Below are 136,757 nucleotides of genomic sequence, written 5' to 3'. Positions count from 1 at the left end.
GTCTGATTGCTTCTCTGGAGGTTGCCTGCTTCTCTGCGTCAGTGATCCTTTCCAGGATGGCCGGCAGCATAACCTTGAGCTTCTTGTGCTGCTCCTCCATGCCCTCCATCACCTTGTACTGGTCCAGGAGGTAGCTGGACGCCTTCTCCATCACCAGGGACAGCAGTGGCCTGACCACCATGCTGCCCACAAGCTCGGCCATTGGAGCAGTCAGAGCTCACGAGAACGCACGCTGAGAAATGAGAACACACTTTGGAGTGGAGAAGAGGATGGTTTACGGAAGCGCTTTGGAGGTAAATGGAGACCAACGCCAAGCACTGACCTTCTTGGGTGCCTAGGCTGACAGAGCAGCAGTAGCAGAGGCGGGGCAGTAGCGGTCGCAGCGGAGGGGCCGGCGGCGTACGGGAAGAGAAGATAGAGAAGAGGATATGTTTCTGCAAGACTTGCAATGGCAGAAGGAGAAGACTAGCATGGAAGACTTGTGCTCAGCTCACACCAGGAGCCATAAAATAAGCAAAGGATCAGAAGATGATAGACAAGTCCAAGCTATTTTTATAAGCTGATGACGACAGGTGTGGATGCTGTTGGCTGTGCTTGTGAAGCTGCAGTGTTTCTGTTCACATCTTAAGGTAATACTCCTACTTAATTGTCACATCCTGGTTTAGTTATGCTAATGATGGATTGATCACTGAACAAACGTGTTTACCGGTGCACAGTGTTCAGGTAGCCATGTGTGTTCAAAGACCATATAAATGTTCTGCATTCTGGAGCAGCCTTTTGCATTTCCTGGGTTGCGCTCACAGGGAAAAAGCGATACCATTTATCTATTGGTCGAGTCACATTCTTCCATTTCTTCCTCTCCAATTATAGCGATTGGACTCTTGGTGAACGAAACAAATGGGCCCGATGACTTGGACAATAATGATGTGTACGGTGTACCTACCACTTTTATTTCGTCGACAAGGTCTCTTGAATTTATTTTATAAAATTATTAACGTGTTAAAATTTAACTAGTGCCTCACCTTTTCAAAATGGCAGGATTTGCTCGGTTCCACGAGCTAAAATTTAGCTCCTGTTACATCGAATGTTTAGATACTAATTAGGAGTATTAAACATTTAGACTAATTACAAAACCAATTACAGCTAATTAATTCGCGAGACGAATCTATTAAGTTTAATTAATTCATGATTATCAGGTTGCTAATCCGAAGCAAGACAGTGAGATCATAGATATATCATGTGCGCTGTTAGAAAAAAAAGATTTTAAGTTTGAGGACATAACAAATAGAAAAGCTTCAATAAAGCCCAAATTGCAAACGAAAATACATAAATATAAAAAGCAATTTTCATGTTCACCGTCACAACACAGTTGAACAGCCACGGAATGTTCAGGAGGCAATAATAGAATGCAGGAATCAGTCACTCTCTGAAACAATAATCGGCGAAGGATCATGATGAAGCAGATGTGGCCTCATTATTGCTCCCAGCGTCCTTGCTGAGGGAGAGCCGTCAACAACAGCGGGTCTACATGCATGTGCTGCCTTGTCACTAAAGGTCCCATGGCAGTACTATTAACAACAGTGTTGCGTTGTCAGCGTGCGAGGACTTCTGGCGCCACTTCTGTGGACGGTAGTGCCTGATTAGGGCGAGCCAATGAGCTGGCATATGCATGTGACGCCTTGTCACTACCTCAACGTTGCAGGTGTTGTACGGTTACTGTCACGTACGATCAATCATGATAACAAATAAAATAGAAAGCTAAGGACATCTTTAAAAAGGAATCTCCAAACGTGGGAATAGGAAAAACGTAGCAACGGAGTTACATGATATTTGCAGTCCTATAGAAATTGATAATGTAGAAAAATTTGTAATTGTGTGTTTGAATGCAACGTAGGAAAAATAAAGAAACGAGAAGAGAGATAGACACAAAGAAGAGTTTCCAAGAGGTTAGACCTCATGTTAGATTTCCTTCAAAATTCCTAACCATTCCATATGAATTTTGAAGGATTAAAAGGTTGGTCAATCCTTTGTTCCAAAGGGACACATAAGAAAAATTCCTATAGAATTCAAATCCTACAAAATTTCTACATGTATCCTATGTTCCAAAGGGGGTCTAAGAGGGGTCGGGCGCCATGCGAGAGATTGGGCTCGGATGAGAGGTTTGAAGGAGGAAGGAAGGGAAGAGTAAGAAAAATCTTGAGCTCGAATACTAGACAACACGTATCTAACATCTCTTAAAACCAGACAAATTAACCTCTTTTACCTAGTCAAAGCAGTTTAGTGATTTTATTGACGTACCAATAGGTCTAGCATGTTATAATTGACCTCAGCAGCTCACCAATTGGCATTCTTTTTGGACGTTCAGAGCCAACTAACAAGATAACATGGAGATACGGATGGACAAGTCGACTATATATATTTTTTGAACACAAACTTGATTTTATTAGATTACCTGTATTATAAAATACTTATTATAAAGCATATTGTTTATACTATTGACTGAAATGATATTGCTCTTCCCCTTTGATGCCTGTTGTAAAACTGATTTTTTTCAGCTAATTATTCTATCTTCACCTAACACTTGGTTGCAACTTCACCTACCAGAACGATAGGTGTTGTCGCTTTGGTGTATTGTAGTGATCAGGTAGTGTAGAGATATTTTGTGTAGTGATCAAATTGTACATGTAGAGAGACTTTTGTATTTATAGAATTGTACAGCCGCACGAAACGCAAAGCCACCTGGATGTAGAGCCACCAAGTGTCGGTGATGCACAGGCAGCCACCAGCACCAGGTCGGGGCGACCGCCCCGCACGCGCACCCTTGTCGTCGATCCCACCACCGGGGCTCCGCGCACCCGGGCGTCATCCCTGCTGCCACACTGCACGGTCCTGCAGAAATAAACAGGCCAAAGGCAAATGAGTGAATGACACAATCAAAATTGATCCGGAGACAGGTAAGATTGTTGATTTCATCAAGTTTGATGTGGGTAATGTTGTCACGGTCACTAGAGGGAGGAAACTGGTCAGGTTGCTATGATTAAAGAATAGGGAGAAGCACAAGGGCAATTATGAGATCCTCCATGTGGAGGATGCCTTGAGCCTTGCTGAAAGCAAATATAGCTAGGAAATTGTAGATTGATTACGAAGGTGCATAGCACGTACACATATATAGGCAAGGGTACTAAGGTTAGGAGCCTTGCCTATTCTACAAGAAAACCCTAGCGGCTAGCTCTTGATCTGGCGCAATAGGTGCCTATCAGGGGGGAGCCATGCGCATGGGCCTAGCCGGGCTAGGGTCCAATTACACACATTCTAACACGCCCCCGCAGTCTAATCGCTGGTGCCACGAATGTTTAGACTGGACCTAAATTCTGTAAAAATAGAAGACGACAACCCCTTGGTGAAGACATCGGCGTACTGGGACGATGTGGGAACATGTAGTACACGAACGTCACCCATAGCGAAGCGCTCCTGAATGAAGTGAAGATCGATCTCGATATGTTTGGTGTGCTGATGCTGAACCAGGTTGGAGGACATGTAGACCGCACTGATGTTGTCGCAATAGACCAAGGAGGTGCGGTGAAGTGGGGCATGGAGCTCTTGAAGTAGCTGGCACAGCCAGGTAGCTTCGGCGACGGCATTGGCCACAACACGGTACTCAGCTTCGGCGAGACGGTGGGCTGACGCTTTGAGGACCACGCCGAGGAAGACCACATAACCGGAAGTGGATTTGCTCAGGATAGCTCAGCATCAGAGCATACCACCAGAGTGGACACCACGGGAGAGGAAGAACGTGGGCTGACGCTTTGAGGACCAAGAAATTAGGTTGTCGCCGAGGAAGACCACATAACCGGAAGTGGATTTGCGTGTGTCAGGATAGCCCGCCCAATCAGCATCAGAGCATACCACCAGAAGTGGACACCACGGGAGAGGAAGAACGTGCGAGCGCTGGAGTTGTCAAACTCATGACCGTTCTCGCACTGGACGGCCTTAATGGTGGCGCCGAACTGTGTAAGCACGTAGGAAAAGAAATTAGCAAGAGTATCAAATGTGTCAGATTTCAGCCTTAGAGGAAAAGTTCTAGAAAAGTGAGAGCAAGCATTGAGAACAATTAAATAATATTTAAAACCTGAGATGCTAGGAATAGGTGATGTCCAGAGATCACAATGAATAAGATCAAAATTCCTGGAAGCTCAAGAGGAGGACACCCGGAAGGGAAGACGAGTGTGTTGTCCGAGCTGACATGCATGACAAAGAGACGAGCTAATGTCTTTATTACATGAAGGTAAAATTAGCGCAAGACGGGCGAGGGCTTCCTGCCCAGGATGGCCGAGACGATGGTGCCAGACCGTGGAGGTGACGCCAGCAGTAAGAGTAGCAGCAGCAGGGAGGTGCAAGGGGTATAGCGGACCCGAACTATTGCACCTGACAATCACGTTCTTGGATCGAAGATCCTTCACAGAACAACCAGACGGGTCAAATTCGACTGACCAATTGTTATCGATGGTAAATTGGCGAATGGAAATAAGATTCTTAATAAGGTTGGGTAAAACAAGAACATTATTAAGATGTTAAGGACCCGGATGAACATCTGCGCTAGTGGAGGTGACAAGAAGTAAAGAACTATCACCGACAACAATAGCGGATGGAAAAGGGTACCGCTGGGTGAAATTATGCGAGAGGGAATGAGCATCGGAGGTCATGTGGGAGGTAGCACCTGAATCAAAGTACCACTCATGCTGCTGCGGCTAGTTTAGCGTTATAGTGCTGAAGGTGGAGGCGAGGGATTGCTAATCCCACAACGGTGTGCTGGTGGCGGTGCCGGCGATGGAGAGCTGGTACGGCACCTGTTGTAGAGCCTATGCCTAGGCGGCCTAGTATGCCTAAGCCTGCGCCTGGGTCGCCTGCAATTGGGCAGCCTACAGCTGGGCGACCTGGAACTGGGCTACCTGGAGTGCCTGGAGCTGCGCCTACTGGGCTAGCATGGCATGGAGAACTGGGCCAGCATGGCGTGGGGTGCCCCGGGCTGCGGAGCGCATGTACCGGGCCACATCTGGATGGCCCCGGTCCACGAGTTCTGGAAGGAGGGCTAGGGAGTGACGTCGGAGGGGCCCTAGGGGGCGCCCTGCTTGGCGCCACTGGAGGGGCGCTGGCTGACACCGACGCCGCTACTACCGCTGCCGGAGTTGCCACCCTTGGAGTTGCAGCTACCGGAGTTGCGTTTGTTGTGACGAGTCTTGGAGGAGCCACCCCCGGAATGGGGCTACTGCGAGGCCTGGGGCAGCCGAGCTGATGTGGAAGCACCCGGGGCAGCAACGAGAAGAGCGGTGGAGGGCTCCGAGGACGGCTACGCGAAGGTGAGTTCCTCGAGCAGCAGATCATTCCGAGCCTCTAGGAACATCGAGAATGGCGAGCATGATGAAGGTGAAGACTGATGGCGGCGTACTTGGAGTTGAGGCCGCGGATGACGTTGAGGATGAGGGACCGGTAAGTGACAGGCTCGCCGAGCTCGCTAGCATTAGCCATGGCCTTCAGACGGCGGTAGTAGTCAGTGATGGATAGATCACCCTAGACGAAGGTGCGAAACTGGGCGTCAAGGAGGAGGGCGCGTGTGTCGTGGTTGCCGAGGAACTGAGACTCGACGGCAAGCTAGATGGAGCGGGTAGTGGCGTCGGGCGTCATCATGGTGTCGGCGAGGTCGTTGGAGAGGGTGCCATAGATCCAAGACCGAACGACGCAATCCATCCGCGCCTAGTCAGGGTGATCGGGGAGAGGACTATCCTGAAGCACGTGGGCGTCGAGGGAGAACTTCTCGACGGTGAGAAGAAATTGCTCGCGCCAGCGGGTGTAGTTGGTGGAGGCGACGTCGAGGATGATCGAGACGAGGCTGCAGATGTTCTGAAGTGCAACAGGTTGGGCGTGCAGGTTCAGGACGGTGGCGACCTCGTGGAGCAACATGGCGTCGTGGACGAAGGGGACGACATGGTTCTTGTGGTCATCGTCGTCGTTGTTAGGGTGAATGCTGGGCGGCGGATCAGCGGCCTCAACAGCGGCGCGCTCCTCGACAGCAAGGGCTAGGGCGTCGTGGAGGCAGGCATCAGCAGCGTCGCATTCTTGAGCCGCGGTAGCCGCCAGCTGCTCAGCCTGGACAGCGCGGGCGAGGGTGGCAGTGCGGGCAGCCTGCCGCTGGGCCTGCTCGGCGAGGTGCTGCTCCTCTGCCGTGGGCGATGTAGCGACTGGATCGGCGACAGGGGACGTGGAGCCAGCCATAGTGACGGCATGTGCTAGAAAAGCGGAAGCTAAATCGGGGTAGGAACCCGGACTCGTGATACCATGAAAGCAAATATGGCTAGGAAATTGTAGATTGATTATGGAGGTGCATAGCACGTACACATATATAGGCAAGGGACAAGAAAGCCCTGGTGGCTGGCTCTTGATCTGGCGCAACAAGCGCCTGTCGGGGGGGAGCCATGCGCATGGGCCTAGCCGGGCTGGACCCAATTACACACATTCTAACACATGCCTTTGCCACCTATTTGGGTAATGTGCTCACAATTGGCAAGGGGAACAAACCATGGGTGAGTCTATGTCACACCCTGAAATTTCCGAATTTCAGGATGTGAATCAAAAGAATAAATAAACAATAATTTTCTCATAATTTTAAAATTTTCCCAACATTTATTTTTCTTTACAGGAAATTTAGTATAGGAAAAAATAATTGTTTGCTTTTATAAATTAAATAATGTTGTTCTATGTCTGTGCATTCATGTCGATGCATCTTGGTGTTTCTTGAGTGCAAAAGTTTCAAAAATGCGCTTAGACCTTGTCTGAACTCTTTCGAGAATTTTCCAACTTTTATTGGAATTTATTCTCATTCTCCTAGAGCTAACTCCAATTTTTGGACAGCTCTAAAATCCTTTTCATGAGCTCCAAATATTTTATTTGGACTCCTTGTACCCTAAACTATCTCTGGGATTTTTCCTGAAATTTTTGGGATTTTTAGGGAATTTTTCGTGACATTATGGAATCATCTGGACTATTCCGGATTTTTCCTTTCACGGGAAAAATATTTCTAAAAAAATCCTTTTGGGCCGAGCCTTGGGCTCGACCCGCTCAGGCCTAGCAGCTGGCCCGCCAAAGCCCATCGGGCGACGCCACCTCTCCCAGGTGCACGCCGCCGCCGCCACCTCCTGGGCGTCCGCGCCCCACACACCAGCACCCTAGGCCTCCGCGCCTATTTAAGGGCGAGCGCCGTGCGCCCTGCATCTCCCTGCTGCCTGAGCTGCCTCGCCCCGTCCTTCCCTCGCGGCGCCGCCATCCTTCGTCCGCCGGAGACCAAGCCGTCACCACCCCTTGGCCATGCCGGATCGCCGCACCTGGACATCCCCGAACCAAGGTAGTGCCGCCAGGAGCTTCGCGAGATCGAGCCACGCCTGTTTCGTCGTTCCTCGCCGTCAATCGGATGCCAAAGTGCCGCCACCGCGTAGGAGCTCGAACCGGCCGCCGCCTGCTCCTCTGTCCGCTCGATTCCACCGGAACGCCGCATCCCTAACCTTGGTGAGCACATCCTCGAGTTCGTCTCGACCCACTCTTTCTCCGGCACTGCTCGTCGGGATCCCCGCCGCACCGGAGCCCCGGCAGGCCGCCGGCCAGAAGCTGCGCCATGCCCTTGGCGTGAGGAAGAAGAAGACCGTCAGTTTTGCGTCAAGGCCCCCAAAGATCCTTTAATTATTTCGCTTCATCCTTTGTGTCTTGGAAACTCTTCAAATAACCCCTGAACCTTTCAGTTCCTTGCAATCTGATCCAAGCCATCCTCTTTTGCAGATCTAACCCCGAAGATCCATCTATTCGCAGTGACTATTCTCTGAGTCTTGGTAATCTTCTCAGCTAACCCTCCAAGTCTACGGTTAATTATGTTTAGGCCCCTACAACCTTGTTTAACCCATAGATTCTACGTATTAATTCCGTTTTTGTCCGTTCAAGTTGCGTTAGATTACAAAACCACGAATCTATTAAGTCTAATTAATTCATGATTACCAGGTTGCTAATCCGAAGCAAGGCAGTAAGATCATTGATATATCATGTGCGCTATTAGAAAAAAAAAAGATTTTAAGTTTGAGGACATAACAAATAGAAAAGCTTCAATAAAGCCCAAATTGCAAACGAAAATACATGCATATAAAAAGCAATTTTCATGTTCACCGTCACAACACAGTTGAACAGCCACGGAATATTCAAGAGGCAATAATAGAATGCAGGAATCAGTCACTCTCTGTACCAGCTGCACGAGTCACTGTCATGTGGACTGAAACAATAATCGGCGAAGGATCATGATGAAGCAGATGTGGCCCAGCCCTTGTTTACTTCCCTCCAAACACCCAACTTTGACATTATGCAAAAAGAAGATTCTCCATCACATCAAACTTGCGGTACATGCATGGAGTACTAAATGTAGACGAAATCAAAAACTAATTGCACAGTTTTGTTGTACTTTGCGAGACGAATCTTTTGAGCCTAATTAGTCAATATTTGGACAATAATTCACAAATACAAACGAAACGCTACAGTGTCGTATTTATGGCAAAATGTCAATTTTGCAACTCCCAACTTAAGAAGTAAACAAGGCCCCATTATTGCTCCCAGCGTCCTTGCTGAGGGAGCCGTCAACAACAGCGGGTCTAGATGCATGTGCTGCCAGTGTGCAGCCTTTGTCACTAAAGGTCCCATGGCAGTACTATTAACAACAGTGTTGCGTTGTCAGCGTGCGAGGACTTCTGGCGCCACTTCTGTGGACGGTAGTGCCTGATTAGGGCGAGCCAATGAGCTGGCATATGCATGTGTCGCCTTGTCACGTACCTAGGTGTTGCACGGTTACTGTCACGTACTATCAGTCATGATAACAAATAAAACAGACAGCTAAGGACCTCTTTGAAAGAAATCTCAAAACATAGGAATAGGAAAAACGTAGGAAGGAAGTTACATGGCATTTCCAATTCTACGGGGATTGAGAATGTAGGAAAGTTTACAATTGTGTATTTAGATGCAACGTAGGAAAAACAAACAAATGAGAAGGGAGAGATAGACACAAAGAAAAGTTTCAAGAGGTTAGACCTCATGTTAGATTTCCTGCAAAATTCTTATGGACTGAGCCATTCCAGAGGAATTTGGAAGGATTAAAAGGTTGTCCAGTCCTTTGTTTCAAAGGGACACATAGGAAAAATTCCTATAGGATTCAAATCCTACAAAATTTCTACATGAATCCTATGGTCCAAAGGGGGCCTAAGAGGGGTCGGGCGCCATGCGAGAGATTAGGCTCGGATGAGAGGTTCGGAGGAGGAAGGAAGGGATGAGTAAGAAAAACCTTGAGCTTGAATATTAGACAACACGCATCTCACATCTCTTAAAACTAAACAAATTAACCCTTTTTACCTAGTCAAAGCAGTTTAGTGATTTCACTAACGTACCAATGGGTCTCACAGGTTATAATTGACCTCAGTAGCTCACCAATTGGCATTCTTTTTGGACGTTCAGAGCCAACTGACAAGATAACATGGAGATACTGATCGACAAGTCGACTATATATATTTTTTGAACACAAACTTGATTTTATTAGATTACCCATATTACAAAATACTTATAATTATATTTTGTGTCATATTAAAATTGTATTAATAGAGTATTCATTGGTCAAATGCTTGTCCTAATAAAGTAAAATACACCTTGTTATTCCAAACGAGGGGAGAATCACGTTAAAAGCACGCCAGCGAGGCATCTTGTCTTGAAGTTCTAAATCCCAATATACGATATCATCACAATAACAAATCAAGCCACTTGAGCCGACCTCGAGGCTCGACCGCCCAAAAACTGAACACTTGAACTACCAAAAAAAAATTGGTCAGGAACCGATTCATAACCTGAACCGGTACTAACAATCCGGCATTAAAGGTATTAAAGGGATCCTTTTAAATACCGGTTAAAATAATCGGTACTAAGGTCCTCAAAATTATGAAGCCAACCCTGGTCTAAAATCCTTGAGCTTAATCCAATTTTTGGATGGTTCTAAAATCCTTTTTCACAAGCTTCAAATATTTTTATTTGGATTTCTTGTGTCCCAATCTATCTCTGAGATTTTTCCCGGAATTTTTGGTATTTTCTAAAAAAAAATTCGTGCTCTAAAAACTTTATCCAGAGTTTTCTGGATTTGTTTTTACACTGAAATATTTATGAAAATATTAATCCATCTTTCTATCCTTTTCCTTCGAGCCGAGCCCACGGGCCCGACCCACTTTGGCCGAACAGGCCGCCGGCTCCCTTCTTTCCCCGCCGGCCCAAACTGCTCCCTCTCCCCCCTCCCTATTCCTTTTTCCTTCAGCCGGCCCGGTTCCCCTTCCGCCGGCCTGCTAGACAGGCAGGCTCGCCAGCGCCTCCCTCCCCTTTCCCCTGGCCCAACCGGCCATTCTTTTTTCCCCCACACCGGCCCAGCCAGGCTTTTCTCCACACCGGCCTACCTCCCTTTCTTTTCCTCCGGCCCAGCTTGGCCCGCCATCTTTTCTCTCTCTCCCTTTCGCTGCCAGGTGGGCCCCGCATGTCGGAAGCTTCTTCAAGCTTCGGCCGGCGCCGCCGCTTGAGCTCCCCGCACAGGCGCCGCTCGGTTTCCCGTCGCCCCGGCTTCTCGGCGCCCCTCCGGCTCCCCATGACCCTCCGCCTCCCACGCACAGGCCTCCGCCCCCTCGTTTCTCCTTCCTTCGGCCGGAAACTGCCGCTCCACCAACCCGCCGCCATGAATGGCGCCACCACTCTAGCCGCCGGCCGTTACTCCGCGATTCACCTCCTGAGCCGCCTCCGCTCCCTCCCTCCGCCTATAAAACGAGCGCCCGAGCTCCGGTTGCCCCTGCTGCTCGTCTCGCCCGGCCGCCCCGCTCGCCTTCGCGCCTCCCAAGCGCTGCGCCGCCGCCGCCCTGTGCGCCCCGCCCAGCGCCGCCACTCCGGCCGCCGCCGCCTCGCGCCGCTTCCCTGGCCCGCGCTGCGCCGCCGTAGCCTGCGCCCCTGGCCGCACCACCGCCGCCGCCGCCCACCCCTTGGCCCGGCCGGCAGCCGCCGCCGGTAAGCTCTAACCGGCCACACAAGCGGAGCGAGCAGAAGAAGGAAGATAGAGGATTGAAGGAGAAGAAGATAAGGTCGTTTTGCATCTTAGCTCCTGATAAACTGTGTAATTCCTTCAATATCTTTGTGCCATGATCAATCTTCAGAAAACCCCCTGAACTTTCCGTTTTCTTGCAATTAATCCTATCCATGAACCTTTTGCAGATCTAACCCCGGGTTATCATCTTTTCGCGGACTCTCTTCTCTGTGTCTCGGTAAACTTCTTTGCTAACCCTCGTAGTCTACGGTTAATTGCGTTTAGGTCCCTAGATCTTGTTTTGTCTTAATCTGATTACACGTTAGTGTTGTTGTCATCCTACATTTCAAGCCTTTAAAAATAAATTTAATATTAATTTGATTAATGTCTGATTAACATGTGTTTCTCTAAATAAAAGTCACCAAGTGATATCCATCGTTTTTCACAATAAATGTTAACTTGATTAATGCTCACTTCATAATATTTCTAAATAAAAGTCAATTGGGAGATACACCGGTTTTTCATAAACTGAAAATAATTTGATTAACACTTATTTGAATAATTCTTACAATTAAAAGCTATTTAGAGTTAAACCTCGGCTTTTCTTAAATTAAATTTAATTTGACTAATATGTATTCAATTTGTCTTCTAAATAAAAGCTACATAGGTTATAACTCGAATTTTCATAATCAAATGTTAATTTGGCTAATATCAAAATAAATGTGTTTTAGTATAATATTCTTAGTTGAACTCGAAATATAAAGCTATGCGCTTAGATATTCATCTATGCTTTATTTCCAAATTAAATGTTTAATTTGCATAAATTGTACTTAAATATTTATAAATAAAACTTGACTAGGTTTCTACCTCGGTCTTTGCAAATAAAGTATAAATTTTCTTAATTCTAACTTAGGATATTTTCTTTCTGAAATATCCTTTACATATATTTTGCTAAATAAAATAAACCTAGCTTATAGTCTTTTTATTTTTTTCGTGAATCAAATCTCTCGATAGTTCGTTTTAAGCGGTTGGGTGATCCTTAGATCGTTCCTTGTTCTTTAGTACACTATTTTAAGCCTTTCTTTTATTTTGGTGTATTGTTCTTAGTCCATCTTGTTGTTTGTTTGTTGCTGATGTTTGTCATGATTAGAAGGATCACTGCTCGAAAGCTTTGAAGGTTAAGAGTTTGAAGAAAGCAAGAACCGAAGAGTAATAAGAGTAACTTGTCGTTGGAGAAAGGCAAGTGTCCCTAACCATCCTTCTACCTATGCTTTGCTCACAGTGTTATGATAATCTTAATTGGAATATGGAGAACCACCCAAGAAAACAGTACAACCACAACATCACATGGCTCTGATCTTAGCCGACTAATTAGGCATGTGGTTGACTAGTGGTCTTACCGAAAGGGCAAGGAGGGGGAAGGTGTCGGGGGTATGACCCGGAGCAGTAGCCTTCTAAGGTGCTGACTCATTACAACGGGTTGTGACCCACATGGCTACTGAAACTCTAGCGGGCTACTAGTTAGCTATGTGTCTTTGTAAAGGCTTAGTGGACCCCCCAGCCGCTCACCAAAGGAAGTGTTTAAGGGCTTTGCAAACCTGAGCGACATGAGGGACCACGAGTTGTGGGTAAAGTGTACAACCTCTGCAGAGTGTAAACTGATATATCAGCCGTGCTCACGGTTAAGAGCGGCTTGGACCCTCACATGATTAATTAAACTTGAAGATGGACTTAAATCATTAATTCCAGTTAGTTCCTATGACCTTGCTGAGTACCAATCATAAGTGTACTCACCCTTGCTCACTGCTGCTCAGAAGAAGAAGATGCAATGAAGAAGTTGTGAAGATGATCCTGAGTTCTAGACGTACACAACCCCCAGTCGAGTGCCTGTGAAGTGTGGAGCCTTCGTTTCCAGAGTTTAAACTGCGTGTCTCTGTTAGTCTTGTAAGTCTTTTTTTTTATCTTTTTACGTGATACTGTTGCTGTTATTCACTAATGACGTCACTATATGTATGAAACTTGATCCTGGCATACATATAGTTAATACTTGATTTTGTTTTAAAAGCCGGGTGTGACAGCTGGTGGACTACCTAACCAACCGCCAGCAATTTCATGAGCACAATGTTTCAGCTCGCCATGAGCGGAGCTTTTTTCGGCACTCGGTCTGAGCCCGACGTAGCTCGCAAAATGCTCAGGTCGAATCATCCCAACTAAATATGGTGTGACGACCGACCCAACTCTCCCAGGTTGATCTTTATCCTAGCCCTGATCATCTGTCTAGTTTGCCGCGCCTGAAAGTTCAACCTTTCGACCGGTCCCGACCCCTGAGATCCGACCCCTCCCCGCCTTGCTCCGGTTCCGACCCCGCCAAAACCAGCCCACCGTCGGATCCTTCTAAGTCTTTCCAAACGTCTGTTCTGTCTGACCAGTGGACCCGCCAGATCTTTTTCCCCCAGATCTTCCACGACAGGTGCACTCGAGTTGCATGCTCGCTTCAGAGTCTCCCCGCCGCGTGGCTCATCTTCTCCGACGCCCGCCGCTCAGCTTTGTCTCTGGCTCGCGACCGAATGGATTCTCGCGCCCCCTTCCCCAATGGCAGCGGAAGCCCCTCTGCAACCTTTCTGCAGCACCTCGCCTCCCGCGCCCATCATCACACCGCCAAATCCCGGCCGCAGAGCCCGATGTCGCCCATCTTTTCCGTCACTTCGAACACAGTCGCGTCGCCTGGTCTTCGCTACCCGACGATTCCTCCTTCTCCAACCCCGACCACGGCAGCGACAGCTCCTTTCTCCGCCCTGTCAGACGCCGCCCGACAATCTGTTGCTCCGCGCTCGCCCGCGCGCCCGCGGCTGCCTGTCTTCTCACCTGTGCGCCCTCGATTCTAGCGCCGTTAATCCGGTCGCGTCCATCAAATCTTCCGCACGGCGACGCCCGCCTCCGCCAAATCTCAACCACCGGCATACCCGCTCCTGCGCCGCCCTGACGCCAGAACCCAATGACCGCTGGCGTCATCCCCGAAGTCCTGCACCACCGCCCTCGTCGCTCAATCGCCGCCCAGGCAGAGCACTCCATTGCTTCTCCCCGGCCTTCGCGCCGCTCTCCTTCTCTCTCTCCCGCGCCGCTTCCCTTCCCCGTCCCAGCCGCTATAAAAGGGAATGCGCAAGCCTGCCGGAGTTCCCTCCGCCATTGTTGCCTTCCGCCACCTCTCTCGCTCCCTGCTCAAGCTCCTAGCACCACACCCTAAAGTTCTTGAGGAACTCTCCTCTCAGCTCCCCTCCGTTTCCTCCAAGCCACCCAGCTGCTTGCTCCTCCGTGCTGCGTAAAAGCTCACTTGTGATCCACAAGAAGCACCGCCGCCGCCGGAGCACTGCCGGTCTTAGCTGTTGTTCAAAGCCTTAGTCCCTCCGCCCAAGTCTGCTTCTTCCCGACCCCAAGCTTTCCTTGTAGGAAGAAGGTAAGCTGCCGACCCCAGTCCGCTTCGCCCGACCCCTCTTATCTGCCCAACCCCGGTTCCGTCTCGCCCGACCCTATCTGTTCCGCCGACCCTTATCCGCCTCGCCCGAGGGCTCGGCTGTGATCTTTTTCTTCAATCCGAGGGTGTATGTGTAAAACTTAGGAACCCTTCAGCGCTTGCGTCTGAGGATCCCTAGTATACCACATCCTCTAGTTCAAGGATCAGATCATAAGTTCCTTTCCGACCCTTACCTCTTGATCTTCACCAGCTCTCTTGAACCTCCCCACCCTCCTACTCTTTGTCGCGAGTTTCTGGGCTCAGGCGAGCAAGTGTTGCTGTTGAAATAAACGTCTATGCTAACTCTTGCATTGCATTCGTGTAGAGCTGCGCCTCGCCGACGGCTTCTACGAGCTACACCCGGTGCCAGAAGACGAAGCTGTAGCTGAGCTCCTGCCCCCAGAAGCCGAAGCCGCCCCCGAAGTCGAGCAGTTCTCCTCCTCTTTGCTCGAAGGCAAGCCCCGATTGCATGAAAACCCTGCGTTGTTTTCCAAACTTGCGCATGCCTTCCTTGAATATGCTTGTGCATTTACGTATAGGAGTTGTTTGAAACCCTAGATGCATGACCTAGTTTCCTATGATCTGAGCACTAGCTGTTGGACCGAATAGCTGCTTGCTTAATTAGGAGACGGTAAAAGCCGAGTGATTCCCTGTCACTCGCGAGTTATAGGAGTTGGATGTCTACCCTTCTGTTATAACTATAAGGACGATGGGCGGGGCCAGGGTTTGGGTAACTCTTTGGTGGTCGGATGGTTGCTCCGTCTGTCTATGAAAGCTTGCTAAGGCCCGACAGTGGTGGTGTTCGTGATCAAGTGTTTGAAAGTAATAGCCTCATACTTAGTATGGGATGAGGAAGCCTAGTACCAGATTGAACCTAGAAGTGAGCGGTCGCCCCATTGTTCTTGGAACGGAGTTTCCCCTGCTGGATGTCGCACGTGGTGGCATGCGTGGTCACAGAACGGCAGAGGCCGGGTCTGTGGAACCTTGCACCAAAGGAAATGGGCCCGACACGGGTTAGGGGATTGATGGGGAAGGCCGACACAGGAAGCGACCTCCGGGTGTGCGGATGTCGTGAGGCTAGGTTCACCATGCATGGTTAAAGAACTCGAATCGATTCGTCTGCCTCTCACAGTTTGAGACTGCTTGATCGCTATGTCACCCTGAGTAAATGAGGAACCTGATGATGACATGGTTTTGTTGATATATACATACCTTGTTTGAGTTCTATGATTGCTTAGAATAGGATGCGAAACCTAGACCGGTTAATGAACCTAGAACCGGAGCTAAAACTTGAAAATAGGGTTTTTACTTAGCGCTTTTGGCAAACGAACCCTCAGCCAAAAGGCCCTGCATGTCTAGGAGTGTGGAGTAGCTTCTCCTGTCGGTTAAGTCTTGTTGAGCTTAGTAGCTCAGCCTTGTTGTGGCTCCTATTTTTCAGGTGAAGTTGCTGCTTCCGACCCCTCTTCTGCTGGCACTTGGCCGCCCCAGCTCCCTCCGGGTTGGACGGTCGAGTGGGATCCCTCCTCGGACAGTGAGGAGAGGGATCAGTGATGTCCCGGCTGGCCTCACCAGGACGTCCGACCCCGACGATTGCTTCCGCTAGTGTTTTACCTTCTGTTGTTTTCTGAAATCTTGTAAAACTCTGATGTTCTTTCGTAACTAAACTAAGTGGTTAGTGGTTAGCTTGTGGACTTGTTGTACTCTCTGGAACCGCTCATCTTCGTGTGAGTCTGCTAAAATGGTCCTGTTCAAGTGGTTAAATCGGAGGAAAAATCCGACGGCACTTCGTGTTTACTCGGTTTAGGTATGAGCGTCGCATATTAGGCGGCTAAATCATGTCTAACCAAGTAGATCCGAAGTGGATCCGCCACATATGGGTACCAGGATTTAAAGTTAAACGGAACCATGTGGGTGCCGTGCACCGTGCCAACAACTCCATCACCCCTAAAATGGTGTCGGAAAGTCTAAAATCATTGGAAAAAGAATATTTTAAGTGGAAAGCAAGGTGAAAACAATTGAACTGGGCCTCCACACGAACCACACCTCCGTGGTGTGGGGCGGTGGTTGGCCCATCAAAACCTGGTCAGCCCAATGCCCCCGTCAAAACTGAAAGTTAGACCCTGTTTGGCATGACTCCAACTCTGTGTGAAGCTGCTCCACTCCAAAATTCCAGGTGGAGCCAACTCTAGATGGAGTTGGAGCTGTCTGATGGAGGTGTTTGGCTAGGAGGGTGTCCCCAGCTCCAGAAAAGAGGAGTTTGAAAGTGAATTGTCATTCTTACCCCCAACTCATGATCCCACCTATCATCCTCTTATTCCCCTTTTCTTCTTCTTCCTCAGGTGAACAGCTTGGTTTGCAAAATCTTTAGGTGGTCGGCAAGACAGCAATGCAGTGTGAATTAACAACTCCCAACACTGGTACTGAAATACTAAATGAGAAGCGCAAGTCATCAAGTGTTGCATCGCTACATTATATGGACTTGCTCCAAAATCGAACCGGAGAAATGAAACAGTCCGGCTTGCAAAATCTTCAAAACATTCTGAAGAATTAGTACCGGCAATGCAATGTGCACGAGCAACTCTGAACGCAGTGCAACTCTGAAAAGTTAACACTATCACATTGATTGCAACACCCAATTCACAATTCACAAGCAACCAACATCAGTTAGCATTAGCACAGATTAATCGAATTCACACCAAAATGAACTGATTGTGTCTGAGGTCAACAGTAGAAACAAAAATCATCAACTAATGGAAAATATGTGAACAAACAAATAGGCAAGCATAGAGAGTTGTTCGGTAACTCAAACCTGATAGAACTCAGCCCTCAGAGCTGATCTCATCGATCAGACAACATTCACCATCCACGACTAGTTCCAAGAATGCAGAAACAAGAAGGCCAAAGAATCTTTCAAGAACCGCTCGGCTACCCCGCGCCACATACGACCAGTGGCGAGCCTTGGCTGACCTCACCGCGGTGAGGAGCAGCACCGTCCGGCCCGCTGCTCGGGGCGAGGACACCAAGGAGCACCGCATGGATGGCGTACCGCGATGGGTTTTGCGCCCAGGCCATCGGCCGTCACACGAGTGCCACGCTGCACCGCTATACCGGTGGCCGGCGACCGATGACCTCGCGGCATTGGCCTCGCGCGGCGCAGCTGTGGGAAGGACAGGCGTCCGCGAAACCCGCGCTTGCTGCCCCGCACCTAGGTGGCCCCGGCCCCACATTGCGGCAGCAGTCCCACACCGGTGGCCTAAGTCATGGACTGCGCCCCCATGATCTGGCGCCGCAAGCCTTGCACGGTCTCGGATCCACTGGCTTCAGCGTTGGTGCGTCCCTAGAGCCAGCTTCGGCAACCTTGCCGTGCCACCGTACCAAGGAGGAGGCTCGTGAGGGGAACGAGCGGCCAACAGCGGGGATTCGATTCCCGGCGGTGGAGCTTCATTTTCCCGGCGGACGGTAGGTGTGTGGGTGGCGGCGGGAGCTGGGAGGGCTAAGAGGCCGGTGGGGCTTGGTGCTTAGGAGGGGAACGGGCGGCCGGTGGCGGGGATTTTATTCCCGGCGGCGGAGCTCGACGGCAGCCGCTAGCCCTAGCGGTGGCGGAGCTCGACGGTGGCCGCTAGCCCTAGCGGCGACGGCGCTAAGCCTAGCCAGCAATGGTTCTCGGGAGCAGAGGAGCGCGTGGAAAGGAGAGATGGGGGCGTCGGGAGTCTCGAAGGAAAAAAAGAATGAAGCGTTTTTTTCACGAGTGGCGTTGGTAGGTAATTATCTACCAACTCCACGAGGAGGTTCGAAATAGGAGGTTTTGGAGCAGCAAAAGAGGTGCTCCAAAATTATCCCTATTTGCATTACCGCTCCATGGAGTTGGTAGCTCCATGAAGTTTTTGAGCTGAGGTGTTTGGCTAGACTTTTTGCTGGAGTTGCTAGAGTTCTGAAGTGGGGCTGTGTCAAACAGGACCTTAGAAGGACTCAGCGATTCCCTAGCATAATCTTGCACCAATTTTTCAAGAGGCTAGCAAAATTCCCTTCAAATTCGATATTTTAAAACAGAAAATAATATCCGTTGTTATGTTGTTCTATTTGGTTGGCCGAATAAAAGATTATACAACTCATCGCGGCTAGACAACATGTTATCGACTGTGTTGGTGCGGGCACTTCCTTGTCGTAGGACAACAAGATCGGCGGCTGGCGACCATAGACGACGTGGAATGGCGATGTCCATAGCACTAGTAGAATGAAGTATTATAACAATACTCAACCCACGGAAGCTAGGTCAGCCAATCTCGCGGCCGATGACCAGTGATGCAGCAGAGGTACATTGCGATGGTCTTGTTCATTGCTTCGGACTAGCCTTCGGTTTGAGGATGAAACGCCGTGCTCAGGCGTAGCCGGACACCAGCCAGCTGAAACAGATCGCGCCAAACATGTCCCGTGAACACAAGGTCACGATCGCTGACGATGGAGTCGGGGAAGCCGTGCAGGTGAACGATGTTGTTGAAGAAGGCGCGCGCGACGGAGGATGCCGTGTACAGGTGGCCCAGTGGTATGAAATGGGCGTATTTAGAGAACCTGTCAACCACTGTTAGAATGACGCTCTTGCTGTGTACCTTGGGGAGTGCCTCGACAAAGTCCATAGAGATGTCGGCCCACACACGGGATGGCACCAACAGGGGCTCTAGAAGACCGGCAGGGTGCAGCGCTTCAGACTTGTTCCACTGACAGGTTGTGCAGCAGTGGAAAAAGTCGCGAACGAGTTGCTGGTCGTGCTTGACGTAGAAAGTGGCATGCAGCCGGTCAAAAGTCTTCTATACGCCTTCATGGCCGGCCGTATGGGCAAGCTGGAGGACGTCGTGGAGCGTTGACGAGGTACTCAGCACGAACACGCAGCCGTCGCGGAGAACCAGTCCGTCTGTGACGCACCAAGCGTCCCCGTGATCACCTACGGTGACGGCGTTGCGAAGATCCTGTAGGGCGGAGCTCGCGGCGCAGCTCATCGAAGAGTTGGAAGGACGGCACCGACAGACCCGCCAGGGTCGGTTCCTCCTCAGTACAGCGTGATAGTGCGTCCGCGACTCTGTTGAGGTTGCCCGAACAATATTCCACCCTGAAATCAAAGCCAAATAATTTGCTGATCCACTTGTGCTGCGGAACGGTGGACAGGTGCTGATCCAACATGAACTTGAGCGCACAATGGTCGGTGCACATGACGAACAAACGGCTCCAGAGATAGGATCTCCAGTGGCGAACTGCCTTGACAAGACCAATTAGTTTGCACTCATACACGGCAATCTTTAGATGTCGCGCGGCAAAAGGCCTGCTGAAGAAAGCAACTGGACCCTCACCCTGATGTAGTATGGCACCGAACCCTGAATAAATTCTCTTCCAAAATCGGGCAGGTGCAAGACGGGGCCTACGGACAGGGCCTTTTTGAGGACCGTGAAAGCCTCGGTGGCTGCCTCAGTCCACCGTTTCTTGAGCAGTGTCGTCAGGGGTCCTGCAATGGTGCTGAAGTTCTGGATGAAGCGCCTGTAATACCCGACCAATTTGAGAAACCCGCGCAGGCCACGGGTGGAGCGCAGCTGCGGCCATGATTCCACTGCCGCCACATGATTCCACTCCCGCGTGGTGCTTTTGCTTTTTTTAAGTTGTATTGAGCACGTTTTCATTAAGGAGTTACCACTATGCAATTTGAGAAGACCAAAAATGTAAAGTTAAAAGAATCACCACCACATGCGACAAGCAACACAAACACAACTACGAAAATAAAACCACAACACCCCCACACACTAAACACAACTTAAAGATGACTTAAACCTGCAGGAGAGAAAGACAATATAAACACACGCACATCACCGATTGCTTAACAACTCAGAGCTAGCGGAGGTAGAATGAGAAGGTCATGCGAGACGATGCCTTCAAGGAGGAAGCGACACCAACGTCACCATCATTCGTTTATCCACGGAGGAGCAGACCAAGTTTTTACCTAGCAAAATCAAATGAATTTGGTGGCCGCAACAACACCCCTAGCAAGATGAGCTAAAGGATGCAACTATTGTCGGTACTAGAGAATGCCGGGGAAAGCTTTTACCAATATAATTTAAAGATAACACATTATACAATTTGTCTACTGAGTTATTTTAAGATTAAATATAAGATTATTTAATAATGATACCCATGTACTTGTCAAGACGGCACAGGCCGCCACGGATGAAGAGGAAAAAATATGTTGGCGGTCGAGGTGAGTGCCTAGGGAGGGGGAATGTAAATGGTATATGTATAGGCTTCTGGAGGTAGATGCTAGGTTTAATTTCTTCTAATGGTTGAACAGGAAGCGTCAGCATACTCCATAAAAAGAATTTATAATTTGAACAAAATTAAGGATCACATAGCTTTCGTAGCTCAGTTGGTTAGAGCACCCGTTTAGTAAGCGGGAGGTCTTGAGTTCGACTCTCAACGAAAGCATTTTTACTTTATTTTTTTCGTTTTGCATTCCTTACAGAGTCAACAAGCACACCAACAGGCGAGGAGACTGCTGCATCATGGCCGACGCCGGCGGTGGCTGCTGCTCCCTCCGCCTCCCCGACGACTCCCTCTTCCTCGGCCTCGACTGCTCCACCCAGTAAGTGCCCTCTTGCCCTCGAGCTCAATCAAGCCTCCTCTTCGCTCGCTCGTTGACTTGCTTGCTCTTCACTCCCATTGCTGCCTTCTCGGCACTTCACTACTCGGCCGCTGACCTCCCCACCAAGGTCGCTCAAGGCCACCGTGCTGGACGCCAGCCTCGGCATCGTCGCCGCCGACTCCGTCCACTTCGACTCCGACCTGCCGCACTACGGCACCCACGGCGGCGTCCGCCGGGACCCCGCCGAGCGCGGCCGCATCGTGTCGCCGCCGCTCATGTGGGCCGAGGCCCTGGACCTGCTCCTCGCCAGGCTGCGGCCCCGCGCGGACCTCCGCCGCGTCGCCGCCGTCTCCGGCTCCGCGCAGCAGCACGGCAGCGTGTACTGGGCCAGGGGCGCCGCCGCCGCGCTGGCCGCGCTCGACCCGGCCCGGAGCCTCGCGCCGCAGCTCGCGGCCGCGTTCGCGGCGCCGGAGTCGCCCGTGTGGATGGACAGCAGCACGGCGGCGCAGTGCCGGGAGGTGGAGGCAGCGATGGGCGGCGCCCTGCGGCTGGCCTCGCTCACGGGGTGCCGCGCGCACGAGCGCTGCACGGGGCCGCAGATACGGAAGATGCACCAGACCAGGCCGCAGGTGTACGACGCCACCGAGAGGGTGTCGCTGGTCAGCTCATTCATGGCGTCCCTGCTCGTCGGCGGGTACGCCTGCATCGACGAGACCGACGGCGCTGGGATGAACATCATGGACATCGCCACGCGCCAGCTGCGCGAGGACGCTCTTCAGGTTTCTTTTGTCTGCCTCTTGTTATATTCATGATTCAGAGTTGCAGACTTATGTTTGCCATTGTAGATTGCAATTGGGGATTATGAACTAAAAAAAAGTGCTGTGGCACATACTAGAATTAAGCTCGATTAAAAATCTTTTGCATTTCAATTTTGCAGGCTACGGCTCCAAATTTAAAAGGGAGGATCGGGAAACTAGCACCAGCTCATGCTGTGGCTGGAAAAATTGCTCCTTATTTTGTTCAGAGGTGAAGTGTGCTTTCTGAAATGCAGTTGTCTGATAAGGTGTTGTGCTCCTTCAGTAAGTAAATATTTATTTTTCTGAAATGCAGTTGTCTGTGTTCACAGCATGAAAGGCTGGATAATGCAAATAAACCATAGTAAAACTGTAATAACGTTTCGATCATTGTTTTCATGTGACGACAGCTTGTCAGATTGAGACTTTGTGTTTTTATGTTGTAGCAGATTTCAGTTTGCAAGCAGCTGTCTAGTTATTCAGTGGTCAGGGGACAATCCCAATAGCCTTGCAGGTACTTCTGTTCGTCCCAATTTTTGACATTCAAGTCTCTTAGTACATTCTGATGTTGGTTTGTTCAGATAAAAGCATGACCTAAGTTGGGCATATATGAAGGCTGCTTGCAAACTCAAATAATGCTTTCCATTTCCATATATATGTGATTATGCAGGCTTAACTTTGAGCAATCCTGGTGATCTCGCAATCAGTCTTGGGACAAGTGATACAGTAATCATCTTCCATCATGTTTTACAAATCTGCTATTGACACTGACTTATTTCCCACGAGAGAGATTCTACTAATAAAGGAAAACCATGGCAAAGTACATGCTATGACCTGGTTCCAGAATTAGCAACGTGCAAACTAAACCTTGCTTCTACAGTTGTTCAGTTAGTAAAAGAATCCTGGAAAATGTACTCCTTATGCAATGTTGTTTCATTCTATCTAATTATTTACTAACGACTGGTGCTGATTGTGGCGCCTCTATGGCCCTTTCAGGTTTTTGGGGTCACTGAGTCGCCAGAACCAACCCTTGAGGGAAACATCTTTCCTAACCCAGTTGATCCCAAGACCTACATGGTATTGCTTTGCTATAAAAATGGATCTCTGACACGAGAAGGTATGGTTAGCACTTGGCAAATGACTTCTGTTGCGCTGTTCCCCTTTGCTAAATGCATACATTTTGTGCAGACCTTCGCAATCGTTATGCTGAGGGATCTTGGGATATGTTCAACAGGTTGCTTGAAGAAACAGCCCTGTTGAATGGTACACCAATCTATTACTGCTTCATCGTTCATTTGCTAAAATGTGAGTTTGTGTTTATAAAATGAACATTGGAGAGTATGTTGGAGAGCTGAGACAACTTCTTGGCTAGAACATATTTCAACCATTCATTTTAAAGCCTTGCAATAATTGGCAACTCAGTGCACTATTTTAGTCATGCTTGGATCCCGACATGGCTAAGGCGGTTACTACATAAAGCTTCCCTTTCCTTAAGCTTCATGATAGATGCTTGCATTGACCACACAAAAGTAACTTTCCTGAAGATTCCTGACCTTATGTTTTTCTTTTGTAGGAGGGAAGTTGGGATTTTACTACAAGGAACATGAGATTCTCCCACCACTTCCAGGTTTAGTTTTGGCCTTATATCTTTTTTACCCTTTGGCAATTCAGTATTCATCTCATTGCTCATTTAGATTCTCACCTATACATATAGTTGGATTTCACCGGTACATTGTCAAGAACTTGAGTAGCGGATCTTTAGATCAGATGGTGGAAGAAGAAGTTGACGAGTTTGATCCTCCTTCGGAGGTTTGAAGACCTCAAACCTGCAAATCAAACTGTTTGGCTTGCCAAACTTTCTTCAGGTAGATTAATTAACAGCCCTGATTTTAGGTGCGTGCGATAATTGAAGGGCAGTTCCTGTCCATGAGGGGCCATGCTGAGCAATGTGGCCTGCCAGTACCTCCAAAGCGTATTATAGCAACTGGTGGCGCGTCCTCAAACCCAATAATTCTCAAGATAATGGCATCTATTTTTGGCTGTCCAGTGTACACTTCCCAAAGATCAGGTATGCACAACCGCACAGGACATATACTAATGTGCACCGCTTACATATTAATATGCTTACTCCTAAAATGCATGATATACTGTTATAATAATTAATCTAGTTGCTGTCCACGCTTGCAATTTTTTTCTAAGGAATGTGAATTCATTTACGAGAAAATTTAATTAATATGCTAGTTAATTCTGATATTTCTGATATCATTCAATCAATACAGACTCTGCATCTTTGGGTGCTGCTCTGCGAGCAGCCCATGGGTGGCTCTGTAATCAACAAGATGAGTTTGTGCCATTCTCATGTGTGTACTCTGGGAGAATTGATAGAACATCACTGAGCATGAAGTTGGCTGTTCCTTTTGGGGACTGCAAGAGAGACACTGAACTTCTGAACAATTACACATTGTTGGTTAGGAAGAGGTTGGAGATTGAGCAGAAGCTCATCGAAAGGTTCGGTCGATGAGAGTGAAGTGGTTTCAAGGTAAAATATGTCTGCTAAAATACTTTTGGTAGCAGTCTTGGTGATAAGAATGGGCTAATATTATACTATCTTGAGCTGAAAATTGAATCAGAAGTACAATACCTGCAGAAATTAGACATCGACCATTACCATGTAACCATAAAAAAATTATCCATTAACTATCAGGACTGTATTCATAATTGGCTTTATATATTTCTTCATTTTCCTGGGCTTTTTTTTCTTCTAATTTTGAATCTGATCCAGCCCTTTCTTCATTCTTTTTTACAGGTTTACACTGTTGCAATTGAGCACTATCCTTGGCACAGTTCTTAATGGCGCATATCGCCTCGTAAGTCATAGGATGTGTCGAGTCCAACAAATATCTTCAATCCATTTTCATTAATTAACACCAGTTACATATTCATCACTCAATAGTCGGAATGCTGGGATGACACCTTGACATGATCGTAACAGGCTTCGTTCATTGATCGAGAAATGCAAATGCCGAGCATGTTATGCTGGTGAATGGCATCCTACTCAACATGGTGAGGCTACAACAAGGATAGCCACCAAATTTGCAAGATCTAGTTGTCAGCTACTATACTGCTATTACCACCTCAAGCATGCACCGCTCCCACTTGTAAATTAGTGGATTCCTATTGCCACTACACCTGGCCTGACTCCCCTATGCAGCATGGCCACTTTCTACGGCTGATGAAAGAAAGGCTCAGGCTCTCGTAGGTGGCTAGATAGTAGATACCTACGGCACAGTTTGCTTGCAAAATGACAAAGATCATGTTATAAAAATCAATCCATGATGGTATGAACTTAAGCTTTAGGGTCTAAGGTCTGAAACTCAAACTGTCGTCATGCTTTATATTTCTCCAAGGACTAGGAAAGAAGCTCCTCTTTAGAATAGTAGGACTCAAATAATTTGAAATATGTCTACTTGCTCATTTTTTAACAAAAAAAAGAAAAAGAAAAATGATCCTCTGTGGATTTGGTGCATTTTTTCAGTGTGACTGAATGTAACAAAGAAAGGAGTTGAAGTAACATTTTGAAATGGAGACCGAGTCCTACGAAAATACTTGAAAACGAAATTGCGAAAGTGACTGCAAGTATTATGACACATCTGTAATTAGCAGATAGAATAAAATACTAAAAATGCATGCACATCTTTTTTGCTTTGCACTTTAATGCTTTACCTGATTTCCCATGAAATGCACTCGACCATAAAGTGCTTCTTCGTGATCAAAAGCATAATTGAGTTTTTGTTTGCTTGAGTCCAAAAAATGAGAAATAAATCTCACACGTCACACTCACTTCGTCCACAAAGAGCGTCCCTTTAATTCTGTTCTAAGTCAAACCATCCTATATTTAATCAATACTGATCCGATCGGCTGCACAGCTAAGTGGTGTTTGGGAGACAGGGGCTAAACTTTAGCCCTTGTCACATCGGATTTTTAGCCTCTAGTATCCAAACGTCCCTAAAAAAGAAGCAACCCAAGCACATGCCTCTAGTATCCAAACGTCCCTACAAAAGAAGCAACCCAAGCACATGTAGTGAACAAAGCTGAACGCTCCTGCTAGGCTGCTGCAGCGCCTGTAGCTGCTGCTGGATGGCTGCTATAGCTGCAGCCACAGCCACAACCAGTACTACTGAGCACGCCCACTTTTGATGTCTAGCAAATTTTATTAGATTTATTATGAAATATATTTTTATAGTATACTCTTCATTGTAAACTTGGTCAAATTTAAAATAGTTTGATGTAGGACAAACTAAAAAAGCATTCTTTACAAGACGGAGGGAGTACGTGATAAGCTTGGCTCTCGTCGCGGTGTAAAGAACTGATGGAGAACTTTTGATGCTCTCAAATGTCACCAGGCAGAAAAGTTTCCCTGTTTTTTTTCTTCTTTCCTCGTAAATTTCCGAAGTAAATATGTCACAGCAGATTCAGCACTGACTTTGACACGTGGACTATATTATTCCAGTAACAAAGGGCCACCGTGGCACTAAGTCACTAATCAAGTGGCCTACTTACTTTTGATAGGCTGAGTCAACCTCCATGGCACTCGTACGCTAATCATTTCCTCCTATCATGCAGTGTACTCGCAGCCACGTCAGCATCCAGGCCCACGAACAGAATCCAACTAACTTAATTTATGTTCGAGCGGAAAAATGCACACTGCGCTTGCAGCCAAAACCTTCTTTCACGAGTAAAATAATTCTATAACGAATACTACTACTACTATATATATAATATATATATATAAGATCTAAATGTTCATGATTATAGATGATTTAGTAATTATTACATGTGAAAATTGATATTTCAAATGGAATAGCCTTTTAAACTTTATGCTAGTGTTACAAATAAAATTTTAGTGATGTCATTTGTGTTCTTTTACCATGATATCCTTATACTACCTATACTACTCATGTATACTACCCATACCACAAGTGAAGGTTTCAGTAGTATACAATTAATCTTGACCGTTAGATATTTGTATACTAATCCTTTTTGAACACTAGTATAGGCTAGTATTATGTACTGTAAAAAAGCTTTAAAAAAAAGGAAAGCAAAAAAGGCATCGAATAAAAAGAAGTAAAAACACCTGCACGGCAGCAAAAAACCTTCGCATCATCTAGCCAGGAGCAGCACTGTCCCTTGGCATCACTCTCACAAAAACAAAAGCTTGCACAAGAGAGAAAAAGTTGTCGAGAAAAAGAAATTAAAGGCTCCATCCACGGATCCAATCCAAAGAGAAAGGAACATTTCAAAGCTGAATGCGCCAATACATCTGCATTGCTTCCATCCATATATGATACATTTCTCTCTCTCTGGTCCACTGGGAGCATCAGATTCTGCTTAAACACCAAGCAGTGTATATGTGAGTGACGATGCACTTCACTCACTACTCGAGGAGGACCCAGTGCATATGCTGCCTACATATATAGCTAGCTACCCTACCCTACTTGCATATTATATATATATATATATATATATATATATATATATATATATATATATATATATATATATATATATATATAGATGTCGTAGTGCAAGAGCGAACAATCCTTGCAGCTTGCATGCTTCTTGTGTAAATGAAACCATCCTCTGATCAATTAGTGCAGCGATAATTAATATAATGCTGTTGCCTGATGAATTGGACGACCTCGATCAGTCAGCTCACCTCTTATCTTACTCGTTTAATCGATCGGTATATCACCTGCATGGCTTCAACTCGTTCCTATGGACTAGCTGGTGGTAGCTTGGGCTGCTGCTGGCCGGCGGAGCCCTTGGAGTCCTTGTTGCTGTCCAGCTTGTCCTTGGGAGTCCGTGGCCCCGCCTCGGCGAGCATCTGGACGACGTCGGCCATGGCGGGGCGGAGCCCCGGGATGCTGCAGGTGCATCGCACGGCGACGCGCAGCGCCTGCACCATCTCCTCCTTGTAGGGGCTCCACGCCAGGCGCTTGTCCAGCGCGTCCGCCTCGGCGCCGGCGGCCACCTTGCCGGAGACCCAGTGCACGATGTCCCTCGTGTCGCCGAACTCCGGCTCGATGGGCTTCCTCCCCGTCGCCAGCTCCATCAGCACCACGCCGAAGCTGTACACGTCGCACTTGGTCGTCGCCTTGGACGAGTAGGCGTACTCTGTGTTGCGTTCATTCAGGGTGCACGGTCGTGAATGCCACATCAGCACAACATATACATATGTATATACATTAGACAGTTGTCGGTACCTGGCGCGAGGTAGCCGTATGTGCCGGCGATGGTGGTGGTGGACGCGTCCCTGTCGGCGCCGGCGCCGCGCGCCTGGAGCACCTTGGCGATGCCGAAGTCTGCGACCTTGGGTTCGAAGTCGGCGTCGAGGAGGATGTTGGATGACTTGATGTCGCGGTGGACGATGGGGAACATGAGGTCGTGGTGGAGGTAGGCGAGGCCCTGCGCGACGCCGAGCGCCACCCGGTGGCGCGTGGGCCAGTCGAGCAGCAGGAAGCAGCCGTGCAGCGCCTCCCAGAGGTTGCCGTTGGGCATGTACTCGTACACCAGCAGGTTGCTGTCGGCGCCGGAGTAGCAGCAGTAGAGCTTCACGATGTTCTTGTGCCGGATGCTGCCCAGCGTCTCCACCTCCGTCCGCAGCTCCCGGTCGCCCAGCCAACCACTGCTGGTGGTGCTCGTCAGCACCTGCACGTCGTGCTGCTGCTTGGTCCGCCGCGCCGCCGACACCCACAGCTTCTTCACCGCCACCAGCTCGCCGCTGCTGAGCTCGATCTTGTACACCGTCCCGGAGCCGCCGTGGCCGACGATGTTCTTGTCGATCAGCGCCTCCAGGATCTCGTGCTGGTCGAAGCTCAGCTTGTGGAAGCTCGTCACGTCGTAGGACGAGCTCCTCGACGCCGGCGAAGTCGGCGCGCCGTCGTGCTCCGCGTCCCGCCGCGCCCGCAGAACCCACCGTCGCGCCAGCGCCAGCGCCGCCGCCACGCACACCAGCGCGCACACCCCGACCACCCACACGTCCCCGGCGAGCCCCCGCCGCAGCCTCGACGGCCGCGGGCACAGCGGCAGCGCCGGCTCCGTCAGGTTCAGCCGGAACGCCACGCACAGCCCCGGGTTCCCCGCCACGCTCTCCAGCAGGCCCTCCTTGATGAGCGGCGCCGGCACCGGGCCCGACAGGTTGTTGTTGGAGAAGTCCAGCGAGTTGGGCAGCAGCGTGCACAGCGACTCTGGGATGGGCCCAGACAGCGCGTTGTCCGACAGGTTCAGCACGTTCAGGCTCCGGAGACCGGCGAGCGACTCCGGGATGGAGCCGTTCATCCGGTTCCCCTGCAGCGACAGCTGGTTCAGCCGCGACAGACGCCCCACGGCCTCCGGGATCGCGCCGCCGATAAAGTTGTTGCTCAGGTCGATCTTCACGAGCCCCGACGCGCCGGCGATCTCCGCCGGGAGCTCGCCGGACATCCGGTTGTTGGACGCGAACAGCGACGTGAGGTTGGCGGCGTAGGCCACCGCCGCGGGGACCGGCCCCGTCAGGTGGTTGTAGGAGAGGTCGATGATGGAGGCGTGCGGGAGGCCGAAGACGCCCGGCGGGACGTCTCCCTCCAGGTGGTTGTTGCTCACCCGGAACCGGAGCAGCAGCGAGCACGCCGCGTACGCCGCCGGGATGGGCCCCGTCAGCAGGTTGCTCAGCACCAGGATGTACTGGAGCTGGCCGTTGGCGCAGGCGTACGGCGGCAGCGGCCCCGTCAGCTGGTTCTCCGACACCTCGATCACGTTCAGCTCCGAGTACCGCCCGAGGTCGCCGGGTATCTCGCCGGTGAGCTGGTTCCGGTACAAGGACAGGATGCGCAGCTGCGACGAGTTTCCCAGGACGGCCGGGATGGGGCCCGTCAGCCGATTCGTGTATATCTGGAGCACTTGCAGGTTGGGCAGCGCGCACAGCGACTCCGGGATGCCGCCGGTTAGCCGGTTCTCCGACAGGTCGATGTCGGTTAGCTCCGTCAGGTTGCCGAGCTCCGGCGGGACCACGCCCTCCAGCTCGTTGTAGTAGAGCTCCAGGAACTGCAGCCTGTGAAGACGCGCCAGCGACACCGGGATGCGGCCGGTCAGGAAGTTGCCGCTGAGCTCCAGGTCGGTGAGCGACGTCATGTTGCCGAGCCACGCCGGGATGCCGCCGCGCATCGACGTGGTGGAGAGGATGAGCACGCGGATCCGGCGCAGCGCCATGAACGTCTCCGGCGGCCGCCAGATGTCGAAACCGGGGTTCTCGTTGAAGTTGACGAACTCGAGGGTCGTGACGTTGGCGATGGACGTCGGGAACGCGCCGGTGAAGAGGTTGTTGGACATGTCGAGCACCCGGAGCGCCCGCAGCGGGGACAGGTCCGGCACGGTGCCGGACATGCTGGAGTAGCTGACGTTGAGCACCTCGAGGTACGTGCAGTTGAGCAGGCCGGCGGGGAAGCCGCCGCGGACGTCGTTGCACGCCATCCGGAGCTCCCGGAGCGCGGGGAGGGACGCGCAGACGCCCGGCGGGAGCCTGCCGACGAGGCGCCACGACGTGACGTCGATGCCCGTGACGTTGCCGCCCTCGTCGCAGGCGACGCCCTGGAACCGGCAGTAGTCCGGCGCCGGCGAGGAGAAGTCCCACCTCGACATGCCCGACCCGGGGAACTGCTCCTTCATCCTGGCCAGGTAGGCAGCCTGCGTGTCCAATGCCGCCGCGCCGCCATCGCCGGCCGCGGAGAAGATGAAGAAGAGAATAAACCAGAGCAAGGGTGGGAGTGAACAACAGAGAGGGGACACCATAGCACCAGCCTGCTTCTTCTTCTTCTGCTGCTGCTGCTGCTGCTTCTTGCACGTACGTGTTGTTGTTGTTGGAACTTGGAACTTTGAAGAAAGAAATCTAGCTTATTGCAGATTTGCACTAGTGTTGTTGCAAGCAGGCAATGGAATGGAATGGTGAGGAGGCGCTCGCTATCAGCAAGGGAGGGAGTATATAAGTGGAGTGGGAATCTGTGGAGGGAATTGGAATTGGTGAATGGTGATGATATAAAGGAGACGAAGGAGAGATGCATGGCTTTTGCTGTTGGGGATATATGCCCAGCTGCTCATTGCCCATCAACACCATTCTCCAGCCTCTCTTCTTCAGCTCTTTCTTGTGCAGTCAGTAGTGCTGGTCAAAGTAACATTACATTCTCTAGCCCAGTCAAGCCCAGCTTGTACACTAGCCAGCCGCATATGGGCCTGGTCACTCCTCAGCCCAGGACTGATACTGGCCCCCCCGCCAGCCCGACCCAACCCGACCCGGCCCGGCCGAGCACTAACTGAACCCAAATGTGTTTCACACTTTTAAGCCTTTGAGGTGCCCCTGTCAAGTGATCAGTAAAGCAGAGATGTCAGTTCATCAGCTTCTGTTCAGAGTTGACATAAATCGGTTTCTGCTAAGAGTTGACATAAATCAGTTTCTGTTAGGAGTTGACATGAACCAACACTACCATGCTAGTATCTACGCATCTACCAGCATATTTTCTGCTGAAAATGGAGGGCACTGTGTTAGGGTGGAGAGGCATCACCCACAGTCACAGCCCTGCACCGCTGCACTGCTGTGAAAACACTGAAGGCACAAAGACACTGCAGATAAAACTTGCAGCAGTGCTCCTTCTAATCCTGCAATCTCCATGGGGAACAAGAAGAAAGCCTCCAGTGGTGCCAATCCCAATCATTGCTCACACTTTAGGAGGATAAGCAGCATGCTGACAAATGTAAAGCCCCTTCATCTCCCAAAAAGCAATTTTCTATAGCCCTCACAACCTGTGAGTTAGAGGAGTGTAGCCTGCACCAGAAAGTAGCAGCAATTGAAAACAGAAGGTGAGTGCTACTGCACACACACACACACTCTGTGCTCGACTGCTGATACTTCAGTAGTGGCCTGAATGATGCTGGGCTTTGCCAGTAGTTTATTTGCAATGTGTGCATACGCCAATCTGCATCTTTTTCCTGTTCAGCCAGTACTTAGTAGTTTATTAACTGAATCAGTACTTTAGTTTGCTGTATTATATTAGCTTAATGGAGTAAAAGCCTAAAGGCACGCTTGCTGATAATTGATATGCAAGCTTTTGGGTGGAAAACACCACTGCTGGATGGTTTTGGATTTGCCTGAAGAGTCCATTAGTCAACATTCTCAACCTGGAATAATTAAGAATTTCATATGGAATTTAGGCACTTCACCATTAGTGCTAGAGCATTTGTAGGCATTTGGCACAGATTCTGGACTGCTATTAAATTGTCATAAGAACAATTCGTCCAGAGATGAAATGTCACGGGGAATAGAACATCGCGAACGTAAGAATGCACACGTGTGATCCAATGTTTTCCTCTTTCCAGCCGTTCGGATAGCACCGAATAAAATTTCCATCCTTAATTCTACTGAAAAATACTGTCCTAGAAAGAAAACGCGGCATGCATACAGAAAAAGTCAAATATCTTTATTTTTTTCTTTTCTGCATTTCGCCAAGAAAAAAAAATGAATACCTAAGAACCATTTTTGCGGAGATGGTAGTGGGTCCATGTGGAGGAATCCATGGTGTGGATAAGGTGTGGCAGTAAGGTGCTTGGTGATATATGCATAGATGCTCACTCAAAACGGAGCAAGCACTAGAGAGATTAGATAAAACTCACCGTGGTGGTGTGGTGGAAGTGAAAAAAAGGAGACCTTGACATGCCCAAAGCATTAATTAAAATCCCTTGTTTGTGCATCCACTCATCATCATGTGTTTCCTGCATCTCCTGACTGGCCAAAAGGCATTATTAGGTTCAGAAGCACATCAGGCCAATCGTTGTAAACAAAAGTAGCTCATACGATTCGCCACATATGGAAAAGAGCAGGATTAATTTGGGCTTGACCAGATAAATCAACAATATCATGGATTAATAACCCAATTAATAGCTGCATGCTATGGTTGATGGTTTGTTTTTCTTTACTGATCCAAGGAAACTTGGATCCGAATTATGGTGTAAAGAGTTTATTTACAATGTCTCTCTTGTATCAGTGTGAATTATGATAGCTTACAGCAATTTGGGAGGCCGATTGATGCTTGACCGACCAGTGATTGTCCGCTGCGCTTTCCTAACTTCCGATGGCTAGCATGCAAGAGACAAGGAGTGATACTAGTTCAAGAAAATCCCTACGTCCAGTTTCGGCAGGAGTCGTGTTCCTTGGATGAAGTGCATTGAGCTTACTACAACGGGGTGCTTGCAAGCAAATGTTCGTGCGTTGTGTGGGTGTATGCGTTGAATGCGTCTCAGAGAGAAAGGAGGTCTGGTTCTCCTTGTATAGGCTAGGGACCAGGCAACAGTGTTGAGAAATAGAGGGGGTCCCGACCTCGAAGGTTAGGGGTCGTGGCGTGGTCGGGGTAGCCTTGCGCTAGGGGACCTCCTTGTCCTATCCTCTTGGCTGGCCGTGGGCTTCGCACGCCTTGTTCGTCGGCTCCTGTGCGGCATGGGCTGCTTACGCACGGCCTAGTCTGCTTCCGCGATATGTCCCGTCTCGTCCACCAACCCCGTGGCAGTGAATGGGACGGAATCGGCTGCTGACGTCCGCACCGGAGATGAGTGGGTGAGCCCCGGTCAGCGGCCTGGGCGGGCCGTGCCGCTCCCCTCGACTTTCCCCGACCTGCCCATGGCTAATCCGCACCATTACGACCGACACTGGGTCTTGCCTCGCCTGCGGGCCTGTACCAGGTCTGGAGTAGTGGCATGACCTTGAGCCTGATGGGTCAGCCTGTCGGTGATGATCACGTCGGGGCGCGTGGGCGCGTACGGCTGCACGTGGCCTTATCCTGCAAGTCGTCCTGGGCGGTCCAAGGGGTGTAGCCTCACCCTTGGTCCCCCTGTTAAAGGTCAGCTTCCTCCGCCTGGTCATGTCCCCACGTGGGACGGTCAAAGAGGCCATGCCCCGCATTTAATGCCTCCGGTATGGTGCAGATCTTCCTAAGTCAAGGAGTGGGTGGGGCGTTGTGGGCCCTTTATGGGCCCCGTCCCCAATTTGGTCGGACTGGTGGGTTGCGGCCCTCAGCCCCCGATTAGGGAAGGTCGGGAGGTGGGTCCCGGTGTCTCCTGAGCCACCTCCCACATACTTCTAGCTGTCAGGCCTTTGATCTTTTGGTGCTTGGTTGCCTTAGCTCCTTTCCTGAGGGTACCCGGTACAGGTACCCATCAGATGGTGTGTGCACTTGTGTGGTACTGTTAGTGCGAAGATAACAGGGCAATAGGGCATCATGCAATGGAAGAGTTAGGTATGGTACGGTAGATCCCTCTCCTTCACCGTGAAAAACAGGACGGATCGTTTAAAAGATATGAAACAATCTTTAGTAGTAAAAAGGAGAAATGATTACGGCCATTAGCATGGCAAGGTGAAAACACTGGCATATAGCATTAGCTTGTAGTAGTGGGTGGAGAATGAATACTCCTTTTGAAGGGCAAGCTAGGCAAAAGTTGCATCAAATATTTCATTCACTAGACAGTCAGTCAATGTTGGCACGTTGCGGATATAACAAATTAACTTGAAGCTCTTCTTTCTTTAAAATAAAAGATTTAGAGATGCTGGAGTAGCGCCTACCTTGCAGTCATAGCAACCTGGGAGGCTGATTGACGCTTGATGGTGTACTGTGTGCACGTGTTGACATAGCAGGGCATTATTTATTTTTTTTGCGAAAATCGCCATGATTCTATTTGCTATAGTGTTACGGAGAAGGATAACTGTTTGTACATAACACTTTTAATTCACAGAGTAGCACGATTGGGAAAATTGTTTACTAGTTTAAAGATGAACATAGCTGTTTCACTGATACTCTAAAATGCTGACAGGATTGTTTGTCTTTGTTCCTTTTCACTGTAGGCAAGTGAGGCAACAGACGATTAGACGAATCAGATGACATGCGCTTTGCTAGTTACCGTCCCTGGTAGTGCCTGCTCCATAGGATTTGAGGTTCCTGGAAATGCTCACGAAATAGTTGCAGAATAGGGCGTTGGTCTTTTCTGTGAATGTATGCTGAATGCAACCGGGCATGTGTTGTACAATTGTATGTATACACTTCACTACTATCTGTTACCCATCCTTAGTGATGGCTTTGTTGTGAAATGAAGAATATTGCTCCAATTATGGAGCACTTTTAACAGGGGAGTAGATTCAACATTTACTTTTCTTGTTTTGGCTGCGTGCAATCTGACTTATTGTTTGAGCTGGTACATGTAGCTGAAAATTTTGCTCACCCATTTGTTGCTAGCTAAAGCTGCATGATTTAGTCCATGACAAATTTGCAAAATTATGTCTAGAATCATTAATCTGTTGCCAAATCAACAATCCATCTCCAGAATTCCAACATTTGATTGACGAGCTCCAAGCTAGAGAATAGACTGTCTCGAAGTAAGTAAAGAATGATCGTTAACTTAGAAGTGACCCGACAGAAGTAAATTATGGACAGTTCCTTTATTCCATATGGAGTCAGATTTTTCTTATCACAGTTTTTTCCTGTACATAACAGTGCATCTCTCCCTACATAGCTATTTTATCTTTAGACTGCATGGTTTAATCAGGATACGAGGTCGCAAAACCTTTCCAAAACTATAGTCAGATCCAGCCGAACGTACATTTGCCTAGAGTTTTGAGATAATTAGTCTGAAACACCATCCTCGCAAAATTGTAAAATTCAGTAGCTTGTGCACTATAGGTCAGGTCAGCTACAGAGCCGAATTCATGTCTCACTGCAGAAGAACTCCTCGGCTCTGTCCAAGAAAGAAGCTGGGATCTTTCTATGCAACATGAAGTTAGATGAAGCTTCACCAGCTCTTTGCTTCAGAGGCCCATCATCAACACCTCTTCCTCTACCATCCTTCTGAACCCTATTTCTGTTGAATCTGATGCCTCCTGAAACACCCTTCCCAACAACTGGCCGTCCAATTTTGCGGCTTGACCTTATTGGGATGTCACCTTGTGGGCTCCTGGTATCAAGTAAACTCTGCGTGTTATCACTGGAATTGTTTCCAGAACCATCTACAGCAATGGAATCTGGAGAAGTCAATGATGTTTGACAGGACTTGAGCAAAGAACGAAGCATATCCGTGCTTATTTCCTGTTGTACAACACTTCGATTCTGATCGCAACCGTAGCAAACAGCGATCAGAGCAGCAGCCAAGATGGGCATCAACTCGGGGTCACTGAAGAAAACAAATGGCAAGTCGCACAGCTGTATCCTAACTCATCAGATTTTTGCCCAACAATCCAAAGAAATTAAGAGATGTGGCTACTTATTTACCTTGTGAAGTATGGTGGGACTCTTTCCCCACCGAAGAACAGCTTGGTTCTCAGCATGGAACAAAGAAAAGTAGCCAAGAAGTAGCAGAGACTCTAGAAGCAGCAAACCAACCTAAAAACATAGCATAGACCCTCACAATTGAGTACAGAGGAAGCAGGAAAAAAGTTGCATTTGTGAAAAAGCAACGCTTTAGGAGTAAAGTCCAAATGACTGTCAAGCATGAGAAATACTACAGATGTGTATGTCAATAAAAAATCCCTTCATGATCACAACTGTGTACTGAAATGTCCCAGAGTGACACTCAAGCAAACTGTTAGGGCAAGAAATGGCAGTATGTCAAAAGTTCTTCATAATAATATCCCAAAGAGTCACAACTTGTCAAACCCGAAATAATAACAAGATCCAGTTCCCCAATGCACCGATTTTTCCAGTCATTTTATACCCAACCCCACATATCACCTTCCTACAACATGCATTTCAGACATTTTAATATGGAACATGTTTATAACCACACTGTTTGAATCATGTATTCAATGGAAAATGTTTGTTCAGGAAGATTGCAGACAATAATAAGAACTAAGTTCATAGCTAACAAGAACCAATAACTAGATTCTAAAGCCGCCAATGATGTAAAGAAGACCACCTATTCATACATTTAACAGTAAACTAAAGGGCAACTTGCTACCATTATAGCCGAGGAAGAATTGAATGTGCAAAACCAGTACAAAGTATTGCATAAAAGCAATTAGAGAGTAACTGTATGAAATATTTACAGCGATAATTAAAAAAACAAGTACTTAAAAGCACCAAAGAAAAATATATGATATATATCATGTTGGGAATACATGAGCGCACATTTATACAAGGAATAGACTTATATTTACCTGATCGTTTGGTACTCTCCATTTGTTCATGCAATGGCTCAGAAGGAAGCTGATTAAATGGAAGAACTCCATCTTTAGATCTGATCTAGCCTGAAAACAATTCATAACCATTAAGAATACTAACTTATGCAGGAAAAAAAACAGAGTGTAAAGATATCAATGGTTCCCATATTCATAAATTGGCTTTGCCAGACAGAAAATTCATCTGAAACCTTTGTTGATAGCTCATTCTATCCTGATACCATGGATAGATGACTTGCATAGGAAAGTAGTTAAAGTTTTAGCGTGTGTGAATGAACCACATCAGTTTCAGTGCCCAAATGTACCTACTCAGAGTGATACATCCAAGAGAACAGGCAAGCAACCAACAATAGGATTGATAATATTCATCCCTCTTTTATGAAGAGGACTTACCAGCATGCACTGCAGAAGATTTATATCCAAGCGTGCCACATTGTTCAAAACTTTTAATACACCAGTGGCTACTTCTTCAAAATTTGATGGAAGAATAGCTGAAGTCTGAAAAATGAGTTAGTAAATTTTTGTAGAAAGAGATCCATAAAACACGATAACATGCAAAGTTTGCCCTACTAATTTCTGAGACGCCAAAACTCAAGTTTCTGCTTACATTGTAATGAAATCCTAAGAAATAAAAGCATGCTAGTAAATGTGTACAGTGTCATTTTAGCGTGTTTGTTTTGTTACAACTTACAAGAACACAAAGCACCTATTTGAAGAATTTACGTATCAATTATTATGTATCCAATAATCTAAATGCACATGTAAATTTGTGAGTCATCTAGTTCTGTAAAAATGACAATAAGGTATATAGATATATTGAATTTTGAAATAGCATGACAAATTTCTCAAAAAAAATCAATGCACCTCAATGCAGCAGGCGGACAAACCTGTTCTGAAGATGATCTGTTGTTCGCCTGGAGCAACACAGCAGTCAAAAGTGATGGTAGACTAACAAGGCCAGTCTCAGTCATAGCAGAAAGTAAAAGCATTACAGGATGCTTTAGGCTTGTCTCGTTGCCTTTTCCAGGACTACTGTTATACCCTGAACCTACATTGTTCACCTTTCTTCCTTCAAGAAAACTGTCGATTGTGCTATTTTCATCTCCCTGGCTAGGAATTTCAGAACGCTTCTCTGTAGCAATCCCCAAATCAGGTGGTTGCATTGCTGGATTATTCAGGCCACCTGAGACAGGTATCAAGTCTTTTCTAGCTTCATCAACCAATTTTCTGTCCCCAGGAATGCTCAAGTCATGCAGTTTACATGATTTGTTTTCTTCAGGCAGTTCACTACACAAGGATGCCAATTTGTTATCTCCAGACTGCTCTAGTGTCATCAACTGGTTCCCCATACTGTCTTGTGAGCTAAGATATTCATATTCTTGAACTATAGTGCCACCTAATGTCCTGCATTTGCAGGACTCCCAATCAATGGTAGAGAAATTTCCAGGTTTAGATGTTAAGACAGCCAAAAGGTTGAGACCAAAGCGTATAGATGATGGGAGTGGGGATCCTTCCACCTGGGGCCTATCATAAAGGGCAAACAAATCTCGCAGACGGTGAATTATTTGATAAGCTACAATCAGTTCGATCAAACCTCCCTGCATTTGAAGTTGTTCATCATCGAGGTGTACATGGCCAACGATCATGGTCACAGTCCATAAGAAGCCATCTAACACTTCACCTGATGACTCTGTATTCTCGGTTGAAGTTTTGTTAGGCAGAAGATTTGAACTTCCAGAGTTGGATGCTGCCACCTTAATGTAATTCTCCAGTGATGCTGATAGCATGGGAATAATCGGAGGTAAAAGATTCTGTACTAGAAAATATGTTCGATTAGCTGGAAGTGAGAGCAATACTCTCAACAGGCGCAAGAGGTAGACAGTGACTTGACAAGCTCCAGGCTTTGAAGTGTGTGATGCAGGTAAAGCAGATGCAATGAAGCCAAGCAGACCAACTTGTCTTGATGCATGCAGTTCAAGATCCTTTCCTTCTAAATACTGTACCCAAATAAACAGAAAGTGCTATTAGCAAACATCTTCAGTACTTACAATACAATACAGAATGAATGGGACAATGAGAATACCTTTGTCATGTCACCGACAATCAAACCAATACTGGCAGTGCCTTCTTTTCTAGCTTGACGAAGTTTCTGTAGGTCTTGAAGCCATCTACTTAACTTAGCTTTGGCAGCTCCTAGAGCAGCCCTGTGTGTGATTCCAGTACTTTCACCTATGGGTGGTTCGATAAATTCATGCTTCAGAGCCATTAATCTCTGGCGAATCTTTTTGATCCTTCGTTTCATCTGTACATTATTCGATGATTTAACCACAGAGTCTGCGGTGCTGGAATTGCCAGTAATCTGAGAGTCTTCGCCGCTATTAGTTGAACGGTTTTGGCCATCTTTACTTGGAAAGCGGCGCTGAAAAGGTGAAGTCTGATCCCTAAGATCCATAGAGGCTCGCTCCCGTATCTGCTCTAGGTGATACTTGCGGCGCTGCTCACTCTCACGGAGCTTTTCAGCTAACTTTTGGGCTAAAAGTTCAGCTTCCTCTTGTTGCGCTTTTGCTCTTATTTCTTTTCTACGCTGCTGTTCTGCAGCCCTTGCTTCCCGTGCAGCACTAGATGCTTTGCGCTCTTCTTCTCTTCTGAAAATAGCCTCTTCTTTCTTGCGCTGTATTTCAGCAAGGCGCTGCATCTTCTCAGCTTCAAGGAACTTTCTTCGTTCCAAAACAGCTTCTTCCCTAGCAGTGTCCTCCTTTTGCTTTGTTTTGATCACCTGTAGCTTTTCAGCTCTCCGCATTTCAGAATCATAAAGTTTCTGCCTCAGCAAGAATTTTTTGTTTTCCTCATTCAGCGATGTAATAAAACGGACCTCATTTACTTTAGTACTCTCATCACCAGCTCTTTTTGCAACCTGAGCAAGATATGCTTCATGACGAGATTCACCACGTTGATGGCGTGCATTCATTACTTCCCGCAGTTTTGAGCTGCGCACAGCCTGCCACTCATTGACACGATTTAACTTTTCAGAGGTACGTTGTAGCCTCTGAACCCTCTCACTTTCTAGTTGACTCCTAATTCGCAGTGCTCGTGCATGCTTTTCTTCTGCTTCTTTTTTCATATCCAAAGCGCTTCTTTTTTTCTTTTCAGGAGACATCAACTTGTCATGTAGAACACGACCACGATCTGTAACTTTTCTGCCAACACCAGGAGAATGAGAAACCCGAGAACTCCGTGCAGGAGATTTCAATATATCTTCCCAGTTCCTTTTCTCCTTCCAAGCATCCATTGACTTCCAAGGTGCTGTAATTTGCTTCTCCTTTTCAAGATGAACTGTACTCTTTTTAACAACATCGGCTGACTTGAGCCTGTCAAATTTGTTTTCTGGCAACTCCCTGTCATTCTTAAAAGTGTGCTTCTCTATTTCCGAGATCGGTTCTAGTGACCCTCTTCTACTCCTTGCAGAATATGAAGGCATACTTTGTGGATGTGATTTATCTGACTTGAATGCATCCCTGATTTGCTTCTCTCCAGCAATCTTTTTCTCACTACCACTATCAGGAAGTTTTACCTGACTCTCCACTTTCAAACTTATATTCCTAACAGTAGCGGATGCTGTGGTCAGCTCTGATGAGCTACTCAAAACTTCTCCAGAAGAGCTGGATGTAAATCTCTCTGCCGTTATACCAGCCTGCTTGCATGCCAGTTCCAATTGGATCCTTTGGAAGGCCTCTAGAGATGAAGAGAGTATTTCTTGCCTGTGTGGTGAACTTGTCATCCTTCTGACCTGCATATATGATGCAGTGAACAAGATTTAGAACTCTGAAACACAGCAGAAAAAGTTGTCATGCAAGGATGGAAAGAAAAACATGCAGCTATTAATATTGCAGTTCTCAATCCAGCAATACATCACTCTGAAGGTCCATTCAATATTCATGCACACGCATGTTGATGCAAGGAAGAAGATGCTATGCTCACGTAGTTAGTTGTCAATTAATCATAAATATGCAGAAGTGAAAATAGACCACAAGACATCAGGATGGCTAGTGAGAGAACAGACCTCCCAAGACAAGGCATGAGGTCTCCTATGGTCAGCTTTCACAGCCATTGGCATCCCCTCTTTGGGTACACCAGGAGACTTTTTGGTGTTATCAAAATGCTCTGCTCTGGATTTAAGTTCTTGAAAATCAGATATAGCTTCTTCAAGAACAAGTATGGATTCATTAATTTGTTCCATGTCACATTCTAGTTCACAGAGGAGGTAAAGTTCATCAACAGCCCTATTCAGATTCTCAAAAAGAAAGCACCATAGCCTCTGCCTGAATCTTTCTTTGCTCTCAGCAGTTTCAGATCCGAAATCTGCAGAAGCTGGTGCATGGTTAGGAAGTAACGTTCTACTTTCTGTGGACGCAACAGATGAAGATGTAACTGGAACTTCATGATCATTACTGGAGCAGGGTAGGGAAACAGAGTCAGTTGAGGCTGCTGAACCACTAACATTCAACATACTTTCTGGTGTTTCATGTGCATCCAGTGGCCCTATCGTGTCATCACTAGGTGTCTCTGTTCCTTGTATAATGATTGGAGATGCCTCATCAATTGTTGCACAAGAGTTCGTCTCCACTTTGGGTTTACTTTCATCCTTTTGCTCATTTCTGGAATGTGCAGCATCTCCACCATGCCCATGGTCTCTAGAAGAACTGTTATCTCTGTATGAATCAGAGGGTAATGATAAACCTGGAACTTCATCAAAGTCTCCAAACTTGACAGGAGTATTGGACAAAACACCTAGCGACTCTGTTTTTGGAGAACATTTTACATGCTGAGAATCGTCTGCACATTTGGCAACACTGCCTGAACAGGTCGAGGACTCATGAGGCACTGAAGGATTTGCATGATCAGCCAGACTGGTTTTGGGAGGTTCACTTGTTTCTTCAGCCACCAGCAGCTCGTCAGGTCTTTCTGCTACATACTCTGAGGCTGAAGTATTTAAGACACCCTTCAGGTCACTAGCACCTACATCATTGCATCTTTCAGCTAGAACATTAGTTGTTTCTCCAGTACCAGATTCATCAGCGCCAACATTAGCATTTATGTTCGGAGGAGGATGTTGCGGCCTGTCATGCCACCTTGAACTGTCACTGCTACAGTTGGGCCGTGACCGTGACGACGAGTTTGGAATTTTCTGGCTGGAACCTCCAGAAGACCTCTGCAATGTGTATTTCGAGCTGGACCGATGCTTCTGTAAAATGGGTCCATGTTAAGTTAGGAATAATAACAGTACGAATTGGCCCAGCATAATGCACCACCATACGAGAAAATCGTCAGAGAAATAAACCTTTTTCACTTCAAACCATCCTGATCCAAGGTCATCCGTATCTCCATTATCATTATCCATAACCACCTACAATCCTCAGCGGTTCCTTACGGCATTCTTACTTCCCCGGACGAATATTTCGCGCTAATTACACCTGCTGCAGGAAATGTTGGAGCTAAATTATTTTCAGTGTATTGACAAGGGACTGCAAAAATCACATTTTTTTTTCAAGACGTTCCATTGGTGCCTGTGGCAAGTGCCTCAGTTAAAGACTACTACTGCTGCTAACACAGATAGAACTCCCTATACCCTAAAACCGAAATGCACTATAAATTAAGGAACTAGAGGGTAAAACGGGGGGATTCCCCATCAATGCATCATTTTTTTTAAAGCAAAAGGGCAGGCTTCACTTGGATCGGGGGCGGACCCAGAATTGGACATGGGCGTACACCCGATAGTTTGCAAAAGATCGAATTTTGCAGATAAATACATGGTCAGATCCGAAGACAAATAGCATACATCAGGGTTTTTGGTGTTCGGTTTCGCACAGCAGGAAGGGAAAGGGAAGGGAAGGGAAGGGAAGGGAAAGGAGGGGAATAAGCGAGCATACCTGTAGGATCCTCGTCGCCGGCGAAGCGCCAGACGAACACCAGGCCAAGGGGCAAGGGCGGCCGCTCGCCCTGTCGGCGCCGCTAGTAGAGAAATGCCGAGAGAGTGGAGCGGAGAAAGAAAAAAAAAATGAAGGCAGCGGAGGAAAGAAAAGGGACCGGGCCGCGGAATGCTTTTTTTTTTTTTGTGCAATTGCCCAATGCCCGAAGCTACGAGAAGGCCCGAAGCTGACAGCGGCAGTTGAGCCCAAGGTGCGTGCAGCCCAAATTCAGTTTGAAGATCGTTGCCCAGATCCAGCAGCTGCTCTCTCCCTCCAGTCAGTCAGTCACTCCAATCCCTGAGCCATTCATCTCATCTCAGGTAGCGTCAGCTACTCAGCTTGCTTCCGCAAATCAATCTACGCATGTCCCTCCCTGAAGACATTGGCAGTCAGTTTGAAACAGTCAGACAGACATGCAGCAGAAACCTGCGTGGTTTGCTGTTGGACTAGAGCAAATCATTGTTGCAAGACTGCATGCCAACAGCCTCTGCGTCCAAGAAATCCATACCTGCTGAATGAAATCGCGACGAAATTGCCTTGTGATTGGGGAATGGAGGGGGGCAATGCCTGCCTCTGAATCATCCATTTCGGGGGTTGTGTTCTCGGATCGATCGACCTATGTCCCCACTTAACGCGCGTACTGTCAGTCTGAACCAACCAACCCAGCAATCCATGAACGAACACATTGTCAGTCAGTTTAGAACAGCAGCTCAGGATTCAGAGAAACACATTTCCTGTGACATGGCATGCAGCTCAGGATCCAGGCCCTGTGAACATCCAACGAATTCCTACTACTACCTGCGAATGAAACTATGATGATGCCCTTATGATTGGGGGGTTGGGCCGATGAGAGGAAGGGGGCAAGCGTCATAACTCTGAAATCTGAATCCACCAGCCACCACCAACAAGGAAGACAGACAATCCCCGGGTCTTGCGGCTGTCATTTCAGTCCTGCTCCTGCACTCCACTGTACCGGCGGGCGGTGGAGTGTTCAATTTCCATCTGTTTGTTTTTATTAATTATTCGAAACCACGGCTGCCTCAAAGGAAGTCTCTGGCTGTAGCTGTAGCTTGTATGAAACCACGGCCTCGTCTCGGCAGCGATTCCCGGGCCGGTGAAAGCTCTGCGTCGCCAGCCAATCCTCCACGACAACGACGCCTCCCTTCCGTTAGTCTCACGTAACCACGCCTGCCTGAAAACCAATTCCCAACTGAACTGAACTTCCTGCTCACAGATTCTGGGCATGTGCATCCTCCAGGTGGCTTGTCCGTTTCATCTCGACTTCTCAAGAATCTCCCCCGAGAGGAGAGAACCAACATCTCCTTTTTCTTTTCTTTTCTTTTCTTTCTCTGCACAAGAGGATGAATCAAAATCATCTGCTGTTGGAGTCTGACAGGGAATGTTTGGCGTGCCTTGGAAAGAGGAGCCTGCAGGGTCGACTAATCCATGCATAATGGTATTGACTTGTGGGCGATTACAAAACTTGATGCTATCTACCAGTGCATTATCTTACTCCTACAGCTGCACGCACGCCTGCAGATATGCTAAACTACGTACTGGTTGCTTGTGCGATTGATTATTCATTCTAGCAACAACAATCTGACTGCACATGCCACTGCTTTGACATCAACTGCCTTCTCCCTAGCTGCTCTCAACAATCCTACTGTACTATCTGCAATGCTTCATACAGTGACTACATGCATCCAGGTGGCTTGTCTGTCTGTGTCTCATCTCGATCGACTTCTCAAGAATCTCCCGAGGTCTCTTCCTTTTCTCTTCTGCAGTTGGGAGTCCAAGAGACAGAATGTTTGGCGTGCCATGGAAAGAGGACCCAAAGCTCACTTCATTGACCTCTCAACGATCACTTACAAAAATTGCCTGGTACTCTAGTACTGTAATCTTACTGCTACAGCCACAAGGTATTGCTAAGCTGCCAAGCTGCAGATTGAAAGAGGTTGCTTGGCTGATTGATTATTCTGGTAATAATCTTACTGCTACACATGCTGCTGTGCTGTGTTGACCGCAGCTGGCATCTCTGCTCTGAACGAGTCCTACCTACGTACAGCAACTACAGCAACCTTTCCTTCTCCGATCGGACGGTCACCCGCCGGTGCCAGCCGGGCACGGCCAACGCCAGCGACGAGATCAGACGACCTTGACCTGGATGAGCTTGGCCGCTGGCGCGTCGTCCTCCCGCGCGGCGGCGACGTCCTCGAGCATCTGCACGACGGACCGCATGGACGGCCGCATCGCCGGCGTCCGGCTGGTGCACAGCACCGCCACGCGCAGTACCCGCACCGCCTCCTCCCGGGCCCAACCCTCCGTCACCCGCGCGTCCACCAGAGACATAGCCTTCTCCCGGCTCTCCAGCCGCCGCGACACCCACTCCACCAGGTCGCCGCCGCCCTCCTCCACCGGCACCATCGCCGGCCGCCCCGTCACCAGCTCCAGCAGCACCACGCCGAAGCTGTACACGTCGCTCTTCTCCGTCACCTTCCACGTGTACGCGTACTCCGGCGCCATGTACCCGAGCGTGCCGGCGACGACGCCGGCCGACGAGTCCACTCTAGCGGACGCGGCGGTGAGGATCTTGGCGAGGCCGAAGTCTGCGAGGCGGGGCTTGAAGGCCTCGTCGAGGAGGATGTTGCTGGACTTGACGTCGCGATGGAGGATGGGGCGGTCGCAACCGTGGTGGAGGTACTCGAGCCCCCTCGCCGCGCCCACCGCCACGTCGTGCCGCTCCGCCCACCCGAGCCCGCCGCCCAGCTTCCTCCCCTCCGGCCCGTGCAGCCGCTCGTGCAGGCTGCCGTTGGGGAGGTGCTCGTACACCAGCAGGCTCGCGCCGCCGTCCTCGCTCGTGATGCTGCACAGCAGCTTCACCACGTTCACGTGCCGGATCGCGCTCAGCGTCCCCACCTCCGCCTCGAACTCCCGCCACCGCGCCGACGACGACAAGCGCGCCGCCCGCGTCACGTGCTTCACCGCCACCACCGCGCCGCTCCCGAGCTTCACCCGGTACACGTTCCCGGACCCGCCGCTGCCGATCAGGTTCTCGTCGCGGACGCCGGCGATGATCTCGCGCTCGTCGAACGCCAGGATCCGGAACGACTTGAGGTCCCACGAGCCCTTCTTCAGCGCGAACAGCTTCCCCGCGCCGGACGCGGCCGCCTCGGCCTCCGCGCGCCGCCGCTTCTTCAGGTATATCAACACGCCCAGCGCCGCCAGCAGGACCGCCGTCGCGGCGAGGATGCAGGTAACGACCAGGCGCGCGGCGGCGCTCGCCGACCGGCCTCCGGAGCCCGGCGCGCAGCGGCGGAGGAAGCCGGCGCCGTTGGTGGCGCACAGCCCGGGGTTCCCGACGAAGCTCTCGCCGTAGGCCGAGATCGCGAGCGCCTCCGGCACGGGCCCGGTCAGCTGGTTGTCGGACAGGTTCAGACTGCTCAGCTTCAGCGCGGCGAGGCTCGCCGGCACGGCGCCGGTCAGCTCATTCCTGGACAAATCCAGAGAATTCAGCCGCGGCAGGTTGCCCAGCTCCGCGGGGATCGCGCCGGCGAGCTTGTTCCCGGCGAAATTGACCGTGCTGAGCGCCGAGCACGAACCCAGGCTCGCCGGGATGGCCCCGCCGATCCCGTTCCCCTCGATGGTGAGGCTGTTGAGGCTCGACAGCCTCCCGATGCTCTCCGGCAACTCGCCGGAGAGCTCGTTCCACGACACGTCCATGCTCTCGAGGCTCGCCGCGTTGCCGATCGACGGCGGAATCGCGCCGGCGAACCTGTTCCCGGCAAGCATGAGATAGGTCATCGCCGTGGCGTTCCCGATGCCGCCGCCGATGCTGCCGTTGAACTGGTTCTCGGCCAGGTCGAGCACGTTGACGTTGGGGAGGGCCCACAGCCCATCGGGCACCTCGCCGGTGAGCCTGTTCTTGCTGACCCGGAACCTCACCAGCGTCTTGCAGCTCGCGTAGGTCGCCGGGATCCCGCCGGAGAAGCTGTTCTCGAGGATGAGCAGCTTCAGCATGGTGCCCTGCTTGCACATGTCCGGCGGGATCGGCCCGGAGAGCGCGTTCGTGGAGACGTCGATGAAGTTGAACCGCCCCCAGCTCCCGAGGCTCGCCGGCAGCTCGCCGGTGAGGCTGTTGTTGTAAAGGGACAGGTTCACGAGCTCCTTGAAGTCGCCGAACTCCGGGGGCACCCCACCGGAGAAGTTGTTGCTGAAGAGCTGCAGCGAGATGAGCTCCTTGAGGGACCGGAGCTCGGCGAGGCTGCCGGTGAGGTTGTTCATGGACGCATCGAAGTACTGCAGCTTGGTGAGCTCGCCGAACCCGGTGGGGAGCTCGCCATGGAGGGAATTGTTGTAGAGCTCGAGCTGGTTGAGGTTGGTGAGCCTGGCGATCTCCTTGGGTATCTCGCCGGCGAGGTCGTTATCGGAGAGCTCGAGGTCGACGAGGTTGACCAGGTTGCCGATCTCCGGCGGGATGGCGCCGCCGATCTTGGCGGCGGACAAGTAGAGCACGGTGAGGTTGGTGAGCCTGGTGACCTCGGCGGGGAACGCGTGGGTGGGCGCGAGGAACGGGTTGTCCCCGAGCGCGAGCACGGAGAGGTCCGGCATCTTGGCGAGCGAGGCCCACGGGAACGCACCAGCGAAGAGGTTGGAGGAGACGTTGAGCCTGCGGAGCCTGGTGAGCGGCGAGAGGTCCGGGACCGTGCTGCTGAAGCCGTTGAACGCGAGGTTGAGCTCCTGGAGCGCCGCGCACCCGACGACGCCGTCGATGGCGCCGCCGAGCGAGTTCTCCGGCAGGGACAGCGTGGTCAGGGACGGCAGCGCGGCGCAGAGGTCGGCGAAGGGCACGGACGCGGCGGAGACGTTCAGGGCTCTCAGGGAGACGCCGGTGACGACGCGGCCGGTGCCGCACGCGACGCCGGTGAAGGTGCAGGGGTCGGCCGCGGTAGCGTCCCACGTGGCGAAGAAGGGCGCGGCTGCCGGAGGGACGGTGAGGAAGCGTTTGAAGGCGATGAGCGCGTCCACCTCGGCGGCTCCGGTGACGGCGACGGCGACGGCGAGGAGGAGGAGGAGGAGGAGGAGGGGGAGGGCGGGGGCGGGCGGCATGGCGCCGGGCGTGGAGGGAAGGGAAGGACGTCTGCTGGTTGGTTCCTTTGAGCTTGGCTGTCAGTGTGCGGAGTTTGACTGGTTTTAAGGTACGGCAGATGCAGATGCACCTACGGACGAAAGTGTGGTGATGATGCTCTGGAACGAATTAGGAGTAGGCAGCAAGGGTTGGGATTATATGGGGGTTAGTTAGTTGTTCTTAATCACTGGACAGACAAACCGCACTAAAAAAGAGCATGCATGGTACTAATGAACTTGCAAATTAAAGCATGTGCTGCTCTGCAAAAGTGTAATGAGCTGCTTTGCCTTAATTTGGCGCCATATGTAGGAGTATTATAGGATTTTTTTTATGCCTTTGAGTTGGGTGCCAACAACCAGGGTTCAAAAATTCGCATAACTTCATGAATTTTAGGTCCCGTTGGACGAAAGGGCTTATTTCATCTATTTTACGCAAAACGAGATACTGTAGATTGAGATCGAGGTTAAAATGAACTAAAATTTATATGAAGCTACTTGCTTCACCTGCTTTAGCTTTACTGCTGAAACCATTTTTAGAGAAGCCCCTTCCAACCATCCCTGTTTCTTTTTCCCGTATTTTGCTATGCAATTGAGGTAGCTAGAAGATGGAACGCGGATATACAAGTTCTAATCATCTTGGAGCGTGAAGTTTGTGTAAAAGTCGTAGCAGCACTAGGTGGTGGTCGTCGTTATCTGATGATGAGGGTGGTGGTGCAGTCAAAGATGGATGAGAAGCAACGACGCTCGATGGCAAGCACGGTGGACTCATCACTTGGACTCATGCATGACTAGCTTTAGCTCGTAGTGGTGACTACTGCAGTGGACTGAGAGTACTTGTGTGTAACAAGTGTAACAAAGCATGCCAGGCTACAAAATTAAAACCGGAGATTGCATCGCTTGCATTTGTAGCGAACACACTTGTTTTTTTATCTGCGGTAATTCACGTGCGATCGAGCTGGTTCTCCATATAAGACGACGATCGAGCTGGATTTATTCGTGATGCATCATCCCATTTACATGTCGCTTGTGGATGCAGTGTAGTTGTGTGTGTGTCATGTGTTTTGGGATGGAAATAAAATAAAGAGTAAAAGCGATGGAGAAAAAGGCGAGCGGGTGGTGCTGCTGCTTTTTGGTGACCGTCGATTTGCCACGCACGCACTAGAGACGAAAACGGTGGTGCCGCGCGTGCACGAGGATGGGGTCCAAGCTGTGGTCACTCCACTCCAGGCCTCCACTGTCCACTCAAGAAGTGTTTGGTTTTCATGGACTTCACTATTTTGATACACTTTTAGTCCCTAAACATCTAAACAGTTGGACTCAAGTTTGAGCTAAAAGCTTTAGTCCTCTAATCCATAAAATTGGACTAAACTAGACTAAAGGGTGTTTAGGGACACCCCTGCCCCTTATTTACTGCCCTCCCTCCCAGCGTCGAGCTCGTCCATCATCTTCCTCACCTCGACCAGCTGCTTCTCGACGTCCCCCGCCACCGCATCCTCAGGCTCCAGCGCGCCCCCGAGGATGCCATCCTTGAGCGTCGTGTCGATGTTGAGAACCTGCCCGCCGCATGGCAACTCCTGGTACTGCGGCATTGTGGCGGCGCAGCGACGACTCCCCCGACCAAGCGCACCACCAGCACCACGGCGACAGACGGGAATTTGAGATCTAGTCCAAGCTACAATGGGAGCGGTTGGCGCCAGGAAGAAGTAGGCGCAGGGTTACCGAGGATAGAAAAAAGGGTAAAAGGGTCTTTGTTCAACAATATTTATGGACTTTAGTCTATTTTAATCCGTGTAACCTGTTTAAACAGGGTGGGATTAAAATTTACTCCATGAAAGTGCTGAATGTTTTTAGGTGGGTGGCGAGCGGCGGAAGGAAGACGGAAGGTAAGACGCCCAACAGGCTCGATCGTAACTCGCCGGCCGCCGCCCCCGGGATGGAGACGGCAGCCGACGACGACAGCACCGGCACGGCGAGGCCAAAAGCCACACCCAGCGGTGGGGGTTGGATGGGGTAGTGACGCAGCAGCAGGCGCCGCCGCGTTTGACTCGCTGCTTGTCTCTTCTCCACCGCGTTTCCACACACCAACAGCAACAGCAGGTGAGGTGAGGTGAGGTGGGGTCGTAAACGATCCTGACGTGACTTTTTGCCGTTATCTGATCGATCGCTTCCCTTCCATCGAGGTGGCAACTGTACTGAACGATCTGAAAGCCGCGCGCATCATTGTGCCATCGAGGTGCCACTGAACGAAACTGAAACTTCTTTCTTTATTCCCTTTGGTACGCGCTGACCCTTTTCTTTTCGTCAAGCAAACAGAGGGGGAATTCGATCGAGGAGCAAAGCATGTGCCTCCTGCAGGAACAACAAACATGCTCCCTTCAGATATTGTCATCCCCGGGCCGCGTGTTCTTGGCAACATTCAGACCACAAGAAACCAGATCGGTGTGCATCTTCCTCCCTCGATCGCGCTCTCTGCCTTGTCGACAGCTTCTTTTTTGTCACGCACGCACAGAGAGTTCCGATTCCTTGGCAATCACTTCCTTCCTTCCTGTCAGCCAGTCGAACGAGCTAGCGAATCATCACAGGATCGATGCAGACGCCCCTGACTTACTGACGCCGCTTCTTTCTACACAGGTGTCACGCTCTCACTCCTGCCTGCATATAAGAATCCCTTTGACCAGGTTATTACTACAATGATAATTTTATTTGCATCCCGCTTGGCTTCTAGAAGGCAGGCCAGTAGTAGCTTAGAGTTCATTGCAGGGGTCGGCAGAGATGCCAGGCCGAGCTTGGCCGTCGCCATCACAGGGATTTCTCGCAATCTGCATACGGGTTGTTCCCACTCACAGCATCCAACCCACCAAACATATTCCATCCGGGTGGGTTGTTTATCAAGTCACAAGAAAATTACAGTACAAACATTTTGTTTTGCATGCTTGTGGTATATGCAAAAGCTTTTTCATTTAATTTTGTGTTTAACAAGCATCATTATTAGCCACTTTCATCAGAAATCGTTCGTTGGCATTTAGCTTCTAGGAAACTTAATTAAATTGGTTTTGTTCAAAGAATGAAGAATAGCTCAAGTCCTTACTTTCTAGAATTTAAACATTGTATTAGTTGATCATCTACATAGACCCCACAAGCTAGCAGCTCTAGTTAATTGATTTGGAGACATGATGTAATCAGCAAAAAAAAAAACAAATTAATTAAATTTGGCTGATTTGCATTGCTTGCCGGAAGGAGCGAGTGTTTGCATCTGCCCGCTGCACTGCGAGACAGAGCATAGCATCCTCCGATCCTGAAAGAGCAGAAGCATGCGTGCACAACAGGATAACTTTAGCCCTGTCACATCAAACATTTAGATACTAATCAGAAGTATTAAACATAGACTATTTACAAAACCTATTGCACAGATGGAGGTTAATTTGCGAGATGAATCTATTAAGCCTAATTAATCCATGATTTGACAATGTGCTGCTACAGTAACCATTTGCTAATGATAGATTAATTAGGCTTAATAGATTCGTCTGGTCGTTAGCCTCCATCTGTGTAATTAGTTTTATAATTAACTCATATTTAGTCCTTTTAATTAGCCTCCGAATATTTGATGTGACGCGGACTAAACTTTAGCTCCGCGATCCAAACACCCCAATATTATCGTGAAGAGACGGATGGGAGAGCGATGCGGTGTGCTGCTGCTGCTGCACGCCTGCACTCCAAGTACCTATCCAGTCCACAGCCAGCACTCTGGAGGCCAACCCCAACTAACTAAAAGGCACAAAGGCAGTAGTATAGTGCATTTTTCTTTGTTTTGTTTTTCCTTTTCGGGCACATGTACAGCTAGCTGATCATCCATGGAGGATATACAGTGGAAATATCTTTTTTCCACTTCTTTTGTTTGTTGACTAAGCTCTCAGCAGGGACAAAAGTAAAGGAGCCTGCTGAGAGCGATGGAGCAACATATCTAGTGGATCTCTCTCTCTCTCTCGGTTTATACACGTATACTAACATACAGATGTAGTAGCGAGAATGTCAAAAGAGAATGTCCCAGCGTTCACACTACTACAGAAACACACAGATCATGTCGTTCAAAGAAAGTAGCGACGGGAATAACGGCACTGCAGGAGCATGTATACACAAGTAGGCAAATACATATTGAAAGTAGCAGTACAATGCATGTAATCAGCTCCAGCGGCTCGCTGCTGCTCCATGGCCCAATCCTAGTGTGCTTTAATTTCTGTTTGTTTCGTGCCCAAATCTTCCCAGGCCTGCCCAACTCAAACAAGTACGATTCATCCCGTTCTCTCTCTCTTTTCTTCAGCTGGTGGTGACACGTAAGACTACTCTGAGACCAGCAGGGAGCACAGCACCGATTCACCATGCACTCGCATGACGAATGAACGATTTATTCACAAATGGTTTCTTGCATTCTATCAATAACTGCATGCATGCTTACACTCGGCTGTAATGCATAAATGTATAGTCCAGCTAGCAGTGCTCCTTGCATTATATTGGATGCGGCTAGCGCTAACCTAGCTAATCTTTTTTTACCCGCACCTTGAGCAGGTCTACGGCAAAGAGGAACTCCATCTGAAGCATTGCATTGGAGGAGACCAAGATAACATGGACCTCAAATTGGAAAGAGTCCGGCAAGTTTCTAACATGGATGTTAGGCTCAAGAGCCTGCCCGGAGCTAGTGCCCGTTGCCGCGCCAGCTTGCGTTGGCCCAGTGGAGTTTTTATGGGTAGTTAGTTATTGGTAATGATATAGATTTATGTTTTGGAAATACCGATTCCTATCAAATTACAAATCTCTTAGCACCATGACAATAATCCAATAATATTTTCTCCGTAAAAGATCGGAATAGTAATGTTTCCGATCAAGAAATTTAGCACGTGCCTATGGTAAGATACGTTAGAAACAAGGTATCAATCCCGCTGCAGGCTAATGGGAAAAAAAAAGACGGTACCATGACAAAAAATCAGATGATTAACACATATTGTGACAAGTTCTGGAAGAAGCTGCTAAATCACCAATATATTTCCTTGTTGTACAACATGTAAACATGTAAGAATGCATGTTTAAAAGTTTCCTATATCCTTTATAATATGCGACCGTATTGCAAGCAAGTAGGTGTAGTTTAAAGTTGACCATTTAGAGATATCCGTGTTGAATACTACACAACCCAAGTTACACCCATTTTGGACCTCATTTATTATTTTAGAACTACCTCCTAATATGCTTAAGTGGTCACATTGCAATATATTGTTTTTGAAATTGCAGGTAATAAATTTGGGCTCGGAATCCTGATAAATATATACCGTTATTTAAACGTGAGGGATAAGGGTACCCACGGGTCCCCACCGACCAAGATACTGATCAGCCCTGACAAGTGGGCCCGCCCTACTATGCCATGCGGGCTAAGGCATGAAGACGCGTGGAGCACAAGTCCGGAGACCGGGCGAACGGATTCTGCCCGAATACCGCGGGATACTTGTTGTAGTCTGACTCAGATTGCTTTCCGTGTAACAACCGACTAGGATTAGATCCTATCCGATTGTAACCTTAGGTCGTCAGCCTATATAAGGCAGTCAGGGATGCCCCCCAAGGGTACCTCAATTCACCCCACCGCACGTTAACTATTCGCACCTGCAATCAGCAATACAATCCACCAAAACACATAACGTAGGGTATTACTCTCCGGAGGTCCGAACCTATCTAAACCTTGCGTCCCTGTGCTACCATTCGAGGTCTTGATCTTACGATCTCCCCCACCTACAAATCAACCCTGACAAAACATGTATACAATGTTGAGTTGAACACATGTACCAATTTTTAACCCAAAAATTTCATTTTATATTTTTATTCTTTCTCCAAAAATACCTAAGTGACTGCACTGTTTTGAGTGTACATAACAGTCTTCATAACCTAGTTTGTAGTTCAATGAAAATATTCTACCAAGACAACTGAAGTGCATTTCTCTAGATGAATACATGCTTGTCTATATACTGACAACATTTGAGAAGAAATAGTGACTATCTAATAATTAAATTAGTTGTGGGAAAGGATTGGTCGATCTGAAATTTCCAGACTACTGGTGACCGAGCTCTATTCTCTCCCTTTGGACTCTCTCACTGCTCTCTGTTTTATGGTGCTTACCTGCATGCCGACCGCTTCTGGACAGCGGCGACGCGTGGGCATCAGCTGGCACCAAGTCACAATCCATTCTCTACTCCCTTGACGCCTCGAGTGCTTGTGCCTGGGACAAAGCTCGAGCTCCATTCATGCATCTCTCTTTCTCTCTCTCTTGGATTGGATGTCACTCATATAGTGCTCTTGGATTGGATGTCACTCATATAGTGCTCCATGAGCTACCGCTAATAACCTTGTCCTTTTACACACCTTCACGAGGTCTACGGTGCACAGCATGATGTGATGAACTCGATCGATTTAATTTGAACTCTGAAGCACTGGAGGAGACCAAGATACAACAGTAAGTAGCATGGAGTTCAACAATGTTTACAAAGTTTCTAACATGGATGGTAGCTAACGGCAGTTTACACTTCTGTAGGTACGCTTCACAGGCACACCTCACCCAATTCGTGTAGTAGACAAGGCAGCCAGAGTTGCGCAAGCGAGTAAACCGTAGACGCAAGAACGGCTTCCGGAATACCTCTAGGGATGCAGGTTTCTAACGCCAGCGATTCAGGTTTCTAAGAGGAAATATAATGACCCAAAGCTCAATGTAAAAAAAAATGCTAGCTTATATCCAAAGTACCTAGCCATAAACGTAGAAAAATCAAAACGACCTGCAATTTAAAATGGAGGGACTAGCACACGTGCCCCCTCATCCTCTCGTCGTGATCTGACTGCGCCGATCAACTAATGCGAATATAGCGCTACCCTCGTACCATTACAGCAGTCTTTGGTCATTTTGCATCTTGCGCTAGCTCGACGACGATAATCTTATTTTCTTTTTTTTCAGGTGTACATAAATAGAAAAAAAGGAGCAAAACAAGTACTTAATTACAATAGCTTTCTTTATTGGCTCAATAAAACCATCTTTCAAAAAAATCAATCACAGTGTGGGCTCTAAATCTTTATATTTTTCTTAACTGCTTCTAAAATTATGTGCCAAAAAAATTGTTTCTAGATTATTAGCTAGCTACTATACTAATTATGTATTTCCAGGGAACCTTTGTGCTGGCACGTGGCAATCCCGTCTGCTAGCACGTTAAATTCCATGTGGCAGCATAAATCAATCCAAACGTAGTGACGGTCGGTGATCGGTCCTGAAAATGCACCGATTTCTAGGGCAGGTCAGCGTAAGTAACATATCTTGAATGAGCAATTTTAGTCTTGGTTCTGAAAATTGATGCAATGTCAAGACTGTTCAGTTACGTGGACCGTTGCTAGGTAGATTTTGATTTCTAAGGGCCGGCTCACCTAAAGATCCATACGTATGTATAGTCATCAGTGATCTCGTCGATCGATCTCATCACATTTACAAGATAGCTAGCTCTTCAGCTGGTGGTACGTAGCTCCTTAATTTTAGAATGGAAAGCACAGCTGAAAATGGGCGGTACCGATAGAAAACGGCCCGAAATTCCAGTCAGGCTCAACGAACTAAGAGAAGACGAACGCACCGTGAAAACTCCAGCGGACGCAGTCTGCTAGCTTAGGGCCAGGGCCCAGGGGGCTCGTTCACCCAATCCTCCTCCATTTCTCCTTCCTCTTTCTCTTCTTCCCCTTCTCTCTTTTCTTCTTCTCCTTTATCCATGATGAAAATTTGTAGGGGAGGCTTAGAGTAAAAATAATAGTAAAATAATAAAATTGCAACGTGCATTGTGCTTGTCGTAGAACACGTTTCCCTACGAGGGACGATCATAGCTGCTGTAGTGATATATTTGTGCCGCATCTTCTTCTCCTCCTCTATCCATGGTCAAAATTTGTAGGAGAGGCTTAAGAGTGGGCTCCCTGAGCTGTGTAGCCCCCTAGATCTGCCACTTTCCCTATGGTATCTGGCATGGTTTATATCAACTAAATGTGGTTAGCTAGCTAGTTACCGCTCATCTACTATGATAAAGTAATAAAATTGCAACGTGTGTTGTGCTTGTCGTAGAGCATGTTTCTCTACGAGGGACCAGAAGTTATTGGTGCTTTGCTGGATTGGCATTATGGAGGAATCTAACCATTGACTTCTGGTCCTGCAAAGAGTGTAAATACTGATATCTTCATTGTAAACTTGATCAACCTAGCTTAAAATAGTTTGACTTAGGATAAATCTAAAGGGACGCTCTTTGCAGGATGGAGGGAGTAATCGCCATCCTCTTTATTTATTGCGCGTTGCAAGGAGCCCTGCAGATTATATCTGCTAGCTTAATTACTATACCAATACACAATGACGCGCGCATGCAGTATAATGCCCCACCCGTCTTGATCGGACAGGTTGACGCCGGCACGAGTTCCTATATATGTTAAATTACTCGTTAGCACGAGTTTCTTGATCCATCCATGATCGGAACCGGAGTACTTTGATGTATTAGAGTACTCCTATGGTACAACATCATGCAATGGTGATCGAATTCATTGTTTATTTAGTGGGGGAAAATGCATTGGGCCGTCCCCGTCTATAATACCGCTACACAGAATTGAATTGGTCGATGATGTTGATGCAAGGTGCTGGACGCCTCCACGTGGATACGAGTACGAATGTAGCTCTCGGCATGTAGCGAGCGTAGGTATATCCCTATTCTCTTCGTTGGCTAGCTATATAAGATGACATAGCTCTGGTTTGGTTTCTTTGCTTATTTTTAGCACCCGTGTTTAGATACTCATTAGAAGTATCAAACGTAGACTATTTACAAAATCTATTACATAAGTGGAGGCTAAACGGCGAGACGAATCTATTAAGCCTAATTAGTCCATGATTTGACAATGTGTTGCTACAGTAAATATTTGCTAATGATGGATTAATTAGGCTTAATAGATTCGTCTCGCCGTTTAGCCTCCACTTATGTAATGAGTTTTGTAAATAGTCTACGTTTAATACTCCTAATTAGTATCTAAACATTCGATATGACACGTGCTAAAAATAAGCAAAAGTAACCAAACGGGTCCATAGTAACGGATCGGTCTACTCTGCTCGCTAAATCTCCACGCTGCTTGGGACAAGACTAATGTGTACAGCTGAAATAATAATATTAATAAGGTACGGTTTACTAAAAATAAATTTATGGCGGGTTTCAAGATAATCTTTCTTTAAAGTGTAGCGCCCCAATAGCTAAAGCCTATTCGTGTAGAAGTCGCAATACAATGAAGTGCTCCTGAGGCTGACCGCACCGCGGCGGTCTGCAAAGGACGCGGTAAAGGGGTTGGCCCACTTGTCAGAAGGGCTTTTACAGGCGCTGGAGGACACGGATGTTGCCGCCGCATCGCCTGTATCACGCCCGGGAGAGACAGAGAGAGCGGGCGGCGCGGCGGGGTGGGCGGGGCTCGTGGTAGGCGAAGAGAGAGCGTAGCGTAGCGGAGCCGAATGTTGGGTATCCAGGTTTCCTGTAGCGAACGCTTCGGTGGAGATGGGGATAGCGTGCTGCGGTGCAGTGCATGCAGCTCTATCTTTCCAGTTGAGGCATCTTTGCAGACTCCGGGTGCGGATAGCCTCAACCTATAGCCGCTAAATACAGCTATAGCGACAGCTATAACCTTTAGCGCTATGCAAATAAGTACATGCAGGCACGAGTGCAAGCATAAGGGTGTGTTTGGTTACCGGGTTGATGTGGGTTGGAATGGGTTCGACCCCCTCATCCCGCGTTTGGTTGGAAATGGAATGGGTTGGATTCGTCCCCCGTAAGGAATATTCCCTGTAGATGCGGGTTGAATGCGTCCGCCCAAAACGAGCGGACGCACTCGACCCGCACGAGCGCTGTGCTCTCCCGTGCGCGCACCTCCCTGCCCCCGCATCTGCCTCGATCGCCGCCGCCGCCTGCTTGACGCCCCTGCCACCTGTCCGCCGCCTGCCCGACGCCCTCAACCCGGCCCCTCCACCCTCCCACCGGCCCCGCCTCCTCCTGCCATCCTCGCTACCGCCCTTCGCCCGAGTAGGAACGGAGGAGGACGCAGGGAGGGGAGCGGCGGCTGATGTGGGGAGGGAGCAGCGCGGGAGAGGGGCGGCAGCCAGCGCAGGGGAGGAGCGGCGCAAGGGGAGAGGGAGGAGCGGTGGCGCGGGGAGATAGAGCGGCGGCACGGAGGAGGGAGGAGCGGCGGCCGCACGTGCAGAGGGGCGGCGGCGCGGGGGCAGAGGGAGCGGTGGCTCGGGGGAGAGGGAGAGTGGCCAGAGGAAGAAGATAAGGTGGGTGAGGATGACATGTGGGCCTGTAGCTGACAGGTGGGACCCATAGCTAACGGTGTTAAAATGCCATCCATCCCAACCTTCTCAATCCCTCCAATCAAACAAAAAATTGGACCCAACCCATCCCTCTTCGTCCCTCTCATCCAAACACGAGATGGGTCGACTCCAACCCATAAAAGGAGGTCGGCTCCAACCCAACCCACATCGTTCCAAAACCAAACACATCCTAAGCAAATAAGTCATAACTTATAAAATACTCCCTCTGTCCTAAATTACTATTCAATTTGCCTTTTCTAGATGCATATCATTTTCTACGTATCTAGACATACTATATATATATATATCAAAAATATGTACTTATAAAAGCCAAAACGGAAGGAAGCAAGTCATAATTCATAAATCGTAGTTTATTAAATTATAAGGGTGTTAGCGACGTTAGGACATTGAATTTAGCGGGAGTAGTTGAGTCCCGCGATGGATAGAAAAGTCCCGTCCGAATGATCACCCTAACCGGTTGGAGATCGGCCACTAGGGTTGTCTGCTGGGCCAATTGGAGGCCCAACGATTCATCCGGTGCTTCAACGGGCCGTATCCCGCCTGATCCCATTGGCCCATCCGTACGGGAGAGAGAGAGAGAGAGTGAGAAGAGTGAGAGGCGATTGCTGCTGGCTGCTGGGCCATCGGATTCAGCAGCTGTCGCTCGTCTTCCTCGCCGCCGGGAGGCACGAGACCTCCGTATGTGAGGGTTTTGCCTCTTCCTCCGGCGACCGGATCGGAGGTGGCCGCGGCGGTGGTCGGGTTCCGGACGGGGCTTTTCTTGCGATGGAGGCGGCCGCCGCCAAGCAGGCCCGCACGGCCCGCGGCTCGGCACCGGACCGGCTGAGCGCCCTGTCGGACGAGCTCCTCTGCCACGTCCTCTCCTTCCTCCCGTCCCGGCAGGCGGTGCAGACCACCGTGCTGTCTAAGAGGTGGATGGATCTGTGGCGTTCAGCACCAGCGATTTCAGAGGAGGCCACTGGTGGAGGAAGCTGCAGGATTTCACCAACAACTTGCTGATGCTCAACAACGCCCGCTGCCTGGACGCTTTCCGGCTCGACTTGTTTTGGGCTACTGAGTTTCCCGATCTGTGTCGCGACACCGAGAGATGGGTCCGCCGTGGCATCAAGTGCCAGCCTCCTGTGTTCCAGATTCGTGTTTACCGCGACATCTTCAGGTACCACTTCCAGATCCCCCGCCTTGGCTCCGGCTTTCATCGCCTCAAAAGCTTGGAGCTTGTGGGTGTCTTTGGACCCTTGCTTCTCGGAGCGGCTCAGTTCTGGATGCCCAGTCCTGGAAGATTTGCTCCTCCACAACTGTGCCAACAACTTTGCTGTCATTCAATCCGACACGCTCAGGAACTTGGTAGTTCGTGCTTGTACAAGTCGGGTTGCAGATACATTGGTCGTCAGGGCTCCTTGTCTAGCTTCCATGTTCCTGGACTCTAGTTGCTACAACAATGGTCTGTCGTTAGAGGCAGGAAATTCCCTTGTCAAGGCATCAATTTCTGTAATGCCTGAACAGTTATCTCCAAGAACTGAAGCCATTCTTCTTGGCAGTCTATTCAGTGTGACAAGTTTGGAGTTGCAATTCTTTCAAGCAATGGTATGCCTTTCTTCCATGCTACAGCCGTCTCTGTTCCATGCATAACTAGTAAAGCTCATTTGAAGATTTCACCACCACCGTCAGAACTCTGTGCAAGACCTACTGAACTAGATCAGTTTCGTTATTGACTCAAGTCTGTTTCTGCTTCTCTGTTTCAGGCCTTCTTAGACAACGAGTTAGATAAGTTCCCAATGTTCGACAACCTGAGAACCTTGTCTCTCAGCTACTGTTTCTTCAGCGAACGGGATGCTGATAAATTGAAGGCTCTTGGGAGATTTCTGCACAAGTCCCCAAATCTGGAGGAGCTTATTTTGCAGGATTTCTGGGTACGGGTACTTAACATTTTTCTTTATCTACTCTGACTACGTGACACGTGTTGACCTGCATACATGTCTCACATGATTTTTTGCTATTGAAACTTGAAAGTACTCTGAAGGTGCTGCAAAGGATCCGAGGATGGGGCAAACGAGTGACCAGTCCGAGCTTAAAACGGTACACCCTTCTTTCTTTACGGAGATATAGTCAGACCTTTCAACTCCACACTCGTTAAGTTCATCATCGGATCTTTTGCTATTAGGCTGTATTAATACTGATCTCTAGTATGGATGTATGGTGCTTAGTTGGTTCACCCCTATGTTGCTTGTTGTTTAATTCTCACCACCAGCCCAGCATTTTTGCAATACAAACTTCCTTACTAGGGCCTGTTGCTGATATCAACAGTATACAGCTCTAAACTCTGATTTAATTTTCTCCTCTGATGAAGCAGCATTGCTCGAGCTTTCTTCTTTCAAATATCTGCACCCAGTTAGAACACCCGTCATGTTAATGATGATCTTTTGTCCTGAATTTTGTGGTTACTCTATATGTTCATATGTTTCTTGTTGTACTGTTGAGTTGCATACAACACCTCTGATCCAGGATTAGAGAAGTCTGTGAGAACAGACCAGTTACATTACCACAGAAGTGAAAGAATTGCTGTCGCAGAAGTTGAATTATGTTTTTGGGTTGACTATTTGCATACTTGAGAAGTTCTGGAAGAAATGTCCATTGGGTTTTAAAATTTTTAAAAGCAAAATTAGGAGAAAATCCATAATTTTAGAAATTTTGGCTTGTAACTTACGAGTCCTTTGTTTGGTGGAGACAGCTCCCAAAAGTTTCCATGTGTCGGAAAGGAAAGGCCAAGCTGAAGAAGACATATCCTCAGTTTGGGAACCTTGTGCGGTTCCAATGCCGGAAGCTGAAATATACTGAAATCATACACGAGAAGGGTGTCAAAATCCAGGAGCTGGTCAGTTTTTTGCTGGACATCTCAGGCTCTGCAACAAAAAATAATACAACGCTCACCAAAGTCTGAAGAAATGAAGAACCTATGAGGCTGAGGTTTGCGTCGAACTTGCTAGGCAGTAGACTATCTTAGCTTTCAGACGTACTACCTGTTGTAAAACATATGGTCAACAAGTCTATCCTCTCAGCCTTTATCTGGATGACTTAATCCCTTTTTGCGTTTGCCATGGAGCGTGTGTGGAGACCAAGACCATCAATGCATGAAGTGCTAAATAAAAGGAAGTCATGATAAATGGATGATGATTTACAGTAATAGTTTTTTCATGACCTTCCGCTAACAATTGCATGCTTACAAAGAAAAAGGCATGCATTGATATATATAGCCCGATGCTGCTGGGTCTTGATGCCGCTCAAAGTGATTCATCGTGACCTAACAATTCCGTTGCCTTTTCCCCTTCATTCACGAGGTCTATGCATATGGGGGGCACAAGATGGACTCTGAATGATGAAGCATTGGAGAAAACCAATATACCATGGTAAGCAGTATCATGGAGCTCGATTTCGAAAAAGTTTGCAAGTTTGTTGTTGGGATGCTAACGGCCATTATTCAATTTGCGATTGTAGATAAGTTTTACATTTTCATCCCACCCAGCTCATGTGGAAGGTACGGCAGACGAAGATCCAGGAGCATTCAATTTGCAATTGCAGATAAGTTTTACATGTTCATCTCACCCAGCTCATGTGGAAGGTACGGCAGACGAAGATCCAGCAGCAAGTTGACTTTGGTGCCTTTAACCACTCCTGGTGTTGTCAATACCCAATTGTGCCCTCTGATACGCGCGGATTAGTTAGTGTGGCAATGCCTGCATCTCAGAGACAGTGTGGAGAGAGTGATTGACTGATTATTGTTATAAACTGTATAGAAAATCAACTTATGTATACCAACATCTGTTGTGTTGTTGTACGGCACTGTTTTAGAAATTGTTCTTCTTTTAACCATCTTTGTCAAGAATGTTACTATGTCTTAACCTCAAGAGTCAATTATTGTAGCGAGATCAGAATATTTTCAACCAGAGGAGAGGAGCAGTAAAGAAATGGAACGAACTATAGTCACCACCAACCGAAGATACTCCATGGCCCTCCATGATATCGTGTTGCAAAGGTAAAGGGGAAACAAATGCAAATGAGACCAAGACCGAAACGAAGGCAATTTCTATCACACCTGATTTTAAGGAAAAAATCGAGTGTATTAAATACATGTGCGCCAGGATTAAGTTACACACATGTACGACAATAGTGAATAACAGAGACAGTGCTAAAGCGAATAAAGGGAGTATTAAACATTATTACATGATCGAAAGTCTCAATAAAATATAAACCTAAATTATTACGCAGCGGAACTCCAAAGACGACGACGACACCATAGGCAGCTGACTGATGAACCGTACGCCTAGAACTCCTCAAAGTCGTGCAGATACTCCTCCAAATTAGCTTGGTCTGAACAGCGGTTTTGCAAGGGTGAGTACACTTATGGTTGGTACTCAACAAGTCGTGGGGAATAGTGTAGTGTAAGGCAAATCAAGGTATGGCTAAGGCTTAATTGGCATCAGCTTTTAATTCAGTTGGTCAAGTTTTATTTAGCAATTAACTAAGTATAAGTTTATACCATCCGAAATTAAACATGAGCATAAATAAAGTAAACAACATATGCATGAAATGACAACAATTTAAATCCATCTTCCGATAATATTATCATGTGAGGGTCCAGGCCGCTCTTAACCGTGAGCACGGCTGATCGATCAGTTTTACACTCTGCAGAGGTGGCACATCTTTACCCACAAGTCGCGTAAAAGTTCAAAAGAACTTTGGACCTAACCATGCGGTGTTTGCAAGGCACCGTACCACACTTCCGAGGTGTGATTGCATAGGGACGCTACGAGGCCTTTACAAAGATTCGCTAGCAATGTGGTAACCCGCTAAGGTTTCAGGTCGAAGTAGAACATAGCAGTCCCCTAGTGGGTATAGTGTCTTAGCCAAGCCCACTTCCCCCGAGAGCGAGTGCTATATCCCATCAACGCCTCCCCTCTTGCCCTTTCGGTAAGATTACCCCAAACTAGAGTTTCTAATTATTCAGCCAAGACCAGAGCCATTTAGTCTTGTGGTAGCACTGTTTTCCTGGGTGGTTCTCCATGTTCCGATTAAACAATAGTGATCTTGTATTAATAAAAGGTATAACAGAAGTAAAGCAATATTAAACATTGAGTTTAGTTAAACCACCATATACCAAGTAAGCACTAAGCATGAGCTACCCAAGATAAAAGGTAAACCTGGTTGGTCAAGGCAAAGGTAGTTTCAATCTAGGCGAACCTTAATTGGGACCCATGAATTTAATCTTAACATGTGCATAGTATAAATGTTGAGTACGAGAAAGTAGAGGTGTATAGGACGGAAAAGTAGTGATCAAGGACACGACTTGCCTTCTTGGCCTTGCTCCTGCTGTTCGTACTCCTCGAAGGCTTGATCTTCAAATCCCTCGAACTGCTGAACGTCTACACGCGTCACACGAGCACATACAAGCAAACATGGGCAAAATGTAAGAAACAGTACACCAATCACAATTAAACAGAGAAAACAAGCTTGTAAAATTGATCTACGCTTTAAAACGAACACGTGGATATAAAGGACGCGAAAAACGGAGTTAAGATGCAAAAGATATGATTAAAACAAGATCCGAGGGCTTTTCTGCGAGAAAAACAAAACTCCTAGGGTCAAACTGCGAAAAAAACCGAGGACTTATACGTAATTACGCGTATAAACCGAAGGTTTAACGTGCAAAAACTCCAAAACGGACGGCGGGTTGATTTTTAGAAAACTCAGGTCTTAAACCGATAAACGCGAGGGCAGATCTGTAAATATTTTCAACGTGATCTGGACCGCGGGTTGATTTGCGGAAAAGGCGAGGGCTTAAGTGAAAAAGAACAGCGACGCGACGCGGTTGACCGGTACGCGGTTCGGTTGACCCGCTGCGAGCCGTCGGATCTGGATCCGACGGTCGCGGTCGTCGGCGGTAGCGCGGCGGCGGGGTCGCCGGAGTTGGCCGAAACGGCGCTCCGGGGCTCGGTTTCGCACGCGGAGAACACCAGAAGCAAGAGGAAAGCACGGCGTTCTCGTTTTGGCGGTCCATGATGACCGAGGCTCACCGGAGGGCGGCGCTTGGCGGCGGAGAATTGGCGGCGGCGCTGGAGCTTGCGGCGGCTAGGGTTTCGGTGCTGGCGCGGGGTGTTCGAGGTCGGGGGGGGGGGGGCTTAAATAGGGGCGGCACGCTTGGAGATAGGGGCGGCCTCGGATTTGAACGCCCGAGGAAATCGGAGCGGGGGCGAGGTGGTTGCGGAGGCGGCAGAGTCCGGCGCGGTCGGGGGAGGAGTCCCGGCCGGATACGGCCGGAGGACGGGGATGACGGGTGGGTCCCACCCGTCAGATCGGCGGAAGGGGAGCAGGCCGTGCTGCTTCGTGGGCCGCGGAGGAAAGGCGAAGCGGTGGGCCGAGCGGGCGAGGAGAGCTGGGCCGGCGAGGGAGAAAATGGAGCGGGGAGTTTCGCAGGCCGACGAAAAAATGGAGCGGGCCGACGACGCTGCTGTGCGGCTGGGCCGAAAGAAAAGGAAGAAGGGGAAAGAAGGGTGTGGCCCAACAAAAAGATAAGAGAAGAAAAAGAAAAAGAGAAAAGTAAGGTTTCGAAAATTTGAAAATTAAATTTGAAATTCAAATTTGATTCAAACTCAAGCAATCAAAATAAATGCACCAGCATGAATGTACAATAAAATCCTATGATGAATTAATTAAATTTGGAGAAAAAAAGAAAATTAATATGCCTAAGAATTTTAAATGACATCCTAATTGTACCAATTTTAATGAATTTGAATTCTTTAAAAATTTGGGTGTTACAATTTCTCTGCCTCGATCTAAATTATCTACGAATCTAAAAAAACTAAATCAACCTATATTTTGGGACGACAGAGTTTCTCTGCGCACCGCCCGCCTTCCTGCCCATACGGCCCATACCATAGCACAACCAACTCCGTCGGAAACGTGCACGCATCGTCCCGCGAACACCTTACCTACGTTTTGCAACAGACACCCTCTTCCTCTTCCTGCGAGACTCTCTGCCTCTGCAACTCCAAGGCAACCATGGAGCAGCAAGGGGCCGACGCGGCGGCGGCCAGGCGGATGGCCACGCTCGCCTCCCACCTGCGCCCGGACCCCGCCTCCTCTTACCCTCAGGTTCGTCACCGCGTTCTCCCTTTTTCCTTGGGCCCCTCTCCGCTTCTCCTGATTTGCCCGGGGTCCTCCGGATCAGGGAGTGATGGCGGACTGCTTGGTTTCGCTTTCACCGTCGCCTGCCCTTCCCGTCTCTAGAACCTCCTAGTCGCCCAGCTTTCGCTGTGAATTCGGGTTTGCCGCGGAGAACCAAGCTCCGTCCGACCCGCCGTCAATGGTCAAGGGACTCGTCTCATTTGCCCGGCGAAGGCGGCCGCCGCTCCACGAAAGCTGGGATCTTTGGCGTCAAAGGACGATCCTTTTGGTCCGGGGGCCCCCGAAATTTCTCTCACAGTCACATGGGTACTGATTTGCGGATGAACGATTCGTGTGCGCAAATGAGCACAGTGCTGATAAATAGTAGAGTCCGTTTCAATCTCGTATCAAATACCATCAGGAATTACATCAATCCATAATTTTTCTGCTTAGCTGTTGATAGTTGAATGCCAGTACCTGATAAACCACGCATGACATACACTTCAAAGTTCTAGCAAACATCACTTGAATCTGGCAATGAACCCAAGCTGTCCCTTTTGGGTACCTGCATATTTGATTGCCACCGGCCTGTCTTAGTGATTTTAGAATTGTGTTCAAGTTAGTTCTCCTGATAATTATACCTGGTATGAGCTATCTACGAGTTTATACCTTCAGACTTGAGTCTAGGCTCAGCTGTACCTTAAATCTTTTGGTTGATGTACTGCCTTCTTCTCTGAGATCTGCTTTAACTATCTGCTAAATTCTCTACCATTGCTTTGTTTTCAAGATGGAGGAGGTCTCCCTCCTGAGGGGATCCATTTGCCGTGCAAAAGGGGCGGCGCCAGGCTTCAAGGTCGCAATCTTGGGTGCAGCTGGTGGGATCGGGCAGCCACTCGCGCTACTGATGAAGATGAACCCTCTTGTTTCGGTGCTCCATCTATATGATGTCGTCAACGCACCTGGTGTCACGGCTGACATTAGCCACATGAATACTGGTGCTGTGGTATGCTTCTTGCCATTGCGTGTATCCCATTTTTTTTATAAAAAAAATCATTTTATGAGATTCTGGCAAATTCAGAAGATAGATTGACACCAGCATGCTAGTAGGCCTTATTACCATTAGTTCCTTTATGGGCTCTTAGGTTAATATTTAGAGGATATAAGTGCTGCACGTAGGTCTTTTTACTGCACTTGTGACTCTTAGGTTAATATTAAGAGGATATAAGTTGAGATTAACCAGCTTGCTGTTATAATTCTTTAACTCATGAAAAAAATAAAATTTCCCTGTGAAATTTACCTGTGAGTTGTGTAAATCATGTCATGTCAGAATTTCTACTGAAAGCCTTGAAAGAGACTTAGTACCTGACCATTCAGTGATAATTGTTCAAATCTCAACTTATACAGTCACATTTTTAGATAATGGAGTAACAAATCCCAGCCACTACCTACGGAGATGTGCAAATCCGTTTCTTGTTACTAAGTTTTTGGTATTATGTGGACTGTCTTTCCACACAGCCAGTACACCATCTCTGAACATTAGAGGCTTAACAATATGAAAAGGTTCATTATAGGAAAAGCCTTTCTATTGCTAAACTTGCATCCATTCCTAACAGAGATTTTCACTGTAGTTGTCTCCAAAAGGCGGCATACAGTACACATAATGTACCCGTCCCACTCCCCTCACCCTTCTGTAACAACACTTAGAAGCGAGTATGTTGTGTGGCCCTGAACAGAATCTGCATAGGAGAGTTAATTTTGCCTTGTTAAAAACAACATCCTGCTTGCAGTTTTTTCTAACAAGTGTGTAACTATCCTTGGATTCAGTTTTGTTAGTTCTGAGATTTTCTTGAGTGCCCTCTGCATTTGTTCTGTTATCCGTTGGATTCTTGAATCGTAAATGCTAGTATTACTGGATGTACTTACTTAGGTTTGAGATTCTACAGGTGCGTGGATTCTTGGGCCAACCACAGTTAGAAAATGCTCTAACTGGGATGGATCTTGTGATAATTCCTGCTGGTGTCCCTCGGAAACCTGGGATGACAAGGGATGATCTGTTTAACATCAATGCTGGAATCGTCCGTACTCTTTGTGAGGGAATTGCAAAATGCTGCCCTAAGGCAATTGTGAACGTGATCAGTAATCCTGTCAATTCCACTGTTCCCATTGCGGCTGAAGTTTTCAAGAAAGCTGGCACATACGATCCTAAGCGCCTTTTAGGGGTTACAACACTTGACGTAGTGAGAGCCAACACTTTTGTGGTATGCGCTTCAAATCATAAGCAGAGTTTGCCATGGTTTATTATGGTGATACTAGTTTCTATATGGTTAATTTCTTTGATTCACCTCTGTTTTGCAGGGAGAGGTTCTTGGACTTGATCCCAGAGAAGTCAATGTTCCTGTCATTGGTGGGCATGCTGGAGTTACAATATTACCACTCCTTTCACAGGTTAGGACTTAGGAATAATTGGAAGTGATACAAAATTATTGAAAATTATTTCACAGGTCTGGAAATAGTAGGGGATCAATTTCAATTTTCACCTTATTTTATTTTATACATAGGTGAATCCTGCCTGCTCACTCACGTCAGAAGAGGTTAATCACCTCACTTCTCGCATACAGAATGGTGGGACAGAAGTAGTTGAGGTATGCTTTTCCTTGCCGTCTAATTCTGTATCTCTTATACACAAGGATGAAAGAAAAGTCAATTGCACAGGCCCTTTTGCATTTCCTCAGCCCTAGATCTACTATGCGCACTGGTTTTATCTGTTTAGTTCTATGATTAACAAAGCTGAAAAAAAGAATTGGCATGCTTAATTTTGAGAGTATAAGAGTCAGATCACTAGTAAAATGGATATATGAACGTCTGGACTCTGGACAGTCATTATATTGGATATACAAGACTAATTGGGTGCGTATATGCATATCAATGGCATCTTCATGATGTTAACTGCAAGATTAGGTGCATGGCTTTTTACCCATATGCCAGGTGCTAGGTTTTGGTGTTACTAGTTTAGTGAAGGTCTCATACTTCTCTCAATAATAGTTCTGGAAACTGTTCTTGACTGTAATGCAGTCAATACTAAAAAATCATTTTTTTATCTCATACTGTATATGTTTCAGGCTAAAGCTGGAGCAGGATCAGCGACTCTTTCAATGGTCTGTTTCTGCCACTTGTATCAAGATTAGTGTCCACAGTTTGTAGTTTGTAGTGCTGCTTCAGTTAACATTGAAACTTGCTTTGTAGGCGTATGCAGCTGCTAAATTTGCAGATGCATGCCTGAGAGGACTGCGTGGTGATGCCGGAATAGTGGAGTGCTCTTATGTTGCTTCTCAGGTTTCTTCTTTCGTGTATACTGAATATAATCATGATTCAATTTGTGTTTTAACCACCTTCACTAAATAGTATTTCTGATTTGTGAATTCTGTCTTCCTTGTCTTGTGATTGAAGGTGACGGAGCTACCTTTCTTTGCATCCAAAGTGCGGTTAGGGCGCTCTGGTGTTGAGGAAATATTGCCACTTGGGCCATTGAATGAGTTCGAAAGGTCTGCACCCTCTACTTTTGAAACTTGGAAGTATTCCTGTTCCCGGCATGCATTTAGGATAGATATTCTCTATCAGTCAACACCAGGGGCAGGCAACTGCCTCAGCGAATTTACTTTGTCTGAAATTTGTGTTCATATTACTCTTTGTGAATCATGATTGGACCCTTCATATGGTAGTAGATACTGACAATAAGCCAGTTTCATGAGTTCTTTTCTGCTGGACATGGACCTATGGCTCACAGTCAGTAACACTGTCATATACTAGAATATAGTGATCACAATCATAACATTGCCAGATTATATTCAAACCTGTTTCAACATACCATATTTACAGTGGCGGATCTGTGACCTGTGCCGCCTGGGTTCCAGCACTGGTCCTAGGCAAAAATTTACATGGAAACTGCAGAAATATTAGACCCAAAGATGAGTTGCAACATGTTTTAACTTGCTCAGCTCGGGGCCTACCTAGTCCAATCCTATTTGATATCATAGAGCTCTACTGATCTACATACGCTTCATCTTCATCACACATCACTATCATGCAGAGCTGGTCTTGAGAAGGCAAAGAAAGAGCTGGCCGAGAGTATCCAGAAGGGCGTCTCTTTCATCAACAAGTGAGACCGGCCATCTAGCAGATGTCCAACCCCAACATAGAAAGACATGTGCTGTGTTTTGGCTTCCTGGAAAGCCTTGCTGTAATTTCTCTGTAAAACTGTGTACATGGCGTGAATAACCTACACGGCTGTACTAAAAAGGATAAATATGTGGTCGCCGAAAAAAAAAGGAAAAAAAGGAAAGTGTGGTAATAAAAGTTGCTTCTGAACAGATGGGTCTGTCTCTCATGTGTGTTGCCCTATGCACCTTATCCGATTTACTGTATGATCTCAATAGAGATCTTTACATACAAGATTGGATGAGGTGAAAAAGGATGATTTCTAATATTCACCTAACGACAGCATGTAGAAAAGAATGGTGATTTTATTTCATGACAGCATGCCTGGTACAGTTGGATTGTTTGTATCTGCAGATTGTTAGTGCTCGATGTAACCAGATGCAATGCATGTTTGGCAGTAGCGTTGCTTTCATTATGCAATGCAAGAAAACAATGTTATGCTGGCGAAGGTTACTCCTCTGGGGCTGGAGAACACTGTACGTACGCTGCTCGATCCAAAGCAAAGCATGCATGAATCGCAGCAAGAACCTTTAATGGCGACCGAATGCAATAAACAATCTGGAGATCAGGGCAAGTGGTTGAGTTCAGTGACACAAGCTTTATTTAGCTGGCGATCGAAATAGGACCCAACTAAACTTTAGCCGGCTAAACATTCATTCCTTAAGCTGGTTTACCCTAAACTAGCCTAAACCAACAAAAGACCAAAACACCCTCGCTCATTCCCAACAGAAATCACTCCCAATCAATGCGACATGGAACCGTCCAGGACCTACCGCCGCCGTGGGGGCCGCCGCCGGGGGTGGAGCGGCGGCGCGTGAAGGCGAGGTGGTGGCCGGCGTGGAGGGGTGAAGCGGCTCTAGCGCAGTGCAGCGGCCGCCACCAGCATGCGACGAGAGGCGCGGCCACCCGCGCGGCCCCAACGTGGATTGGCGGCGCAGCAAGACGAGGCGGCAGGACGGCGACGCGGCCAGATGGACCGGCGGCGGGTGCTGCCGGACGACGGGGGCAGCGGCTGTGTGCGGCCGGATGACGGGGCGGCGGCCGGCGCGGCTGCGGTCGAGCGGAGGCCGAAGGGGAGGGAGGAGGAAGGAAGGAGGCCCAAGGGTAGGATAACACCCCAGCTAAACTTTAACTAGCCGACTTTTAGCTGGCTAAAAAAACCTCTAAACACTGCAACTGATGGTAGCTTCGCTGCCTTAATTAGTCACATCAAACCCGTCACGGGGGGTTCGTGCGTGATCGTGATGAGCTACTCCTCTCCTACGGTTATGCTGCTGGGTCGGGTATCAAAGCAGCTGCAGATGCCACATGAAAGCTAGCATCATAAAAACTGCAAAAAATATATTATTACTAGTGACCACTGACGACACTGACTCTCTGATATGGGCAAGAGGGCAACTGTAGTTGAAGGTATTTTTTTTTCTTTGGGAGTAGATTCAAGTTTTTTGGTCCAGTACAATTAATTCAGATTGCATCTTCACCTGAGAACCATCTCCAGAGGTTGCTAGCTTTCACTCAGCCAACTACTCCATCTAGTAAAAAGTTGAGTATCCTTTAGGTTACTTGCAAGGCAACCATTATAAACTTTGATTGCAATTTTCTTTATAATTTTTAGTTTTGATATTTGAAATGATATCTGCCTTGCAAAGTAGTTTTTATAGTAGTATATTTTTTCTTCACCCTAAAAATTAAATATATTACGAAAAAAATAGCAGTCAGTTTGGGGACCGCGCGTGCCAATGTTTAAATCAAAAACTTATGTGTCAGTTTGACCAGTAGATATTATATATATATATATATATATATATAAATATATATGAATGTTAGTGTCTGGTCCTCTCTTTCAGTAGTCTGGACCATCGATCTTTTTTAGATTGCACTTCACTTAGAATGTGGAATTTTTTTTAAAGCGTGTACTGCATTATATTGTTTTTTTCCTTCAGAACTTCTGCAATACAAGCATTCAAGTAGGAGAGGATATGCTGCCTCCATCAGATCTGATCTCTGCACTTACGGCTCAGAGCTCATGTTCAGTTTTGCAATATCGATGACCAAATCATTCAGGGCACAGCCATGCAGAAAGCTAACGGCGTGTTTGTTTCTTTTTTCTTTTGAGACGATGATGGAGCTTTCCTTTTACTACAGTCAGCTATGCATGCAGCCAGTCACAACTAAACACTTGAATGGCGTGTACCCTGCAGCCTCCAAACTAATAAACTTTCATTGGCAATAATAATAAAATATTCCAGGGCAGCATGGCTAATCCACCAATTATTGAAACCTGCTTCCAGCCATGCATGTGCCCAATTGCCTACTGATATAGATGTTATAGTATACTTTTAACTAGCTTAGCTTTAGCTAAACTAAAGTGTAACTTTTGCACTGATACATAATAAACAAATTAATATAATGGTTTCTTATTTTATACCAAAACGATAGTTTCTTATTTTAGGCGATCAAAAGTTGAAAAGAATATATAGTTGCTTGAGATCTGCTGATCTGCCAACTGATCTCAATTCAGAATATTTTTTAGTTCATGTCCCTCCAGTTTGGTACTGTACCCTTTGTGTCATTAGAGTATTTCTTGTCCGGCAACGACCAGACGGCCGGGTCCCCAGAAGAAGGAACGAAGATGGTGTGTTCATCACCAAGATGCTTCCTCAAGGAAAAAAAGAATAATCCAATATATGATTGCAACAAATCTCTCGAAATCATCGTTAAGGCTGCTAAATCATCATGCTTTATTCCTTGATCACGTATATTAATGTGTACACACACATGATCCATGACATGATGGTATATATTGGTATGCAACAACTGCAGAATATATAATACAATTGCATGCAGTACCTGATTGATGATCATATCTTCGATCTTGGCTTGCTATGCCAACCAAAGACATGTTGCATTTTATGCAAACAGTACTGTGCCAACTTTGCACTGCAAATCTCAACAGCTTTCCCTGTATCTCACCACAAAAAACAATTGGATCGAGAGATCTTTAATTTAATTAAATTTCTGACCGGAGCTTCCGTATCTTCAGTACGTGCTGTACAGATCACGCGATATCTCTTAAACAAACGCTACATAATTAAAGAGCGTCTAACTAACACGTACAGTACTAAACCATACACCTTTATAATATTTTTTTTCTTTTTGTGAGGATCAGACGACCTTTATACGATAGAAATATATATTTCTTTTGGATGCATGACGGATGACTCATACATGACTCAGAGAAGATTGCATACCTGATTATATATACTAATTTAAAACAAATCCAGATTGATGGTTTTCTAAAATAAATGACGTAATTATTTGGTATAAGATCAGATCGAGATCATATTGGATTTGTTAGCCCTATTCTGATCCAGCTAATCGTTGTATTTTCCAGAAATATTATCGATAGCAAGTGTGTAAATATATGAAAGGGTTTGATGCAGACATTGTAACTTGCAAAAAAAAACAGTATTAAATAACATGCATGTTCTCTTTTGACATGAAGCAAAAGGTCATTTTGATGCTCTCATCAATGATTTTGATTGAGCAACTGCATGAGTGTACGGCTAGGCCGAAACTTGCAACTTGTGGTCGAGAAATCGATCCTCGCACGTCATTGATCAACATGTTGATGCATGCCATCTTTTCGTCATAGTTTACCTGATGATGAGAGTTTCTGTGTCTGATCTCATGTTATTATATCATCAGATAAAGAGGCTTAATTGCGTGCTCAATTATTTGATGCCCTTCACCTCATGGATGGAGAGAAGCATGGCTGCAGTAGTGATCCTCTTCTTAGTTTTTTTCCCCCTAGGAAATAAGCTAGCTAGCGGTTGTTGTCTACTTTCTATCCTCTTGTTTCTTCAGAACTGCTGCTGTAATGTTGGTGTAGCACGGAGTTAATACTTCTCACTATCTCATCCACTGTGGCAATGAACCCCTCCTCCACCTGAAAGACAGTTGAACAATAATCTGATCAAAATAATGTGTTAAGTATCATTAACATCATATATACTATCATCTCAAACAAAAGATAATATGATCATCTTTGTACGAAAATTGTTACCCAAGCAATATGGCATAGAATGGTACTTTTCATAAGTCAAGGTATCACTCTCAGTACATAGTATTAGTGTGTTATATTGGATATTATTGGTTGAAGTCGGATCACATTGTCCCCTTAAATTGACATTTTATATTACAAAAGGGATGTGAAAGAAGCTTTTATGCATTTTTGACATTTTACAAATTGTCACCCCACCCTTTTGACAGTTTCTTCATATCAACTATCTTCCCACATCATTTTGTTTCATCTGCTATTATTTCAACTACTCAAGCACACCCGAAGTCAATTCTTTTTTATAAACTTTTTAACAGACGAAAATTTCATCTGCCAGCTGACTTGACCAATCCACAACTAATGAGCGCCTAATATTTTAACTAGCAGCTCATGCAAAATACATGTATATATATTGCACCTTGTGCAATTGCCTTTAATCCCTTAACACATCTAAAATGTTTTTACACCAAGTATGTAGTAATTGTGTTTCCTTTTTATATATGCCTAATCTTTTTTTTCCTCGTGTAATCATCCATTGATCCCTCAAGATCTACCATGAGTGGAGTACCTTGAGAAGAAGAAAAAACACATGTCCATACAATGATAAATGTTATTAAATAGAGGAATACCCATAAGGTAATAATATCGAAATGGTGCACACTACTCAAATTAAAGACAGTACATATATTATAATATTAGCATTATTTGCTTGCTCTCTAGTTGCATGCATATGCATACTAGCTTGTCGGTTGTTGCCCATGAATGCATGCATGGTGCAATTGATTAATTGATTGGTATTTACAGTACGTAGTGCAGATCGATGGATCCTATGATGATTTTTTTAAAAAGAAATATGATGAATTATTCATACTCGCCTTGGCTGTGATGGTGATGATGGCGGTGGAGGCGGGGAAGGGCATGACGTTGGTGTGGGTGATGGAGAGGTGCATCTTCTCCACCTCCGATATCACCCTCACCAGAAGCCCCCTCGCGTTGCGGCAGTGGATCCGCACCAAAACGCTCTTCTCCGACAGCCGCGCCTCGATCTCCGGCAGCTGACCGCCGTCGCCGCCGCCGCCGCTCGCCATGATGGCCTCGTCCTCGGGCTGCAGGTGGCACGGCTTCTTGACGAGCACCGCCGACTGCACCATGCTGCTGCTGCCGCCGGCGCTGTGGGCGCCGTCCTCCTCCAGGGTCTTCACCTTCTCCTGCAGCTTCCTCACGTACTTCACCGCGTCCCCAAGAATGGTCGCCTTGTCCATCTGCAACATCAAGATCATGATGTAGTTAATTAGTGATGATCCAAGTAATTATAAATGATCCATGCTTGCTCCATTACCGATCAAGTTATTATAATAAGTGCACTGTAGTAGCTGAAATTTTCCTAGCATAATACAATTTTTAACTTTGAAATTTGTTCTTGAAACCAAGAATATATGCGCTCCATGCTTGCACTTTTGCTGCTAAGAACCTAATCTGCTAGGTGCTAGCTCGCTTTTCTTTGTACTATATCAGTAAATGATTGGGCAACAACAGTGCCGGTAAATACATGCACTTTTATTGGGATGATGTACATGCAATCTTGGTCCGATCCAACATGTGAGATTCACCAAGAGCCATGTCAAAGCTGAAAATTAACCCCTTGATGAGATGGCTGAAAACAAGCATGAAATTAAAGAACAAAAATGACAAAAGAGGTAGGAGGACGAGAACAAGGAGAAGAAGAAAATAACAAGAAGGAGAAGATTATATCAACAACTAGCTATCTCATGGCAGCTGATAGCTGAATCAGTCATCAAAAAAGAAAAGAAAGAAATGGTGAGCTAGTAACCTTCTTGAGCTCGGGGATGACGGTGGAGAGCTCGATGAACCGCTGGTTGATCTTCTCCCTCCGCCGCCGCTCCGCGATGATGTGGTCCTGCACTGGACCCGGCGACGACGATGGCGCCGCAGCAGCAGCAGCAGCGGGCGCCGCGCTGCCGCCCCCTCTCCTCCCCGCCGATGGCAGCTGCACCGCCCTCGCGGCCACAGCGGCGTCCGGCAGCGCGACGCCGCCGCCGCTCTCGCACGCTGCTGGCTGCGCCGCCGCGGCGCTGAAGTTCCAGCTCATGGGCCTGCTGTTGCTGCCGCCGCCAAGGCCGGTGGTCCTGGAGCGGGCGGTGTGGGGGGACCACCCGGTGGTCGCGTCGTGGTCCATGGCAGCGCCTCCGCCCGGGCTGTCGCCGGAGCTGGAGCTGTTGGTCCGGTGGTCCACCTGCACCGTCAGGTCGCGGACTCGGACGCTGGCGGCCACGGGCTGGGGTTGGGTCTGGGGGGCTCCGCTGCGGAGCGCCTGGAGCGACGGGAAGACAGCTTCACTGTTTCCGGCGGCGCCGCTGCCGCCGGCACCAGCTCCGTCCTGGTATGCAGAAGCTGCGGCGGCGGCGGAGGGCTGCTGATGGTGCAGCTGGTTCATTGCCCACTGGAGGAACGTGCTCGAATCTTCCATATGTCGATCCATAATTCCTGTCCCTGATGACTGAGTGAACAAATCAGAAAGGATCTTGAAATCATCAAAAAATCATGAAGATGCAGTCAACAACGAGCAAATCAAGAAATGATATTTGTATGGAGAAGATTAAAATCGAGGGCATCTGAGTCTGATGATGAGAGAAGGATGAAGACGATGATAATTAGAACCAAAAGGCAAATGAAACTGAATCAATTAAGCTGCTACTACTGCAATAAGTGGTAATAAGCTGAGCTCTCAATCTGAAGACAAAGGCCAATCAATCAATCAGTCAGTCAGTCAGTCAGTCAGTCACTGCTGGTCAGGTTCAGGTGCCCAGACAGATCGGCATGCAACAACAGACCGTCAGCAAGCATGCATGAGTATCCACATGCAGTAGTACTTGAAGAACAAATAATCCAAAGAAATCAAAAGGCAATCAAGAACAAGCTGGCCAAATAAGATCGGAAAGCTAACTCCTCAAAGAAGAAGAGATCGAATCAAAGAGATGAGGAAGAGATATGGATGCTGCATGGGTTGCCGGCCAACCAACAAGTACCTGCAGATGGAAGAGAGAAAAAGCTGGTGATGCCTCTCGATCTGCAGCTATCTTCTTGGAGCTAGCTAGCATCCAGAGAAAAAGACTCAACAAGCAGCAGGAGTGTGCTGTTTGGTAGATATAAGGACCCCCTGTGGGTTGCTGGACACATATGCCCTCCCTTCTTGTCAATGTCCCCACTCGCCTCCTCTATGATTACTTTCGCCCTCACATAAAATATTAGTTTCCTCGCCGCTGTTGCACCGTGGCCTAACCCTCCCCAATATTATACTAGTATTAGTATAGGGTTTATATACTTGTCTTTTAATTAATTTACACTACTGTCACAGAAAAGAAAAGTTAGCTGCCGATGAATTGCTGATATGCTATGCGTGTACGTGAGGCTGGGCCGGGAGCTAATAATATAATTAAAGCATTGAGGTTTTTTTAGAAAATGGATAAAGTTCCGACCTCCGTGACACTGCTAGCTAGCTGCGACTAAAGCATTGGAGTTGAAGCAATAATTTCACTCACTATATGCATGTGTGCTGATGAACAGCTGAGGAGGGTATGAGCCACTATAGTACTGGTGGCTGACACGACACCGTGCATGATGCATGTAGATGTGAAATTGAAGATTGTGCACGACCTCTGCGACGCGTGCCGTTTGCTATATATAGAGATCGATGCACGGCATAAACAAGTAATAACACACATATTCAATTCTACTGCCGTATGTTACCATTGTGTGTGTGTGTGTGTGGATGCATGGTCCAAGTCAACTGGAGCTAGGCCGGTTACGTTTTTCTATTGAGCTAGTGATTTGTACTTTGTACTTTGTTAATTGTGGAGGCTCAGTGACCGTTTCTAGGGTTCATACTATAGCAGCATGTGCATGATGCATTCATATATATGAAGGAGCTAGGCACTTGATCAGCTGTGCATCTGACATGCTTTATTTTCGTAATGTGAGCAGTGAACTCTTCATTTTTGAGTTGTGTTGGACGACTCCCTGAAATTTTTAAACTACTAAAAGTTATTACTTAAGCATGCATGTGTTTTTTTTATTATGTATTTCTCTGTTAATTATATGACAAGATCGGCGACGGCGAGGAACAAGTTGATCTGATGGAGGGATCAATATACGATTGTCATCATTTATAATATCAACATTGTCCCCATGCATGCCCTATCAATTGGAAGTGCTTGCAAAAATTTTATGTCATGTGGTTTGTCAATCAGGATATACACCAGCACTGCTACCCTTTTTTAAAAAAAACATATATGACGTTTATTGGGACAAACTAATTAGCTTAAAAATGAACAAAGTTGTTACTATTGAGTTGGGCCCACATGCTGTTGGACAGCTCGACCAGCTTCTGCAGTCCGCAGGTCCAGCATGCTGCATGCGCAGTACAGTGCAAACATCCCATGCATGTCTTGGTGATCTCACCATGTACATGCTTGATCTCACCAGTGCCCTCGCTAATTGTGTTCTCGCAATAACAGCTAGCCCTGTCGTCTCATCAGTCAGATGGAACCTAGCCCTGCGAAACAAAGTACTACCGTCCAGCTAGTAGCAATATAATTAATTTCAGTTCTATTAATTACTCCCTCTGTTTTAAATTATATCATAGGTCATTTTGACTTTTCTAAATATTAGATTTTGTTATATATCTAGATATAAATGTATATATACGTGAATAGCTAAAACTATGAACCTTAAAATAAAGGCCAAAACAACGTACAATTTGGATTTGGAATGGAGGAAGTACTATTAATACTACTGAATCTGCAATTTCAGTGCTACCATAGGAATATATATGAAATCCTACATAAGCTCAACTCAATTCGTATATATTGAAGTAGTGCATGTAACATGCTTCGTGCAAAAGGGTTAGCCCAGAGACGATATCGAAATAATTGAAGATCGATAGAGAGCTTAATTAAGTGGCGAAGAGATTAAAGGTGGCCCCATCGTCTTGAAAAAATTGAAAACAGACACGAATAAAGTGCCGTCATATGGATGGTACGTGTAGCTAGCCGTTGTTGTTCATCTCCAAAGACTTGTTTTCCTTTTTGCAGAGTGTAGTTGGTTAGCAGACGAAGCAACAGGAACACAAACGTGAAACACACATGAGGAGATCAGAGGATCTTGACTCTTGTGCTCTTCTTCCCCCACCAAGGAAAAGTTATTCAATTGCCGGGAAACAAATGAAAGCGACCTGATCCCTGATTGGTCGCTTTACCTTTACTAATCAGTGACGATGATACAAAAGGGACATCTGCTATATATTTTAATTTTCATCCTACGTGAAAATCTCCACAACACATATATAGAGATACGCGTCTGCATGCATGAGATCGATCAGGGCACCTTAATTTTAATTTGTTGCCTGAATTGGCTCATCAGCTTCTACTCTGCCTGCTTTAATTTTCCCCCAAACGTTTTCCATTACACATATCGACGACCCTATATATCCATAATAATTAATATTTAAATATTTACACAATATATTAGGGCATCGAAACCACAGGCGTGTATGGTACGGATGTATATGGTATATAATACTTGTACACATACGTACTCGATCTTGGGATACCTATCTCAGCAAAAATATAAAAACTCAAACGCCTATCGGTTGCCGGTGGGACAGAGGTTGACAATAAAATCGATCAGTCGATTTCATCGAGGCAAGTGGGTGGTGGCATGCAAAGTAATCGATCACGTGCTTATATACATTAGCATGCGTGCTTATGGAAACGTTGTACAAATTGCGGCTGTTAAAAAAGATAAAGAATTTATACGCGCGTGCTGAAAATAAAGCAGCTTATAGTTTGGCACGTAGAGCTAGGCCGGGACCGAAAAGATCACACGCTGCGACACGTACTGATGTGAAGCCTATCCGTGCTTTAGTGTTTTTCTTGTCTTTCAAAAAAAAAAATGCTTTGTGGCACACAGACACGTAGATGGAGCGTGTCTGTGTATACAGGCACACAGATCTTTAGCACGTTCAGTTGGTGACAATTCAATTGGCTAGCTGTTTCGGCTTTTGTGTGTGTCTGCATATACTGAAATGAAATTAACAAGGCTAACAAGACAGCAAGGCTAATTGAGCACAGTGAAATGAAATTAAAATAAAGCATCAGCATCAACAACACAGGTCGATCTCGACGTTCTGCAATGTACTGTTAGCTGATCGAGAGAGAGGTACACATGTGCGCCTGTGCGAGACAAGCCCACGTGGCATGGCAATTGAAGCCGGGCCCACGAACGAAAGCAGCTGCAGCCAACACTATCTCCAGTCAATGCAACACTGTCAGCCAACATGTTCAGCTGGCGATTCAATCAGAGCTAGCGGTTATTTTTAAAATAACAACAATGTCCGCTGTCATGTAAGAAAATGTATTAGCTAGCCAAAAGATTGCATGCAAGAGCAGGTAATTATACCTATCCATTTCACAGCAGAAATTAATTAAATTAGCTCTCATATACTGTTGAAAACGAGATCAAGATTATGTCGATTATTATATCTTCTCGAATAATCTTCAACAATTGTGTGATCCTCCATTGCTGATCGAAAAGGTGTCAATCGATGGATTAACAAGGCATGCATGTATATAGGAGTATGGTATATGTAATCGATCGTCAGCGAATCATGGAGAATCCCTTAAAGTAGAGACGAAGCTACTGTCATCATGCAAGATTAATTTTGTTGTTATACTTAAATCCAAAAAACTGTTGGTTCCAATCAGGAACAGGATGCTGCAGGATCCATGGTGGGCGCGTAGACCTCGAGCCAATAATCTCGGGACATGGCTGTGATTAAAAATACCATCTGGAGTTGATTATGCATTGGTTGGCACGTAGTTGTAAGAGTAAAGTACAAGTTGTCACCTTATGCATTGGAACTACTATATATACTTTCTGATGATCACTAGTTGAATTTTGCAAAAGTTATATGTAGTTCCTGTATATCCACAGCAAATAAATAAACTAAATCACAACCAAGTAATTAATTAAGCCCACGCATGATTTTCTAAATCTTCTCGATCTTCAACGTTCTAATTAAGGAGCCTATTATATTGATTGGACAATACAACATTATCTTCTGAAGATCACAATAATACATAGCTAGGAGCATTGTTACATTATTAGTCTTTTGGCACATCTATATCTTATCTGGATAATGATAGAAATAAACATATATACTTATCTGGATAATACCTTTCTTTTCTTTTCTTTTCCTTTTTTGAAGGGAATAATATATGAGTTAGCTTGCAGTAAGGATAAGATTTCACAATTAACTAGTTACACATGAAGGAAATATAGCACGTGTGTGCGAAACAATCCTGCGGTGTTGGTATATTTAACGATCTTGATAAGGAATAACCCTCTGAATAAACAATTAAAGTAGGTGGTAGGAGTTAGTACATTAATATATATTATCTTGTGTGGCTGATCTTGGATAAATATTTTACTTATTTAACAGTTGTAAAGAAATCTAGCAGCACGCAGCAGTGCTAACAACCAAAGAAAAAACATCTCCATGATCCGCTGCATCATATACACATCACACGTACGGTACGAGAGAAGATTACACATAGTATCCGAGAGAGATTTAAAAATAAAGAAAAGGTGGCATTGGCAACAACTGGTAGTGGTCGTGGATTATTTCTTTTATTATGATGGAGAGATATACATAAATGGACTGTGGATTTGGAGTTGTTTGATGGAGCGATCCCTGCGATTCTGTTCCACATTTCTGTTGTTTATTAGAGGGACCCGATCAGTAACCAAGCTAAGCTAGTATAGGGATCACGAGATCACCGGACGATATCGCGCTGGTTTTCTTTAAAGTTTAAGAAAAAAGGGATTTGGTTTGATTTAATTTTTCAACTACACGACACGAATATTTGGATCGTCAAGAGTATATTTGGATCGATCGTACGTGCATGTCTTGAGATTTTAAATTTCAGCAGCAACAACAAGAATGAATTTTGATTAGTTGGGAACTTGCATTGCATTGGGAAGGATTTGTTAATAATCTGGCTGCTGCGTGCCTTCTCGATCGTCCTGCTTGCGTTGTGGGGTACATGAGGACATGGCCATGGCCGCGTGATTCCCCAGTACGGAAACTGATGCACGTACAGTTCGTACCTGCACTGCTTCTGTATAGATTACCAGTAGTTATACCACCGTACCTGCACTCTGCAGAGATAAGATAGTTATATGGTGTGCCCTGCCTGCCATACCCAGGCGTACAGTCTCATGTAATATAATTTTGTGGGGAGCACGGTAGCTGCTTGCTCTATAAATATATATATATATACACACCTCCTACTAAACTTTAGTACCTATTACATCGGATATTTGATACTAATTAGGAGTATTAAATATAGTCTAATTACAAACTAATTGCACAGATGGAGTTTAATTCACAAGACGAATACATTAAGGCTAATTAATCCATCATTAGTAAACGGTTACTGTAGCACCACATTATCAAATCATGGACTAATTAGGCTTAATAGATTTGTCTCGCGAATTAGACTCCATCTGTGTAATTAGTTTTGTAATTAGGTCATGTTTAGTCCTCCTAATTAGCATCCAAATATTTGATGTGACTCTATTAAAGTTTAGCACCTCGTATCCAAACACCCCTTTACCTCGTGCAGTGACAGTATTTTTTTTAGCACAGTGACAGTAGTAAGTAGGTACTATGTGGAGTGCTGGATCGCTGGGACCCGTGCAGTACCCAACGCATAAGTAGGATGTGACCATCTTAGTAACTTTTTCTTTGTATTTTTCCCGCGACCTCGTGAGAAAAATGTAAATTAGTTTATATTTTAAATACTAGATTCAGCACTTTTAGACCCAGATCAACATTTTCGAACTAACTAGCTCAATATTTTATACGGTAATGTTCAAATAGTATGTTCAACATTTTAAATGCTAAATTCAACATTTTTAAATCTAGTTTAACATTTTCGAATGAACAAGTTCATTTTTTTTACAGTAATGTTGAAATAGTATGTCCAACATTTTAAATACTAGATTGAACATTTTCTAAATCTAGTTTACATTTCAAATGAACTAGTTTGACATTCTATACGGTAATGTTGAAATGGTATGTTCAATATTTTAAATACTATATTCAACATTTTTTAAAATTTAGTTCAACATTTTGAATGAACTAGTTCAACTTTTTATACAATAATGTTGAAATAGTACGTTACAACATTTTAAATGCTAGATTCAACATTTCGAATGGCAGACTTGAGACCCGTATCCAAACTGGGCGTTGCAAGACGAGCGTGGGATTTTCCCCTCGAAAAGGAAGCGGGGGCCAGGCCCAAACAAGAACGAAAACACTGCATTCGGCCCATCAAAACCAACTCTCAACTAGCTAGCCCACCGCCAACCATCGTCGGTCGCCGTCCTCCTCCACATTTGGGCACAAGCTGCATCTCGCCGGCGACGGCCGCCCGCGAGCAGGACGACGGTTCGCCTGCCAGAGCCCGGAGACCGCGCCACCCCGATCTCGATCCCACGACTTCTTACTCCGGGGCTAGGGCGACGTCGCCGAGCGGGGACGACCGCCTCCTCCTCCTCGCTTCTAGAATAGGTGCGCCAAAAAAAACTAAGAAATTCTTTCTTCGATGGCTCAACGTTGACTCACCTTCTTGCGCTAGTTGAATGGATGTTTTCCTATGCTTTGTTCACTCCTTTGGGTTTTGGGGGTGATTCGAAACAAAGTTGTGCCTGGACGCCTGGTAGGAATTATGTTCGGTCGATTGCAGCACTCTGAAGGGTGCTCTTGCGGTTCCTGTAGTTTGAGAATGAAGCTGCTACCTTCGAGTTTTATTACAAGAGTGGCCATTTCGTGTGAGACAAAGTGTATAAAAAAAATTACCGATGTGAAAATTCCGTGCCAACTTACGTGTCTTGTAAAACTGGTTTAACAAGATTTGAGATTTGTTCCCAGCAGAGGAATACTGCTCTTTCTGTGTAATTTAGAGGCAAGCTGAACTGTTGTAACGTTGTTTCTGTTTGTGACATTGCGCAGCTGTGTTCAATCGAACCATAGGGGGATGATGCTTGAATACCTGCTGATAGTAACCTGAGCGACATCACAAACAAAGACTGGCTCTACTGCATTGAAGAATTCAGTACTCTTTCAGCCTCTCTCTTTATCTTCCTTGCCTCTTGACTCATCTCCTGGGCCGCCCCTCCAAGATGGGTCTCCTTAGCATCATCAGAAAGATCAAACGCAAGGAAAAGGAGATGCGGATTCTCATGGTGTAAGCATTTTCCTCTGATTCCAACCCCTTTTATTTCTCCCATGGTCCCAGCAAATACATGCTGCTGTTTATTCTTGGGTTTAGATGCAGTCTCTGTTTGCTTTATGCGTTGAAGGATTCCCATTATCGAGTCCTTGGCTCACGTTCATGATTCTTTCTGCTTTTCGGTGGGTCAATGATGTGATAATTTCAGGGGGCTGGACAATTCAGGTAAGACAACGATTGTGCTGAAGATCAATGGGGAGGACACCAGTGTAATCAGCCCCACCCTTGGCTTCAACATCAAGACCATCAAGTATCAAAAGTATGTATTCCTTTTGTTGTATAATTAGCTTTGGATAACTATTTAGTTGCTTAGATGATTGTAATGATATGCTATACAAGGAAATCACTGTTTGTATTTAAAGTATTCTGAAGAATTCAGTAACATTAGAAGCCCCACACATGCAATGCTAGTATCAACCATAGAGCCATGGGTGGAGCTTCTTGATGGCCAAAGGGGGGCCATGGCCCCTCCTGGTTATACAATTTGCTAATAAGCTAAGTATCCCTATTTGCTTACAATAAAAAGCACAGAATTAAGCAGTTAAGTATCCTCTAGAAATTTGTTGAAGTTCCACTACTGCATAGAGCATCCAATTTTGAGTCGATTGTAATGAAATTGCTAGAGCATTTTTTTTAGGATGACTCTATGTTAGATCATTTTCCTGAACTGTTGGAAGTGTGCCTACTCTGCACCTTTTCCTATCCTTCAGGACTTTCTAGCCTTAGTATTCACCAAAGATAAACTTTACATGACCCTTTTACAATGCAAACATGTGACTTTTAAATTATTGATGAGGCAGTCATAATGTTAACAGCCATAGGTAGAAAAATATAAGCCCCTGTGGCTGTGCCTAGCCAAACAGTAATTGTTAGCTAACGGTGAAGGTTATCCAGCTACATTACCTCTCCAGCAGTGGCATAGATATAATATTTGTTTGGTGGTTCTTATGTTAATGCTTGTTTACCAAGACTGAAAGCCATTTTGAACTGTATTTTGGCATCAATGTCAGCATACGCAAGCTAATGCAGCAAGCTCCGATGGAAGCAGCGCTGTCTTCAGTTCTGGTCTTATGGGAGTCAAACGCGCAATTTTTAATTTTAGATCCCTTTTTCCTGAAAAGAAATTGCAGGAGTGCATCTTAAAGGAATATGCCCGGAATCTGAACGAGCCCATCCAGGAATGATTGGTTCGATCCAATCAATAACACGACAGTTGTGTCAGGATCAGGACCGTTTGCTACATGAATAGTTCATACCAGGAACCAAACACAACCTAGCTAGGAATAGGAAAATGTACAGAACCAGGTCGGCCCCCTCTCAGCAGACCTGGCTATTTGTGAATTTCAGATACAGTATAGTGCAGTATTGACAGCAGAAACTGAATGCATCTCCTGATGTACTTGAGTTCTGCATTCAGTACTGTCCTAAGCAGTCTGCTGTTGTTAGGTCATATAGGTGAAAACTAGATATATTTGCCAAAATTTCAACTGCTTCTTGGAACTCATAGTGAATTGGTGATGAGAAATGTCATGGGTACAGCAATGATTTGTCACAAATTGCTGCAGATTGACGAAATGGTGATTGTCGCAGGTACTCCTTGAACATTTGGGATGTTGGGGGACAGAAGACGATCCGCTCATACTGGAGGAATTACTTCGAGCAGACTGACGGCCTGGTTTGGGTGGTTGACAGCTCTGACATCCGGAGGCTTGATGACTGTCGAGCAGAGCTCCACAATCTACTGAAAGAAGAGGTGCATCATCTAGTCAGCGATGCTAACAGTTAGCTTCACGCTGATCACTTTTGTTGGCTCAGAAGTCTAAAGTCGCCTGAAAATGATGCGATGTTCATTGACTTACTGTTCACCATCAATGACTCTTAATCGCGCTTGTCTTGTGTGCCGTAATCTTGATTGCAGAGACTAGCCGGAGCTTCGTTGTTGGTGTTTGCAAACAAGCAGGACATTCAGGGTGCCCTGAAACCAGCAGAAATCGCCAAGGTACTCGGGTCTTCTGGCGGTGTTTGTCAAGTTCATATTTTTTAGTATCTACTTGTGTGCATCTAGAATTTATAATCGTTCACTCGAACAGCGCCTTGCTAAGATTCTCAAATCAGACAATAATTTAGTTGAGCGTTGAGCCACCATATTTCGACATCGAGATCAGACAAGCTATTACTAGTATAGACAGCTTATTATAGCACAGTTAGCAGTGTTCCTGCTGCAACCTTGCACGTACGAATTGCGATCGTTGGAATCCTGTTGTGATTTGGTTGGTGTGGTTTTGGTTTTTCAGGTCCTGGATCTGGCGGCCATGGAGAAGAGCCGTCACTGGCAGATCGTCGGCTGCAGCGCCTTCACCGGCGACGGGCTGCTTCAGGGCTTCGACTGGCTCGTTCAAGACGTCGCCTCGCGCATCTACGTCCTCGACTGAAGACACTGCAGCTAGATTCAATCTTCCTGGTGGAATCTCGATGGGATGGGAGTTTCGAGTTGAGGATTGTTGGGCTGAGACTCGATGCAAACGTGACTGAAAAATCCAACAAATCTCTGCAACTTACTGTTACTTGTTTTCGTCATGAAAAAATAGTCCAAGTTGGATTCTGTATCTGTGATGGCATCTGGAGGCTAGTGGAATTCATGGATTAGCACCATACGTGAGGATCTTTGTCATGATTAGCACAAATCACTTTTCCCCCAGATTTGTGCAACTTTTTCCCTGATCTGCTCGCTAAAGCACTGCAACTTTTATCTCAGTGCTGTTTACTTTTTACAAATTAGAATTATCATCCACAACACTCAGAAGCAACGAACTCCATTTGCAGCACCAAGCAGCACCATTTTTTTTTCATCTGATTAACTTAAAAACGGATGGTAACAAAGTTTCACGAGGATAACAGCATCCCAATCCCAACACCCGGTTCATGGGATGTTTGGAGATGAGGATAGCTCTGACGACAGACACGACGAACAAGCTTGCGATCAAAAACACAGATGGGCAACAACAGGAAACAGAAGACCAACACAGGTCGGAGACGACGACGAAGACACTAGGACGACACATAGGGATAACTCTGGTAACAGTAGTAGCGACAAGATAACTTGGCCACGCGGGCCCCACCGCTCAGCTCCTCCAGTTCCCATCGGAGTTGCCGTAGCCGCCGCCGCCGCGGTTGCCGTAGCCGCCGCCGCCGCCGCCGCCGTAGCCGCCGCCTCCACGGCCACCGTAGCCGCCGCCGCCGCCGCCGTAGCCACCGCCGCCATAGCCGCCACCACCGCCGCCGTAGCGCCCACCGCCGCCGCGGCCGCCACCGTAGCCGCCGCCGCCGCCGCCGGAGCGCGGGCCGCCGCGGGACTGGGCCTCGTTGACGGTGATGCTGCGGCCGTCGAGCTCCTTGCCGTTCATCCCCTCGATGGCGTCGCGCATCGCCTGCTCGCTCGCGAACGTGACGAAGCCGAAGCCGCGAGACCTCTGGGTGTCGCGATCGAGGATGATCTGCAAGGGAAAGCAAGACATCATGTCAGAAACACTCCAGATCTAGCACACCAAACCCTCCACCACCACAGATCTGGACAGTTCCCCTATTTCCCCTTCAAAAATCTCGTTTTGTTCTCCACCCAAAGGAAATCATCCTAACCTTGGACTCCAGGACCTCGCCGAAGGGGCTGAAGGCGTTGTGGAGCGAGTTGTCGTCGGTGGCCCAGGCGAGGCCGCCGACGAAGCAGCGGTACTCAACATCCGACGCCGCCATCTCTGCCTCTCACCCCCGAACCGGAACACCTCACGAACCCGAACCGAACCGAACCGAACCGGAGGGGGAGGAGAAGCCAACCCACCTCTGAGAGAGCACGAAGAAGCCGAGTTGCCCCTTGCCCTCGCTTTATAGCGGAGACGAAGCCGCCGCGGCCGTCGTGATCGGATCCGACGGCGACCACGTCGGACGCAGGATAAGGGCGGGCTGGGCCCACATGTCATCGGACGCGGGGGTTGGTGCCCTTGGGATTTGGGAATATGCGGGGCCAAGTGGTACTAGTTTTTTTCTCTGCCGCTACGCTCACACCAAACCGTGCACACAACCTCTAGCACAGCAGTAGCGCATGAATTATTATTACCAGGAAATAACAAGAATGAGAGCAAATAAAGATATGTCGTGATCTTAAATGGATCTTAAAATTTTCATATCACCTCCTAGCAGAATTTATCTAAAACTATCCTAAGTTATCAACGAGGTAACCTCGATCGCTAGGGGCTCGAAGGTAGCTTGTTCGCGAACAAGCTCCGAGGAGCTCCTCTCCAGCTTAGGGCCTGTTTGGCTCCAGGGTGTTAAAGTTTAACACCTGTCACATCGGATTTTGGGATACTAATTAGGAGTATTAAATATAGACTAATTACAAAACTAATTGCACAGATGGAGTGTAATTCGCGAGACGAATCTATTAAGCCTAATTAGTCCATGATTTGACAATGTGGTGCTACAGTAACCATTTGCTAATGATGAATTAATTAGGCTTAATAGATTTGTCTCGCGAATTAGCACAGGATTCTGCAATTAGTTTTATAATTAGCTCATGTTTAGTTCTTCTAATTAGCATCTGAATATCCGATGTGACACTGTTAAAGTTTAGCACCTCGTATCCAAACGCCCCCTTAGGCTCGCTAACACGAGGAGAAGCTTGCAGGTGTCTTTGTGTCAAAGCCTCAGACTGAGCTGGGTTCGAGTTTATCAAGTTTTCTTTTACTCTGTTGATGGATCCTTAAAGAAAATCTCATTGTTAGCCTCTTGTAAAAAAGAAAAGATGTCACCACTTTGCATCTTCAGAATGGACTACAAGACTTGACCTGAGAGATTTGACAATGATTCAAAGATGATGGTGTCGGCAGCTCTGTTGGGGAGGAATGATTGTCCCCGGAGCACAAGCCTGGGTGGGAGGGAAGACCGAGACCCACGACCTGGGCCGGCCCCACGTGAGGTGTGGGGCCCAGAGTGACCCGCGCTGCGGCCTGCAGGACGCCGAAAATATCTCTAACAGCGAAATGACATCCCTACCCCTGGCTAGCTCACATGTCACGGGGCATCCGTTCCTTGCACGCGACCGGACGGGCAGCTAACGGAACGGGACGGACAAAGTGCCACGTCGTTTACACGCCAAAAAAAAAAAATTCCACGTCGTTGCTGACCGTAGCATGCTTATCTTAGCGCTCGGGATGGTGATTAAGGTGTCATCGTCATCCTTTTTTTTCTCACAAAGCGAGAAGGTTATCCATTTACACTCACTCGCTTTAGCACTTGATAATACTCTAGACAAGATATTAACAAGACTGTACAGGCGATGAATTTTCAAAGGTGGCGCTTGTGTAAAAATCTTTTTTTCCTTCCGTACTGCTGATGATCTTCACGGCCGAATGGATTTGGAGGTGTAGACTATGGAAGAAATCTACCTGTGTTTACTAAGATGTGCAGCGATGGTGACAGGTGAAAAGGAAAAAAAAAGAAGTAAAAAACACAAAAATTAAGGTCCCACCGAGATTTGAACTCGGGTTACTGGATTCAGAGTCCAATGTCCTAACCGCTAGACCATGGGACCGCTTGTTGTGTAAGGGAAAACTAAATAGTATTTATTATGTAATTATGTTGATCCAGGGCCTACTCTTGTACTCCATTGGCCATGTTGCTTGGCTTTATGTTTTCGTTCTACCTCATGCAGATTTCGAGCATCAGAGGTGAGTTTAGCTTATGTTTAGATTTCTGGCTAGCCTCACACCGCGTTGCCAACCCTACCAAGTACCAAGGTTGGAGAGCAAGTTGCAAGGATAGAAAGATTGAGGCAAGCTTCTTAAGGATGGAAACACTGCACCATGGCCATTTCCTTGCTCGCTGACACGAGGCAAAATGCTTGAACGAGGATCTAAACATGGTCGCATCCTTTTTGCACTAGCACATTGGTGCAGCTGCAAATTGAACAAAATTAAACAGGATGCTCGAAACTTGGATTGCCATGACCAACGTTTGGCTGCTCACGTGCTGATTTTGTTGTTTTTTTCTTAATGAGGCCCGGAAAGGAGAGAACGAGTTCATGACGTGAAGTTTAGACCTGATGTTACAATCCCTTGAAATAAGAAAAAATATTTCTTACCTCCTCCGTTTCAAATTGTAAATTATTTTAACTTTTCTATGTTCATAAGTATTATTATGCATCTAGACATACACTATATCTAGGTACATAGCAAAAATTATGCACCTAGAAAAAGCTAAAATGACCTACAACTTGGAACGGAGGGAATACTACATTTTTGCTATCCGAGAATCGCCGATAGATTTCCTTTCCTCACGGCAAGTACATTGGTACACCTCATCTATCTCATAGGTCATCTCATGTAATGCCACGTAAGATTTTTGTTGATGTGGAGAAAAGAGAGCGAGGAGAGAGAAAGAAGTCATTGTTTTGCGAAACAACCGTCTCATAGGCGATTTTAGGATTATGAGACGACTACTCCACCATGTGTACGAGTTGTGGTTGTTATGCAACTCATAATATTTTTTTTTCAATGCATAAATTAAGGAAATAGAATTATTATGAGACAATCTATTATATACATTACTGTTGGGGGGAAATATTAACGACCCCCTAATGCGCTGCTCAAAGAAACAAACATGAAGGCCCAGGCCCACCAAAGTGTGGTCAAATCTCCGCCTCGCCCGACCCCGGCGTCAGGATCGGGAGCGCCTGACCTCCCTCCGCAAGATCTCCGCCTCGACCGACCGCGGCCTCAGGGTCGGGGGCTCCCGACCCTGTACCACGAAAGTTCCGCCCCGCCCGACCTCGAGCGAGGGAGTCGGGCACGATGAGGCCCACGGGTCAGAATCTTCCTCGGATACGCTCCGCATAGACAGACAAATCCTGTGGGGCCCCCCGTCGGCCTCCCCATAAATGCACCGCAGAGAAGGCAGAGCGCAGGGCGACCGCGCCCCTCACGCAACCCAGCGCAAGTACCCGCGCACGACCCTCCTGTACGAGCTACAGTACTGGCGGCCAGCTCCTATTCATCACAAAGCACTTATGACCTACGACGACTGGAGGTAAGCTAGGAGCAGCCCCGTCCTCGGGTCCCGCACGTCCTCGGACCCCGCGCGAGCAGTGGCACAGGTGTGAAGCTCCCCCTCTCTACAAGCTATCACCGGAGCGGCGGTATCCACCGTCCTCCAAAACGGACGGCAGGGTGACGACGAAACCCCCTCATCATGATCTATCCTGGTATCTACGAACGTCGAAACAGCTACCGGCGAAGAGCTGCAACACTTGGCATCCGGCAGCCACCCCTTCGGACATGCACGGCGGCACGCGTTCAGGGTCGGCAAGACGACGGGCGCCAGGGGCCTCTGCCCCCCTTCCCGCCAGACCTTTTACCATCTCACTCTCTACCTTTTACCCGGTTCCCAATTGTAACTCCGGCCGGCCCCTTGCGATATAAAAGGTGGAACCTAGAGCCGGAGGAGGGGGATCGAAAAACCAGAACAAGAGAACAAGGCTTCTCCGAAGAACACAAAAACAAAAGAGACCTGGGACCAGTCCCTCTCTCGCCCGTCTGTAACCCCCTACTACAGAATCCCCGCGCGGGCAACACGAACATCCCCGATACTGGACGTAGGGCCCCCTTTGCCCGAACCAGTCTAATCCGTGTCTCCCGTGCAACCATCTGAGGCTCACGCGCATAAAAGAAATTTACTAGTCTAAGTCCTGATCCGCTGATCTTGACAACGACAGTTGGCGCGCCAGGTAGGGGACCTTTGCGCGTACACCTCCAAGTCTCAGATGGCCAGTCGCGACAGCAGCCTCGCTCCGGGCTCCCTGATCCGCTTCGGGAGCCTGGACTTTCTGGCCACCGGGAACGGGATCGAGCTGATCCCTGTCCACGTCCTGCCCGCTCGTCCTGCCGCCCTCGGCACCACCGCCAGGACGACGACGACGAGCGGCCGGACACCAGCCGGAAGGGCCTCACCAGGAGGATGGCTCTTCGGGCTACGCAACGCCACGGGGGCTCATGGCCGCCTCCTAACGCGGTCCCTCACCACGTCGCCCGTGAGCAACGAGCTCGTCGGCGTGACAAGGGCAGCCTCCGACACTAGCTCCAGTAACGAGAATCCTGACCCCTCGCGCGAGTGCTTCATGGCTGACGCGCACTCCGAGGGGTCCAACGGCGAGGGTGCCGAGGGGAGGCAACGGGCTCCCCCCTCGCGCGCCGCAGCCACGATTGGGGCCCTACCCAGGGCACCAGAGGGCTCCCTGCAACCGGAAGCGCACCTGGGCGCATGCCAAGAAGTAGAGTACCCCCGCCACGAAGGGGGAGCACGACAACGAGCGCGCGACGTCCAGGAACGCATCTGTGCGGATAGGGAACGTCCACCGCTCTTCGCCCGCGCCAGCCAGAATGTCGCCGCTGCGGCGGTGCTGCTCCGACAGCTCCCCGAGCCGGCAACGCCTGAGGAGCGACGGGCGCGCCAAGAGATGCGTAACCTACTCGAGTGCGCCGCCGTCCAGCAGGCGGAAAGTTCGGCGTCTCGACGACGCGGCCAGAACGCCAGTAGGGCAACGCAGGGCGCCCCCCCGGAGCGGCGGGGGGAATCTGTCCATCAACCCCTTCCGGAGGCGAATCCAGCTGCGACCACCCAGCGAGCACCGCCACTCGCAATAGGCGAGGCCCGATCCATCCACCAACGCGTCGGTCCCGTTCGCGACGCCCGCGATACACTGAACGCGCGGAGACGTTCCCGCGCGGACAGGGCGGACGGGGCGGACCGTGGCTACCACGTCCACCGTGGCGGACGCTACGACAGCGGGGAGGATCGCAGTCCGAGCCCTGGAGCAGCTGGACCTCGGGCCTTCTCTGCGCGCATCCTGAATGCGCCCTTCCCGCCGCACTTCCGGCAACCTACGAGTGTGGCCAAATACTCGGGGGAAACCAACCCTGGAGTATGGCTCAGCGATTACCGGCTCGCATGTCAGGCCGGTGGGGCGGACGATGACCTGTTCATCATCCGCAACTTACCCCTGTTTCTGGCAGACTCCACGAGAGCCTGGCTAGAGCACATCCCTTCAGGACGCGTCCGCAACTGGAACGACCTGAAGGAGGTTTTCGTAGGAAACTTCGAAGGGACATACACTCGCCCTGGCAACTCCTGGGATCTCCGGAGCTGCCGCCAGGGGGCGGAAGAGTCCCTCCGGGATTACATCTGGCGCTTCTCCAGAAAGCGCACCGAGCTCTCCAACGTCGCCGACGCCGACGTCATAGGAGCTTTCCTAGCAGGGACCTCTTGCCGGCCCCTCGTCCACGAACTAGGGCGCCGAGGTCCACGAACCACGGAGGAGCTCCTCAACATCGCCACTAGCTATGCCTCTGGCGAAGAGGCTGTCGGAGCGATCTTTGATCGTTCCAAAGGCAAGGCAAAGCGGGAGGAGGACGCCGGCGAAGGCACCTCCAACCGACAGCAATAGAAGAAGAAGAGCAAGCAGCGGCGCGAGGCCCCCCTCGTGGCCGCAGTCGAACGCAAGCGAGGGCAGCCGCCCCCCGAGGGCGCACCCGGCTTCTTCGACAAGCTGCTCGAGGGACCGTGCCCGAACCACGAGTTCCCTGTCAAACACGCCTACAAAGACTGCAACCTCATGAAGAGGTTCTTCGTGGGCAACCCGGTGAAAGGTGACCGGAAACGGAAGCCCGATGAGGAAAAGAAGGGCGACGAGGAGAAGGAAGACGGCTTTCCTAAAGTGGACGGCTGCTTCATGATCTTCGGGGGCCCCGCCGCGTACGACACCAGGCGCCAGCACAAGCTAGAGCGTCGGGAGGTTTACGCCGCCGAACCAGCGACCCCGACTTTCCTCGATTGGTCCGCGCCGGCCATCACCTTCGACAGATCCGACCACCCTGGACGCGTCCGGCACCCAGGGCGCTATCCTCTCGTCGTCGACCCCATCATTGGCACGACGCGTCTCACCAAGGTACTTATGGATGGGGGAAGCGGCCTCAACCTCCTCTACGCTGAGACCCTCGACGCCATGGGGATCGACCGCTCCCGTCTCCGTCCTAGCAAAGCCCCTTCCATGGCGTTGTGCCAGGAAAGCAGGCGACGCCCCTCGGGCAGATCGACCTGCCCGTCACGTTCGGGACCCCTTCCAATTACAGAAAGGAGGTCCTCACCTTCGAGGTGGTGGGCTTTCGCGGAACCTACCACGCCATCTTGGGCCGTCCATGCTACGCGAAGTTCATGGCAATCCCCAACTACACCTACCTCAAGCTCAAGCTGCCGGGACCCAACGGAGTCATCACCGTCGGCACAACCTTCCAGAAGGCATACGAGTGCGACGTCGAGTGCTGCGAGTACGCCGCGGCTATCACCATCTCGGGCGACATGGTGGCCCAGCTTGAGGAAACCGTTGGGGACCGGTCCGACACCAAGCAGTCAGGAATCCCCTTCAAGCCCACCGAAGGTATCAAAGAAGTCCCCCTCAATCCCGGTTGTTCCAGCGGAGGGGTGGTGCGAGTCAGCGCAGCCCTATCCCCCAAATAGGAAAGTGCGCTCGTCAGCTTCCTCCGCGCAAACAGCGATGTCTTTGCGTGGAAGCCCTCGGACATGCCAGGCATCCCGAGGGAAGTCGCCGAGCATTCCCTGAACATCAGGACCGGCTCTAAACCGGTGAAGCAGGGCTTGCGCCGTTTCGACGAAGAAAGGCGCAGGGCCATTGGCGAAGAACTCGAAAAGCTCCTGGCGGCCGGCTTCATCAAGGAAGTACGCCACCCCGAGTGGTTGGCCAATCCTGTTCTTGTACCGAAAAAGAATGGGAAATGGAGAATGTGTGTCGATTATACCGGTCTCAACAAAGCGTGTCCACAGGATCCGTTCCCTTTGCCGCGTATAGACCAAATAGTCGACTCGACAGCCGGGTGCGAAACCCTCAGCTTCCTCGATGCATACTCCGGCTACCACCAGATCGCGATGAAAGAGGCCGACCAGCTCGCCACCTCCTTCATCACCCCCTTTGGCCCCTACTGCTACGTTAAGATGCCGTTCGGCCTCAAAAACGCGGGGGCTACCTTCCAGCGATGTATGCTTAAGTGCTTTGGGGATCTCATCGGGCGAACCGTTGAGGCTTATGTCGATGACATCGTGGTCAAATCCAGGAAGAGCGATCAGCTTGTCCCCGACCTGGAGCTAGCCTTCGAAAGGCTAAGGGATAAGCATATCAAGCTTAACCCGGAGAAATGCGTGTTCGGTGTCCCGAGGGGCATGCTGCTAGGCTTCATCGTCTCTGTACGCGGCATCGAGGCGAACCCGGAGAAGATAGCGGCCATCAACGGCATGGGGCTGATCCGGAACATCAAGGGAGTGCAGCGCATCATGGGATGCTTAGCATCCCTAAGTCGCTTCATCTCGCGCCTCGGCGAGCGAGGACTCCCCCTCTATCGGCTCCTGAAGAAATCCGACCGCTTCAAGTGGACCAGCGAGGCGCAGGAGGTGCTTGACCGGCTCAAGGACCTCCTGACGAAGGCCCCAATCCTGGTTCCGCCGGCCGACGGTGAGATCCTCTTACTCTACGTCGCGGCAACCACCCAGGTGGTCAGCGCGGCCCTAGTGGTGGAGCGGGAGGAGGAGGGGCACGCTCTCAAGGTGCAACGCCCGGTATACTTCATCAGCGAAGTGTTGTCCGAATCCAAGTCACGATATCCACAGATCCAGAAGCTCGTCTACGCCGTCCTCATCAAGAAGAGGAAGCTGCGTCACTACTTCACCTCCCATCCGGTAACGGTCGTCTCTTCATTTCCGCTTGGTGAGGTAATCCGGAACCCGAATGCAACAGGGAGGATCGCGAAGTGGGCGGTTGAGCTTATGGACCAGGGTATCACCTACGTCCCCCGCACCGCCATCAAATCCCAGGTACTTGCTGATTTCGTGGCCGAGTGGACGGAGGTGCAAACGCCGCCGGTGGCAGAAGAGCAGGAGTTTTGGACGTTATACTTCGACGGGTCGCTGATGAGGGCCCGCGCTGGAGCGGGCCTCGTTTTCGTTTCTCCGCTAGGCGTACGCATAAGGTACATGATTCGCCTCCATTTTCCTGCATCCAACAATGTCGCTGAGTACGAAGCCCTTCTCAACGGGCTTCGCATCGCCATCGAGCTGGGCATCCGTCGACTGGACGTCCGAGGCGATTCCCAGTTGGTCGTCGAACAAGTCATGAAAGAATGGAGCTGCCATGACCCAAAAATGGCCGCCTACTGCAACGAGGTACGTAAGCTCGAGGACAAGTTCGACGGGTTGGAGCTCAACCACGTCGCAAGGCGCTTCAACGAAGCCGTCGACGAGCTTGCAAAAGCGGCGTCTGGCCGGACGCCTGTCCCCGACGGCGTCTTCGTTAGCGACCAGCTGAAGCCTTCAATCCGCTACCCGGAGCCAGCAGGGGTCGGCGAGGCATGCCCAGCCTCAGGGTCGGGATCCGGGCCAGGAGAGGTCGGCAATACGCCACCTATCCTGGACCCCAACACCAACCCCGAGGGAGACAACGCCGCCCCGCCCGACCAGGTCGCGGAAGCCAAGCCCTCCGACCCCGCGGTTATGGAAATCGAGGCGGGTCCCGCGGCGGGGCCCGACCCCCCGACCGATTGGAGAGCCCCGTACCTCGAGTACCTTATCCACGACGTGCTCCCAACTGACAAGACCGAAGCCCGCCGGATCACGCGCCGAGCGAAATCCTTCGCCATCATCAACCAAGAGCTTTACAAGCGAAGCCACACGGGGATCCTCCAGCGCTGCATACCGATCGAGCAGGGAAGGGCGCTGATCCAGGACATCCACGCCGGGGCCTGCGGTCACCACGCTGCGCCAAGGACGCTGGTGGGCAATGCCTTCCGGCAAGGTTTCTACTGGCCAACCGCGGTCGCGGATGCTACCCAGGTAGTCCGCACTTGCGAAGGATGCCAATTCTTTGCCCGCCAAACCCATCTGCCCGCACAGGCGTTGCAAACCATCCCCATCACATGGCCGTTCGCGGTCTGGGGGTTGGACCTCGTTGGACCCTTCAAAAGGGCGCCCGGGGGCTTCACCCACCTACTCGTCGCTGTCGACAAGTTTTCCAAATGGATCGAAGCAAGGCCTGTGGCGCAAATCAAGTCCGAGCAGGCGGTACAATTCTTCACCGACATCATCCACCGCTTCGGGATCCCGAACTCCATCATAACCGACAACGGTACGCAGTTCACCGGAAAGAGATTCCTCCAGTTCTGTGACGACCACCACATTCGAGTGGATTGGGCGGCAGTTGCGCACCCCCGCACGAACGGGCAAGTCGAACGAGCCAATGGCATGATACTCCAGGGTCTCAAGCCACGGATCTTCGACCGCCTTAAAAAGTTCGGCGGACGATGGGTTGCGGAACTCCCGGCAGTCCTCTGGAGCCTGAGGACGACCCCCAGCCGGGCGACCGGATTCACCCCGTTCTTCATGGTTTACGGGTCCGAGGCCATCCTGCCCACCGACTTGGAGTACGGATCACCAAGGGTCCAAGCATACGACGAACAGGGAAACCAGACGTCGCTCGAGGACGCACAAGACCAACTCGACGAAGCGCGAGACGTAGCCCTCCTGCACTCGGCTAAGTACCAGCAGGCCCTACGGCGTTACCACAGCCGCAGGATACAAGGCCGCGCCTTCAACGTTGGGGATCTAGTGCTCCGCCTTGTCCAAGACAACAGGGGTCGGCACAAGTTGACTCCCCCATGGGAAGGCCCGTTCATCGTCGCACAGGTACTACGGCCAGGCACCTACAAGCTGGCAACCCCCGACGGGCAAATCTTCAGCAACGCCTGGAACATAGAACAGCTAAGGCGCTTCTATCCATAGCTCTTGTTCATAATTTATACATAGCTTTGCCCCCGTTTTCGTTTAAGCTCAGGGGTATCCGACCCTAGCCTCGTTCCAAGGTCGCATACCCCTCGGGGGCTACCAGTTTTGTTCTTCTGCTAAAAAGAAACCCTGAGCCACCTTGGCTCAGGTCTTTTCGTTTAAGCTAAGGGGTATCCGACCCTGGCCTCGTTCCACGGTCGCATACCCCTCGGGGGCTACCAGTTTTGACCTTCACGAGACAAGAAGGCCTTTTCTGTTAAGCTCAGGGGTATCCGACCCTGGCCTGGCCCCAGGGTCGCACACCCCTCGGGGGCTATCGGGGGCTCCGACCCCAGCCGCTGGGCACCGCCAAAAAGAAAACGTTTTTTCTTCTTTCGGAAAACCGGCCACTCCCTTTCGAAAAACCTTTGGATGCAGAAAGATAGGGATGCGTGAACGGTACTCAGCCAAGTTGCGATCGGACTGCGAAAAAGCCTACGCCCCAGCGGCTACGGTACCTTCGCTCATCAAAAACTTACTGACGCACCCGGCAACGCATCCAAACGCTTTCAAAAAACCAAAGGAATAACAAAGGGAAACGGTTTCCTTAGCACAAAATAAAAAGTCATAAGAACAGGCCCGTATGGCCAGCGCAAGCAAGTTCAAAACGACTGACTTAAATACAAACATTTTTTGGGCACAAGCCCGGTACAGTTAATTGACAGGAGGGTCGGCCGGAGCGGTAGTCCCAGGGTCGGCTGGAGCGACGGCTTCAGGGTCGGCGACGGCAGCAGCTTCAGGGTCGGCGGCGGCAGGGGCCTCGGGGCCGGCAGGAGTGGCTTCAGGGTCGGCAGGGGGAACGGCTTCATCCTCCAGAAGCTTCGCGAGGGCCTCCGCCGGCGCAGTCACCGCGGAGTCAATCTCGTCCAGCTCGGCGTCAGTGAAGCCGACGCAGTACCCCTCACTCATCCCGACAAAATTAATGTCGGCATAATGAGAGCCGAAGACCCCGAAGGCGCGCCGCACACCAAGGTGAAGCGCGTCCACGGCAATCTCACGGCGGCGACGGCGCACCTCAAGAACACGGGCCGGCAGCGAGCTCGACCCTTCTTCCGGAGCGACGCCGAAGTCCTCGCAGACGACGCGGACCGCATCCCGCAAGGCGCCATGCTCGCCGCGCTCCTCGTCGAGCAAAGCCTGCAACCTGGCAAGGTCCTCTGCAGGAGCCGATCAAGAAACCTCACCAAGTTAAAAGAAATGAAACACCAACAACACGGAAATACAGAAGCAGAAAGAGCCTCACCGTCGGCCTTGGCCTTCAGCTCGTGTTCCAGGGCAACACTGAGGGACACGGCAGTCTGGAGCCCGTCCACCTGCAAACGGAATTGATCGCGTTCCGCCCGAAGGGCTGCATTCTCCCCCCTCAGCCGCGCCAGTTCCTCGGCGTCCCGGCGGGCCCGCTCGGTAGCAGCTGCTCTTAGCCCCTCGGCGTCATGGCGCGCCTTTTCCATGGCGGCCTGGAATTCCTCAAGGTCGAGGCGGGCCTTCTCCGCGACAGCCTGGAGCTTGGCCTCGGCACGCCGCGCCCCCTCTAGCGCCGCCTGCTCGCGCCACTCCAGGTCGCGAACGGCCCCCTGGGCAGCACCGAGCTGCAGGGCCAGACCCCTGGAACGCTCCCTCTCGGCGTTGTAGTGCTCCCAGAGTTTCCGCTGCCGCCGGAGGAAGTCGGATTTCTCCAGGCTGGCCTCCTGAAGAGCCTGCAAAGTAACATGACGGTAAGACAAGAAAGTAAAAAGAAAAGAGCTTATCACCGAGCGGCAGAAACGAACATACCTGGTTGCCAGGGACTACGGTGTCGGCCAAGGCTCCCAACGCCGAGGTCAGCGCCGCCTGAGCCCGGGCGACGCCGCCGTGCACCACCTGCCACTTATGCCACTCGGTGGCATCATCCAGCGCGTAGAGGCGCCGCGGCGGGTCGTCGCGGGACGTCCAGCGGAGGACGTGCCCTCTCCACGCCCCGGGGACGGAGGAAGCTGAGGGCGGGACAAGGCCCGACTCTGACGTCGTCGTCGACGACGACAGTACGACGCCAGAAAACCCCAGGTCTGCCGACGACTCTGGCGCCTGCATGCCCGTCTCCACTACGGCCGCCGACGGCACCTCTGTGGGCACCTCCACCTCGGCCGCCGGAAGCACCCCCGTGGGAGCAACCGGGACGGAGACCTCGCCCCCCGGCACCGGTGCCTTCACCGCCGCTGCGCCCTCGGGGGCCAACGCCCCCTCTGCCTCCGACCTCGCCACGTCAGCAGGGGCATCCGCCCCGCCCGCCGCCATCTCCGCATCCTCCGCCTCGTCGGCGTCAAGGTCAATCACCTCCCTGGCTTGCGGGCCCGGAGGAATCGCGGCCCGAGCCGGCAGAACGACCGGTGGGGCCGCAGGCGGAGTAGGGTCCGCTCCCCCTCCTGCGGCCGACCCCGCCGCCGTCCCGACGACCGGCTCCTCAGCGGCCACCTCCGCCGGGGGACCTGCGGCCACGCAAGGAACCCCGCCAGTCACCGATGGCGGGACGGCGGCTCGTCCCCCGGAGGAGGACGACGACCGCAGCATTTTCTTGGGCTGACGCCACGGGGAGAAGCGCTGCAACATCGACGAATAGGCGTCAAATAGAAACATGTGAAAGGAGAAGGAAAAGATGACGTGCGGAGAGAGTCAACTTACGCCCTCGAAGCGCAGGGGCGACGTACGCGCTTCGACTCGGAGCCAGACGCCGACCCCGGGGCGTCTGGCAGTGGCCGCTTGTCGCCGCCCCGTTGCCCCCCGCCAGCGGGCACGGCGGCGGGGGCAGCCCCCGCGGATCCCCGAGGAGCCCCCCGAGCGGACTCCTGGGGGGCACCCCGCGCTGGACCCGAGACCGCGGTAGGGGCGGACTCTGAAGGCCCCTGAGGGACGCTCCGGCTCGGCGCCGGAGCAACATCCCTCGCCGGCACCAAAGGAGCACCCCGCGCCTGCTCCTGGGGGGTGCCCTGGGACGACCCTGAAGGGGCGCCCTGCGTCCCTCTCTGGGGAGGATCCGGTGCCGACCCCCGGGGGACGCCCTGCGTCGCCCCCTGAGGAACGGTCCGTGCAGGCTCCTGGAGCACGCGCTGCGCCGACCCCTGAAGCACGGCCCCAGGACCGGGGGGAGCCGGATCCCGCACGGGCACCCCTGCCGCCACACCCCCTGCCGCCGTCTGCGGGGGTGCGTCACGAATCACTAAAGCCCCCGAGCGGGGGGCAAACAATTCCCATTCCTCCTCCTCCTCCTCCTCCTCTTCTTCTTCTTCTTCTTCTTCTTCTTCTTCATCGTCGTCGTCGTCGTCAGACACGACCGCCCCTCTCCGCCGCCGTTGGAGCTCCTTGGCGGCCCTCTGCCGCCGCTTCTCTGTCTCCTTGTCTTTGCGGCGCTTGTCCTTCTCCGCCTAGATGCGGTTGAGAGCCCTCCGTGCGGCATCCTCCGGCACCGGCGGGAGAGAGTCCTTAACCCGGGTTAGCGAGCCCTGTGAGGCGAAAAAGAGGATCCACATCGGAACAACAAGGCGGCAGAACATCAGGGGGGAGAGGTAGTGACCCAGACGCCTTACCAGGTCCACGAAGCCCGGCTCCGGGTGCATCGGCGGATGCCCGGGGACCGGGTACTCGACATCCTTGTCCTCCAGCGCCTCCCGGAGCCGTTGCTGGATCTCGGAGGCAGCGAGCGCGCCTATCGCCAGGACGGTGCCCTCGGGTGGCGTGTCGGGGGTCATGACGCCGAGGGGTCGGATCCGAAGCATCAGCGGCGCCACCCGCCGGGTGTGGTAGGCGCCGATGACACCGGCACCAGTGAGTCCCTCCCGCTTCAATTGCCCGATGGCCTGCAGGAGGTCGAAGATTTTCTTCTTCTCCTTCTCCACCGGCCCGTACGCCCACACGTCGGGCGCCGCGTCGATGGTGCGGCCGGTGAACGGCGGCAGGGGGGAGTTCGGGTAGTTCTTCACGTAGAACCACTGGTTGTGCCACCCCTTGTGGGACACGGAGGTCTTCACCGTCATATACTCCTTAGAGCGAGTATGACGGAGGTGGATGCCGGCGCACCCAATCGGCACCAGAGGCGACTGTTGCTGGCTTCCGGCCCTCCCGGTCTTCTGGTAGAGGCTCACCGTGAAGAAATACTTCCACAGCTCGAAGTGGGGCTCGATCCCCAGGAATCCCTCGCACAACACGACGAACGCCGCAATGTGCTGGATCCTGTTGGGGTTGAGGTGCTGGAGCTCGAGCCCGTAGTAGTGGAGCAGCCCGCGGAAGAAACGGCTTGGAGGGGAGGCGAATCCCCGCTCGTGGAAATGGGCGAAGGAGACGACGTAGCCGGCGGGCGGCGACGGAACCTTCTCCGTCCCCGGCAGCCTCCACTCATCCGCCGCCGTCTTCTCGCAAAGGAGCCCCTTCCGCACCAGACCTTCGGCGCGCTTGGCGGTGAAGTGGGAGATTCTCCAGGAAGCCATCGCCAAGGAGAGAAGAGGGCCGACGAAGACAAAGGCGAAACGCGCGGCGAAGGGCAACGGGAACAAGGAAGACAAAGCGAGCGCAGGAGAGCAAGAAGGCGAGAAGGCTTGAGCGCAAAAGGAGAGGAACCAGAGCGGCGTGTTCCAGCTTTTATAGGAAGAGTACCGGGGAAGCCAAACCGACGCCCCGGCCGCCATAAATGCGGCGCCAGGTACGCCCCTGCTACGCCCGTTTCCTTTCGAAAATCGCGCGCACGATCGGCCGCGAAAAAACATCCTATCTTCCTCGATCCGCGGGACGGCGCTTCCATAACTCCACTCCCCGGGCTTCGCGCCCACGACGCTCCGCACGACCGGCCCTGGCACACCAACCGCTCCGCTCCGGCCCAAACGCCCACAGGGAGGTAAGAAAGGGATACGGGGCTGAAAACGCCCCTACGGCCCAATACGATCCAGGGGTTCGAAAGCTGGCCCAACACGGGTTCGACAGCTGCCCCAGGGCATCCCCGAGCAAGGGGTGAGAAGGGACAGGCCCGCTAGCGGCCAACACCCAGGCGAGCAAACGCCAAGGGCGCCCCAACCTCACGTTCGAGTCCCGCTCAGTATAACGTTCATGGTTTTTCCACGGGGAAAGGCAACGAGCCCTCAGATCCAATCGAACGGATCCGAGAACTATATGAACCGACCGGCGGGAAATTGGAGTACGCCACCAGCTTGGCCCGAGCCGGACCTCCCCGAACGGGGACCGGGACTCCACTCGAACTTACCCGTTTGCAGCTCAAACGAGCACCACGGTTCGTCCTACGCGGATAACGTGGCCTGGCTCAACCCCTCCGTCCTAGCGAACGGACGCTTGAGGGGTAACGATCAAAAAGTCGACCTAGCCTCCCGATCGATTTCCGGCAGCGAGCAGGAGCTCGGGGGCTAGCCTCGCAAAAAACTACCACACGTGTGGTCACAAACTGATAGGTTCCCTCAAGCGTGACAAGGATGAAACAAACGCGCCATAATGCGGGAACCGACGGCAAAAACAGCGAAAGGAGCCTACGGAGGAGCACTCCTGCTCCACCACAGGCTCGGGGGCTACTGTTGGGGGGAAATATTAACGACCCCCTAATGCGCTGCTCAAAGAAACAAACATGAAGGCCCAGGCCCACCAAAGTGTGGTCAAATCTCCGCCTCGCCCGACCCCGGCGTCAGGATCGGGAGCGCCTGACCTCCCTCCGCAAGATCTCCGCCTCGACCGACCGCGGCCTCAGGGTCGGGAGCCCCCGACCCTGTACCACGAAAGTTCCGCCCCGCCCGACCTCGAGCGAGGGAGTCGGGCACGATGAGGCCCACGGGTCAGAATCCTCCTCGGATACGCTTCGCATAGACAGACAAATCCTGTGGGGCCCCCCGTCGGCCTCCCCATAAATGCGCCGCAGAGAAGGCAGAGCGCAGGGCGACCGCGTCCCTCACGCAACCCAGCGCAAGTACCCGCGCACGACCCTCCTGTACGAGCTACAGTACTGGCGGCCAGCTCCTATTCGTCACAAAGCACTCATGACCTACGACGACTGGAGGTAAGCTAGGAGCAGCCCCGTCCTCGGGTCCCGCACGTCCTCGGACCCCGCGCGAGCAGTGGCACAGGTGTGAAGCTCCCCCTCTCTACAAGCTATCACCGGAGCGGCGGTATCCACCGTCCTCCAAAACGGACGGCAGGGTGACGACGAAACCCCCTCATCATGATCTATCCTGGTATCTACGAACGTCGAAACAGCTACCGGCGAAGAGCTGCAACACTTGGCATCCGGCAGCCACCCCTTCGGACATGCACGGCGGCACGCGTTCAGGGTCGGCAAGACGACGGGCGCCAGGGGCCTCTGCCCCCCTTCCCGCCAGACCTTTTACCATCTCACTCTCTACCTTTTACCCGGTTCCCAATTGTAACTCCGGCCGGCCCCTTGCGATATAAAAGGTGGAACCTAGAGCCGGAGGAGGGGGATCGAAAAAACAGAACAAGAGAACAAGGCTTCTCCGAAGAACACAAAAACAAAAGAGACCTGGGACCAGTCCCTCTCTCGCCCGTCTGTAACCCCCTACTACAGAATCCCCGCGCGGGCAACACGAACATCCCCGATACTGGACGTAGGGCCCCCTTTGCCCGAACCAGTCTAATCCGTGTCTCCCGTGCAACCATCTGAGGCTCACGCGCATAAAAGAAATTTACTAGTCTAAGTCCTGATCCGCTGATCTTGACAACGACAATTACGTTTTTTGTTAAATCATCTCAAAATCACATATCAATACATGAGACAGTTTATTAAACAACAGTGATATACTTGCCCCTCAGGGTATATAGTTGTCAGTTGTCATGCATGTTGTATGTAATAACTCCAAATGCAGAAAATAGCAACTCCATCATAGGAGCATCCATTTGCGGTCGCATTCGAGTTGCTTTGCTTGCTTCCACGGTTCCACCGTTCGTGGCCTGTTCTAGTAATACGTACTCTGTGGAACCCGTCTTCTCGGTAGCGCTCGCGTAATCTGCAGTGAACACCAACCGCCCACGAGTGACCAGCGGAAAGCGGAAAGTGACCACGGCAGCCGGCGGCCGAACCCAAACAGAACCCCACGATGTCGCAGGCGGCGAGGCGCCTCCTGCTCGCCGACGCCGCCCGCCGCCGGTGCCTCTCCACGGACGCGGCGGCGCTGGCCTCCGCGTCGTCGCAGCTGCCCAGGGGCAAGCGCTGGGACGCGGTGGTGATCGGTGGCGGCCACAACGGCCTCGTCGCCGCCGCCTACCTCGCCCGCGCGGGCCGCTCCGTCGCCGTGCTCGAGCGCCGGGGCGTCCTGGGCGGCGCCGCGGTGTCGGAGTCCGACCTCGTCCCTGGCTTCCGCTTCTCCCGCTGCAGCTACCTCCTCAGCCTCCTCCGCCCCGCCATCCTCCGGTAACCTCACCAAGGACACGTCTTTTGCGATTGCAACCTCCGCTGCTGTCAAATTCACGCACCGCAGCCTTGTGTTTAGATGCATTCTGCAATCTTTCTACCAGTGCGTGTTGTTCTGTGTGTTGAACTCTGAACTGCCGATGTTTATATGTCGTGCTGAACTGCCGATGATAACTGCTGCTGCTGTTTCCGGTGCTTGCATATATAAGCGACCTGGAGCTGGAGAGGCACGGGCTGAAGCTGCTGCCACGGAGTCCTTCATCGTTCACGCCATGCCTTGACGGCAGATACCTGCTCCTTGGTCCGGATGCAGAGCTGAACCACTCAGAGATCAGCAAGTTCTCCAGGAAGGATGCAAATGCATATCCGAGGTGCATTTTGTCTTCAAATGATCTTAGATAAATGGTTAAAGTCATGTGGTTTCTATGAACATGTAGCTTTTTAGAATGATCTTGTAGGATCTATATGTGAATGTGTAGGTACGAGGAGCAGCTGGAGAGGTTCTGCAAGCTCATGGACTTTGTCATAGACTCGGCTCCACCCGAGCTGAGGCAGGAGCTCCACGCCTCTGTGGTTGACAGGATGAAGGATAGGGTAGACAAGTCAGCATTCTGGGGCAGTCTTCTTCGGCATGTGATGCAGCAGGGGCAGAAGAACATGGTGTGAGTACTAAGTATTGGCCACTTGCCAATTCTATGATCCACACCATTCATGCACAATGCAGTATGTAAACTTAGCATCACCCTTTCTAAAATACAACTGTTGTTCGCAGGGAATTCTTTGACCTCCTCCTTTCTCCGGCATCAAAAATCCTGAACTACTGGTTTGAGGTCGGAAGCTTAGTTTCATCTGTTCTTGAACACTTCTGCACATTGATCATGTGAAGCAACTGTGTGATTGCTTTATTGCAATTGACAGCCTGCACTTAATATTCTTATACCTGTGAACAAAAAGGCTTATTATAGACTGCTATCTACTACAGAGCGATGTTTTGAAGGCAACTCTAGCAACTGACGCGGTGATAGGTACCATGGTAAGGGTGCTTTTAATGAACTAAGCAAAATCTATTTCCTAGACTGTTGGCATTTCACTGCTGCATCTCCCCTTCTGTAGGCTGGTGTGAACACTCCAGGTTCTGGATATGTTCTCCTGCACCATGTCATGGGGGAGACTGGTGGTCAACGTGGTGTTTGGGCGTATGCTTCTAACTTTGACTCTCTGAGATCTTATCTTTGTTCTTCTATTCAACTGTAGAAAAACGTAGCCTTCTACACCTGATCCCCGTGTACTGATGCACAGACCTATATTGCCCTTGCATGGATTAAACTTTACAGGTGGTCAACTGGTGTGTATAGCTAGGCAAACAAATTTCCAGTCTTTTGGACAATGGCATCATACTATGTAGTCATATCTGCTTGTTAGCATGCCGGGTTCACTATTAGTTGTTTTGTCAGTTCACCATTTCAGTTTTTTCAGAAAACTTGTTATTTGATTAGATAAAATAATACACTTGCTACAGGTATGTTCAAGGTGGTATGGGTTCAGTGTCATCAGCTATAAGCAAAGCAGCTCTTGAAGCAGGAGTACAGATTGTAACAAATGCCGAGGTGCCTTTCCAATTCTTATGGCGTGATGCTAGCTGTTTTATATACAAGGCTGCTCCTTGGACAGTAATTTGTGTAAATCTAAACAGAAAACAAAATGATCAATTATTCAAAACTGTCAACTAGATTTTTCCAAAGGAAAAGGGCCATTTGTGCTACATAGTGGCATTTTTTTTTTCATATCGTGTCTTACCTTCCATGTTAGGTATCTTGCTTGACTTGATCCATTGTTCATGTTTAGGTTTCCCAAGTAATGGTTAATGAAACTACAGGAAAGGTAGAAGGGGTAAGTACTTTGATTAACCTGTAAGTGTATTTCATTGCTTTCAACCTCTTGAAGGATTGGGATTTGTAGGTAGCATTGGCTGATGGAACGGAGGTGCACTCGCCAGTTGTTCTATCAAATGCCACTCCATACAAAACATTTGTGGTAAGAAAACTCTGAAACATGTAACATTTCGAAGAACTACCTGCGAATTTTGCAAGCGTTATTAAACAAATATTTTCGATGCTGCTATCTGGTTTCTTTTGCAGGACCTAGTGCCTGCTAATGTTCTTCCAAAGGACTTCCTCTGTGCTATTAACACAGCAGATTACAGCTCTGTAAGTACTTATGTTCAAGCATATTTTGATGCATTCTTTTTTAATGGAAGAATTGCACCTAAAAAATAGCCAATAAGTTGAAAAGCACCCTCATAACTCATTTACACCCACATGCCGGTTTGTGACATCATTGAATGGGAAAACATTGGAGAACTTAAAACTTAACGAAGATGCAGCTTGACCATGACTTTTGATAACTCCATATTAGTAAATAGTCATTTAAAATTTATGGAATTACTTTTAAGATGAACTGTTTCGGCACTTTGATGATCACATCAACTGAATTTTGTAATATTAGTTTCTAATAATATGATATGGATTCTTTGAGTGCAGGCAACAACAAAGATTAATGTGGCTGTTGACAGGCTGCCACAGTTCCACTGTTGCAAAGACATCAACCCTGAAGGTGGCCCAGAGCACATGGGCACCATACACATTGGGTCTGAAAGGTAATCCACCATGTGAAATATTATTGTATTCTGTTGTCTTTGATCTTTCTTTGAAGTAACTGGACAGACAAATAATGTGTTAGATACTATTTGTTATCTCATATATGTTCATGCACTGCACAGACTGCACTTATCAACATCAGTAGGGCAAGGGATTTTGGTCTCTTAATTCAAGAGTGTCATTGCTCAATAATATATTGTGCTGTTTTGATATAGTGCCCTTCACCAGTTATCTCAACTTTATTTACCAAATTTGTTCTCTACATATATAAATTGATGTAATTATGTTCTTACTTGTCACTAGTGCCCAGGATAATGAAAGATCATGATCATGCTAACCACAATCATACTATATGTGATCGCCCAGAGTATATAGTTACCTTTATCATAGGGAAAAGCCAGATGATCTGGCCTCTCATGTGATTGTGTGGAAAACTAGTTATTCAAAAAAAAAAATAGTGTCACTCTGACAGAGTTATTCCATACTTTCTGCTTACTAATACGGAACTTCTATTCATTCTCCAGCATGGAGGAAATTGAACTCGCATACAAGGAAGCTGCAGGTGGCGTCTCATCCAAAAGACCTGTTATAGAAATGACAATTCCTTCTGTCTTGGATAAGACCATCTCTCCACCAGGTATGCAAGTTTCTTGTTGCCTCATCAATGCATTGGCATAACTAACTACTAGCATTTGGATCCTGCAACGATTCTTTATGTGTCCAAAGCAATTTCGTTCCTATTCTGACACAATTTCCATCTTTTGTGTTATCCTTTCGATAGGTCAGCATGTTATTAATCTTTTTGTTCAGTATACACCCTACAAACTTTCAGAAGGCAGCTGGCAGGATTCTAATGTTAGAGTATGTAGATCCTACTCAACTTTGATCTCACTTTGCACTCTGTGTTCTATATTGTACATTCCTATGGCACGCACAGGTTGTTTGTGCATATTGCCCAACAAATACTGTTAGGCATTGTTAATAAACACCATCTGTGGGGAGAAGTATTTTCCGCATCACTAACCATTTTGACGGAAACTAATTTTCAGAAATCCTTTGCTGAGCGATGCTTTTCTTTGATTGATGAATATGCTCCGGGCTTTAGCTCATCAGTGGTAGGCTATGATATGCTGACTCCACCTGATCTTGAAAGAGAGTTTGGTCTAACAGGTAAACTCTTTCCCATACACAATCTTTCTTTCTTGCAAGACTTGCATTTTTTCGATAAAAGAAGTTTTATTGATCTTAGAAATTGCATCAAGATGACCTGCAAGACTTGCATACAGAATACTTTTGATGTTTCGATTTACCGGTTTAAAACTTAGCGGAGCATACATGATTCATATTTGACAGGAGGCAACATTTTTCATGGTGCAATGGGTTTGGATTCTCTTTTCCTCATGAGGCCAGCCAAGGGATGGTATGTCAGGAACCCTGATGCGCATAATAATTTTATCTTAATCCTTCTCCTTGCCAATCTTTAAAGTTTGAATGCCAGAAGTCATTGCTTTGGGATCGTGACTAGCCTCTTTGCACTTTGGATTATACAGGTCGGATTATAGAACCCCTGTGAAGGGTCTGTACCTCTGTGGGAGTGGTGCACACCCAGGTGGCGGGGTGATGGGTGCTCCAGGACGCAACGCTGCCTCTGTTGTTTTAGAGGACCTTAAGAAGGCAAAATAGATGTTGAAGTGGCATTTTCAGGAAAGATTGTAAAAGGCACCAACCATTTGTCATGTGTAGCTACTAGGGTCATATCACTCATTTGTGGGCCCATTCGGCTGCCCATCTAATTTCGGTCATGGGGTTGCGCATCCTTCTTTTATGAGAATCGTCACATTCATACGGATCGAGGGACCTGATGGTGAATCCAAATTCTCAAACTGCTCAAGTACGAGTATTTCCCATGTCGAAATTGGGACAGCATGGCGGATTTTTTTTTTCCACGTTTGACCGTGGATGGTGTCGATGAACCGAGGGTGCGCCGACGGGGGCATGCCGGGACCCAGCCGACGGCGGAGAGCAGAGAAGAAGGCCAGGCTACGCGTCGCCATAGGCGGAGAAGAAGGCCGAGGTCGGGAGGCGCCGCTAGAGTTTGGGAGTCTTTGGGGAACTAGAAAACGTCCATTGAGTTTGCCAGCAGTGCTGGTTCTCTGCTGGTTGCAAAGGGTTTACCATTTTCAGGCTATCGGAGGCCCCGTTGAACTTAGAAGGCAGCCCACAGTAGCAATTTAACTGTCAACAAGCTAAGAGCCAGCTCAAAAAAAAAAATTACATTCTCACCAATCTTTTTTTCATCACCCAAACAACACTTCGCTGAGGATGAATGAATGCCAATCGTCCAGAATTCCTTATTAACAGACCAAAACACCCTTACACACCATCCATGTCTGCAGGTCTGAACCTTACAGCTAGGATTGGCTTTATTGTGTCAAATTGAATATCTCCAGTCTTCTTCTGTAGAACCCTTGGCTATTTCACTTGTTTCTTAGAACTAAAAATCCCAAATCCCAAAACTTTTAGGTGTACACGAACCATTTGTCTCCCTCTGCTCAGACGAGCCAGGTTTTGGAGTACTACTGAAAATCCCAAAACTATCTTTGTTGCAAACGTCACGTGCCTCACAATAACATGTTACCAGGAGCTCAACAAATCTCAAAGGTCCCGTTTGGATCCTTGGAATTGAATTCCATTCTAATAATCATAATTTAGGCACAAATTAATTAAAATAATGTAATTGTATGTGGAATATATTTGTTATTATTGTTGGCCATATGTGAGAGATACTTATGTGCTGCATTTCTGCTACATGGAAGTGAGTCAAAGAGCGTGCTTTAAGAATTGAATTCCATTCTAATAATCATAATCTATAGAATCAATTTCCATCTCCCACCCTATGAATTTAACATAGGCTTATATCTAAACTTTGGAAAGTTGTGGAATCCCACATTCCAAGATAAATTAGCCTACTCCATTAAATAGATTCCAATTCCTTCAGAATGAAGGAATCCAAACGGGGCCAAAATGAATTTGATGGCATCTGGTTAATGAGCTGGAGACAGCCAACCAAAGCTACAAAATTCGTTGCTTCCCTGGGCATCTTATCGAACCCAAAGAAAAGGCCCCAAACAATAATAATAACATTGCATTAGCTTCCGCATGTTCATACAGCTGATTATCATGGCAACCATCTAAACAAAAATACTATAGTATAGAAAATGAAACCTGTGGTTGGTACACTGCTTTCAATACAATTGTTCTTCCAACGTGGCGATAGTAGCAATTTAACCTGTCACCAAGCTAAGAGCTCCTCCACAAGAAAAAAATGTTTCTCAAAGTTTGCCTATAACAAGTCCCTTTTTTTCATCACCGAAACAACACATCTGCTGACGCTGAAATGAATGCCAATCCTCCACAATTCCTTACTAAAAGACCAAAACACCCCATCCATGTCTGTAGGTTCAAACCATACAACTAGGATTGGATTTATTGCGCCAAATTAAATATCCCCAGTCTTCTGTAGAACAGAACCCTAAGCTATCTCACTTATTTCCTAGAACTAAAAATCCCAAAGCTTTTAGGTGAGTCGGTATTACCAGGCTTACTAGCAGTGCCAGCACCATCTGTCTTTCTCATATCAGATGAGGCAGGTTTTGGAGTACTACTAAAGATTCCAAAACTCTTGCTTGTTTGATTAGGATCGCTGCTTAAACCACCACCACCTGCAGGTTGCCTTTGGTTGTTGTTGTTCGATGCAAAATGACCTCTCCTGTCGTTTCTTGGATCCTGTGGCAATCCACCTTGGTTGAACCTTGGTAACGGTCGGTTATGCTGCTGCTCTAGAGGAGGTCTCTGGTTTTCATAACGGCCTGCATTTTCACTTCTACCATCTTGCACGGGTCTTCCTTGGTTGAAACCTCGGTTGTTATCTCCTCTCATCGGCTGTTTTCGAGCAGCATACCTGTTTGTTTCACCAGGTTTTTGATCCTGCGTGCTATTCTCTGGCCTTTCCATGCCAGGGTTTACGTCACCAAGTCTACGTTCAGATGCTTGTGGTCCCCACTGCCCAGGATTCATTCTGCTTCCCCCAGCATTGGCATTGTGCAATTTTTCACGGTTGGCCCCTGGATCTGGTTTCGATCGATTCAACTCCCTTTTAAATCTTCTATCCTGCCCTTCTTTTTGGATGGGAGAATCACTAGAGTGATGGGTGGCTGTTTTCTCAACAGCTTCCCCACCACATTCAATTGTCTCATCTTCACTATCATTACCAGCAACAGGTGCAGTACTGTGGGTACCTTTTCCAGCATCTTCCATGGCTTTGCTGGCTTTCTTTCCACCCTTCTTTGTTGCAAACTTCACATGCCTGACAATAACGTATGCATGCTTCGAGTCTAAGTGTGGACCACTTTCGACAATGCACACATCTTGTATCTGTTCAATTGATGGGATTTATTGAAACATGTAAGCTTTTACTGACAACAGAATTGGAAATGTTACCAGGACCTCATCTAGTCTCAAAATGAATTTGATGGCATTTGGTTAATGAGCAACAAGGGGAAAAGGGGCAGAGTACTCACAAGTCCTAACAACCGAGATAGCGGTGCTCCTAAATCTTCTCCTTCATTACCTGAGGGCATGGCCATGCACTGTCAAATAGGAACGTCATTGAGATTTTCAGAGTTCGTACTTAAAAGTTTAGGATAAATATATGCATATGACTATGAATAAAAAATGCAGATATGTTGAATAAGGATAACACAGGTGGAGATTTAGTTGCAAATGGATATAGGGATGCTCATTCAGAGCACATCTGTAAAAATGACACCCACATCGTATAAGGCCACCAATCATCTCCACTGAAAAAGACATAGTCATCGTAGCCTTAATCCTACTCTGATCATAATGAGCCAATTCTGTGTCTCATCAGAAATGCCAGACTCCTCCACCCCCACCCACCCACCACACACAAAAAATGGAAAAAGAAAAAGAAACAATCCAATCAAAGGAACGTCCATAAAAACTAAGACTGAACCCTGCAAGATGCAACAGATCATGCTATACTTGAAAACAGATCTACAGAAACTTTCTTTTCATTCTTGCTAATATTTACTAATTAGCTTCCTTGTGTCTATGTGCATCAATTTGTTAGGGATTGTCCAGCAAACATCACAAAACATTTTTTTTACAACTAAAACCAAAGGTTTTCCTTTGGTGTTCTTGGATATGAGGTCTATTGCTCTGGTATCAAAAGCTAATTATATGAATCATCATGAGATTAGGAAAAAAAATAAGAATAGCTGATTGAGAATGATTTAATTGTGTTGCCACGAGTATTGCAGAACTGAATAAATAATAACTGTCAAAGAAGAAAAAACTCACCTTCACCCTGTAACCCCGCTCCATTAATCTGGTAATTGCATCTGCTTTCACTGCCAAATCTTTTAGTTCCTACATGAAAAAGTTAGTGTTTGTCAGCAAAGATGCATGCCACAAGGTCTCCAAAATGATCACAATGTTGGTAACTGTTGAACTGTTTAAATGATGAAACAGTTTAAAATTGGCCTGAGAAAAGTGATTCAGGTTCAACTAGGCATTGGGTCTATTTGTCCATATAGATCCAAATAAACAGAACATAAGCTTGCAGCAGTCCAAACAAGCTATACTCCAGTTATGAGGTATTAATCAAGTCTGCACGCTACTCTATATCTGAACCTGATAAACTGTTATTGCCAAGGCGAGGCTACAGTCACATAAGTAATAGAAGCCAAAAAAACAACTTACTGTTTTCCCCTTGAATCGCACTTCTTTGTTTTCCCCACCACGTAAGACAATAGCAGACTGCAAAAATGAGGCACAGATACAAAGTTCACAACCGGAATAGTTCTACAATATGACATGATCCATGCAAAAGTACGACAACTACGATAGGAGATAATATGGTTACCACTCTTTTGAATAGCTCCGAACTTAAATGCTTACTAATTAAGAGCCTCAAATCGGCAGAAGTTAATAGATGGCAGGCCCAAAAAGGAATACCCAAAAAATCTGGTCATTTTCACTCAACGACCAGAAAGGTACCTTGCTCATGATTATAACCCCTACAAAGCAACTTGTTCATATCCTATTGACATGATTAAGTATGTGTACAATGATCCATCTAAACAGATGCCACTGCTTTCATGCAAACTCAGATATTATCTTTGCCTTGTAATGATCCTATTGATACAAGAGTGAAATCTATAAGAGTCAGGCTAACTGTAAGAGCTAAAGAGATGCGATGAATTGTTTGTTCACAACTAGCCAACTAAAATGGAGTCTAGATTTGATAATACAACTGTATTTGTTGCATATATTGGACACTCAAAATTGAAAGTGCAGTTATATTGATGTGTAATTCTATTTCGTACGGCTGAAATAGATAGAAAATTCACTGAAGGGGTAGATACCTTGGTTTTCAATCGCTCTTTCTCTTTGGTTTCTTTCTTATACTTCTCTTTGTGAAAATCCATGATTTTGCATACAGGAGGGTTTGCTTTTCTGTCGACCTGCACGGGAAGATAACCATGAGCATGAAGATAATTTAAGCAATTAGAAGAAATGACCACGCTTGTTTCTCCTCAAGGTTGATAGCGATAGCATATTCAGGGAAACTACAAGGAAATGGGCAGTTCCATTGCATTCCTTGTTTCGAGCAATTATGGCATATCAAATGAGAAAGTTAGTCAGGACAGCAAGTCTGATGTGATATTGTGTTTGAGAAACTTTAGTTGTTAAGCTTGTCCGGCAAGGATGCATATACAATATAAGTCATGGCATGTGATCTATTAAGATTTGCCACAGGCCAATTCTTGATAGTATGTAAAGGCAGTGTCATGAGTCACGCGTGACCTTTTTACTGAAAAAATAAGAGCTTTACTTGATAAGCAGTATTGATTGGGTGCAGGAATCAAATCACTAGAACAATGTGAGATTTGGGTTTGGGGGAAAAGAGGACGTCAGTGGAATACATGGTGGATGGCGTACCTCAACTAAGTCCATGTCCTTCCTGGCAGCTATCTGCAGCGCTTCATGCCTGGGGACAACATTGTGGCCATCATCTGAGACGAGCCTGACGAAGGGAGAGGTGATGGCGTTGTTGATGCGGAGGCCCGCTTTGTCATCGTCGTCCTCCTTGCCTCCCTTCCTATTGGCCTACAAAGTTGAGACGGGAATGGATCATCACAGGGCAGGAGCCACGAAAATTCCCCAGTAGAAGAAGATAGCAAGCTGCTAGGTTACAAGGCAGGGGATGCAGGAAGGGGAAATAAATGCAAGGAAGCAGCCGCAGCAGCAGAACTTTCCTCGCGGGAGAGGGTTGGGTGCGGGTACGTACCTGAGTACCAGGCGGCGCGGCGAAGTGGCGGCACTGCGGGGCGAGCGGGCGGCGGATGGGAGCGGGGGCGGCAAGGGCGGGTGGAGGAGGGGGAAGGGGGCAGTGGCGGCGGAGGTAGGCGGCGGCGGAGCGGAGCGCGAGGGATCCGACGCTGCGCCGGAGAGCCATTCTTTCCGCCGCCTTGCTTGCTGGGAGGGCTGCCGGAGCTGGAGGCGGCTGGCTCTGCCTCAACGCTTCTCTTCCTCCCTCTACCCTCTCCTCCTGTTCTCTCCCCTACACAATCTCCTGTTGGGCTTCGGCCCATTCATAAACCAGGTCCTATTCGGCCTACACACCACAAAGCCTCTCTTTCCCATTTCAAGCCCTTGAGGTCAGGTCCCATTGATCCATTCCATTTGCATCAAGGCCTCTGTTTCTCATTGCAATGTGGGTGTGAACCCAATGGATTGAAGGTTAATAAAATTTTACTGGAGTTCCTTGTACAAATTAGATTGTCTCTCACTCATATCATGTGAGCATATATACATGACAAAATTGTTTGTACCAGATGGTCAGCTACCATTTTGCCTTGCCATCTTCCAAAACACTCATCACGGCAGACTGTAGAGATACTTCACTTCGCAAGGGTTCATTTAATCATATAGCAAACTACTGTGTCTCATTTATATTGCTGTCCATTGTAAAATGACAGGCATTTCAGCGTGCAATGAACCTATTATGAACTACTGAGCTGTAAACGCCATTAGGCATTACTGGGCCTATATAGAGCAAACCGGTGTGTGTGTAACCTCAGCAAACATCACAGAGATGTCATCTTATACGCTGAATCATGAAAGCAATTCTGAAAGCAACAATTTTGAGCATTTAGATCATGCGGGGTCTTTCCCATCCATTTCCGATTGGATGTCTGACGACAGCAGTAAACTGTGACTGCCAGCCACGTTTGCTTCTCCTGAGATGTTTTCATGCATCGAGGACCAGCTGCAAGGAGCTTGCCGTCTGAAATTCCGAACGTTTTTCACCTCAAGGGCATTTTTTGTCAGGCTGAAGGTGCCATCAACTTCTGCAGAACAGCAGAAGGGCGCTAACGCTATCAGCATGCGCATCGTTGAGGCCGGAACACCTCGAGGCCAGCGGCAGAGCTGCGGGCGGAGCGGCAGAACAGCATGCTCATTACATGTTTGTATGTTGGCTGGGAATGAGTTTGCCCATGGGTGATGTGTGTGACCATCATTTGCTACCCGTGGCCTGTCTTGCAACCCGGAGTTCGTTCTCCGAGACTGTGAAGGGTGCTGTTGCACATCTGCACAATTCAGAGCGTTTCCAATCAACTAACTAGTATGGTGCCCGTGCTAACGCTACGGTGATATTTGATGATACAAATGAAACAATCAAAATAGGTATTGGCATACAAAGCACTTGTAATCCTCTTATAGTAATACATCAAGTATCAAACTTCTATTATGAAAGCGTGATCGGTAGTGTGAATGGTTGGGCTTTGGCTTTTCTGGGCATAGTGTGATTGCCAGTGCAAGCGTGATTGGTAGTTTGGAATGTATGTTCGGCCACTGAGCATGCCTGCTTGCAGTAATGCAGCCTAGCTTTTGAAAGTGCAGCAATTTCAGTATTGGTGTACGAATGGTGTTTTCTGAACCTGTTAGTTACGGTTTTCTGAACATGGTTAGGCTTAGGCTTTTGCTGTTCTGGGCACAATGTGATTTTCAGTGCAGTTTTTTTGAGCAATTTCATTACTGTTGGTGAATGTCATTATCTGAGCATGCTTGTTTTTGTTTGTTTGTTTGTTTGATACGTATATCCGTGGTTGCACCTCTGAATTGGTTTGTGCTGTTCTATGTATAATAGGTTTGTTCTGGTTATGCAAATGGTATCCATGCATACCTGCCCATTTTGCATCAACTAAGGGCGTCACTGGTCATTTTGAATGTACGCTACATAACATCATCGTCAAGGAAGGTCAGCTGTGGGTTCAGGCTGGAGCCAAGCATATGGCGGCTCTGGGATGTCAAATGCTATTTGCTTAGGCAATCGATTAATTGTGAGATGTCAAATTCTAGGAACTGTTCATGAGAAAGAGGTATCTTGATGCAAATATCTTTATTTCATTTGTAATTTTACACATATTTGTGTTTTGAACCAACAATTCAATGTATGAAATAACCATTGTTTTGAAACACTGCAGTTGTAGTGATCTTATCTAAACCAGATAGACCCTTTAAATGCGTGATTTTTTTTTGTTTAATCATGCCCAACAGTTAGAATTTTGATTGCACTTAATTTTTCTGATGGATTGCAATGTCATCTCCTTTTGTGAATGAGTGAGAGGGTAATAAGTTTCTGTCCCAGGAGGGAAAAAAAAAGGGGGCAATACCATTTGATAGAACTCAGAATAAGAACTCCGGTGAAAATAATTTGTCCTTCAGAGTTCTTCTGTTTGTAGTATAACTCTGAAAATTAAATACACAAATTCTTTCTTGGTTCGGGATGAGCGCATACACAGTTTTTCTGAGATCCTTTATAAGCTTTACAAATGGCTTTATAAGCTTTACAAATGGCTTCATTAATATAGGATGGTCACTTGGTACTTTCTGGCCACGTTCCAACAAAATATTTTTGTTTATATAAATGCTTTATTCTAAATAAGCATAAACACACAGCTTCTTTTGTAATATTCAGGGATGCTATTACGAGGAGCATAAGTTTTAGGCTTCGAGGACACGCAGTGCCCCCTACAATTGCATACTGATACTGCTAAAACAAAAGGGGACTCAGGTGACTGGGATATCATCAGTATCAGATATACTAGCAGCTATGTTCATGAGCTTTTACGTGGTGAAACAAGCCGGAGATGACTAAGGTATAGGAGCTTTATTATATGGGCCTGTTCGCTTTAGCTTATAAGCCGGCTGAAAAGCTGAAACGGCTGATTTGTTGTGAGAGGAAAACACTGTTCGGTGGCTGATAAGCCGGCTAAATAAGCTGAAGCGAACAGGGCAAAAATTCACAAGAACAGTAGGACCATTTTCACAAGATTCAACTGCCTGCTCTTAACTGAATGGCAAACATAAGCAATACCAGTATGCAACCAACAAAAGATCTTGCACTCCCATCTTATATTCTCTAAAACAGCAACAATTCCAAGTACACCAATCTAGTGGTACTAAAAAGTTCAATGAACGAATTTAATTTGACAATGCCATCCTCCTGCTCTACAAAACACAAAAACTCAAGCAGATTGAAGCTGCAAAGGAGAGTTCAAAAATAGCCAACACTAGCAGAATACTGCACGAACTAGGCACAGCGCAGTATAAACAAAAAAAGTCAAATAGGAAAGGCAAACACATCAGAAACAACCGCATCAAAAAGAACCAAGTCGTAGTTCGAACTGTCACACCACAAGAGGACGTATTAGTTCCACCCGCGTTTTTACTAGCTAAACCAGTTTTGGACTTACTGTTTGACAGACCGGCTTAACCCTACATTTGTACACTAAGAGAGCTAGCTAGTACGTGGTTTTTACCACAACTAGACAGTGCAAAAGATGCATGAGAGATACTAGCAGGCAAAACTGCTTCAAAGAATGCTGCTTCTTGCTTCTCTTATGCGCTGCACACATCTGGAAGCTTCATTATTCCTTAGTATCAAAGAATCATTCCAGGTTTGGTACCTGCAGCCGACGTTACAATGGTATCATAACTCAGATGGAATGGCGCAATACATGCTAATAAAAAAAAAAGATATAAGTATAGATTCTTGAGGTTCTTTCAGAGGGTAAAGATACTTACAGATTTAGCTGTTGCAACTCTAGTATGTCTCAGCATCACCTGCTTTATTAGTAGATTTAGCGTTATACGCTGCTCCAGCCTCATTAGTAGATTTAGTCCTAGGCTCAGCACGCGACCCATTACTGGACAAGAAAAAACATAAAAGCAACCCAACTCTAGTTAATGAATTATTAAGCCATGATATATAAACTATTGGACATGCAGTGCTGGAAAGGATGAAATTGCTCTTTTAACAATTACAGCCAAAAGTGCATTATAACATCATATATGAATAAAATATCAAATGCCACAATGTCACAATATTTTCTGCGAAATCTGAAAACCATCATCCAAATTCAGAGCACCTAAGTACGAAACCAACACATCTTAATTTCTGAATTCTATTTCTGAATTCTGATAGCTCGAAAGCCAATCGAAGATACTATAACCAAAGGCAAAGCAGGAATATGGACAGAAGTACCCTACTTTACAATGAGATCAAATAACATCATTTGTTGCCATGTTATGTTAAAGAAGAGTTGTTAAGACACTCTGCTTGTGCACTGCAGACAGGTTTTCTGTTTTACTAGACTGGTTAACTAGACCAAAATACAAGACAAACTGGAACTCTCCCCTCATTTTAACAACAGGGGTAATAGTAAAAACCAACAGAAAATATTTAATAAAAGCCTACCAAAAGGAGCACAGCATGTGAATGAAAGCTAATCAATTCATTGACAGATAGAGCAAGCTACCTAGCCTATATGAGCAGACAAAACCGAATTTGCAGCACAAGATTCTAATTGGGACCAATGCAGTTTCATTCGACAGCAGTTGTTACATGATTTAGTAGCTGATGCAATTAAGCCAAACACGCACCAAATTGAATTCACGGGTACCATTTGCATGGACTGGATTTTAAAATCTAACAATCATACTATTCCAGATGGTGTCCGCATCCTGTAACTACCAAACTCAGATGACCCCGTTCATCAACCAACACTGAAATTGCTGAAACTAGTCTGCAAGCAGGAATCTAGACATTCAATTGATCGACCAAACATAGTGCAGGATGAAAATGCAGGGAGTCGGATGGATGGAAGTTTTACCCGGATGCAGAGACGGCGGCCAATGTGCTGACGTAGGGGATGAAATCTGCGCAGTATCCGGTGCCTGGGGGGATGAACGTGATGGTGCGCGTGGTGCGCCCTTCGAGGTCCATGGCGACGACCATCTCGGCACTGGGGTCCCACATGACGACCTCGGCCTTACCCTGCGATCGAAGCAGCATGACGCCCTGGCGTCCCCAGAGGCAGCCTCCCTCGAAGTGTCCGGCCAGAGTCCAGGCGACGGCGCCGTCGGAGTTGCGGCGCGCGAAGTCGAGGCAGAGGATGACGACGGCGCTGACACGCTCGCCGATGCAGGTGGCGCAGAGCTTGCCCTCCATCTCGCCGAGCTCCCAGTTGGGCCACTGGAGCACCTCCATGGGCGCGGGGACGAGGTCCGCGCATCCCGAGACGGGCTCGTAGCAGAGGAAGAAGCCCATGGTGGTGCGCCAGAACGCGCACCCGAGTGCGCCGACCCCAGAGGACGACACGACGGTCTCGGCGGCGACGATCCCGGTGCCGACGGTCCAGCCCCACGTCCTCGACGAGAACGAATCGAAGGCGTAGATGCCGTCCCCGAGGTGGAACGCGACGACGACGTGGTAGTGGCGGTAGAATCGGCGGCCGTCGTCGGCGGCGGTGGCTGCGTTCTCCTCGTCCTCCTCGTCGTCGCGGTTGTCGAGGTCGAAGGTGATGACGACGGCGGGGTCCCCCTTGGCGAAGTGGTCGAGGTTGGGGCGGGGGAGGCGGGCGACCGTGAAGGTGAGCGGGTTGGCGACGTAGTAGACCCCGCGGGCGGCGCCGCGGAGGCAGACGAGGCCGCGGTTGGAGGCGAGCGCGGCGACGCCGGCGTCGCCGCTGATGAGGGCGGAGAAGGTGGGGTCCGGGACGAGCTGCTTGGCGCCGTGGTGGGCGTCGGCGGCGCCGGGGACGGGGTCGAAGGCGACGTAGCTGACGGAGCGGGCGAGCGTGTGGTGGAAGAGGCCCGCGAGCGGCTTGGGGAGGGGCGGGGAGGGGGGTGGGTAGGCGTCGTCGTCCTCGGCGTCCGAGAGCGCGTAGACGCCCTCGGCGTCGTCGGCGGCGGCGGTGGCGGCGATTGCGGCCGCGGCGGCGAGGATGGGGTTGGGGATGTTGGTGGTGTCGGCGTCGGAGTCGGAGTCGGTGGCGGAGCCCGAGGAGGGGGTGCCGCAGCCGGAGGAGAGCGCGAGGACGCGGTCGTCGTCGTCGGAGGAGGTGCAGGAGTCGAGGACGACCCAATCGTCGCTGGAGGATTCCTGGTCCGAGTCCATGGCGATCGGCGGCGCCGCTTGCTTGGGTTGCTACTTGCTAGGGTTTGGGCGATCGGCGGTGGTTGCGGGGGAAGGGGAGGGGATCGGATCGGTTGGGTGCGGCGGAAGGCGGCGAGGGGTTTTAAATAGCACGGGAAGGGGGAATGGGGGAAAGGGGGAGGGGGAGGCGGAGGCGGAGGCGGAGGCGGCGGGGATCGTGGCCGGTTCGTTAGGGGCAGTTTGGAGGATGTTTGTTACCGCGGGCCCGCATGTCAGTGGGAGAGGAAGGGGGCCGCGTGGCCATTCTTTTCCTGAGCGAAGGAAAATGAAAATACTCGGGATATCACGCGATCTAGTTATCTGACAGGATCTTAATTGGAGAGATATCGGATCTCGGGGGATGACGTCACGGCCCCTGATCTGGAGGCTGCCGTCCGATTTGGCATCCTTGCGCGCCTGCTGCCTCCGAGAGCACCGGCAAACATTTCCTTTTTTCTTCTTGTTTTTTTTAGGGCCCTTGGATCCCCGGCAGCAAACGTTTCAGACCAACGGATTGGGCTGGGCTGGGCAGGTAGCGTCGTCGTTGACTTGACCAACCCCGATGGATGGACTCCATGGGCATGGCTGATGGCTCGCCTTGCGCTAGCAGTCAAGTCAACGGTCACCAGCCAAGGCCTATGCTTTCTTGGCCGCTACGTAGTACGTCATAGCTAGAATGGGGATAAAATTTGTTTAAATAAATGCGTGCGTGCCAAGTTAAATAAACCGCGTTCGTCGTGTGTTGGGCTGCAACCTGCCGTTGTACACGTGTAACCAGGCACCGGTGCCGCATGCCCTTGCCGTCGAGAAAAAAAAAGTAGAAACCAAAAACAAGATGCGAGTTTTACTAGCAGGAAAAAAAATATATACGAGCTGGAAAGTAAAAGATGGGGCCTGTTCGAATCAGCCATAATAAGCAGTAGCAGCTGTTCAGCTAGCTTTTTTTTTTCTTTCAGCTCTCTCTGTTTTTACTGTTCAAATAAGCGGCTGCAGCTTATTTGAAGCTCAGCCAAACACCCCCCATAGCACCTGACGTGGCATGCATGGTGGCTATAAAGCAGCAATGCATCGTTCGTTCCCCCTTTCCCCGCCGGCCTCCCTCCCTTTGTCTGCAGGATGGATTGGTCCACTGTTTCACTCACAACCAAGGGAAAAGCCCCACCTCGACCGGACTCAGGTCTTGTTTAGTTGTCAAAATTTAGAGTGCTAAAATTACTGCGCCAGCACTGTAGCACACAGTAGCGTTTCGTTTGTATTTGTGAATTATTGTCCAAACATTGACTAATTAGGCTCAAAAGATTCGTCTCACAAAGTACAACAAAACTGTGCAATTAGTTTTTAATTTCATCTACATTTAGTACTCCATGCATGTACCGCAAGTTTGATATGATGGGAAATCTTCTTTTTACATAGTGTCAAAGTTGGAATTTAGTGTGAACTAAACAGGGCTCACCTGGTTCATCCAACAGAGGAGAGAGGTCGACAGGAATGGATCGCTGTGCCGAGATCTAGAGAGAGACAGATCGAGTACGAGATGCGGGGGTGGAGACGTGGGAGTGGTGGAGCGCGGCGTACGGGCGGCAGCCAACAGCTAGCCGTGGCTCATCATGGCGTGGCTGCTGCTGGTACGGGGCCCGCTCGCTGTCGGGGACCATCCGTCTCGGCTGATGAAAACCACGGAAGCCGTGGGGCACCTGCTTGCGTGCCTGCTGCTGCGGTTGGGGACGGTCGGGGTTTGCCGACGGGGCTGGGGCAGCTGGCTCCTGCTCCTCCTGCTGCTCCTTCACCGGACCCGGAGCCGAACGCAGCGCGGCCTCGCCGGCACGGTGGGTGAGGGCTGAGGCGGCGCCGGCGTCGGCCGTCGGGCGCCTCGCTCGCTAGATCGATCGCACGCCGGCCCTGTCCGGCAGGCCAGCCAGCAGCCACGGTCTCGACCTCTTGATCACCGGTCAGATCGATCTGTCGTTCTCTCTCTCGGCTCTCGCTCTGCCCCGCCACTCCGGCTGTTCCGATCCATTCATTGGCGCCGTACTGGTACTGGGCGACGCTGCTGCCGGAGGATGTGGAGCAGGCCAAGAATGAGAAAAAAAGGGGTCTGCCACTGTCGCTCCCCGCGCTGCAGCAACAGCCGTCACTTCGCACCTCAGGCTGCTGAAGAAACTACAACGTCGTATGCGTGCTTTTTTTCTACATGATTCCACGCAAATAATGTGAAAAAGTTAGCTTTTGGACCGTAATCCAACTTATTCAATCCTGATGGAGGGAAACAAAACGGGACCTAAGAGCCACGGATATCCAAGCTTGCGGGCGCTGGCTACCGCTTGGTGTTCCATAGTTTGGAACAATTGGATTTGTTTTTTGGTTTGGACAGGACTGCTTGCAAAAAGAATGATAGTTGATCACATTGATGTAACATAAAATGCAAAATGTTTTTGTTGGTACCATGAACAGGAACAGCAGCAAATGTTGCATGAGCATGATGCCTGGGGGGTGTTTGTTTCACATGGGCTAAACTTCAGCCTCCGTCACATCGGATGTTTGATACTAATTAAAAGTATAGGCTAATTACAAAACTAATTGCACAGATGGAAGCTAATTCACGAGATGAATCTATTAAGGCTAATTCATCCATGATTTAAAAATGTAGTGCTAATGTAACCATTTGCTAATGATGGATTAATTAGGCTTAATAATTTCGTCTCGCGAATTAGTCCAATGCTTCTACAATTAGTTTTATAATTAGCTCATATTCAGTCTTCTTAATTAGTATCCGAATATTCAATGTGATAAGAATTAAACTTTAGCTCAAGGATCAAACACGTCCTCACGATCCTGCAGCAGCTAATTTACCTTTACCGTGAGTCCGTGAGACTGCCAGTCCTTGGGACAGGTCAGCACGAAGTTCCCCAGTAGGCCGTGCTGGGCTGTTTGCTGCGGCGAGTCCGGCCTACGAAGCAGCAGCACAGACAGCATCCATCATGTTGTTGGGTCAAATCGAGGCCCATCATATGATGTCCTCCTGCTCTATCTAGTAGGCCCAAAACAAAGAGCAAGCTGCTGCCATCGTTGCTCTGTCGTCCTCCCACCACCGCTGCAGCGAGCGAATTCAGGTTCTGCCAGTTTGCCGGATGAAGTTCCAAGTTGAAATGCCTGCCCATATGTGACGCAGCTCAAGGTCCCTGATCCAATTGTTCCTTTCCAACAAAGTGCTGCACTGTGACGGTCGAAGCGCTCGAAGTCAGGATGGTCATTGTGGTAGCGCCCGCGTGAGCGCCTGACCTCACGGCCATCAGAGCGCCTGTCGCCCCTGTAGTTGCCATCATCTGCACGGTCCCAGTGTGAATCTGGGAAGGCCTCCACCGCTGGTGCTGGCGCCGGTTCACCATCAAGAACGCCCAGGTGCCACGGGGGGAGACGACGCTTGGCGGGTGAGAACACGCCATGCTCATCCACTGTGGCCATGGTGTAGTCGTGTATTTCCTCCAGGTGAAGTAGCACTGGGTACTGGCGCCCCTGCTGCCAGTGCTCCGCTGGTGTTTCTCTCACCATCACTGACGAAAGCTTCGGATCTTTAGCTCTGCTTGCGATGATGAGCCAAACTCTCTTTGGAATCAGGCACGGATTGGCAGTCCATGCCCAGAGGTGGATCACCTTTGTCTCCGCCGGAAAGATGAGGTCGGTCTTGACCTTCTCCAGCGAGCGACGCCTCCCAATTACGCGCTTGACGATGTCCGCATCCCACGCGTGCCTGGGCACTCCGTCAAGCCAGAGCTTGACACGAAAGAGCATGGAGATGCCCTTGGCCGTGCGTGCGCAAGCTCCGCCACTTGACGAAGCGGATGTCGATGCCATGTCTCTTCACGAAGCCCAGGTTGGTTGCCCGCTCGCAGTCGTGTCGGTGCTTGCATCTGATAAGGAAGGTGTTAGCAAAAAAGTGGCAGCAATGCTGACTAGGCTGGATCAGCCGGTCAGATCGGTCTCTATGGACGGTCCGAGGAGTCGGAGCGGTCGCTGGCGCGGTCGGCTCAGTCGAAGGGGTCCTAGGCGGGCTCGGTGCAATCCCTGGCACAGGCGCGTACGTCATCGAAGTCCCGGATGGGAACGCATCCGCGCGTGCTACGGCCCCCCACGCGTGAAACCGGGAGTCCGAGACGAATCTCAGAGTCTTGACCGAATTGGAGTTGAAACGGAACTTTCTTACGGGAAAAGACCTCTCACACTATAAATATAAAGGGCCCTGTCCGATTGAGGGGCACCACCCAATCAACAAACATATCTTTTACATTTTTTATCTCCAAACCCTAGTTTTTCCAACCCCTTTGCTTTCCTCCTTCATCTCGACGGCGGTTGAGAACGTTCTGAGTGACCTGCTGACCTCAGAGCAATCCTAGGTTCGCTATCTCTGACGGGATCCCTCCCGAGATGGTGGATGTAGGTTTTCGCGGTGCTCCTGCGAGGACCGGCCTGACCGGTCTGACCGGCTAGGTGTAGAAGTCCTGACGAGGTGATCTTCTAATCTACATGTGAATTAGTGCACATGTAGAAGGACTATTTCTGGTACTTTTGGTGTGCCCGGCGGCGATCCTGGGTGATGCTTGGTGACGACAGCGCAGCCGGAACTCGTCGCGGAAGACTTCCTCGATCTCCCTGCTGGTGCCCGTGGCCGGCGGGGCGCTGATAGCCCAAGAGATAGCCCAGTCGTGGAGGCTGGCATCGATGGCATACGAGATGCAGTGATCTCTTCGGTTACCTCAATTATGTGGCACCTAGATGCATTTAGATGATGGTGATTGCATGGATCAAATCTTTGCCGGGTTAAGCACGGCTCCGATGCATGTGCCACCGTCCAAATCGTAACATCCTTCTTGTAGTGATGCACACGTACACAACCACACATGCACGGCAGATACGCCCGATGCAATGCAAGAGGTCGCTTGGAAACTAAGCATACTCACTGCTCACTGACACCTGGCCCCCTAACTATGCTGCGCATCATCATATCACTGCCCGTGTCAGTTGGTAGCAAAATGACCATAATTGTATACTAAGGTTGCTTGACTACTAATCCTGCTGGCTGCTTCTGTTTAGTTTATTCGTTTTTGTTTAGGCGATGCTGCATGTGGTTGTGTTTGTGCTATTATCTTGAGCGAGGGGGAGCGAGTCTGCAGTGTGTTCGTGTCATCATGTGTGGGTGCAGGAACAAAGAAATTGAAGATACATGAAGCATTATTAGCAGGTGTTGCTGACTGACAGTGTCTAATGATGATTTGATAATCTCTGGGACAGTACTACTGATAAGTAGCATTATTGAGCAGCTTGGTGGGGCCAGGTGTGTCGGTGAGTGGGGCTGGTCGGTCCAACCAGGAGCGCATGCACCTTACTGTTATGCATGAAAAAGTTTCCTAACCCCATGCATCACGGCAATGAACGTACGCCTGCGGCCTGCCGCCAATAATGCCTCTTCTTCATCGTCCAATCCAGAGCTCTCCTGTGTTTGGACATTGTACGTGCTGCACAATTGAACTAGACAGGAATGGTAGTAGGAATTGTACGTGCTGCCAACCATGCATGATCGGATCCTAACATGAGTGAAAAATATGATTAGTGACTGTCAACGCCTCGAACGGTGGGTGTGGTAAAAGAAGAAGAGGGGGCTAGTGGAGGTAACTGTAGCCTGTAGGTACCTACCATCCGCGCCACGTGTTTGACCCTTCCCTTGTCTCCTTGTGCTGAACGCAGCCTGCAGCGTGTTTGCTCTGTTCCGGTGCATCTCTTTTCTCTGCAGCCCAACCGTCTCCACGCTCCACTCCACGCCACGGAAGGAAAGAATCTTACCCATACTGTTGTCACGTGTATTCATTCATTCATCTTCTCGAATGGAGCTGTTCAATTATATATGCAAGTGTTTTGGAGCCAACCGCAAGCAAGTGATTCTTTTCTTTTTTTTTTCCTTTTTGTTTCCATGCACGCTTGCATGGCACTACTAGAGAAAACAGCTCTAGCACCGATCCAGAACCCTTTTAGTACCGGTTGTGCAACCGGTACTAGCAATTTGGTACTAGAGGGGGATCCCTTTAGTATCGGTTGAAATAACCAATACTAAAGGGTATTAATTTTTTTTTAAAAAATTCGCTGCCAGCCCCGCCCCCTCCGCCCCGCCGCGCCCCTCCTGCGCCGTCGCTGCCGCCCCAGCCCACTACCGCCACCTCACCTCACCCCGCCACCGCTCCTCACCGCCGGTGAGGGGCGAGCGGAGGGGAGGCAGGAGGAGGGGAGGGAGAGAGATAGAGGAGGGAGAGCGCGTGGGAGAGAGAGTGAGAGAGCGTGGAGGGAGGGGCCGGACGACGAGATAAGATAAGAACACCGCACGGAGGAGCAGCGCGGGGGAGGGGGGATTTAGTATCGGGTACTAAAGGGGATCAGGGAGGCCCCCTGGGGGCTATCTGTTAGGGCCGGTACTAAAGTTAACATTAGTACCAAGTCAAAAAAGTGACCGGTACTGACCTTCGGGATGAGAGGTTATTTTTCTAGTAGTGTGGGTTATGTTATGGTTTCCTAATCAGTAATATGTAGTGCTCCCTCCCTCCTAAATTTTAGGTCGTTTTCGCTTTGTTAGGTGCATATCTTTGTCTAGATTACTGATTAGTTAAAAATCTAAAATTTGAAATTTAGAAAAGTTAAAACGATCTAGTATAAATCTAGAAAATCTAAAATCATCTATAATTTGAAACGGAGTGAGGGAGTATCCGTAACGATATTGCTGCATTGACTGACACAATGCAACGTGCACGTGCAAAGCACTTGTTTTTGTAGCAGCCGACACGACGCATAATACGCATCATCAGAAGAGAAACCAACATTACGCATGCGTGTTATAATGTCAGTGCCATCTAAAAAATTCGTCAGTAGAGTGCGGCATTGTTATGAGTAAAGTACACTGCAGCATCTATGGACCGGCCGTTTCGTCGTGGCCTCACGGAATGACAAGGGCAGGGGTCCTGCAATCGATCAGTCGGAGAATCTCCGTCGCTCACGTCGCTAGCGATGAGATACATATGGTGATAAGATTGAGGCAGGCGGCGGTTGGGCCCCCCAAAGCCTCAAGCTCAACTTTCTTCTGTGTGGTTTTGGAATTCCGAGCTCATTTCCGAGAGTGACCCTTACATTCTCATTGCAATTCATAGGAAGATTACATCGATCAAATGCTTGCTGGTTTATGCACGCCATTGACAAAATGCACACGTACTCATGACTAATGGCAGAGATCTAGCGGCGGATCGGGAGAGACAGGGACCTGGCGAATCACTAGCTGCTGACGGTATGACGGGAGTAACAGCTTCAGGGACAGCCTGCAAACCAACCTGGCCTGCCAAAGTGCCAATGCCATGAACAGTGCAACGTACGAGCCAATAAAAAGCAACCAGTACTAACTTCTTGTTTATTACAGGGCAGACAGTGTTTTACAGGTGTGGCAGTGCTTAATGATTCCATAATCTTTGGTACGGTACTGTACTAGTAGACTCCTTGTGATTCCTTGCACACTGTTAATCCTTCTTCTTCCTCCTCTGGAGCATGAGAGGGAGATGATGATGGTGATGACCGATGAGGTTGAGATCTTGTTTAGTTGCTAAAGTTTGGAGGTGCTAAATTACTGTTACAGCACTGTAGCACACTGTAGCGTTTCGTTTGTATTTTTGAATTATTGTCCAAACATTGACTAATTGGGCTTAAAAGATTCGTCTCGCAAAGTACAACAAAACTGTGCAATTAATTTTTAATTTCGTCTACATTTAGTATTCCATACATGTAATGCAAGTTTGATATGATGGAGAATCTTTTTTTTACGTAGTGTCAAAATTGGGAATTGAGACGAAGAGCAGGTGGTTGTGCCGTCGCTACCGCTGCCTGTGTCAACAACCCACCGAGTCGGCCGCCTCAGCGCTGCAACGGTGTGCACTGTGGCAGCCGCGCCGCGACGCCCCGTCCCGTCCCGTTGCCATGGCTCTCTGTCACTGACACGTGGGCCTCCCGATCAATCAATCAGCCCACCGGCCACCGCCCAGGCCCCAAGGCCAGCTGCTTCTGCAGGCAGCCACCCACTTCAACCCGGCCCACTAGCAGGCCTTCCTGCGGTCTGCGAGGAGGAATAATTACGACGGGCGCTTGCTTTAACGCCACTCCTCTCGAACGGTAGGAGGGAGCCTGGGAGGAATAAATTCTTCGCCCCCTGCCGCAGGAAAGGCACCTCTCCTACCTGTCTCCTCCCCCTCACCTCACCGCCGCCGGAAAAGCTCCCATCTTTGTCCCCATTTGCGACGCCCGCACCTCCTCCTCCTCACCGAGGCCACCCGGCCCGGCGGCGGTCAGGCCCTCTCCCTTCCATCCATCCATCCATCCATCCATCCATCCATCGACGTGACTCCCTCCCCGGTCATCAGACGAGGTGATTTCCCCTCCCCCCGGTCTTCTCCCCACTCCCCTGTTTCGCGCGCGAGGTTCTAAATCCGGCTTCACTCACTCCTCCTGCCCCCGGGGGGAGCCGATTGCCTCGCACTTCTCCTCGCCCCGCGTTTTTTCCTTTCACCCTACCGTCTTTTCTCAGGAAAATCGTTTATTTTTTTTCCTTGGTTCAAGAGCAGCAGCAGCCGCGAGGGCGTTTCTCTTGACGCCGGTGATTTTTTCCTGCCCTTAATTTGGACCCAAATTTCGCCTTCTTCTTGGGCGTTTCATAGATCTGTTCGCGGGGAGTTTTTGGGCGAAATTGCCGGCAGATGCGCCCGCGCGTGATGTCTCCTTCTATTTTTCTTTTTCTTTTTCTTTTTCGATTACTTTCGCTGAATTTTGTTCGTTGATTTTAGGAGTTCCAGTCGATTCACCTGCTGCAGCTTTTGTCGTGTGCAAGTCCTCAAAATTCACCCCTTGTCCTTTCTTTCTCGCAGAAGAACAGGACCTCGTGGTGGTGAATTCCCCCCCTTACGAGTGCTTACCGAGCCGGCCACGTATGAGGAACTGGAGGATCGGGGAGAGCTCCAGCGTCTGGGTCAATTTGGTCGCCGTCCCGGCCAATTTCGCCATCGCTGCTCTGGAATTCGCGCTCTGGAGCTCCGTCTGGTGCTTCCTGGCCGTTTCCTCCATCAATTTCTGACCCGAAATCCCGGAGCGCCCAATCTGTGCTGTGGGGTTGTCACTGCACTAGTAGGTAGGCCACTGGTGCTGGCCCGGGAGTAGTTGCGGCAAAAAGGAACAGGCCACCTTCGCGGGGCTGGGATTAGGTGAGGTCCTCAGCTCAAAAGGGCTCGTTTGGTGGGAACTTTTGCTTCCTTGCTGTCTGCTTGTGCCCTTACTGATGGAGATTGCTGCTGGAATTGGGGTTGGAAGGACATTCTGATTCAATTGGTTGCGGGGATTTCGTCATTCATTGTTTGAGGATGGAGGAGAGGATACCTGAGGCAGGCGCTGGCAATTCGAGGGGGGAAGATGACTTCAGGAGCTGCTGTGGGGATGAGGAGGAGTGGGAGGACACCGAGGAGTCCTTCACGGCCGGTGTCACAAAGGGGGAGCTCGATGAGACCTCAGTGCGCCTGTTCTTCAAGGGCGTGTCAAGCCCTGAGGCAGAGGGGAAGAAATTGTCTGGGATTGGAGTGGTGATGGAGAGGTCGCCAGGAGTGCCTGTTCTCAAGGTGCAGAAGAAGCTGGATTTCTATGTGGAGGAGCTGGTGGCTGAGCACTTGGCACTCATGGATGGCCTGCTGGTGGCGCTGCAGAATGGGATAAGGAAGATCTTCGCCTTCACCAACTCAGAGAAGCTATACTTTCAGGTAAGAAGAGCCTTTTGTCTTCTCATAATTGATTGCTTGTGCAGAATTGGTGAAGTGTGCATCTAGTTCAGTCAGCTCATTGAAGTATTGCTTGCTGCAATAAGACGATTTTTTTTGCATACTGTGCTTTATATTTGGAGATTTCATAGGCTTGACTGGGACTCTTAATGTCTTAGATACGTTATTTAAAAAAAACTAATACACAGATTCTAAATCTGCATTGTTACGTTGTGAGTGGTTGCAAATCAATCCCTCATCAGCTTCGAAGTGCATCTACTTTCAGTCAGCTCGTTGAAGTATTACTTGCTGCAATAGGACTTCGCATAGTGTGCTTTATGTTTGGAGATTTCATAGGCCTGATGCCTGTAAACATGCTATTCAAAACGAGCACACAGATTCTAAATTTGCATTGATAAGTGGTGAGTGGGTGCAAATCAATCTTTCTTCAGCTTTGAAAGTGCATAATTTTATATATACGAATGAATTATGCATATAGTAATTGTCTATGTTGCTGTTGTTTCTGGAGCTATTGGCTGACCCCAAATTAGTTATTTAACCAATTCAATCAGGCATAGGCTCATAGGATATAGTCATGCTGTTGGCAAGTCCAATGGCTAATCGGCTATGTGTACAAATGCTACTGGTTGAGCACTTTTGTATTAAAACTTTACACTCAAGAACACATTGACTTGAATTGAGATGATTAAAATGCTTGAATGGTGGTGAATATGCAAGGACTCGCAGCTGTATGCTCCACGTGCTTCTAATTTTGCTGCTGCTTACGCTTTTGAACATTTAACTGTATGTATTTTGCGGTTTTATACGCTTTTCATTAAAATTTGGTCCCCTTACCTAAAGAGTACTCACTAACCGTCATGCAATTTCAGTTCAGTTGCCTTCCCTTGTGTATGTGCATCAACTTGACATCTGTGCATCTTTTGATAACTGGGCATGTCTTTTTATTGGCTTTTGTTCTGACAGATAGCAGAAGCTGAAATTCTTGAAGACCAGCTTTTGGTAGCTTTAGGCCACAGGATTCTTGAACTAGTTGATAAGCTGGAAGACTTTGATTTGATATTGCTTCCTAGCTTTGAACTTGAGAGGCCCTTGCAGTTGGCCAAAGAAGCGATAGGCATCAGGTATCTTTCTCCCTATGAGGTTGGCACCTGCCCGATCTGCTGTGAGGAAAAACTAGGTTCTCAGATGATCAAGACAGGTTGTTCACACACATTTTGCTATAATTGCCTGGCTGCATATGTTGAAGAGAAGCTACTGACCTCAAAGCGGCCTATAAGGTGTCCGCAATTAAGGTGTAAATATCTAATTTCAGCTAGTGAGTGTAAGTCATTCCTTCCAGTTAGTAGCTATGATTCCCTGGAGAGAGCATTCGCAGAAGCTGGCACCTCAGACATGGAGAGATTTTATTGTCCCTTTCCAAACTGTTCAGTGTTATTAGACCTTAGTCAGCACTTTTCTCGGGCAAGTTCATCAAGTCAGTCAGATCTCAGTTGTGTTGAGTGCCCAGAATGCCATAGAGATATCTGTATCAACTGTGGAGTGCCATGGCACATCATGATGGGCTGTGATGAGTACCAGAGCTTGCCTGTCGAGGAAAGAGATGCTGGAGACCTATCTTTGCATCGGCTTGCTCAAAACAATAGGTGGAGGCGTTGTCAGAGATGTCGACGAATGATTGAACTAACACAAGGCTGCTTCCATATGACTTGCTGGTATGATCTCCATGTTTGCCTTTTACATATTTGCCAGATATTAGAAGACGATAATCTTCACATGTCCTCTTATGTCTGATGCATGGAATGTCTAGAGAAAACTAGACAATTTTATGCATAGAACTGAGCTATACTGTTGTTTAAATCAGTAAGCAGTACTTATTTCCTGGTTTCCTTGGTTTTGTCAAAAGTATCCAATACCTGAACCGAGGTCAGGTTGTCCAAATGCTACTGGTTACGACCCATAAAGAAACGATGATTACGTCTAGTGTACTGTAAGCATTCATAGTTTAGCTAAAAATCCAATATTGGAAGTTTTCCAAAATTAATAGAAATGTGGTAGCTGCTAGTTGTAGAAATGTGAAAGCATGGTTGCTTGTCTTGAAAAGGTTTGTATTTAATTCAGATTGCCAGTTGGTCTTGCATGATTCTGGTTCCCAAAACAATACTGCATATTTGTTGCATGACAAAAATGATGTCATACAAAACTTGTAGCATAAACAACACTGCATATTTTGTGTTGCCGCTTTTAAGTAGTGAAGCATGTTTTGTGTTGCCGTCACACATGACCGTTGCCCCAAAAATGAATGCACTAAAGATGGTTGATTAAAAAATACATGTGCTATTTTTTTTTATCTAGGTACTAAAGGTCACTTTGTCACTTATGCAGGTGTGGGCATGAGTTCTGCTACTCCTGTGGCGCTGACTTTGCTAGCGGTGTACAAACATGCCAATGTGTGTTCTGGGACGATGAAGCCATTGAGCCATCCTCCGCAGCACGATCCAGCCAAGCAGCATCCGAGATCTGGGCGTGGGACACATTTGACTGCATGCCAACCGCTGCCGTCGAGGGGTACTCGGAGCAGGAGCGTGCGCAGCTGGCACTCATACAGAGGTTCCTAGTGGGTGGCTTCAGCCTGGGAGACAACCCCTGCCAATCGCCACCCCGCTGCGCCGACTCGTATATCGTTGACACCATGAAGGACCTCCATCAGCTGCCATGGCTCGAGCGATTTGTCTCGGTGATCAGCGACAGCTACAACGATGACTACATCCAGTGAACAAAAAAAAGGTTATAGATAGCAGTAAAGAAATGGCACATACCGAGTTTTATTCAGAATAATATGTTTCCATGTCCCTGATTGATAATTGACAGAAGGGAAGTGTTATGCTTCCATACACTGATGCTGTTTTACCCCTGCATTACCTACTTTGGTTTCTGGTGCACATCAGCAAAAGAGTTCTCCAGTTGTAACTCTGCAGGTTTAGATTCTGCTATTTTTTTTTCAAGTGAGCCACATATATTTGCGAGGTTCCTGGAATTATCTGTGTTGAATTGAATCAGCAACATGAGCAAGTGCCCAGTTGATGCCTGTTGCACTTTCAAATAAGTCGCATAAATTATTTGTCTTCTGTTGAGGATTGGTTTTATGTTGGTAAACTGGGGCGGACACAATATAGACACTGCGCCAGGTGATGTCAATCCAGGACACATTATACGTTTGCACCAGAGAGCACGAATTTGATATCTCCTGTGTCCACTTGGAACTTTCTCATGATATTGGAACAAATGTAAGAAGTTTTTGTTCCAGTTAATATTCTCTAACAGGCAAACTTTAAGAATGATGGAATCCTAACAGATATGCATGAAAACTTAAGATAGAATGAGCATTAAAATATCATGGTTTATATCATTGTAATAAGGATTTAGAGATGACATTCTAGGAAATTTGAAAGAAAGACGATTACATTGGTGAAGAAGACGCAGGGTTGGAAATTTGGCATGCAAGGACCATCACAGATGTTGAAAAATAGCGGGACATTATTCACCACCACAAGATTCAGATGGTTTTAGCTGCAGCAAGAAGAAAACAAACTTTGGTCAGTGCACTTGAAAGGCCACACAAGATCTTGCAATTGAAGGAAATGAAAATCGATTCACATATTTACTTAGTCTGAAATAAAAAAGATCGTTAAGAAAATGGAATTATCAAATGCAATTTCAGGTATGTCACTATCAATAATGACAGGTTAGCAAGCACGCTGAACAAGAAAGAGAAACTACTAACCATTTAAGAACAATCATAGGTGACTTCTCGGGGAGCAAGTCATCTAGCAAAGGCTCAAGACTACGGTGCTGCAATGAAGTTAAATTTAGTAAGGTATACAGCAGATTTTGCAGCTGAAAGAAAAGGAAATATAGGTCTAAGTAGATTATTTTATAATAACACAACCCCATCAGCGATACTTTGCCGAATCCTTCGCTGTAAGAGGCCTTAACTTGATTCTGTGCGGATATACTCCCTCCGTCCTAAAATACAAGGCATTCTATAGATTTTAGGAAATATTAGTAGGAGTAGCAAAAAACACATGTACCCCTAAATTAATGGCAGTTGCAGATAACTAGAAATTTATTTTTAGTAATAATCCACAAATCAACCACCCTTATCTTATCAATTTTAGGAAGAATTAAATGAGCAATTCTCCAAATGTGGACAAATTTTAAACGCTCAAATGCCTTATATTATAGGACGGAGAATGTATCTTCTGAATAGAACCTGGAGATCAAAAAGAGTAAGTTTGAGTGAATAAGAGTGACAAACATTTAAAACAATGGTTAAAAAACCCTTGCAAAGAGTATAATAACTCTCCAGGCCATGAATCGTTCTGCTGTCTTCAGATAATATATACAATCATTAGGTATGTGATGATATTTAATATCATGATTTTAGGTTAGAAAAAATTATTTGCACAATTTCCAGCTTCATATTGATACTGACAGGGGAACAAATAATGATGTCATATATACTGATCATTGTTGATGAAAACTTCCCCCTTTCAAGTGCCTCGTCCTTGAAACAATCTAGGTTGAAGATATGTACAAAACAACGGAGCAAATGGGGTGTGTGGGGGCGGGCGGTTAGTAATTTTGCATAAGCACACAAGTATAGTTGGTATAAATATAATATAATCATAGTAGCACTGATGATTCTATTTAGGTATAAACATTATAGAGTAGAAGTGACGCTATAAAAAACATTCATTCCCATGTTCCTGGTCAAAATAACAATAATGGGACCA

General features: G+C 48.5%; 15 protein-coding genes and 2 non-coding genes across 27 annotated transcripts in view; 8 read left to right on the top strand and 9 right to left on the bottom strand.

Moving 5' to 3' along the window:
- The window catches only part of LOC117847603 (putative disease resistance protein RGA3), a 2,285-nt gene extending 1,767 nt beyond the window's left edge, over window positions 1-518 (bottom strand). The window contains exon 1 of the mRNA XM_034728830.2: window positions 1-518. This exon is cut by the window's left edge and continues 619 nt beyond it. Within this exon, the coding sequence (XP_034584721.1) occupies window positions 1-202 (202 nt within the window). The 5' untranslated portion in view covers window positions 203-518.
- Window positions 519-20,896: 20,378 nt separating this feature from the next.
- On the top strand, window positions 20,897-25,393 carry LOC117850175 (xylulose kinase 2). Of its 3 annotated transcripts, none has more exons than XR_011897928.1 (13): window positions 20,897-21,249; window positions 21,377-22,028; window positions 22,187-22,275; window positions 22,493-22,557; window positions 22,714-22,769; window positions 23,040-23,160; window positions 23,232-23,306; window positions 23,617-23,670; window positions 23,758-23,852; window positions 23,937-24,111; window positions 24,323-24,582; window positions 24,850-24,910; window positions 24,997-25,393. XR_011897928.1 is itself a non-coding variant. In XM_034731982.2 (12 exons), exons 1-11 carry the CDS (start codon window positions 21,170-21,172, stop codon window positions 24,562-24,564), a joined length of 1,704 nt encoding a protein of 567 aa, XP_034587873.1. In that variant the 5' UTR covers window positions 20,900-21,169; the 3' UTR covers window positions 24,565-24,582; window positions 24,850-25,393. The 3 variants fall into 3 exon arrangements, 1 of the variants encoding a protein (XP_034587873.1); XR_004639198.2 differs by having other exon boundaries at window positions 20,898-21,249; window positions 25,036-25,393; XM_034731982.2 differs by having other exon boundaries at window positions 20,900-21,249; window positions 24,850-25,393.
- Window positions 21,019-21,092, top strand: TRNAT-AGU (transfer RNA threonine (anticodon AGU)). Its single transcript has one exon. It is a non-coding gene; the product is annotated as a tRNA-Thr (tRNA).
- Window positions 25,394-27,337: 1,944 nt separating the features above from the next.
- LOC117850052 (uncharacterized) lies at window positions 27,338-31,165 on the bottom strand. The gene is made up of 2 exons (XM_034731829.2): window positions 28,307-31,165; window positions 27,338-28,217 (listed from the first exon to the last, which is right to left on the bottom strand). Exons 1-2 carry the CDS (start codon window positions 30,867-30,869, stop codon window positions 27,817-27,819), a joined length of 2,964 nt encoding a protein of 987 aa, XP_034587720.1. The 5' UTR covers window positions 30,870-31,165; the 3' UTR covers window positions 27,338-27,816.
- Window positions 31,166-35,531: 4,366 nt separating this feature from the next.
- On the bottom strand, window positions 35,532-44,920 carry LOC117848931 (uncharacterized). Of its 4 annotated transcripts, none has more exons than XM_034730518.2 (10): window positions 43,756-44,920; window positions 43,209-43,620; window positions 42,620-42,755; window positions 41,342-42,523; window positions 39,365-41,068; window positions 38,169-39,278; window positions 37,675-37,779; window positions 37,261-37,350; window positions 36,377-36,487; window positions 35,532-36,307 (listed from the first exon to the last, which is right to left on the bottom strand). In XM_034730518.2, the coding sequence occupies exons 3-10, from the start codon at window positions 42,677-42,679 to the stop codon at window positions 35,816-35,818; spliced, it is 4,854 nt and encodes a 1,617-aa protein (XP_034586409.1). In that variant the 5' UTR covers window positions 42,680-42,755; window positions 43,209-43,620; window positions 43,756-44,920; the 3' UTR covers window positions 35,532-35,815. The 4 variants fall into 4 exon arrangements, 3 of the variants coding, with proteins under 3 accessions (XP_034586409.1, XP_034586411.1, XP_034586412.1); XM_034730520.2 differs by having other exon boundaries at window positions 42,620-42,752; XM_034730521.2 differs by having other exon boundaries at window positions 36,067-36,278.
- A 154-nt stretch (window positions 44,921-45,074) lies between these two features.
- LOC117849412 (uncharacterized) lies at window positions 45,075-48,505 on the bottom strand. The gene has a single exon (XM_072292923.1). The coding sequence runs from the start codon at window positions 48,351-48,353 to the stop codon at window positions 45,393-45,395; it is 2,961 nt and encodes a 986-aa protein (XP_072149024.1). The 5' UTR covers window positions 48,354-48,505; the 3' UTR covers window positions 45,075-45,392.
- An 11,270-nt stretch (window positions 48,506-59,775) lies between these two features.
- Window positions 59,776-62,640, top strand: LOC117850904 (MEIOTIC F-BOX protein MOF). The gene is made up of 5 exons (XM_034732789.2): window positions 59,776-60,360; window positions 60,519-60,686; window positions 60,787-60,852; window positions 61,505-62,180; window positions 62,269-62,640. Exons 1-4 carry the CDS (start codon window positions 60,187-60,189, stop codon window positions 61,712-61,714), a joined length of 618 nt encoding a protein of 205 aa, XP_034588680.1. The 5' UTR covers window positions 59,776-60,186; the 3' UTR covers window positions 61,715-62,180; window positions 62,269-62,640.
- A 3,065-nt stretch (window positions 62,641-65,705) lies between these two features.
- Window positions 65,706-70,301, top strand: LOC117850077 (malate dehydrogenase, glyoxysomal). Its single transcript, XM_034731862.2, has 9 exons — window positions 65,706-65,922; window positions 66,722-66,937; window positions 67,878-68,192; window positions 68,290-68,379; window positions 68,493-68,576; window positions 69,054-69,089; window positions 69,178-69,267; window positions 69,382-69,476; window positions 70,022-70,301. The coding sequence occupies exons 1-9, from the start codon at window positions 65,830-65,832 to the stop codon at window positions 70,092-70,094; spliced, it is 1,092 nt and encodes a 363-aa protein (XP_034587753.1). The 5' UTR covers window positions 65,706-65,829; the 3' UTR covers window positions 70,095-70,301.
- Window positions 70,302-72,866: 2,565 nt separating this feature from the next.
- LOC117847567 (uncharacterized) lies at window positions 72,867-77,857 on the bottom strand. 5 transcript variants are annotated; one of them, XR_004638665.1, is made up of 5 exons: window positions 77,257-77,857; window positions 76,041-76,727; window positions 75,085-75,471; window positions 73,902-74,098; window positions 72,867-73,831 (listed from the first exon to the last, which is right to left on the bottom strand). XR_004638665.1 is itself a non-coding variant. In XM_034728789.1 (4 exons), exons 1-4 carry the CDS (start codon window positions 77,326-77,328, stop codon window positions 73,997-73,999), a joined length of 1,248 nt encoding a protein of 415 aa, XP_034584680.1. In that variant the 5' UTR covers window positions 77,329-77,857; the 3' UTR covers window positions 72,867-73,996. The 5 variants fall into 5 exon arrangements, 2 of the variants coding, with proteins under 2 accessions (XP_034584680.1, XP_034584682.1); XR_004638666.1 differs by having other exon boundaries at window positions 72,867-73,825; XR_004638667.1 differs by having other exon boundaries at window positions 72,867-73,809.
- A 5,791-nt stretch (window positions 77,858-83,648) lies between these two features.
- On the top strand, window positions 83,649-87,237 carry LOC117848898 (ADP-ribosylation factor-like protein 2). The gene is made up of 6 exons (XM_034730481.2): window positions 83,649-83,864; window positions 84,306-84,540; window positions 84,734-84,844; window positions 86,176-86,338; window positions 86,504-86,584; window positions 86,880-87,237. The coding sequence occupies exons 2-6, from the start codon at window positions 84,476-84,478 to the stop codon at window positions 87,015-87,017; spliced, it is 558 nt and encodes a 185-aa protein (XP_034586372.1). The 5' UTR covers window positions 83,649-83,864; window positions 84,306-84,475; the 3' UTR covers window positions 87,018-87,237.
- A 164-nt stretch (window positions 87,238-87,401) lies between these two features.
- On the bottom strand, window positions 87,402-88,444 carry LOC117848899 (glycine-rich RNA-binding protein GRP1A). Its single transcript, XM_034730483.2, has 2 exons — window positions 88,222-88,444; window positions 87,402-88,079 (listed from the first exon to the last, which is right to left on the bottom strand). Exons 1-2 carry the CDS (start codon window positions 88,333-88,335, stop codon window positions 87,708-87,710), a joined length of 486 nt encoding a protein of 161 aa, XP_034586374.1. The 5' UTR covers window positions 88,336-88,444; the 3' UTR covers window positions 87,402-87,707.
- A 1,653-nt stretch (window positions 88,445-90,097) lies between these two features.
- TRNAQ-CUG (transfer RNA glutamine (anticodon CUG)) lies at window positions 90,098-90,169 on the bottom strand. The gene has a single exon. It is a non-coding gene; the product is annotated as a tRNA-Gln (tRNA).
- A 6,668-nt stretch (window positions 90,170-96,837) lies between these two features.
- Window positions 96,838-98,907, top strand: LOC117848292 (uncharacterized). The gene is made up of 4 exons (XM_034729638.2): window positions 96,838-97,032; window positions 97,126-97,638; window positions 97,825-98,127; window positions 98,890-98,907. The coding sequence occupies exons 1-4, from the start codon at window positions 96,838-96,840 to the stop codon at window positions 98,905-98,907; spliced, it is 1,029 nt and encodes a 342-aa protein (XP_034585529.2).
- A 6,636-nt stretch (window positions 98,908-105,543) lies between these two features.
- On the top strand, window positions 105,544-110,403 carry LOC117848826 (uncharacterized). Its single transcript, XM_034730383.2, has 16 exons — window positions 105,544-105,901; window positions 106,111-106,272; window positions 106,381-106,563; window positions 106,674-106,731; window positions 106,884-106,934; window positions 107,015-107,097; window positions 107,421-107,508; window positions 107,747-107,791; window positions 107,861-107,935; window positions 108,040-108,108; window positions 108,442-108,557; window positions 109,083-109,195; window positions 109,340-109,419; window positions 109,608-109,728; window positions 109,912-109,978; window positions 110,109-110,403. Exons 1-16 carry the CDS (start codon window positions 105,588-105,590, stop codon window positions 110,239-110,241), a joined length of 1,758 nt encoding a protein of 585 aa, XP_034586274.1. The 5' UTR covers window positions 105,544-105,587; the 3' UTR covers window positions 110,242-110,403.
- Window positions 110,404-111,678: 1,275 nt separating this feature from the next.
- Window positions 111,679-116,175, bottom strand: LOC117848827 (uncharacterized). The gene is made up of 7 exons (XM_034730384.2): window positions 115,934-116,175; window positions 115,585-115,752; window positions 115,008-115,106; window positions 114,343-114,399; window positions 113,941-114,009; window positions 113,139-113,207; window positions 111,679-112,992 (listed from the first exon to the last, which is right to left on the bottom strand). The coding sequence occupies exons 1-7, from the start codon at window positions 116,099-116,101 to the stop codon at window positions 112,105-112,107; spliced, it is 1,518 nt and encodes a 505-aa protein (XP_034586275.1). The 5' UTR covers window positions 116,102-116,175; the 3' UTR covers window positions 111,679-112,104.
- A 2,856-nt stretch (window positions 116,176-119,031) lies between these two features.
- On the bottom strand, window positions 119,032-122,279 carry LOC117846824 (uncharacterized). The gene is made up of 3 exons (XM_034727917.2): window positions 120,825-122,279; window positions 119,737-119,858; window positions 119,032-119,618 (listed from the first exon to the last, which is right to left on the bottom strand). Exons 1-2 carry the CDS (start codon window positions 122,108-122,110, stop codon window positions 119,756-119,758), a joined length of 1,389 nt encoding a protein of 462 aa, XP_034583808.1. The 5' UTR covers window positions 122,111-122,279; the 3' UTR covers window positions 119,032-119,618; window positions 119,737-119,755.
- Window positions 122,280-130,318: 8,039 nt separating this feature from the next.
- On the top strand, window positions 130,319-135,049 carry LOC117848560 (E3 ubiquitin-protein ligase RSL1). Of its 2 annotated transcripts, XM_034730012.2 has the most exons (5): window positions 130,319-130,571; window positions 131,068-131,400; window positions 131,507-131,946; window positions 132,928-133,676; window positions 134,347-135,049. In XM_034730012.2, exons 3-5 carry the CDS (start codon window positions 131,557-131,559, stop codon window positions 134,735-134,737), a joined length of 1,530 nt encoding a protein of 509 aa, XP_034585903.1. In that variant the 5' UTR covers window positions 130,319-130,571; window positions 131,068-131,400; window positions 131,507-131,556; the 3' UTR covers window positions 134,738-135,049. The 2 variants fall into 2 exon arrangements, with proteins under 2 accessions (XP_034585903.1, XP_034585902.1); XM_034730011.2 differs by lacking the exon at window positions 130,319-130,571 and adding an exon at window positions 130,607-130,799 and having other exon boundaries at window positions 131,068-131,946.
- Window positions 135,050-136,757: the final 1,708 nt, after the last annotated feature.

The sequence above is a fragment of the Setaria viridis genome, chromosome 3 (assembly GCF_005286985.2).
Source record: "Setaria viridis chromosome 3, Setaria_viridis_v4.0, whole genome shotgun sequence".
Taxonomy (NCBI): domain Eukaryota; kingdom Viridiplantae; phylum Streptophyta; class Magnoliopsida; order Poales; family Poaceae; genus Setaria; species Setaria viridis.
This window is presented reverse-complemented; position numbering and strand designations above follow the sequence as displayed.

Coding starts and splice junctions, on each gene's coding strand:
- LOC117850175 (XM_034731982.2), top strand. CDS start 21,170: ATGGCCGACGCCGGCGGTGGCTGCTGCTCCCTCCGCCTCCCCGACGAC. Junction 22,029..22,186: donor TGCGCGAGGACGCTCTTCAG/GTTTCTTTTGTC, acceptor TCAATTTTGCAG/GCTACGGCTCCAAATTTAAA. Junction 22,558..22,713: donor CAATCCCAATAGCCTTGCAG/GTACTTCTGTTC, acceptor GTGATTATGCAG/GCTTAACTTTGAGCAATCCT.
- LOC117850052 (XM_034731829.2), bottom strand. CDS start 30,869: ATGGTGTCCCCTCTCTGTTGTTCACTCCCACCCTTGCTCTGGTTTATT. Junction 28,218..28,306: donor ATACGGCTACCTCGCGCCAG/GTACCGACAACT, acceptor AACGCAACACAG/AGTACGCCTACTCGTCCAAG.
- LOC117848931 (XM_034730518.2), bottom strand. CDS start 42,679: ATGGATAATGATAATGGAGATACGGATGACCTTGGATCAGGATGGTTT. Junction 37,780..38,168: donor ACAGATCATCTTCAGAACAG/GTTTGTCCGCCT, acceptor CTCATTTTTCAG/ACTTCAGCTATTCTTCCATC. Junction 36,308..36,376: donor GTCCCACCATACTTCACAAG/GTAAATAAGTAG, acceptor GTTAGGATACAG/CTGTGCGACTTGCCATTTGT.
- LOC117849412 (XM_072292923.1), bottom strand. CDS start 48,353: ATGCCGCCCGCCCCCGCCCTCCCCCTCCTCCTCCTCCTCCTCCTCCTC.
- LOC117850904 (XM_034732789.2), top strand. CDS start 60,187: ATGTTCCTGGACTCTAGTTGCTACAACAATGGTCTGTCGTTAGAGGCA. Junction 60,687..60,786: donor TTATTTTGCAGGATTTCTGG/GTACGGGTACTT, acceptor GAAACTTGAAAG/TACTCTGAAGGTGCTGCAAA. Junction 60,853..61,504: donor ACCAGTCCGAGCTTAAAACG/GTACACCCTTCT, acceptor TGGTGGAGACAG/CTCCCAAAAGTTTCCATGTG.
- LOC117850077 (XM_034731862.2), top strand. CDS start 65,830: ATGGAGCAGCAAGGGGCCGACGCGGCGGCGGCCAGGCGGATGGCCACG. Junction 66,938..67,877: donor ACATGAATACTGGTGCTGTG/GTATGCTTCTTG, acceptor GAGATTCTACAG/GTGCGTGGATTCTTGGGCCA. Junction 68,193..68,289: donor TGAGAGCCAACACTTTTGTG/GTATGCGCTTCA, acceptor TCTGTTTTGCAG/GGAGAGGTTCTTGGACTTGA.
- LOC117847567 (XM_034728789.1), bottom strand. CDS start 77,328: ATGCTAGCTAGCTCCAAGAAGATAGCTGCAGATCGAGAGGCATCACCA. Junction 76,728..77,256: donor TTTCTCTCTTCCATCTGCAG/GTACTTGTTGGT, acceptor TTGTTCACTCAG/TCATCAGGGACAGGAATTAT. Junction 74,099..75,084: donor TCATCACCATCACAGCCAAG/GCGAGTATGAAT, acceptor ACTGTCTTTCAG/GTGGAGGAGGGGTTCATTGC.
- LOC117848898 (XM_034730481.2), top strand. CDS start 84,476: ATGGGTCTCCTTAGCATCATCAGAAAGATCAAACGCAAGGAAAAGGAG. Junction 84,541..84,733: donor GAGATGCGGATTCTCATGGT/GTAAGCATTTTC, acceptor TGATAATTTCAG/GGGGCTGGACAATTCAGGTA. Junction 86,585..86,879: donor AACCAGCAGAAATCGCCAAG/GTACTCGGGTCT, acceptor TTGGTTTTTCAG/GTCCTGGATCTGGCGGCCAT.
- LOC117848899 (XM_034730483.2), bottom strand. CDS start 88,335: ATGGCGGCGTCGGATGTTGAGTACCGCTGCTTCGTCGGCGGCCTCGCC. Junction 88,080..88,221: donor GCGAGGTCCTGGAGTCCAAG/GTTAGGATGATT, acceptor TTTCCCTTGCAG/ATCATCCTCGATCGCGACAC.
- LOC117848292 (XM_034729638.2), top strand. CDS start 96,838: ATGGCCGCCTACTGCAACGAGGTACGTAAGCTCGAGGACAAGTTCGAC. Junction 97,033..97,125: donor GCTACCCGGAGCCAGCAGGG/GTCGGCGAGGCA, acceptor ACCAACCCCGAG/GGAGACAACGCCGCCCCGCC. Junction 97,639..97,824: donor CGGTCTGGGGGTTGGACCTC/GTTGGACCCTTC, acceptor AACGGTACGCAG/TTCACCGGAAAGAGATTCCT.
- LOC117848826 (XM_034730383.2), top strand. CDS start 105,588: ATGTCGCAGGCGGCGAGGCGCCTCCTGCTCGCCGACGCCGCCCGCCGC. Junction 106,564..106,673: donor CAGGGGCAGAAGAACATGGT/GTGAGTACTAAG, acceptor TGTTGTTCGCAG/GGAATTCTTTGACCTCCTCC. Junction 108,558..109,082: donor ATACACATTGGGTCTGAAAG/GTAATCCACCAT, acceptor TTCATTCTCCAG/CATGGAGGAAATTGAACTCG.
- LOC117848827 (XM_034730384.2), bottom strand. CDS start 116,101: ATGGCTCTCCGGCGCAGCGTCGGATCCCTCGCGCTCCGCTCCGCCGCC. Junction 114,010..114,342: donor TGCGATTCAAGGGGAAAACA/GTAAGTTGTTTT, acceptor TTTTTCATGTAG/GAACTAAAAGATTTGGCAGT. Junction 112,993..113,138: donor TATCTCGGTTGTTAGGACTT/GTGAGTACTCTG, acceptor TCAATTGAACAG/ATACAAGATGTGTGCATTGT.
- LOC117846824 (XM_034727917.2), bottom strand. CDS start 122,110: ATGGACTCGGACCAGGAATCCTCCAGCGACGATTGGGTCGTCCTCGAC. Junction 119,859..120,824: donor GCCGCCGTCTCTGCATCCGG/GTAAAACTTCCA, acceptor TTTCTTGTCCAG/TAATGGGTCGCGTGCTGAGC.
- LOC117848560 (XM_034730012.2), top strand. CDS start 131,557: ATGGAGGAGAGGATACCTGAGGCAGGCGCTGGCAATTCGAGGGGGGAA. Junction 131,947..132,927: donor CAGAGAAGCTATACTTTCAG/GTAAGAAGAGCC, acceptor TTGTTCTGACAG/ATAGCAGAAGCTGAAATTCT. Junction 133,677..134,346: donor TGCTTCCATATGACTTGCTG/GTATGATCTCCA, acceptor TCACTTATGCAG/GTGTGGGCATGAGTTCTGCT.